Source organism: Mobula birostris, chromosome 23 (assembly GCF_030028105.1).
Source record: "Mobula birostris isolate sMobBir1 chromosome 23, sMobBir1.hap1, whole genome shotgun sequence".
Taxonomy (NCBI): domain Eukaryota; kingdom Metazoa; phylum Chordata; class Chondrichthyes; order Myliobatiformes; family Myliobatidae; genus Mobula; species Mobula birostris.
Genome location: NC_092392.1, coordinates 34281311 through 34425489, shown reverse-complemented (window position 1 = coordinate 34425489; position 144179 = coordinate 34281311). Strand labels below are relative to the sequence as shown.

The 144179-nt window shown below is 40.7% G+C and overlaps 1 protein-coding gene across 3 annotated transcripts; it reads right to left on the bottom strand.

Moving 5' to 3' along the window:
• Window positions 1-81617: 81617 nt before the first annotated feature.
• On the bottom strand, window positions 81618-136369 carry brd1a (bromodomain containing 1a). Of its 3 annotated transcripts, none has more exons than XM_072241837.1 (13): window positions 136348-136369; window positions 126237-127621; window positions 111088-111244; window positions 108971-109102; window positions 108732-108860; window positions 100103-100415; window positions 95883-96128; window positions 94864-95367; window positions 93251-93383; window positions 89933-90063; window positions 89075-89181; window positions 87098-87252; window positions 81618-83578 (listed from the first exon to the last, which is right to left on the bottom strand). In XM_072241837.1, the coding sequence occupies exons 2-13, from the start codon at window positions 127601-127603 to the stop codon at window positions 83395-83397; spliced, it is 3558 nt and encodes a 1185-aa protein (XP_072097938.1). In that variant the 5' UTR covers window positions 127604-127621; window positions 136348-136369; the 3' UTR covers window positions 81618-83394. The 3 variants fall into 3 exon arrangements, 2 of the variants coding, with proteins under 2 accessions (XP_072097938.1, XP_072097937.1); XM_072241836.1 differs by lacking the exon at window positions 136348-136369 and adding an exon at window positions 135652-136106; XR_011882987.1 differs by lacking the exons at window positions 81618-83578; window positions 87098-87252; window positions 89075-89181; window positions 89933-90063; window positions 136348-136369 and adding exons at window positions 93642-93955; window positions 135652-136107 and having other exon boundaries at window positions 93296-93383.
• Between the last annotated feature and the right edge of the window lie 7810 nt (window positions 136370-144179).

Below are 144179 nucleotides of genomic sequence, written 5' to 3'. Positions count from 1 at the left end.
ACCCCAGGCAAGACAACGTGTTGTGTCCTTGAGCAAGGCACTTAATCATGCAGTGCTCTTCGACGACGCTGGTGCCAAGCTGTATGGGTCCTAATGCCCTTCCCTTGGACAACATTGGTGTCATGGAGAGGGGAGACTTGCAGCATGGGCAACTGCCAGTCTTCCATACAACCTTGCCCAGTCCTGCGCCCTGGAGAATGAAGACTTTCCAGGTGAAGATCCATGGTCTCGCAAGACTAATGGATGCCTTTAATGATGTGTTCGAAGTTCAAAATAAATTCCAAAGTACATATGTCCCCATTCACCACAAGGCGGGAGGAGAAGATGGCAGCGCAATGCAGCTCGCAGCAGCCACTCCAGTGGTGATGTCTGTTATTTGTCAAGTATGGTGCCGTGCACAGTCCTGATTTGATGGAGACGGACGTGAGAGCATGGAGGAATATCTGGTGAAACTTCTGAAATGCCTGTTTCGCTGCTGCTGCTACTCTGTGATCCAAAATCTCTGGAGGAGAAGGCCCCGAGTCCTCGGCTTTGCTTGTTGCTCGGCGGCCGGGGCAGGGTCAAAGCGCTCGGCAGAGGATGGTGCTCGGAGAGGCTGTGTCGGAGGGGCTGGTCGGAGGCTCAAAGTTTTCAGACGGACTCAGAGTCCGCTGCGGTCGGGTGCTTCCAGTGCTGCTGCGTCAGCAAGTTGGCGGCGCTTGAAGGTTCATGGCAGGGAGAGTTCCTCTCTTCTGCCGCCTGCATGAGATGATGATCCTATTGGGACTTTGAGACTTTTTTTTATCGTGCCCATGGTCTGCTCTTTCTCAAATTATGGTATTGCTTTGCACTGTTGTAACTATATGTTATAATTATGTGGTTTTGTCAGTTTTAGTCTTGATTTGTCCTGTGTTTTCTTGTGATATCATTCTGGAGGAATGTTGTGTCATTTTTTAATGCATGCATTTCTAAATGACAATAAACGAGGACTGAGTGTCCTCATAATCTAATCTAATTCAGGAGCCTGAGGCACATTCAACCAATCAGAAAAAGCTGCTTCACCTTCGATTTCTAAATGGACGTTGAATCTATGAACATTCCCTCACTGCTTTTTATCCTCTTTCTTTTTTTGCACTATTTAATTTAACTGTATATACTGTATATATATTTACTGTAATTTAGTTTTTATTGGTGTATATTGCAATGTATTCCTGCAGCATAACAACAAATTTCATGGCATATGCCGGTGATATTAAACCTGATTCTGATATACAATCCTAAGATTCATTTTCATGCGCGCATACTCAATAATTCCAATAGCCATAATAGAATCAATGAAGACCGCACCAACTTGGGCATTTAACAAGTGTGCAGAAGACAACCAACTGTGCAAACACAAAATGAAATAAATAATAATAATAATAAATAATTAAGCAATAAATATTGAGAACATGAGACAAAGAGTCCTTGAAAGTGAGCCCATAGGTTGTGGGAACATTTCAACGATGGGGCAAAGTGAAGTTGAGTGAAGTTATCCCCTTCGGCTCAAGAGCCTGATGGTTGTTCCTGAACCTGGTGGTGTGAGTCCTGAGGCTCCCGTACCTTCTGGCTGACGGCAGCAGAGAGAAGAGAGCATGTCCTCGGTGGTGGGGCCCCTGATGATCGATGCTGCCTTCCTGCAGCAGCACTTTGTGAAGATGTGCTCAGTGGTGGGGAGGACTTTACCCCTGCAGGGCACTAACATGATGCAGATGATTCTAATTCTAGCGAGTTGAATTTGGAAGTTACCAAAATTAATCAAGTTGGGCACAAGAGGAGTTTATTGACAGTAATATTGGCTTCAGGAAGAATAATTTAGCTTGATGTTAGTAACTGATTTAACTAATGCTTTTGTCATGAATTGAAGTAAACTATTAGAGAGAGAAATAACAAAGAGAACTGCAAATAACATCTTTCAAATGTCAAAGATGAATTGGAGTTTTTTTTTTATAAATCCAGAAGTTATTTTTTCTTTAAATTAGCTATTGGGAATATGGTGTTTGAAAAAAAAGGTGGCTTTGTCAATAATTTTTTCATGTGTATTGTATTTGTAAATTATAATTCATAAATGAGCCAACAGATATTAGATTTGGACTGGTCTTCACTGAACATTGTTAATCTTGTTAGCTCATTCACTTCACACTGCCGCCGAGGTGCCTCTTCTCCGCAGTTACATCCACTGTGAGCTGCCATGATAATGATGCCATCAATCACCATCCCAAGACAGAAGCTGCCGTGGGAATTATGCCAATTCCTGACTGGTACGTTGAATAAGTTAACCCTGTAGAACTGTAACTGCAACATTCCACATGCACTGAGATAAAGCAATATTTTGAGATGCTCCAACATCACTTTATTTCCTTAAACAATGTAGTTCTCTTCTCTGTATTTAAAGTTCAAAGTACATTTATTATCAAAATATATATACTTTATACATCCTTGAGATTTATTTCCTTACAGGCAGCCGTAAGACTAAGAACCCCAATAGAACCCTTTAAAAACAAAAGAAGATCATCAAACCCCCAATGTGCAGAGAGAAGAAAAACAAAGCAAGCAGACAGCATTCAGAACTGAAGCTCATAACACCAGGTGTCAACGCTGCTAACTCAGGAGTCCACAGAAGCCACTTCAGAAGGCCTCAGTCCAGCACGGAGTTGAACAAACCCCTCGGAGCCGGGAGCCGATCCAGCCCGTCTTTCACCTCCAGCCCTGACCATTTCAGTCTGGCCCAGCTCTCAAATCGTCCAAACCTCGGGTCATTTCTCATACTCTGGCTTGGGCTGCGTCACCTCGATAAGATCAATAGCCGACCTTTCCAGTTCGGCTGGGTTCTTAAATCAGTCAGACCTCAGATCGTTTATCGCCTTGCCTCGCCTCTGCCGCATCAGCTTACCCAATCTTTCCAATTTGGCTTGACCAAATCTCAGATCTTTTTACACCTCGCCCTGACTCCACCGCTTCGAATTACCTCCAAGAATGCTTCAGCAACTACAGTCCAATTCTTCATCCAATATACTGACCGTCACTGGTACTGTAAAGCATTCTGTTAACCACTACATCACAATGCTGCCCCATTCTGTGAACAATGGCAGATAGCTGACCACAACTTTAGAGCTCTTTCTTCAGTTAGTCCTGACGTAGGGTCTTGACCTGAAACGTCGACTGTACCTCTTCCTAGAGATGCTGCCTGGCCTGCTGCGTTCACCAGCAACTTTGACGTGTGTTGCTTGAATTTCCAGCATCTGCAGAATTCCTCGTGTTTGCTTTTTTAAAAACAACTTCAGTACTTCTGCATTTTTAGTCAAAGTTTCCACATAAAATTTAGGACACTAAAAAGACGAGTATTACAATATATAAAATATTCTACTGAAGATTCTTAAGACATTGAATTTCATTATCATGTATTGAAATAAATATATATTCAAACATAAAGTCCAGTTCTAAAATATAGCACCATTTTTCAGGCCAGAGGATGGCTACCTTTATTCTACTGGAAGCATTTATTCTTCAGGAACACCTGTGTTATTCAGCTATGTAGGTGTAGTCCCTCATGTTCAAAGGAATACCCTGCATGTATATTTTTTTTCTGTTTATATCATAGCCACATATTCTGCTGCCCACACAGGTGAGCTACACAACATGTTAGACAACTGTGTTCATGAGTATGTATACTCCAGCTAATTACTGTCTCATTATGCTAGTATTTAACTCACTTCTTTTTGTTCCAGTCTTGTCGAGATGACCAAAAGCACAGCAACATTTAATTTTCCTGCTTACCTTCGTCCTTGTCTGAGAAAGCAGACTACCATTTCAACTGAGGCTGGAACTGAACGGTATTCATTTAGTATGTAGTTATCACTTCTAGCCAAAGTGTTGACATTTAACTCTCAGTTTGAGAGTTTTAGTTAATGGCCTTGTTGGCCTAGTGTTTTATTGTCTTTCTTTTCCTTTAAATTTTGCAACTGTTCTCATTAAAGTCACTGAACTGTCAACCGCATCAGTGGTTCTCTCTGTCTCCGGACTTGAGTCATGTCCGAACATTTTGACAGTTTAATGCTTGGTTATGATTCTACGCTTATCATAAAAATCAGGTATATGTGCATGTGTGCTTGTTTCTATTTACGGGATGGAAATGGGAAATACGAAGAAATTAAAGAGGATTTGAGCTGATTAATACATGGAGGGCCGTCAATCCATAAATACCAGGTACCATAGAATTTATAGAGAGAAGGTGGTGCTGTCTGGTAACCCAGCCCAAACATCAGGAAATAGAAGCAAACCGTTTACTGTGTCTGTTTCATTTTGAAACTGAATATGAGAATCCCAGGTGGGAATAAATTGAGAATGTAAAATTAAGAATTTAAAGAAGCACACGTCCATTTCCCGCTCCATTGTGACTAATTTAACACCACTGCAGCAGACAAGTTGCCAATTTTACCTAGGTATCTGATATACAAATAATAATCATTGATACTGGCCATTTTGGCTGAGAAGCTAATCAAGCTGGAAATAACCACCCTTCCAGCTTGATTCCACTTGATGAGAAGGTGTTGCAATATTGGCAACTGCTATGCATTTTTCTCCTGTCCTCTCAGCTTGCGTCTATGAAGGTCAAGAGACAAAATGTCTCAGTCCAGAGTCTTAATCCAATAAGGGAGCTTTCTACTCAGCCCTCTTATGTCTGAAGTATGCAGCATCATTTAAGATAAAAAAATAATAATTTCTGATCCACTTGTGTGTGAAAGAGTACAAGCTATTAAGTAAGCAGTAAGAGAAGTCTATTTACCAAGGAAAAGCCTGATGTCTATCATTTTATAACATACAGTAGCCTATGGTAAATAAAGTTATAACCAGTTTTAAAATTTTAAAGCAGAGAAACTCACTCATTTTGATTTGGGGAAAATTTTAAATTAGTGTAGTGGCTAGCACAGCACTTTACAGTACCAACAATGCAGGTTCAATTCTTGCTGCTGTCAACAAGGAGTCTGTATGTTCTCCTCATCACAGTGTGGGTTCACGCCCACAGTTAGTAGGTTAGTTGGTCATTGTAAATTGTCCCGTGATTAGGCTAGGGTTGAAATGAAGGTTGCTGGGCGGTGCGACTCAAAGGGCTGGAAGAGCCTAATCCTCACAGTATCTCAATAAAATAAATAAATAAATTGTATTTCTAATTAATTTGACAACTCAATGCTACCTGGATGAGTTTTTAGAACATACACTGTACTTTATCCTCTGTGCAAAGGTTTTGCAATAATGCATTCCATATCCCACACATCTTTCAGTGGCGCAATTTAATCTCTGTGAAGATCTCGGGTAGAATAGTTTAGCAATAGCATACAGGTGCATGCAGACCTCTGCTGCACCAATTATACCGGGTCTCACAGGGATCCATTACTGACACTTAACCTTCCACAGTTTGGTATCATTAAGATGACCTGCATCAAAAGCTTTAAATTCTAGTAGAATTCTGAGCCAGGATTCTCTCACTGAGTTTAAAAAGCAATACTTCATGGTCATGGTTTCAAATATTGATAAGAGGAGGTTCTTTGAAATGCTAATAGTTGCTCCATCACCTCATATTTACTTCTGCAAATTTTCCATTATTCATTTCGTTGCCTTGGAATTAAAATCTGTCAGAAGGTTATCTTTAAAAACTGAAGGAATATGCTTCTTCCAGTTTCTGTAATTAACAAAACAAAACTTCAAAACAATTTGTGATATTGAAAGAAGTTGCAGGAAATATATTTGTATATTTATCTAGCAACAGAAATACATTAAGTCCACAAGATACAGTATAGGAACAGAATTAGACCATCTGACCCATTGTCTCTGCTCCACAATTTCATCATGATTGATCCATTCTCCTGCCTTCGCCCATATGCCTTCATGCACTGACCAATCAAAAGTCTATCAACCTGTGCCTTAAATATACCTAATTACTTGGCCTCCACAGTTGCCTGTGGCAATGGGTTCCACAGATTCATCAGTAAATGGCTAAAGAAATTCCTCCTCCTCTCCATTCTAAATGGACATCCTTCTTTTCTGAGGCTTTGTCCTCGGGTCCTAGATTCTTCCACTGCAGGAACCATCGTCTTAACATCCACTTTTCAGCAATGTGATTCACCCCTCACTCTTCTGAATTCCAGTGAATACAGGCCCAGAGCCTTCAATTGGTCCTTATACGGTAACCCTTAAAAAAAACTTGAAAAAAAACCTGGGAAAAAAAGAGAGAAATGAACTGGAGTAATATAAATTTTCTAATTACTTTTGACAATGGGGTTACATTCTTACAGACAGCTGCAAACTCCATATTTTGCATATCACCTTTAACATAGTAGAATTAGTTCAAAGTTTAAAGCTCAGGGTAGTCACCATATACTACCCTGAGATTTATTTTCTTGTGGGAATTCAGAATAGATATAAAGAATTTATTTATTGAGATACAGCGCAGAACAACCCCTTTCAGCCCTTTGAGCCTTGCTGCCCAGCAATCCCTGATTTAATCTGAGCCTAATAACATGTTAATTTACAATGACCAAATAGCCTAGCAACCAGTACATCCCTGGACTGTGGGAGGAAATCAGGCGAACCTGGAGGCAAACCACATGGTCACAGGAAGAGCGAACAAACTTCTTACAGACAGCGGCAGGAATTGAACCCAGGTCTCTAGTATTGTAAAGCAATGCCACGGGAGGGGTGCGGGATGGGTGGCAGAGAAAGAGTGACAGGGGCAGGGGGTGGCATGGGTGCAGACTCACCCACCCCTGAGACACCAGGTAAGGTCATTTGATTTCAAACAATTAGTTTATTAATCATTATAGAATGTCTCTCTGGTGCTTCTTGCTCCCTCCCCTCTCCCTTCCCCTTTTCCCAATCACGATTCCCCTCTCCCTGCCCCCTTCACACTCTCAGTCCACAACAGAGACCCATATCAGAATCAGGAAGGTTTACCATCCCATATGTCATAAAATTTGTTATTTTGCAGCAGTACAGTGCAATTCATAAAATTACTACAGTACTGTGCAAAAGTCTTAGGCACCCTAGCGTGCCCTCTCTCTCTCTCTCTCTCTCTCTCTCTATATATATATATATATCGAGTGTGTGTGTGTGTGTGCCTAAGACTTTTGCACAGTACTGTACATAAATGCTTCTATTATTACCTTGCAATTTCAAAACTTTAATAATTAAGGCAGCAGCAACCAATCACTCAAGTAGGTACTGGGAAAGAGCAAAATATTTGCTACACCATGCCTGAGTATATGACTTAAGCAATGTGTGATGTACAGATTTAACTTACAGAGGTCGCCTTTTTTACTTTTGGCCAGCAAAACTCCGTATTCATATGGAAATTGTATACACAGGACTCTGCTTCCTGAATAGTGGAGATATTTTAATGTTAATAAACAGCTAAGAAGCTCATATTTTGATAACGGTCTAAAAGCTAAAATTTATGAAATTCCCATATATAAACCACTTCATTAAAATGACTTTCTAGGCATTCTAAACAAAAATGACAGATATTTTTCCTGAGGCATTAACTTGTCCAAACTCTACATGTTTGCCACAGATTCTTTTGAAAACCTTTGCTTCAGTGTGAGGCTGAACCCGATTTTGCTCAATCTTGCCATTCTATTCAACAATGAGCTGAGATTGTTATGACTATTATGAGTGTAGAACGAGCTGCCGCTGCAGATAGGGGTCATAGGTTAAAGGTGAAAGGTGAAAAATTTAAGAGGAACATGAGGAGCAACTTCTTTACTCAGAAGGAGGTGAGGGTGTGGAACAAGCTGTCAGTGCAAGTGGTGCATGTGAGCTCACTTTCAACTTTTAAGAGACGTTTGGAGAGGCTCATGGATGGGACGGGTCTGGGGGGCTATGATTCTTTTGCAGGTCGATGGGAGTAGGCAACTTAAATGGCTTCAGAATGGATAAGATGGGCAAAGGGCCTGTTTCTGCGCCATACTTTTCTATGACTCCATGACTTGAAGTATGTCTGATTTCATGTCTATCAGTGAAACTAAATATTTATATTCAACTTACATTAATGGTCAAAATGATGATCTGAGATGCTAGCAATGCTAGATATTTAAGATTTCATGCTAAGTTCAGTGCTCTCTTATTTGAAATGAGGAGGTTAAAATGGCAGAAAATACAGTTCTGTTACCATGCATTATTCACAGAAAGAGTGAAAATTACAGGATAACATGTGCCATTAGCCTTTGTGCATTTTGATATTAACTTTCAAACAAACTATTTACAAACGTTTGTATTTTAGTTTTGCAAATCGCATATCGTACAACGCAAATCAGGGTCGGGATGGTGGATAACAGGACTTATCTGTGGAATAAGTCAAGTAGTCTTAACTTACCCTTCAATGTGCGTTCATCTTCACGTGGGCAAGGCTTCCCTTTTGGAAGTCAACATTTAAAATGTTTAGAGGATAGGTGCAGAAATGCCTGCTCACTTTAAACATTAAAAAATTGCTGAGGGAGCTGCAGATCTCCCCTGAGTGCATCTTAAATCAGGTTTGGCACCTCACTGATGTCAAATTTAAGTGGTGTGAGACTTCATCCTCAGAGGGGTCTCGCAGCACTTGTTTCCATAATCACATTGGAATGGTGCAGATGCAGAAGGACTGCATCCTTAATGATTTTGCTGTCCCACAGGAGCTGCCTTACAAGGACAAGAATAAACATTATTTTGAAACAATATTACTCTGTTCTTTCGAGAAGCCATATTATGTACGTTTAACTTCGAAGGACAAAATTATATGATCCCTTTATTTACAGCTATCTAAATAGACTCAGCCTTCTGAGTTACGGACATGTTCAATGGTAAATAATATCGAAAACACTGAGCTAAAACATCTCATTAGTGCACAACTGTAAAGTAAGAAGTCACCTAAAATAATAAACAGAACAAATGACAGATATATAATGAATTTATTGGCACATGTAAAATAGATTTTAGGATGAATATTTATTTGGTGTTCATTTCTGTTCCATAATGCTTCTTGACTTGATTCACCTTGATATGACAAATCAGTTTTGTTTGACTTGATTCAAATATTTAATAGCAGAGGGCATGCTGTGAAGGTGAGAGGGAGTAGGTTCAAGGGGGGATGTGAGGGATATGTTTTTACTCAGAGAGTGGTGGATGTCTGGAATGTGCTGCCTAGTATGATGGCAAATACATTAGAGACTTCTTCTTCAATATTTTTATTAATTTCTACAGAGTACAAGAAGTATGTATTATAAGTCCAAAAAAAATAAAATAATACCAATACATATTTGAATCACACTTGCAATCTCATTACTGTATATTCATGTCAATTAAATTAAATCATAATATTGAAATGTGATAATTTTATTATTATACAGAAAAAAATCTTTTAAGAGATGTTTGGATAGACACATGGATGTAAGGAAGATGGAAGGATATGGACGTGGAGTTGGTAGGAGGTATTAATGTTTGAGTGCCTCTGATTTATTTTCTAGCTGATTGGGGACAACATTGTGGGCTGAATGGCCTGTTCCTATGCTATAATATTCTACTTTCTATGTTCTATGTTCTTGATTCACCTTGATATGACTCATCAGTTTTGTTTTTCAATAATGGGCCTATCATTCAACTGGGAGTGAGAAGATTAATTTGTAAGTTGGAATGATTTCTTTTTACTTTCTTGACAATGTAATATGGAAGTGAGTGAGTGAGGCCTCTGTCAGTTGCATCCTAACTGTCTACATACACAAGCCTGGGCAGTACGAAATGGAGAGTGAGCTGTTACCACACGTAGCAAACTCCCACTTTCCAAGAAGCTGATGGATCCAAAGGAATGGCAGAGACCGATACAGTTCGTTACCAGCAATGTCACTGGGATTGCCGGTCAGTGTTGAGCTCAAGGACTTAGGGACTACAGCTCCGAGCTTTTCCCTCGGCGTGGTTGACTACCAAAGCCTTCCCCGTGAGAGGGTACAACCACAAGGCAGCGGGAGTTTGAGATCAGAGTTTTCCTTCTCCTAGATGTGCTGCCAGCTACAGCTGACAAACTCCATCTGCCCAAAGCGACTGGTTTTAAAGCACCAGTAACCCTACTTTGCCCCTTCCCCTGTTGGTAGAAATGGTTCCGCTGGGCTTAGTAACTAAACCACACATGAAGGCCGGGAGCTAGACTTGGTTGTCAGAGTCTATTTGAGATGCACACCATTGGGGAGCATTTAATAGTTAGTGGGAGCTTATCCTCATTATCATCCCCAGCTATAACAACCTTAAGGAACCCACTATATACAATCATCTCTAGGCATCTTGAAAAATGATTTAGGTACATTGGCATCAGCTTCATCATGCTTATAACTTGAAGATTTCCATTCTTAGATTCAAGATTCAAGTTTATTTACCACGTATACATAGAAACATACAGTGAAATGCATTGTTTATGTTAGCAACAAACACAGCCAAGGATGTGCTGGGGGCAGCCCGCAAGCTTCTCCACACATTCCCAGAATGCAATGAAACAGAACAACAGCAAAACAAGCCCCATTTCTCCCAAATACACCTTCGTCCAACCCGAAAACACTTCCTGCTCTTCAGCCTTCAGCTTCCAGAGGAGATTCTTTGGAATAAATATTCTTCTCTTTAAGTGCCTCCTGAGCAGTTGCCATACCAACCTTTGATGCATGCAGATAGGAAAGTTTTGGATGAAGACAGTCCTATCAACAGTGAAAGGCTGTAGCATTGTTCCCCGCATACTGTACTTTGAAAAGCATCACTGTCATTAACAACCAACATACACAATGACGTGCTGGGGGCAGCCCACAAGTGTTGCCACACAGAACACTCAAAACAGAACAAGCAACAAAGCAATGACAAAACAAGCCCTGTCCCTCTCTCTCACCAACCAACCAGGCACGTACACCATGCATCAACTGCCGGACAGGCTGTCTTTGGCCTCCAGCCTCCAATGCACTTGGTCTCGCAGATATTGAGCCTTTATCATCCCCACCGGACTCATAGAGGTACACTGACACGGGGCTTCGGCCATCAGGCCTCAACTTCCAGACTTCCAATCACCTTTCAGGCTTCAGGCTTCTGTACAGACCCATGGACTTGCTGATGGTGATGAAAACCCTGAACACTTAGGCCATGAACCGATGACAAGACCCCAAACACTAGGCCTCAAACTGTGGTCTCACCAGAAGCAAGGTGTTCAATAGCCCTATTGCCTCCTGATTGCACGGAAATCTGATCTGGAACTAGCTGACCAAGGGGAGAGTAGCCGCCCTTATCCTCACTGGTGTGCCAACCACAGATGTCCCGTGTCCATATCGATGGCCTTTGAATGCAGAGCAGAGGCTTAGACCTTGGCCTGACTTCTAATTGCCCCATAATCCTTGTCACTAAACATTAATGGCAGGAGGAGAAGATGGCGGCGCGACACAGCTCGCAGCGGCCACTCCGGTGGTGATGTCTGTTATTTGTCAAGTAGGGTGCCATGCACAATCCTGATTTGATGGAGAAGGACGTGAGAGCACAGAGGAACATCTGGTGAAACTTCTGAAATGCCTGCTTTGCTGCTGCTGCTACTGTGTGGTCCAGAATCTCCAGACGAGAAGGCCCCAAGTCCTCAGCTTTGCTTGTTGCTCAGTGGCCAGGGTGGGGTCAAAGTGCTCGGCAGAGGATGGTGCTCGGAGAGGCTGTGTCAGAGAGGCTGGTTGGAGGCTCGAAGTTTTCGGACGGACTCAGAGTCCACTGTGGTCGGATGCTTCCAATGGTGCTGCATCGGCGAGTTGGCAGCGCTTGGAAGTTCATGGCAGGGAGAGTTCCTCCCTTCTGCCGCCTGTGTGGTATGATGAGTCTAACGGGACTTTAAGACTTTTTTTTACCGTGCCCATTGTCTGCTCTTTATCAAATTATGGTATTGCTTTGCATTGTTGTAACTATATGTTATAATTATGTGGTTTTATCAGTTTTAGTCTTGGTTTGTCCTGTGTTTTCTTGTGATATAATTCTGGAGGAATGTTGTATCATTTTTTAATGCATACATTTCTAAATGACAATAAATGAGGACTGAGTGTCCTCATAATCTAATCTAATCTAATCTAATCTGATGTTTTGGACAAAATGTAAGTAAATAAGACTAGCTCAGATAGGCAACTTGCTGAGCATGGAGATGGGCCAAAGGGTCTACTTTTGTGCAGTATACCTCACTGACTCTACCTAAGTTGTAGAGTTTACCAAATATCTGTGATCAAAGCATCACCTGAATTTCTTTTCAAAAAATTAAATTGTTTTGACTCTGCGACAAGGGAAAGTAGCACATAGGATATGATCATTGTACTTGTTTCCCTCTCACACAAAATTAGCATCGTCATCATTATGTGCCGTGTCATAGGACGTGGGTGATCATGGTATTTCCATGACCATGATTGTTCTTGGCAAATTTTTCCACAGAAGTGGTTTACCATTACATTCTTCTGGGCAGTGTCTTTACAAGACGGCTGACCCCAGCCATTATCAATAATCTTTGGAGATTGACTGCCCGGCATCAATGGTCACAGAACCAGGACGTGATATGGACCAGCTGCTCTGATCTCCACCCTACCACCCCTGAAATATAGTAGATCTGACAATCCTGCACCCACCAGGTACCACACGACACAAATTTGTCAGGTTTGATTTTTTTGCTGGAGTTGCTTTTGACCATAACCTTTGAACTCAGATACTACAGTACTGTCACCTCACCACCAGTGACACCTCTATACACACAAACAAGTTTGCTGTTGACCCTAAACACACAGATGCTGGAAATCCAGAGTGACACACAAAATGCTGGAGGAACTCAGCAGGTCGGACAGTATCTATAGAGGGGAATAAACAATTGATGCTTAAAGCTGAGGCCCTTCATCAGGACTGGAAAAGACAGACAGCGTAAGAAGATGGGAGGGAGGGAAAGAAGTACAAGCTGGAAGGTGATAGGGTAAAACCAGGTGAGGTGGGGGAAGGGAGGTGGGTGGTTGGGTGATATACTCACCAGCTGCTCATACGACCATCCACCACCAGTTCCCATGGTTTCACGTGACCCTGATCGGGGGGAGAGGGTGGAGGGCTGCTAAGCAGGAGCTACATCTTGCCCAAGGGTGACCTGCAGGTTAGCGTAGGGAAGGAGTACCTTACACCTCCTTTGGTAGAGACGTATCTCCACCCCACCACCCAAAAAATCATTAACAGGTAAGATATTACCCAGATCAGTTGATTGATCTTTTGAAAAATATTGATTTTCGAAAAATATTTTCAGCATCCTTGTAGTAACTTCTGATTTATATTTAAATGATGGTACCATGATCTGAATAATATACAGGAAGCAGACATTACATCGAGAACGATAAAAATTGGCACCTTGTAGAGGCCAGAGTTTCTGAAAGTGATGGAAATATTAAATGTGATTTGTGGCCTGGAACCAGCCACTGAAACTCTGGCTGTGATTTGAATAAAGGTCAGGTATCCATTTAGCTAAGAGTTGTAATCTTTCTTATAAAGGCTTGAGAGACTAATGCTATTCTTAACCCCAGCTTCAATATATTGCGAGGAAAATGACTTAGTCTCTGGGGTGTCTGATAATTTTGCATAGCAAAAAGAAAGGCATTTCTTTTCTTTTATAATTTCTTTCATTTCTTCCCTAATTTTCCTACTGACAGTACTGTGTAATTTTATGTTTTGTACTGTACTGCTGACACAAGGAAACACAAAACAAATTTCCTGACATATGTGAGTGATTCTGACCTGGGCCTCTATTGTGGACTGAGAGTGGGAAGGTTGGGTAAAGGGAAAGGGAGAGGGATGTGAGCAGGAAGCACCAGAGAGACATTCTGTAATGATCAATAAACCAATTGTTTGGAATCAAATGGGCTTGCCTGGTGTCTCAGGGCTGTGTGTGTCTGCACCTACATCAACTCCCCTCCCCGACTCTGCCATACTTTTTCTGTCATCTGTGCAACAGACCTCCCGCGGTACTCCACCCTCGCCATTCCTAATGACCTTTGCTCCCTCCAGATTCACAAACTCGCTCTCCACTCCACGCTGACAAATACAATACTGTGCAAAAGTCTTACGCTCCCCAGCTATATATATGAGCCTTGGACTTCTGCACAATACTGTATTCGGCAGGAAATCCCATTCAGAAAATTATGTTACAAACCATTTCACACAACCCTTAAGGCCTGATCTGAAATTGGGATGACAATCCGTGGAAACACTAATGTAAAACAGATAGAATCCTCCTGCCACTGTTTTACTAGGTTTTTAGCGGCACTAATCAGTGCTGTGGTTGTACTAATAGAAACTGTCAGACCCATGAATACTGGTTCATGTCAGCTGCCATCGTTTGGAGGGAGATGATGCACATGGGGGTGTGGCAAGGCATGTGACAAAGGAGAGATTCTCAATTGGCCCACAATATCTCCTAAGGTGAACTTCCACCCCAAATTCATGTCTCTTCCTGGCCTGCATGACTTCAAGATAGCATTTCTTTCAGATTCGTCTTAATGAAATTTAAATTTGTGCCTGTACTCCATTAAATTGCATACTTAAAATATTTACAGTGTTCACTCAAGGACCATGGTTGCCATCAAAAACAGGTACTATTGTAAAAGTTGGAATATTATCATTTTTAAAACTATATCTATATATGATTCTGAAGGGGGTAGCACGGTAGCATAGTGATTAAAACAACACTTCTAGGAGAGCCATTTTACTGAAGCGGAAGGATTCTAATCCACCTACTGTCTTTTACTGGCTTTCCTCCATTATGTCCTGCTTAAGTTTAGAGAAAATAAGAAGTTGGACATTTGATACAGCCTTTAAATTAGAGCAAATCTGGCTACTGTTTATTCAATATTTTCGTTTGATTTGATTTATTACTCTTCCAATTTTTTTTGAAGTTTTAGATTTGATCAGAAGGTATTTCTTTTTTTTTTTGGTTGCATCCTCAGAATGGACTATCCAGTCCTTTTTTTTTCCTTTTTTTTTGTATAGTGTGGTGGGTTTCTTTTTCTTCATTTAAAAATGTCAAGCTTTTTTTTCTCTCCATGAATTGATAAGAGGAGAATTAGCTGTCTTCTTTTTTATTATATACTGCATACTAGCTTAACACTATGTATGATTTTGATAATGTCTATTTCACTTTCTGTTTGTATTGTTATTGATATATATATTTGAGATAATTCTCCTCTTGTTTGTATTTATGCTCCTTTTACATCAATAAAAAGATTGATAAAGAAAGATTAACACAATACTTTACAGTACCAGCAAGCAGGGCTCAATTCCCGACTCTGCCTGTAAGGAATTTATACGTTCTCCACACAACTGTATGGGTTCCCTCCAGGTGCTGTGGTTTCCTCCCACAATCCAAAGACATACCAGTTGGTAGGTTACTTAGTCATTGTAAATTGTCCTATGATTATGCTAGGGTTAAATTTGGGGTTGCTGGGCAGCATGGTTTGTTTCCTGCATGGAGGTCGGTGACCAGTGGTGTTCCGCGGGGATCTGTTCTGGGATTCCTCCTCTTTGTGGTTTTTATAAATGACCTGGAGGAAGAAGTAGAAGGGTGGGTTAGTAAGTTTGCTGATGACGCAAAGGTTGGGGGTGTTGTGGATAGTCTGGAGGGCTGTCAGAGGTTACAGTGGGACATCGATAGGATGCAGAACTGGGCTGAGAAGTGGCAGATGGACTTCAACCCAGATAAGTGTGAAGTGTTTCATTTTGGGAATTCCAATTTGAAGACAGAATATAATATAAATGGTAAGACTCTTGGCAGTGTGGAGGATCTGAGAGATCTTGGGGTCCATGCCCATATGACACTCAAAGCTGCTGCACAGGTTGACAGTGTTGTTAAGGAGACGTATGGCGTGTTGGCATTCATCAACCGAGGGATTGAGTTCAACAGCCGTGAGGTAATGTTACAGCTATGTAAGATCTTGGTCAGACCGCACTTGGAGTATTGTGCTCACTTCTGGTTATCTCACTACAGGAAGGATGTGGATACTATAGAGAGAGTGCAGAGGAGATTTACAAAGGTGTTGCCTGGATTGGAGGGCGTACCTTATGAGAATAGGCTGAGTGAACTCGGCCTTTTCTCCTTGGAACGACAGATGATGAGAGGTGACCTGATAGAGGTGTATAAGATGATGAGGGGCATTGATCGTGTGAATAGCCAGAGGGTTTTTCCCGGGGCTGAAATTGCTAACACGAGGGGGCATAGTTTTAAGGTGCTTGGAAATAGGTACTGAGGGGATGTCAGAGGTAAGTTTTTCACACAGACAGTAGTGGGTGTGTGGAATGCACTGCTGGCGGTGGTGGTGGAAGCAGATACAATAGGGTCTTTTAAGAACCTCTTAGATAGGTACATGGAGCTCAGAAACATAGAGGGCTATGCACAAGGGAAATTCTAGGCAGTCTCTAGTGTAGGTTACATGTAATGTGCTGTAAATTTCTATGTTCTATGTTCTTTACCTTTAATCTTTCTTCACTCCCAGGTCACTTTACAATCTCTCACTTTCTCCTTGCTTTAATTTCCAATCAATACTGTTTACTGCTCCAGAAAAAACAGACAGATTAACACCACAGAAGACAGAGCTTGCCATTCCTTATTGATAGGCATATATGGTTCTGCTGGGCACAGAACTGCATGGCTTCTTCAAAGGTAGACGGGGAAATGTTGGCTCACAGAGCGTTTAGCCTAACATTCTAATGTACGAAGACAGAGCAAAACACATTAGCTAAATCACAGTGCAAGAACGAAAAGAGAACCACAGACAGGTTTAAGGAATGATCGGTGCTTTTGTGATTTTACAATAAGAACTCAACATTTGTCTAACATACCCAAATCACAGAACGATCATTTCTCTGCTCCCTTGTCAATTTCATTTAATTGAACTATTTTTTTGGTTTATTAATATTATTGTTCAAACTAATCAAATAAAAGCATTATTGCTACTTTTAGTCAGGAGTGGATTACAGTTGTAAATGATTTGCAAATCTCACTTCAGAAATCTGTTGGCTTATAATTTGCTTCACAACATCCAAACACACACAAGGAATCAGCAATTAAAATAATCGGGTATAAAGAGTTAACTTCCATGCAAGTGTAAGGCTTTCAGAATTTTAGTTATCTATTATATGATATTCCTAAACCGACATTTTGATATTTCAACCTGTCTTTTAGTGAATTGTGGTATTTGTTCAGGTATATAGAATCAACAACCTCCTTGGTGGTTGGTGGTCAAAGGTCAAAAAATGGTATTAAGCCTCATTAGGTTTACGAATGACTAATTAATGATCCAATTACAATGTTTCAGCAATTATAAACACATTTGTGACCTATATTCACCTTAGGAATGAGTCCATCTACATAATTTGGGACACTTGCACTTAGAGCACACAAATTGCTCCTTCTAGAACATTAGTTTATTCCCTTCACAGTGAGGAATGTTATGATTACTTCTGAAATTGTGAAAGCACTCACGGTTTAGGAAACATCAGTGTATCAACTCTTCATTCATCATACAAGAAAGAACAATAGGAATGAAAGAATATGACTGACAGGTAATTACTTAAATAATGGATCCTTTAATTACAAATAATAATGCAGTCAGCTTTCAGCCTATTTAATTGGAACAGTTTTATTCAGAATCAGAATCAGGTTTAATATCACCGGCATATGTCATGAAATTTGTTTACTTTGCAGCAGCAGTACAGTGCAAAATATAATACTAGAGAAAAAACATGAATTACTGTTGTGTGTATATATATATAATATTTAAATCAAATGAGCAGTGCAAAAAAAGTGAAAAATAAAGAAGTAGTGAGATAGTGTTTATTTGTTCAATGTCCATTCAGAAATTGGATGGCAGAGGGGAAGGAGCTGCTCCCGAATCATTGAGTGTGTGCCTTTAGGCTTCTGTACCTCCTTCCTGATGGTAACAATGAGAAGAAGGCATGACCTGGGTGATAGGAGTCCTTAATGATAGATGCTGCCTTTTTGAGGTATCACTTCCTGCCCATCATGGAGCTGACTAAGTTTACAACTCTCTGCAGCTTATTTCAATCCTGTGCAGTATCCACCGGCCCACCCCTCCCCACATACCAGAATGTGCTGCAGCCAGTCAGAATGCTCTCCACGGTACATCTGTAGAAATTTGCGAGTGTTTAGGTGTTTGGGTAACATATCAAATCTCCTCAAGCTCCTATATAACCACTGTCGTGCCTTCTCTATAACTGCATCGATATGTTGGGTCCAGGTTAGATCCTCAGAGATATTGACACCCAGGAACTTGAAACTGCTCACTCTTTCCACTTCTGATCCCTCAATGAGGACTGGTGTGTGTGTGTGTGTGTGTGTGTGTGTGTGTGTGTGTGTGTGTGTGTGTGTGTGTGTGTGTGTGTGTGTGTGTGTGTGTGTGTGTGTGTGTGTGTGTGTGTGTGTGTCCTCATCTTACCCTTTGTGGAGTCCACAGTCAGAAAGAAAACAATTTTTGCAATATTTTTGATGCATATAGATGGATTGAATTTGATAATGCTTGAAAATGTTATTTACAGTAGGTATCACGTTTAATATCATTGGCACGTGTTGTGAAATTTGTTAACATTACAATACATAATAAATTAGAAAAAAACTGAATTACAGTAAGTATATATGTGTGTATGTGTGTGTAGATTAAATAATTAAGTTAAAATAAGTATAAAAAACAGAAATAAAAAAGTATTGAAATGAATTGTAAATACATTTACACTTATTTTGTTTCCACGTGGTTGAATTAAGCTCTATTCCTGGCATATTTAAAGTGTACACCGAAATCCCACTGTGAAAGCCCTGCTCCAAACGAGTCAGGTTATGCAAACAAGCCTTGCCGCTGGTGTCAGCAGGCAACCGGTTCTCTGAACCAGCAGAAGGCTGTGTTAATCTTCCTCCAAGACCTTAATCCCATTCTCACTGCAAATGATCATGTAGACAATTTAAGGAGATTTGATATGTGACTAAAATTGAGAATGAGAAATAGTGCTGAATACCACAGCTGATGCCCAGTGCTGACAGCAATTTCATATGTGCAGAGAGTTAATCTTACAAATCTAACAAAAGGAGCCCTCTGGCCCAGCCCTGAGGATCAAATCCAATTCTAGCAAGATACACATTAAATCATGTCTATCATGACTTTGCCCTTGAAAGGAAGAATGATTAGATTCACCTCGTTCTACTTGTTACCTTGGAGAACGTATAATAGGATCTTAAAGTTTGGATTCCTTTCTTCAGAGTGAAAATGCCAGCTTTCTTACTCAGCGGGGTTTGGACGGATTCACTGCTAACCTCATTCTGTGGCATTGTTAAATATCTTTGCAACTATAATGGTTTCAAGGGTGCATAAAGTGGATTGCACCAGAAAAGACATAAGGCGATAGTGATGGGTGATGAGCACAAACAGTATGCTAGCTTTATGTTGTCTGCTCACCACATGATTTAGCCTCTAGCCAGCTCTAACTGTACCGTTAAGCAGTGTCTCATCAAATAGGTCTATTTCTAAAGCTGCTAAAACCAGTTTAAGCTGCCTCGCATTATTTAAAGGTAGCTCTGAAAGGCTAGGTATATTGTGGATTAAGAACTGCACTGAATGAGTGTAGAGGTAAATGCACCTGTTCATGTACAAAGCACACTCTTACACGTGCCATGACTCTCATCGCACCCTGCTGCTTCTCTCGTGTTGTCAAGGTGTTGAATAATTGAAAACCAACATTCAAATGGGAGAAGGAGCAGATTCACCTGTTAGACAGTACTACCACGGAAGAAGAATGGGCATTTGTAACACATGCCGCTGTGACTGAGTCCAGGGTTAAAGTTCAAAAACTCAAAGTTCAGACAAAATGTATTATCAAAGTATGTAAGCGTCACCATATACCACCCAGAGATTCATCATCTTGCAGGCATTCACAGGAGAACAAAGAACGACAATGGAATCATTGACAAAGTACACACAAAGACTGACAAACAACGAATGTGCAAAAGAAGATAAACTGCAAATACTGAATAACTAGATAGATAGATGAATGGATAATACTGAGAACATGAATTGTGGAGCCATTGAAATTGAGTCCATAGGCTGTGGAATCAGTTCAGCGTTGAGGTGAATGAAGTTATCCCCTCTAGTTCAGGAATCTGATTGTTGAAGGATTCTAACTGTTCATGAACTTGGTGCTGTGGGACCTAAGGCCCCTGTACCTCCTTCCCGATGGCAGCAGCAAGAAGCCAGCCTGGCCTGGATACTGGGAGTTGTTGATGATGAATGTTTCAGCCATCGCTAAAGTAACAGTAATGTATAACCCTTCCTTCAGTCCCCCTCACAACAGCACCCCTCCCTTCTCATTCCATAGTCTCTCCTGATATACCAAATACAAACTAAGTAAGTATGCACTCTCTATTCCCCACTTCTCCTCTTCATAACCACACCTTTGTGCTTTCCACATCTCAAATACTAAAAATGGCAGTGGTAGAAGACCATGAAGCAAGATAAGGAGATGGAGTGTGTTCAGTGTTTTTAATCCCTGTATCTAACAGCTTGGATCAGGATACTGTAGTGGAGAACTAGTTGTTAGGAGCTGCATGTGGTGAGTGTCCAGCCAAATGCAGCCAACCTCTGGAGGAAGCACGATCCTGAGGCCTAGTTCAAGGAGAACTAGGTTCAAAGGATTCAAAAGGATTCAAAGTACGTTTATTATCCAAATAAGTATACAGTATACAACCCTGAGATACAGCTACCCACAAACAGCCACAAACCAAAAAAGCCATGGAACCAGCTCAAAGAAAAACATCAAACCATACCCCCCCAACTTGACGCGCAAAAGAACAGAACTGTCTGAGTGAGCAAACAGAAACAGTGTGGTTGTCAATTAGTCAGAAAACAAGAAAACTATGGAGCCAGGGGATTGTGAATTACAAATGTGGGTGATAGCAAAAACTACCTCAGAGTCATTCTGAAAGAAGGAGAACATGGCAACAAGTTATGCAAGGTGCCAGATCTTAATTGCCTTCATCTTGGGCTAATAGAATGTGAAACTAGGCCAAGAAATTCTCCACAGAGCGTGCTCTCAGTTATGCCATCGAGGTGAGTTTAGTTTACAGATGGGCCTCTGCTTCAGGTGTAGCAGTTATTCATGCCATTGAAATGCTCAAGAACAAGCAATCACTGTGAATCGGGACAAACAGTCACCATGAATCAGTACAAGCAGACAATAGACAATAGGTGCAGGAGTAGGCCATTCGGCCCTTCGAGCCAACACCACCATTCACCGTGATCATGGCTGATCATCCACAATCAGTATCCTGTTCCTGCCTTATCCCCATAACCTTTGATTCTGCTATCTTTAAGAGCTCTATCCATCTCTTTCTTGAAAGTATGCAGAGACTTGGTCTCCACAGCCTTCTGGGGCAGAGCATTCCACATATCCACCACTCTCTGGGTGAAAAAGTTTTTCCTCAACTCCGTTCTAAATGTCCTACCCTTTATTCTTAAACTGTGGCCTCTGGTTCTGGACTCACCCATCAGCGGGAACATGCTTCCTGCCTCCAGTGTGTCCAATCCCTTAATAATCTTATATGTTTCAATCAGATCCCCTCTCATCCTTCTAAATTCCAGAGTATACAAGCCCAGTCGCTCCAATCTTTCAACATATGACAGTCCCGCCATCCCGGGAACTAACCTTGTGAATCTACGCTGCACTCCCTCAATAGCAAGAATGCCCTTCCTCAAATTTGGAGACCAAAACTGCAAACAGTACTCCAGGTGTGGTCTCACCAGGGCCCTGTACAGCTGCAGAAGGACCTCGTTGCTCTTGTACTCAATTCCCCTTGTTATGAAGGCCAGCATGCCATTAGCTTTCTTCACTGCCTGCTGTACCTGCATGCTTGCTTTCAGTGACTGATGTACAAGAACACCTAGATCTCATTGCACTTCCCCTTTTCCTAACTTGACTCCATTTAGATAATAATCTGCCTTCCTGTTCTTACCACCAAAGTGGATAACCTCACATTTATCCGCATTAAACTGCATCTGCCATGCATCTGCCCACTCATCCAGCCTGTCCAAGTCACCCTGCATTCTCATAACATCCTCCTCACATTTCACACTGCTACCCAGCTTTGTGTCATCTGAATCAGTACAAGCAGACACTGTGAATCGAGACAAACAGTTACCATGAGTCAGCACAAGCAGACACTGTGAATCAGTACAGGCAGACACTGTGAATCGGTACAAGCAGAATCGTAAGTCGGTACAAGCAGTCACCATGAACTGGTACAAGCAGTTTCCTGGGAAAATACCAGTAGAGGCACAAACAAAAATATAGAAGAAAATAGTAAATTATAAGAAGAATTGGCAACAATTGACAGCAGAAGTAGCAAATGAAGGTTTGGAGAAACCAAAGAAGCAAAGGCAAAAGATTAAAGTAGAAAAATATAAACTGACAAAAACAAGCATATAGGTTTGCTTTTCGAAGATGAGAACATTTCTGATTGCAAGAGGTAAATTACTCATTTATTTGGTAATTGGTTATGCGGTTCACAGATTCCTAGAGCATTGTTTCCTTGCATAAGAAAGAAGGGAAAAACCTTAGAATTATTTGTTGATTTATTTAGTGATACAGCGCAGAGTAGGCCTTCCGGCTCTTTGAGCTGCACCACCCCCGACAGGTCTGATTAATCCTAAACTAATCATGGGACAATTTTCAGTCACCAATTAACCTACTAACTGGTACACCTTTGAACTGTGGGAGGAAACCAGAGCACCCAGAGGAAATCCTCACGTTCCACAGGTGGGGGGTGGGGGGGGGCGGGGTGGTAACATACAGACTCTTTATAGATGGTGCCAGAATTGAAATCCTAAATCCGGAACGCATTGAGCTGGAATACCATTGCTCTAACCACTCTGTTGCTGTGGCAGCATGCTTATGTAGAAGCAGTTATTGTACGTTCTTTTACTTCCTCCAATGTGATTATGTGGTAATACACATAACATGCGTCATAGCTAGGGTGCCGAAGATCTTTGCACAGTCCTGTATTTGTCAATGCGGAGCAGAGAGCGAGTTTGTAAATCTGGCGGGAGCAAAGGGTGTTGGGAATGGTGAGTATGGAGCACTGTGGGAGGTGTGTGTGGTACAGGTGGCAGAGAAGGAATGCCAGGGGCAGGGGGACACACCCAGCCCTGAGACACCAGGCAAGGTCTGGTCTTTAGGATGCTGTCTAAGTTGCATGCCATCTTCATCAATGTCTCCCATCCACTACATAATGTACTGGGTGGGCACAGGAGTACATTCAGCCAGAGACTCATTCCTCCGGGATGCAGCACAGAGCGTCATAGGAAGTCATTCCTGCCTGTGGCCATCAAACTTTACAACTCCTCCCTTGGAGGGTCAGACACCCTGAGCCAATAGGCTGGTCCTGGACTTATTTCATAATTTACTGGCATAATTTACATGTTACTATTTAACTATTTATGGTTCTATTACTAGTTATTATTTACGGTGCAACTGTAACGAAAACCAATTTTCCCCAGGATCAATAAAGTAAGACTATGACTATGACTATGACTCCAAACAATTAGTTGACTGGTCATTACAGAATGTCTCTCTGGTGCTTCCTGCTCCTTCCTCTCTCCCTTCCCCTTTTCCCAACCATGATTCCCCTCTCCCTGCCCCCTTCCCACTCTCAGTTCACGATAGAGACCCATATCAGAATCAGGTTTATCATCACTCACATATGTCATGATATTTTTTGCAGCAGCAGTACAGAGCAATACATAAAATTACTACGGTACTGTGCAAAAGCTTTAGGCACTCCAGCTATATATACAGTACGTGCCTAAGACTTGGGCACAGTACTGTGTGTGTATGTGTGTATGTATGTATGTATGTGTGTGTGTGTACATATATATATATTGTGCAAAAGTCTTATATGTATATATATATACCATGTGTGTGTGTGCCTGTGTGTGTGTGCCTGTGTGGGTGCGTGTGTGCGTGCATGTGTGTGTGCGTGTGTGTGTGTGTGTGTGTGTGTGTGTGTGTGTGTGTGTGTGTTAAATATATATATGGATGGATAATGAGCAGCCAATTTGAAATCACTAGCTTAGAGGGAGGGATATGGAGGGATATGGTCCGTGTGCAGGTCAGTGGGACTAGGCAGAAAATGGTTCGGCACAGCCAAGAAGGGCCAAAAGGCCTGTTTCTGTGCTGTAGTTTCTATGGTTTCTATGGTTTCTAGAGTTTATGCCAACAGCAAAAATTGCCTCTATTATTTCTTCAGAGCAAAACATTGAAAATATATTTATTTCCCAATTATTTGTACTTGTGGTGCTGGCAGAGTTTAACTTTTGATTTTATATGCTCTTTTTTCTATTCGTACATTTAGATTATTCAGAATACTTCTGAGAATATCAATCAGAACTTTGCCAAGTCAAGTGGAAACTCTATCAATACACTCCTGAAAATTTTAATCGGGGTCTTATCTGTGTCAAAGGACATTCTAAGTGTTCTTGGTGTCCTTTGAAAGGATTCATTTCAAAAGGCTTTAAATTGTTTGAGTTATCTCTTTAATAGTATGCAATTCTATTTTCAGTAACTATTTTGTCACTGTATTTTCACCAGCCTTCAAATCCCATGAATATCTATCTTTTCAAAGCCTCTCTATTAGCATTCATCGCTGAGGGACTAGTTTGAGAACAGTTAACACTTTTTTTTTAGATTACTGAAGAAAAAGTGTAACATCCAATTCAATTAGAAAATATTTAATTCCCTCTTTTGAAGAAGTGACAAATTGAAAAGGGATTTTGATCTAAGGTTAATAAATTTGTGATTTGCAGGTCCAGTTTACTCATGGAAGTATTTAATTTGTAAGAAAAGTTGCAATTCCAGTATATAGTTTTTGTGATAGTGGGTCCTTTAATAATCGTGCAGAAACCCAGTGATACAACACTGCTTTAATATATCCTCAGTTCATCATCAAAGTTTACACCTGAGTCATTTATAAGATCGCTGGCTCTTTGCTTTGAAGACACTGAAGAGATTCAGATCATTTCAGTCATTAGCCAATTGTAAATGATAGCATTATCAATGGCAATAAAGACAGAGCTAGCAATACCAATAAATTATGCAATCTTGTACAGTATATTTTCTTAGCGCATTAGAGATTCCTTTGCATATCCTAACCTTTTTTTGTGTCCTACACCAAGGAAATTCACTAAAAGCACAGTTGTTAAACGTGACCATGGAGACATCTACAGTTTTCATCGCCTCTAAATTGGTTCCGTATCTTTATCCAAATCCATATCCGGAAGAAGATGGCGCCAGTGTATAACACGACCAAGGGCGACATCTTCCAGATGGTTCACAAAACCGCTTTTTTCACTTCTTTTACATCTTCTTTTTCTTTCAAATTTGGTTTTGCTACTATTGGAGCCTGTGATGTACATTTTGGTGCTGTGTTTTTGGGCCGACTGAGCAATCTGGCGTTTTGCTGTCTTCCATGAAGCTTTGAGCGAAGCGTGCAGCCTCAAGGCCAAGAGGACCGGAGACAGGGTAGCGTCCATGACCAATTAAAGCGCTGGGGACGATTGAAATCATTGAGGCAAGTGTAGAAGGTGTGCATGTGTTCAGTGCTGTCGACATTTTCCGCTGGCTTGTGGCTGCCAGAGGAAAATGTCTGCATGTGGTGGTCTCTCCCTCTCACTCACTGCCGCAAAGGAAGGTCCCTGTGCTTGATTGGTCTTTCTCCCTCTCCTTTGATACTGTCAGATGATGGTGCCAGAGTTCTGGGTTTCGGGCAAGGTTTATTCAACGTGGGTTGTGGATTGGACACTGTAGTTCACATTATAATATATTTCTGGTGTATGATCAATACCCTTTTTTTACTATTTTTGGGTGATTTTGAATTGGAGCTGCATGCAGGTAACAAACACTGAACTGAACTGAATATGCCTGGATTCTTTTAATGTTGAGTTTTAAATTCTTTGTTTTTTGCTTGTTTTTCCGGTTGCCATTTGCATGATTTGTCTTTTTTTTGTGCGTGGTGGGGGGTGGTTTGATGTTTATCTTTGAACGGGTTCCATGGTGTTTCTTTGTTTCGTGGCTGTCTGTGGGGAAGACGGATCTCAGGGCTGGATACTGCGTACATACTTTGATATAAACGTTCCTTGAATCCATGTGAAGTGCTGGTCTGTGGATGTGCCTGACACACACTTTGGTATAAGTGTCTTTAAGTTCATTTGCACTATCACGTTCGGCAAGTGGCAAAGGGACACCCATGCAGAAGCAGTCCTTTGGAAGACAACTTAAAATATTTATTTGACCTAACTTGTGGCCTAGCTCTGGTATAACAGCTTCTTACTGATATGTATTGTATGTCCTCTGTTAGATTTCTACCTATCACCTGCTCTCACCAATATCCCCCTCATACCTTTCCTCCTGTAGTATCCAAACCCCAGCAAATATCTTCTGATTTTCTCCCATCCCACCCCCAGCAGCTGACCATGACCCCAAAGCCACTCGCCACTAAACTCAACCCAGGCCAATACTAGCCCAGAGTTTCCAAGCCAGTAACAATCAAAACACCAACCCTTCCCACCCCATTTCTCCTGACATCTCGTAAGTGAGGTCCTACAAATGGCCTGAATTCTTCAGCTATCCCAGTGCTGATGGAACCATGGATTGAAGGGCATTCTATGCATTTAGTGATGCAAGTCAAATACCACCGCACATACAGCTTTGAGCCTCACACACTGCAAAACATTGTTGTAGGAGGACCCGTACACAAAATAATCAATAACCTGCTATGTTTAACAAAGACTTTGAGGCATATTATTTCTAGGTCAGCAGCTTTAAGGCACTCAGTGTGTTTTAAAGGGATATACTAAATAGTAATTAGATAGTTTCTGACCAAAAGGTTTTATCAATAGGTTTAGCTGTCATGAGACCTGCGGGCCTCTGTGACTTGCTGTAGAGCGTTGGGCTTCTGGGTTTCTTGAGCTCCTGTGTTTCCTAATCGTTGTCTTAACAAGAGTCATTAAGCCCTTGTGCTTTCTGTTTAATCTTGTTGGGTTAATTGTGACCGACACGGGTTTCCCACATTCTATGATTATTTAAAGGGGACTCTCGTTTAGCCCTTTAGCAGACGCCCTTGTGCTTGTGGAGAATGATTTGTCTCGCTGTGTTGCTCGGTCGTGCCTCCAGTGTTCTGCCGGTATTCTTATGTGTAACCTCTTATTTCCTTCTCTTCACGGGGAGTCTGCCGTTCCCCTGCTCCTGAGCTGAGTCATTGCCAGCACTCACTGTGACAGAGTTTGCCATTCTTCCACACCTAGGTCCAGTCCTGCAAACGACCACCATAACCTTAAGAGAAACAAGTAAAATTAACAAGGATGTATGAAACCAATATTACATAATAATACTTCCATAAAGTGAATTTTAATCATCAAAAGCTGAATAATAAATGAACATTTAGTGTCAAAATTCTAGTCACTCAGATTGACGAAAACCATTTTTAACTATTTTTATTTTTAATTTTGATGGCAATTAGTACCCAAAGATCAGTTGAACAGATCTATCTGACTTCCTACAATTCATACAAATAGCAATTTCTTTATATCGTCCACCTGACCCAAATTCTTTAAGTGAAGAGATGTTGCTGCTGCCTGGTTTGACCCTGAACAAATGCATCACCTCAGGTGCAGGAGCTGAGACCATTTTGTACCTTTATTGCTCTTTCACTTGCAGTCAATAAGCCAATTGTCATTGTCCAGATTGATCAACAGTGAACCAATCAATCAATCAATCTACTCGTGTTAATGAGCCATTGGGAAAACCTTACCAAAATTTACAGGTATATTTATGACAAAAATCTACCTCCATCCTTTACCTTCTGTAATAATATTGGGGATAAATTGTCAAGTTGAAAGGAAAAAGAATGTAAATAGTGATCTGTCACTCTAGAATCCACCTCGAATACATACAGGATGCATGCACGGTATCAAGGGAAGTCAAGATATTGCCTCTTCTTAGACTGCTCTGGGTATGGTGAACAATCAAAGGATCTTAGTTCTCCAAAGGCTGCACTCTGAGAAAGGAAACAATTAATCAAAGCTAAAACAAAAAAGAGCACAGCGATATTTATATTTATACACTTCCGAACATCATTGTAAATTAGAAAATAATTAACTCCCACGATGGTAGATTGGCAGGTGTCCAGTAATAAGCATGACCCAAATGACTAACCGTACCAACATGTGATAAATTATTCAGCATCGCATCAATAATGTAGGAGGAGGCGGCTTTAGTATGCCAATTAATTTTTGAGGGTCTGTTTTGCATTATTCTTTGCATCTGTTTTGGTTCTTTTACTTTATTCTTACTTTAAGTTAAATAAGACAGCCAGCACATTATTGAGTTTCATAATGCTACTATGCGGGTTGTCGTTCCTCTCTGCCCCTTCTGGTGCATCTGGCAGTAACCTTGTCATTCCTTTATCATTTTGCCCAGCTGGATTCGAACTTGAGACCACTCGCTTCGCAGTCCAGTGCAGATACCACTGCACCACTGAACGGGTGTAGGTCTTGTGCAATAAAGTTCTTGAGAAAGAACAATTTAATTCCATAATTTTCTCAAAGTTTGTACAGTGATGTGAGTAAAATTGGATATGGGCAGATTTAGTTTTAAATGTGATATATTTTCTTGCATTGTGTCATTCACACAGAGAAAAATACTTGAGGAAGTACTAATCTTTTAGTCTTCATGAGATACCTTCCTCAACTCTTTGGTTGAAGACCGATGTTAACTGATCCTGCCGTCTATTAATGTTACAGTAAAAAGATTTGCACTTCAATTTGACTTTTTCCCCATTTCTACATTTCTATTGCATCATTTAAATGTATCAATAAAGAATTCCTTATATAAAAAAGAGAACAGTTTTTTTCACATTATTTGTCCCTTACAGGTAAGTTAAGATTGCTTTGGAAGAGACTATAGACTGTTAACGAAGGAAAACCAAAAGAAACTGGTCTTCTTAATCCATAGTAAAAGAGCCACTAGGTAAAATATGCAGAATGTGTGGCTTTAAATATCCAATTTGTGAAAAAAAAGCAATTTTCCTACAATTTTGCTAATTTGGGAAAAACACAGTCATCATCGTTTTTGTGGTCAATTTCATTGTCTTTTGTACCTCAGGGCTTCAGATTTGATGTCACATACAGAGTCAATTGGCCATGACAGAAAACTTAATTAATCTATGACATTCATTGGTAGGAAGGGAAATTGGAATGAGGCAATGCTTAAAGACTCTGCCAACCCAAGTTCTAACCCTCTATTAATCACAACATTCTAACACTGGCAGCAAACCATTAGCAGCAGAGATAAGTCACATTACTTGGTTTGTGTTTCCAGCTCTTACCGGGCCTGTTCTCGGAGAATCAGCTCTTGAAATTAGATGGGTTTTTTTTGTCCTTTCCTGAAATTCTCAGAAAGATGAGAGATGGATATTGATCACAGTTCCTTTGAGCAATGGCACTTATGATTTTTACTCCATTGACCTGTTCCACAAATTACAGGGGAAATGAATCAGAACTGGGGCAATGGATTCAAAACACTGATGCAGGAATATTACCGTGGAGAGGTTTAAATTTGGGGTTTCTCTAACTTCTCATAATTTCTCTCCCCTTCTCTGCCTCTCTTTTTTCATCCCCCATTGTGGCTTCCCACTTACCCCTACTCTTCTCCTCGCCTACCCCTTCACCTCCTTCTGATGTCCCTCCTCTTTCCCTTTCTCCCATGGTCCATTCTCCTCTCCTATCAGATTCCTTCTTCTTCAGCCCTTTACCTTTTCCACCTATCATCTTCCAGCCTCTCAATTCATACCCCCTGCCCGACCCACCTATCACCCCCCCTCAACTGGTTTCACCTATCAATTTCCAGCTTGTACTCCGTCCCCTTTCCCCACCTTCTTATTCTTGCTTCTTCCCCTTTCTTCTCAGTTCAGTCCTGATGAGGGGTCTCAGCTCGAAATGTCAGCTTTTAATTCCTCTCCATAGATGTTGCCTGACCTGCTGAGTTCTTCCAGAACTTTGTGTGTGTGTGTGTGTGTGTGTGTGTGTGTGTGTGTGTGTTATTTTGGATTTCCAGCATCTGCAGAATCTCTTGTGTTTAGGGCCAATAGTAAACTTGTTTGTATCACTGGTGTTTAGGTGGCATTCTTGTATCAGACCCCAAAGGTTATGGTTAAAAGCAACTCCAGCAAAAGATCGAACCTGACAAATTTGTGTGGTACCCGGTTTGTGGAGCATTGTCAGGTGTACTTATTTCAGGAGCGGTGAGGCGAGATACGTCTCTACCAAAGGAGGTGTAAGGTGCTCCTTCCCTCCGCTAGCCTACAGATCACCCTTGAGCAAGGTGTAGCACCTACTTAGCCATGGGAGCAGGTGGTGGATGATCATATAAGCAGCTGGCGCATATCACATGTCCTGGTTATGTGACCACTGTCACCAGGTAGACAATCACTGAAGAGTATTGATAATGGGTGGGGTCACCCGTCTTGTAAAGACACTGCCCAGAAGATGGTAATGGCAAACCACTTCTGTGGCAATATTTGCGAAGAACAATCATGGTCATAATCGTCTGCATCATGCAACATGGCACGTGTGATGATGATGATGACTATATTTCAAAGAAGTAAACTGAAGCCACAAGTTGCCCCTGAGAAGAATGACGAGTCTCATTTTCCAAGAGTAATGTTGTTGGTGCGACGTTTTACAGCTCGGCGCATTCTGAACTTCAGAGTCCAATTCCAGCAGTGTTCTGTAAGGAATCTCTGTACATCCTCCCTATGGAATGCATGGATTTTCCACAGGTGCTATAGTTTCCTCCCACAGTCCAAAGATGTACCAGGTAGGTGTGTTGTATTAAATTTTACAAAATACTGGATGAAAGTCTGAACAGTTCCAAGTGACACTTAACTCTTTGTGAGCTGGCAGCATTTAAGGTGTCTGTACAAGTTAAATACTGTACAGACAAGTTAATGCCTATTTTTTGCTGATAGTGGCTGAATTCTTTCCTGGCCTCAGGCACCAAAAGCATGGGAATAAAAGACCAAAGAGTCAGTCTGTCCCTGGGTGTCTGTCAATGCTTGCGGAACTCCTATAGAAACCATGCTGTGTTAGAGGCATGAAAACAAAAGAGTCTGTTTGTCCCTGTGTGTCTCCCTCTACACTAGTGGAACCTCCATTCATTGCAGGGCTTTTCCCTCAGATCTTGGGGACTTCGCTTAGACGAAAGAACTCGCAATCAATGCCAAGGATCCAGCATCGTTTCATGAGTCGGAGTTCAGAGTGCCCCCAACAACAGCGACAACTGTCCCCAGAAAACAGCTACAATCAAATGGTGACTTAAGTATCAAGGGCCCTAAAATCTTTGTGAAAATCTTTGTAACTTACTACATCGTATATAGTGTGGTTTATTTGTGGTTTCTGTTTTATTATCATAAATTAGGCTTAAGTTACTTTGCTGTGCTTCTACAATTATCGCCACATCTCGTGGACACTTGAATTGATTTGGGTATTTTGGGTCTGATCAATGCAGTGCATTACACTTGGTTTATTGATCATTGTAAATTTAAAGGTTAGAGTTAATTGGGGTTGTGGGGTGGCTGGGGCCGCGCAGCTCAAAAGACGGGAAGGGCGTACTCCGCGCTGTATCTCTGAATAAATAAATGAAATACTAACCAAAGTTGCCTCCTTAAAAAAAATAAAACATGTTACGTTTTTAATTTATCAGCTACCTTTTGTGGAACTTCACTATACACAAACAAAATGCTGTTTTTCTGAATGTTATAACATTGAGAATAGAAAGCACTAAATAAATTCATAATTGTTTGCAACTGAGAAAATTCATACTTTGGTTTCTGAGAATGCTGTATTTCTTTGTTTCAGTCAGCTCGTTCCATTCTATCTGATATGTGTGAAGTTATATTTTCTCCTATTGGTTAGTGCAGATAACATCTAACTTTCTGAATTGATATGTCTACTCTTAAGTTTAACTACCATGCTGTGGTCCTGTGATTTTTGCTTGTCGTGTTGTGCATCAAACCGGGACCTTGCTGTTCCTGCTCTTTGCAGGGGCTGGAGCACCATGTTGTCGTGCTGCTGCTCCCACCTACCGGCCTTGCTATTCCTGGTGCGGGGTTGGAACAATGACCTCATTATTCTTGCTGCTAGCTTCCTCCCTGTGACCTTGCTGTTAACGGGGGCAAGGGGGAGAACCATGGAGATGTGAAAGCAAATATAAGGAGTATTACTGTACCAGCTGTGTTTGTTTAATTCCTTTCAACAGATCACTGCAAAGAAAAAGACATCAGAATCAGGTTTAATATTACCAGCCTATATCGTGAAATTTGTTGTTATGCGGCAGCAGCACATTGCAATACATAACAATGAAAGCTGTGAAGTACTGTAAGAGATTTATTTATTTATTTATTTATTTATTATATTTTAAAAAGTTAAATTAAATGAGTAGTGCAAAAGTAGTGAGGTAGTGTTCATGGGTTCAATGTCCACTCAGAAATTTGATGGCAGAGGGGAAGAAGCTGTTCCTGAATCACTGAGTGTGTGCCTTTAGGCTTCTGTACCTCTTCCCTGATGGTAGCAATGAGAACAGGGCATGTCCTGGGTGGTGGTGGGGTCTTAATGATTGATACTGTCTTTTTGAGGCATCGCTCCTTGAAGATGTCCCAGATGCTGAGGAGGCTTGTGCCCATGATGGAGCTGAGTGAGGCAATTTGAATTTCATCTTTAGTGTCTAATGCTACGTTAATTTTAGCTCACTCCACATTCAGCTACCAACTGACACTATCTTGTGGAGAGATCGTTCCAGATTTGTCCAAATTCCTTGTTAAAAACCTATCACAAGGTGTGTTGCAAGCAATTTGGAAGTACAGCAGAGATAATGGCTGTTTCATATCATCTATGATAGTTACTCCATCAATACCATTTATTTCAATTTTTAATTTGTAAATAAAATGATTCATTTTCAGTAAATAAGTCACCTTCTTCTGAATTAGCAATACAGACTATGAACTAATGAGTTATTCGCAATCCTACCTCATTCAGCCCAATAGTGTAGATCGTTCTGTGGGTGAGGATCAAATAAGGATGGAACACGTCTGAACAAACAGCACCACTAAATAACTTGCAATTATTCTTTGCTTGTACAAGGACAAATACTTTGACCATTGCATTAGGAGAGAAAGTAAATTAGCGCATGTATTTAAAATATTATTAAACTTCCATGTTTTTAATGTCAGAATTTCCTTTCTATTGTCAAAATTGAAGTTTGACATAAATTTATTATCAAAGTGTGTGTGTGTATATATATATATATGTATGTATATGTCTGTGTAAATATATATATATATGTCACCATAGTATACTCAATAAATCCATAATAGAATAATAACCATAATAGAATTAATGAAAGACCACACCAACATGAATGTTCACCCAATGTGCAAAAGACAACAAACTGTGCAAATAGAAAAAGAAAGACATAATAATAAATAAATAAGCAATAAATGTCAAGAACATGAGATGACGAGTCCTTGAAAGTGAGTCCATGGGTTGTGCGAACATCAATGATGGGGCTTGAAATTGAGTGAGATTATTCCCTTTGGTCCAAGAGCCTGATGGCTGTGGGGAAATAACTATTCCTGAACCTGGAGATGTGAGTCCTGAGCCTCCGGCACTTTCTTCTTGATGGCAGCAGCAAGAACAGAGCATGAACTCGTTGGAATTTAGAAGATTGAGGGGGGATCTGATTGAAACATATAAAATCTTAAAGGGATTGGACAGGCTAGATGCAGGAAGATTGTTCCCGATGTTGGGGAAGTCCAGAACGAGGGGTCACAGTTTGAGGATAAAGGGGAAGCCTTTTAGGACCGAGATTAGGAAAAACTTCTTCACACAGAGAGTGGTGAATGTGTGGAATTTTCTGCCACAGGAAACAGTTGAGGCCAGTTCATTGGCTATATTTAAGAGGGAGTTAGATATGGCCCTTGTGGCTAAAGGGATCAGGGGGTATGGAGGGAAGGCTGGGGCCGGGTTCTGAGTTGGATGATCAGCCATGATCATACTGAATGACGGTGCAGGCTCGAAGGGCCGAATGGCCTACTCCTGCACCTATTTTCTATGTTTCTATGTTTCTATGTCCTGAGTGAGGAGGTCCTTGATGTTGAATGCTACTTTCCTGCGACAATGCTTCATGTAGATGTGCTCCATGGTGGGAACGGCATTACTTTGATGGGCTGGGCCATATCCACTAAATGTCCAGATTTGAATTTTTTTTGGAAACCAGTAAATTACACTTCAAGGAACTACATTGTTTGAATTATTTTCATATTTGTTCACAAGTTGCAGACATCTTAAGCTTGACTTGCACTTATTTTCCATCTTTAATTGCCCTTGAACCAAACAGCTTTTTAACCCCTTTCTGGGAACTATCAAGAGTCAATCTTGTTGGGTCTTGGGTCATGTTTATTAAAGATAGCACAACTCTTTCCCTGCAGGACAACACTATGAAATCTTCAATCCACACAGATGAGAATTTGGATTTGTTTCAATTTGTATTCTTTGGTGTCATACAACATGATACATAATGAATGAACAATATACAGTACCGATCAGGTGAACAATACTGTACATTGTTCATTCATTATGTATCATGTTGTATGACATGGGTGATCATGGTCTTTCCATGACCATGATTGTTCTTGGCAAGTTTTTCTACAGAAGTGGTTTACCATTGCCTTCTTCTGAGCAGCGTCTTTAGAAGACAGGTGACCCCAGCCAGCATCAATACGCTTCAGAGACTGTCTGCCTGGTGTCAGTGGTCACATAACCAGGACTTGTGATATGCACCAGCTGCTCATATGACCATCCACCACCTGCTCCCATGGCTTCACATCGCTCTGATCGGGGGTGGGGGGGTGCTAAGCAGATGCTTCACCTTGCACAACAGTGACCTGCAGCCTAGCAGAGGGAGGAAATGAGTGATTTAAATCTCTTTTGGTAGAGACATATCTCTCTCACCCCACCCCTAAAGTATGGTTGGCGTCCATCTGTCTCGAAGGACAACGGGGTGATGATGATCATCATCACAAGCCTGGGCAGAAGGTATGGAGATCCTGAGATGCCCACTCACCAAGATCTCCCTCTCAACCTCATCACTGTAGTCCAAAGGAATGCTTATGAAGCAACACATTTGTCACCAGCTTTGTTGCAGGAAATGTGGGGCTCCACTCCGGATTTGCTGTCTGGGTTTACTTCCACAGCCCTCGTCTCTCCCAAGGCTGCCCACAAGGCAGTGGGGCTATTTGCCCATCGCTGGGGATCTGGTTCACGAGCACCAGGGTGTATCCACACACCAGTGGGCCTGCATACTACATGTACAGGCGCCAGACCTCCTCCCCGTCCTCAGTAGTTCAGCCTGAGTCCGACAGGAGCTCAGTTTCCGTGTGTCACCAGCAAAGAGGCACTAGATGAGGCCTGCTGTTGGAGAGGCTGTGTACTGGCTCACACAGTCAGCTCTCCTTTTCACAAGACTGATAGCCAGTGGTGGAAGCTGAAAGTGAGAGCCATAAACACGACCCACTACACCACCACACCAAACACATCACAACAACCATTTTGATACCTGAAATATAGTACATCTGACAATACTGCACTCACCAGGCACAACACAGCTTTGTCAGCTTTGATCTGTTTCTGGAGTTGCTTTTGACAATTACCTTTGGACTGAGCTACAAGTGTGCTGTCGGCCAACCACCAGCAACACCCCTATATAAACACAAACAAGTTTGCTCGTGACCCTAAACACAAGAGATCCTGCAGATGCTGGAAATCCAGGGTAACACACACAAAATGCTGGAGGAACTCAGCCATCCCATCACTCTGTATGTAACATCATTGGATGGTCTTTAATGGGAAAGCAAATATGTTAGTACATTGGAAGACAATAAGCTCACTGATCTTGACTATTTTTCTGTAGTTACTCATTTTCACAGATCACTCAGTGGGTGAGCATCTGGGGGACAGTGACCACCGCTCCCTGGCCTTTAGCATTATCATGGAAAAGGATAGAATCAGAGAGGACAGGAAAATTTTTAATTGGGTAAGGGCAAATTATGAGGCTATAAGGCTAGAACTTGCGGGTGTGAATTGGGATGATGTTTTTGCAGGGAAATGTACTATGGACATGTGGTCGATGTTTAGAGATCTCTTGCAGGATGTTAGGGATAAATTTGTCCCAGTGAGGAAGATAAAGAATCGTAGGGTGAAGGAACCATGGGTGACAAGTGAGGTGGAAAATCTAGTCAGGTGGAAGAAGGCAGCATACATGAGGTTTGGGAAGCAAGGATCAGATGGGTCTATTGAGGAATATAGGGAGCAAGAAAGGAGCTTAAGAAGGGGCTGAGAAGAGCAAGAAGGGGGCATGAGAAGGCCTTGGCGAGTAGGGTAAAGGAAAACCCCAAGGCATTTTTCAATTATGTGAAGAAAAAAAGGATGACAGGAGTGAAGGTAGGACCAATTAGAGATAAAGGTGGGAAGGTGTGCCTGGAGGCTGTGGAAGTGAGCGAGGTCCTCAATGAATACTTCTCTTCGGTATTCACCAATGAGAGGGAACTTGATGATGGTGAGGACAATATGAGTGAGGTTAATGTTCTGGAGGATGTCGATATTAAGGGAGAGGAGGTGTTGGAGTTGTTAAAGTACATTAGGACGGATGAGTCCCCGGGGCCTGACGGAATATTCCCTAGGCTGCTCCACGAGGCGAGGGAAAAGATTGCTGAGCCTCTGACTAGGATCTTTATGTCCTCGTTCTCCATGGGAATGGTACTGGAGGGTTGGAGGGAGGTGAATGTTGTCCCCTTGTTCAAAAAAGGTAGTAGGGTTAGTCCAGGTAATTATAGACCAGTGAGCCTTACGTCTGTAGTGGGAAAGCTGTTGGAGAAGATTCTTAGAGATAGGATCTCTGGGCATTTAGAAAATCATGGTCTGATCAGGGACAGTCAGCATGGCTTTGTGAAGGGCAGATCATGTCTAACAAGCCTGATAGAGTTCTTTGAGGAGGTGACCAGGCATATAGATGAGGGTAGTGCAGTGGATGTGATCTATATGGATTTTAGTAAGGCATTTGACAAGGTTCCACAAGGTAGGCTTATTCAGAAAGTCAGAAGGCATGGGATCCAGGGAAGTTTGGCAAGGTGGATTCAGAATTGGCTTGCCTGCAGAAGGCAGAGGGTGGTGGTGGAGTGAGTACATTCATATTGGAGCATTGTGACTAGCGGTGTCCCACAAGGATCTGTTCTGGGACCTCTACTTTTCGTGATTTTTATTAACGACCTGGATGTGGGGGTAGAAGGGTGGGTTGGCAAGTTTGCAGACAACACAAAGATTGGTGGTGTTGTAGATAGTGTAGAGGATTGTGAAAGATTGCAGAGAGACATTGATAGGATGCAGAAGTGGGCTGAGAAGTGGCAGATGGAGTTCAACCCGGAGAAGTGTGAGGTGGTACACTTTGGAAGGACAATCTCCAAGGCAGAGTACAAGGTAAATGGCAGGATACTTGGTAGTGTGGAGGAGCAGAGGGATCTCGGGGTACATGTCCACAGATCCCTGAAAGTTGCCTCACAGGTGGATAGGGCAGTTAAGAAAGCTTATGGGGTGTTAGCTTTCATAAGTCGAGGGATAGAGTTTAAGAGTCGCGATGTGATGATGCAGCTCTATAAAACTCTGGTGAGGCCACACTTGGAGTACTGTGTCCAGTTCTGATCGCCTCACTATAGGAAGGATGTGGAAGCATTTGAAAGGGTACAGAGGAGATTTACCAGGATGCTGCCTGGTTTAGAGAGTATGCATTATGATCAGAGATTAAGGGAGCTAGGGCTTTACTATTTGGAGAGAAGGAGGATGAAAGGAGACATGATAGAGGTATACAAGATAATAAGAGGAATAGATAGAGTGGATAGCCAGTGCCTCTTCCCCAGGGCACCACTGCTCAATACAAGAGGACATGGTTTTAAGGTAAGGGGTGGGAAGTTCAAGGGGGATATTAGAGGAAGGTTTTTTACTCAGAGAGTGGTTGGTGCATGGAATGCACTGCCTGAGTCAGTGGTGGAGGCAGATACACTAGTGAAGTTTAAGAGACTACTAGACAGGTATATGAAGGAATTTAAGGTAGGGGCTTATATAGGAGGCAGGGTTTGAGGGTTGGCACAACATTGTGGGCCGAAGGGCCTGTACTGTGATGTACTATTCTACGTTCTATTCAGTGTCAATGATTGATTGTCAGCAACAACAGAAAATAATCAAGACTTTCCACAAGCTTATTTTTGTTGTAAAAACTTTAGAATTAGAAATACATTCTTCTCTTCTCCTCACCCAGAGCTCACTGTGATATGACTGCTCCTCTCTTTTCTGAATGCTCAGTCACCAGGGTCTCTTGGTCTCTGCAGCTCAGTCTGAGTTGTAATCAATCACCAGGACTGTTCATGTGCTACTGGTTCTCCCTTCCCGCAGGGAATTGCCTGAGCTTTACCTACTACATGGATTCATTATCAATATGGAGAATTAATGATGTGAGCAGGACGCTGTTACCCCATGATCCACCACAGTAGTGCTCTAATCCCATGCAATATCAATCCAACGAGATCCAAAATTCTCAACAAATATATTTATTTAGCGTCTACAAACTAACTTAATAAATTAATTTTAATAAAGCCATTAGTCAGAACAACTTTAAATACGAATAACTTCAGAGAGGGATGAATAGATTAAAAATGATTTTGGATTTATGAGATGAAACTTGGCTCTCTCCAAGAGAAATTAATCTGACTAACCAGTTCAGTTCATAGTTAACTTGAGTCAATGCCCGAACATCATCTAGAACTTGACTGTAAGTGGAACAACTTCTGTCTTTCAAGCTGATGGCTCCAAGTGTCTTATATTAGAATACAAAAGCCAGGATGTAATGTTGAGCAACACTTTCAAAATGCTGAAGGAAATCAGCAGGCCAGGCAGCATCTATGGAAAAGAGTACAGTCGACATCTCGCACCATGACCCTTCAGCAGGACTGGAGGGTCCGACTGAAGGATCTCGGCCCAAAGCATCGACCAGTCCTGCTGAAGGGTCTCAGCCCGAAACATCAACTGTGTTCTTTTCCATAGACACTGCCTGGCCTGCTGAGTTCCTCCAGCATTTTGTGTGTGTTGCTTGGATTTCCAGCATCTGCAGGTTTCTCTTGTTTGCAATGGAGTGTTGGGGCCTGACTTGGAGTATTGTGAGCAGTTTTGTGCCCCTTACCTAAGAAAGGAAGTGCTGACATTGAAGGATGAAAACGATTACGGGATTGAAAGACATGTCATATGAGCAGCATTTGATGGCTCTGGGCCTGTACTCACTGGAATTCAGAAGAATGAGGAGAGACCTCACTGAAGCCTATCGAATGTTGAAAGGCTCAATGGAGGGATGTGGAGGGGATGTTTCCTATCATGGAGGAGTCTAAGAACAGATGACACAGCCTCAGAATGTTGACTAACTCTCAGAAATGGCATAAAAACCAGAAGATAAGTTATTCACACAAAGCTGAAAGTGCCGCAGATAAAATTATTCTTACTGTTTCTATAGTGTTCGTCCGGCATTCTCTCCAGGATTGAATGGAGCGATTGGGCAATGGCTATTGTCCTTGTGATCAGGAACGGGAAGGCCAGAGCTGGTCACATATGCAGGGATTTCAAAGTGAGCATCAACCCTGTGCTGCGTACCGTGCAGTATTCCTGCCACCAACAGAAGTCATTTGCATCTTTGGCAGGTGTGGAGAGGTTTTCAAAGGTTGACTTGTCACAAGCCTATCTGCAAATGGAGATGGAGGAATCAAGCAGGAAGTTCCTCACAATCAGCACTCACAAGGGACTGTTCCAGTATAATCATCTCGTCTTTGGCGTCGCATCAGCTCCAGCAATTTGGCAAAGAGCAATGGACCAAGTTCTCCAAGATATCCCAGGAACACCATGTTACAATGTTACCTTGATGACTTCATTGTGACTGGAAAGAATGATGAAGAGCACCTCCAGAACTTTGGTAAAGTGCTTACCAGGCTAAGTGAGTATGGTCTGCATGCAAAGAGAGAGAAAGTTTTTCAAGAATGAAATCTCATAGTCCATGTCAAAGTCTATGACAGCAGCACACAAGGATGGCCAGCTCATGGTAATCTCATGTTTCCAGAGTTCTCATTGAGACGAGACCATCTGTCAGTATGTCAAAGAACGCTGATGTGTGGATCCCGTGATGTGGTTCCCTCTAACTGTGCACTAGAGTGTTAGAGAATCTGCATGAAGGATACCTGGAGTCAAGATGAAGAATCTCACCCGGAGCTATGTCTGGTGGCTGGGAATAGATAGACAGATTGAAGACTTGATCAAAAGCAGTTCGGGATGCCACAAAGTTCAAAATGCACACCCCACAGGCACTTTTACACCCATGGGAATGGCCGTCTGCACCATGGCAAAGAGTGCATATTGACTTCGCTGAGCCGTTCATGGACTCCATGTTTCTGATTGCTGTGGATTCTCATTTGAACTGACCAGAGGTCATACCAATGAAGTTCACCACCTCAGCAAAGACTGTCTCTGCTCTGAGGACTATCTTCTCCAGAAATGGCTTACTTGAAGAGATTGTGAGTGGCAACTGAACACAATACACATCAGGAGAGTTCAGACTACTCATGAAGAAAAATGGTATCAAACATTTCAAGTCAACTCCTCACTACCCAGCAATGAATGGGTTAGCTGAAGGGTTTATCCAAGCCTTGAAGAAGTCCATTAAAGTGTTGGACAAGCAGGGCATTCCCCTACAGCACAAGGTGGACAACTTCCTTTTTGTGTATTAGAACACAAGGAGCAAAGAGTTTTGAGATTGGACAGGAAATCCTAGCGCGTGATTACTAAGAAGACAAGTGGATACCCACCAGGATAGCCACAAGAACTGGGTCACTGATTTACACAGTGAATTTTGGAGATCAACATGGAGATGTCATGTGGACCAGATACTGGATGCTCAATGAAGAACCACACCTGAGTCAACTGCATCCAACAAGATAGACACATCACAGCCACCAGACTTGGTTCTCAGTGATGATCACGTCACTATCAGCAATGTGACACCTGCAACAGAGAAAGTTGTCTTTGACCAGACACCTGCCAAACCAAATGCCAAGCCAAGGGTCCAAAGGCACGATCATGAAAGAAACAGAGCGCCACCCAAAAGACTGAACATTTAGTATGGTGAAATTAGTTATGAACTGTTATCATGAAAGCATGTTTATTTGAACATGGCTTGTTATAGGGAAGTTGAATGTTTTGTACATATACAGTTTTAAGTTACATTAATCTAAAGGAAGATGAAGTGTAATGTATGGATTTATTTCTTTTAGAGCAATGACTCCCCTTAGCACTACTTATGGGCTGATAACATACCTATGCACGTAGATTAATTGTCTACATCTCTCTCTCTCTCTCTCTCTCTCTCTCTCTCTCTCTCTCTCTCTATCTCTCAACCATAACTGTCGGTGCAGTTGGTGATATTTGCTGACATTCATTCAGGTTCATACTCATCGCCAATTTGTTGTGTCTGTACAACTACATCTCAAATAAATAAAGGCACACACATGGGAGGTGAGGTTAACTCGTGTATTCATGTTGCAGAGAGAATACTCTCTTGCAACGTTGCAGGTTTATTTAATATTGACATTGGCTCTGGGCAAATTGTCGTGAATCTACCAGGCCCCAACTTCAAATCGCAAATTTCGCAAGTAAAACTCAGGCAAAAACAGAGTATACTGGAATTATTCAACAAGTTGAGCAGCATCTGTGGGTAGAGAAACAGTTGACATACCAGACCAAACATAAAGTTGCTGGCCTGAAAGGCTTGAGTCAGATTGTTGCTGCACTAAGGCCGAGGCTGACGCTCCGGGCCTGCTCCGACTGCACTGAGTTATGTGTCTGAGGAATCGTTTTTGTTCTGAATACTGTTTGCTTACTTTAATTGTTTGAATGAATTGTTCTTTTTTTCTTCTCTCACAGTGGGTGTTTGTCAGTTTTTTTGTGGGTTCTTTTGGGTTTCTTTGTTTTGTGGCTGCCTGTAAGGGGACGAATCTCAAGGTTGTATAATGTATACATACTTTGGCAATAAATGTACCTGAACTTTTGAACTTAATCTTTAATTATCCTTAAAATTATCCACCCTTCACCCACTACAGCATTGCAATAAGCATTTAACACAACATATGGCTTCTCCTTCACGAACTCTATAACCTGTGTTCTCAGTTTTATTTCTTTACTTGTTTATTTATTATTATTATTATTATCAGTACTTGTTTCTTTTCTGTACTTTCGCAATCTGTCAGTCTTTGTGTGGAGTGTTTCATTGATTCTATTTTATTTCGTTGTTGTACTGTGAATGCCCATAAGAAAATGAATTTCAGGGTAGCATTTAGCGCACTATGATAATAAATTTACTTACTTTGAAATTTGAAATTGGTAGCAACACACACAAAGTGCTGGAAGAACTCGGCAAGTCAGTATCTATGGAGAACAGTGTGCAGTCAACATGTCCCAATGCAGATTGGGGGACCACAGTGTTGAGCATGTTCTCTCTGTCTGCCTCAAAGAGCAGGAATCTCCTGGTGGCCACCCACTTCAATTCAACTTCCCACTCCTGTTCTGACATGTCTGTCCATGGCCTACTCTACTGGTCAGGTTGGAGAAGCAATTCCTCATATTCCCTCTGGGTAGCCTCCAATCTAATGGCATGAACTTCAATTTCTCCTTCTGGTAATTTCTCCCCCTACCCCCTTCCCTCTCTTTTCCCCCTCACTCCTTCTCCTCAGCTGCCCATCACCTTCCTCTGGTTCCCCTCCTTTTTCCATTTCTTCCATATTCCACTATCCTCTCCTATTAGATTTTTACCAACTTCTCACTTTATCCCTTCTTCCCCGCCCACCCACCTTCCCCGTGACCTCATCTCTTCCCATCACTAGTACGCTTGTTCTCCTCCCCTCTCCCACTTTCTTATTCTGGCTTTGCACCTTTCAGTTCTTAATGAGAGTTCTTGGCCCCAAGACTGTTTACTCAGCGCGATTCAATGTTGCCTGACGTGCTCTGTCCCTCCAACCCTGTATGTGTATTCTTTTCAAGAATTCATTTTTAATTAAATAAAATTCTATGGCTTCCTTTTGTGCCAAGATGAAGCCACCCTCAGGATGCAGGAGCAGCACCTTATGTTCCATTTGGGTAGCCTCCAACCTGATGGCATGAATATCAATTTCTCCTCCCCTCTTCTTCTATTCCCCACTCTGGCCTCTTAACCTCTTCTGAACCTGCCTATCACCTCCCCCTGGGTCCCCTCCTTCTCCCCTGTCTCCTGTGGTCCGCTCTCCTCTCCTATCAGATTCCTTCCACTCCAGCCCTTTACCTTTCCCACCCATCTGGCTTCACCCCCAACACCTTCTATCCTTCTTCCCCCCACCAGCTTTTTATTCTAGAATCTTCCCCCCTTCCTTTCCAGTCCTGAAGAAGGGTCTGGGCCCAAAATGTTGACTATTTATTCATTTCCACAGATGTTGCCTGACCTGCTGAGTTTCTCCAGTATTTTGTGTGTGTTACTTTGGATTTCCAGCATCTGCAGAATTTCTCCTGTTTATGAAACATTTAAATACAGTATGTTTCAATACAGTCAAATCATTTTCATAAGTCCAAATGTTCATGTGCTTGGGCAATTATTAAAACGTTGTGCCCTCTCAGTAGTATGAGGAGACTGGCATTGAAGTAGATGGGTAAATTCCTGAGTATGACTCCGATGCATTGTGTTTTCAAAGAAGTCTTAACATTGCCCATGCTTACGCTGGTAAATGCCAGCATCTCCATCTAAAATTCCAAATCAATTCTTTCTCTTACAGCATTCAAAATAAGAAGAATCAAAAGGGGAAATACATAACATTCAAGCCTTCAAAACTTTAAGCAAAAGTCAGATTCCTTCTTCTCCAACCCCATCAGGTTCCTTCTTCTCCAGTCTGTCAGGTTCCCTCCTCGCCAGTCCTATCAGATTCTTTCTTCTCCAGCCTATCAGGTTCCTTCTTCTCCAGCCTATCAGGTTTCTTCTTCTCCAACCCTATCAGGTTCCTTCCACTCCAGCCCTTTACCTTTCCCACTCACCTTGCTTCACCTATCACCTTCCAGCTAGCCTCCTTCCCTTCTCCCCACCTTTTTATTCTGGTGTCTTCCCCCTTCGTTTCCAGTCCTGAAGAAATTTCTCGGTCTGAAACATCAACTGCTTATCCACTTCCATAGATCCTCTCTGACCTGCTGAGTTTCTCCAGCATCTTGTGAGTGTTGCCTTGGATTTCCAGCATCTACAGACTGTTCTGTGTATAACTTTGCATTCCCTCTGATATAATAATCACAATTTTTACCTTCTAACTCAATTCCTCCTTCCCATTCATATTCTGAAATATCAAAGGAAGCACTTGGGCAGTAGCTTTACCAATGGATTTAGCTAAAAATGCAAGAATGTTTCATCCTATTAGTTCCAGCCACATCCTAACTTGAGTGTTAAACAAATGGCTTTTACATGCCTCAGAAAAGACTAGTTGAGGTCTTTGCTGGATATGGTCATGTGGCTCAAGCCTCTAGAATGCTAAATGCATTCTCACTTAGTGCACAACAGAGTTAACTATCTTGCAGATCAAAGTCTCTCTAAAACTTATTCAGCGAATGCACTATCCCACTTACATTGTAGCACAATTTAGGATTTATTGGCACTGATTTGCTCTGTAATTGAAATGTGAATGTTATTTTCTTACAGTTCATGCACTCTTAGCTTCATTGGATGAGCAAATGTTCAGCATTAAACAGGGAACAGATTTTGTGACTTTTTTCAGAGATCCGTGCTGGGCTGTGCATCGAGCAAGCAACTCGGCCTCGTAAAAACAGTCAAATGCTACGGAAACGGCAAAAGTGTCCCCCAGGGTGCCACGAGGTGTGAAAAGGAACAACAACAGCAGTACTGTGTAAAAGTCATACACGCATATACTGTATATATAACTAGGGAAAGAATATTCTGATTCGGATATGGGTGTCTATCATGGACTGAGAGTGGGAAGGGGGCAGGGAGAGGGGAATCATGGTTGTGGAAGGGGGAAGGGAGATGTGAGGGAGCGGGAAGCACCACTGGTTTATTGATCATTACACCATTCTGTAATGATCTGGGGGCTGGGTGTGTCTGCACCTACACCACCCCCGCACTCAGCACTCCTTCCCTGCCACCTGAACCACACCCCTCCCAGAGCACTGCACACTCACCATTCCCAACATCCTTACTCCCATCAGCTTTACAAACCTTCTCTCCTCTCCACGTTGACAAATACAGTACTGTGCAAAAGTCTTAGGCACCCTAGCTATGTATATGTGCCAAAGACCTTTTGCACAGTACTGTAGCTCTCTGACACCTTGCCTCTAGGGACAAGGCAAAGACATGTTTTGTTTTATATTTGGATAATTAAACATTAAAGGAATGCTAAGCACAATAATAATGGTATTGCTTCCTACGCTATATCGTCAGAATTACAAATTTAACTTTTTTATTTTTCCTTCACTGTTTTATCTAATCTTACATTCAACAGTGATATGCAATCCCAGAAAAGACCATAAAACCGGAGCTCTTTTTAAACTTCGCACTCTGTCACCAACGAACAACCTCTCGCGCCAATTGCAGCCCGTCGAATGTGAGACTAGTCATGCAAAAGAGTACAATCACTTCAGCCCACCACCTTTGCCAGGCATCCATTTGCAATTATTCTCCTCTAATCCTATTTATCTCTCTGCCTTCCCATCAATTCCCCCATGGTCTAATATTGGGTGGCTGGGTGGAGATACATCTCTACCAACGGAGGTATCAGACCCTGCTTCCCTCCGCTAGCCTACAGGTCGCCCTTGGGCAAGGTGTAGTACCTGCTTAGTAGCCCCCCCCCAACCCCAAATCAGGGCCACATGACGCCATGGGAGGAGGTGGTGGATGGTCATATGAGCAGCTGGAGCACATCACAAGTCCTGTCTATGCAACCACTGACACCAGGCAGACAATCCCTGAAAGGTTTTGATAATGGCTCGGGTCACCTATCTTGTTAAGACACTTCACAGAAGAAGGGAATGGCAAACCGCTTCTGTAGATAAATTTGCAAAGAACAGTCTTGCTCATGGATAGACCATGATCGCCTGCATCATACGACATGACACATAAAGATGGTGATCATGTAGTTAAACCACATTAGGTTTTCATCAGAAATCTCCACTATCTAGTCCACTTTTGCAATACTTGCCTGATTTCTGATGTGCATTCGGAGTATTGTTTCTGAATGACAATTACAAAATGTAGTTACCTTTCAGATGGAGTTGATGGAGCGACACCTTCAGTAAGTCACAAATGCTGGAATTAATAGACTCCTCAAAATTAATTGCAGTCAGTAAAGTGATTTGGGTCAAACTGAAGACCACAGTGGTTGGAGCATGGCAGACTATAATTAATTGCCTAATTCCTCTTTACAAAAAGCTCCCCAGAAATATAGTATTTGGGAATCACAGTTACTCTGACTGCAATGCTCCTGAAACTAATTATAAATTTATTTTTGCAAAATGGTGAAGTACATTGAGAGACAGGAATTGCACTTCATTGTTTGAAATGGAACTAAAATGATTTGGATACATATTCAACCCCAAATCAAAGTTCAAAGTACATCTACTATCATAGTATGTATACAATGTACAGCCTTGAGTTTTGTCTCCCTGCTGCTTCGATACCCTGTCAGGCCCGTGCCCCAACAATTGCAATGTTTTATGCTGCACATCTGAGAAGGGACTTACTTAAAGTTAATTTATAGACTTTATACATTTAATATGAGTAACATATTTATTGCAGATGAAAAGCATAAGAAGACAAAGTACACACTGTGGCCACTTTGTTAGATAAACCTGTACACCTGCTCATTAATGCAAATATCTAATCAACCAATCATGTGGCAGCAACTCTGCGCGTAACAGCATGCAGACATGGTCGAGAGGTTCAGTTGTTCAGACCAAACATCAGAATGAGGAAGAAATATAATCAAAGTGACTTTGACCACGGAATAATTGTTGGTGCCAGACAGGGTGGTTTGAGTATCTCAGAAACTGCTGGTCTCCTGGGATATTCACGCACAACAGTCTCTAGAGCTTACAGAGACAAACAAAAAACAGTGGTGTGCGGAAGAGCATCTCTGAGTGCAGGACACATGAAAACCTCAAAGTTGATGGGCTACAGCAGCAGAAGACCACGGACATACACTCAGTGGCCATTTTTACCAGGTGCCTAATAAAGTGGCTACCAAGTGTATGTGCAGTACATTGATCTATTGTCACTCTGTGATGCTTCCTTCACCACTGACATTCATGAACTGGTTAGAGAGAACATTCCCTTTAATTCTTTGTTAGACCTTTGTTTATTTTTAAACCAACCACTGTGTCATTTTAGTTTACACCAACTGCCCAGCATAAAGAAGGGATACATTTTCATTTTGTTAATTCCTCTTATGAATTCTTTTATAGTGAGTTTTCTAACCCTCCTCATTTTGAGAGCCAACAATCTCTTTTCAACCTTGCTGCAAATAGCTTGAACACAAGACAAGTCAATCTCTTTGTCATCAAGACACAATCCCCCACTATCTATTATTCCATGATGTAAATAATTATGTATGTTTTATTTGCCTGCAAAAAATAGATTGCAAAATGTAAGCATTTGGCCAACAATGTGTGAACCAATATTCCTCGCCACTTAACTGTGTTTAATACTGATGCAATAGTGCCATCATGTGGCTGCTTATGGGCATTTCTCTTGGTTGAAGTGCCCTGTTTTGTATCAGCTGCAGGAGGAAATTGGCATTCATTACGGGTCACACTTTCTTCTGAATAGCTGGCATAAAAGGGTCTATTTAATTTCCAAAAGAAACACACATTGTTTCAAGCTTACAAAACCCTGCAGCTCCAAACTTGTCTTCAACTCTATTGAGAAAGGCCAGTGTGAACAACCTTGAAACTGCAGAATTATTTGGTGGCATTCTGCAACCTTATGCCAGACAAGGGTTAATACAATGATTGGGAGGAATTCCAAACATGACAATTGAAAAAAAGCGCAATAGAATTCAGCAACGAAGTCAGAATTGAAATTATCAGAAGCAGAACGTATACTTCAATTCAGCTTCACTAGAAAAATCTACGTATATCTATGATACCCAGTTTCATTGTCTCCACAAGTTGCAACCAGATCTTGGTGGTGACGTTTTGTGTAACCAAGCTGGGAATTATGTTTTATTAGACGACAATGTAAAGGTATCGTAAATTAAGATGCCATTGTTTGTTACATCACCACTCAGAGGATTACAATCCATGTGTACACTGCTGAAGCAGAGTCAGAAATAGATATATTATTATTGTACCGTGGAGCACATTCTAACTGTGTGCATAGCTGTCTGGTGGAGGGGGGCTCCTGCACAGGATCGGAAGAAGCTGCAGAAAGAAAGTTGTAAGTTCATCCAGCTCCATCATGGATACTAGCCTCTGTAGCATCCAAGACACCTTGAAGGATCAATGTCTCAAAAAGGTAGCATCATCATTAACAACCACCCCCACCCAGGTCATGCCCTCTTCTCAATGCCAGAATCAGGGAGGAGGTGCAGAAGCCTGAAGGCACACACTCAATGATTCAGGGACAGATACTTCCCCTCTGCCAGCAGATTTCTGAATGGACATTGAACCCATGAACACTACCTCACTTCTCTCTTTTTGCACTACTCATTTATTTAATTTAGCTATTATATGGCCCTTGTGGCTAAAGGGATCGGGGGTATGGAGAAAAGGGAGGTACAGGGTTCTGAGTTGGATGATCAGCCATCATCATACTGAATGGCGGTGCAGGCTCGAAGGGCCGAATGGCCTACTCCTGCACCTATTTTCTATGTTTCTATGTTTCTATACATATAGATATAGACACACACATACACTAGCTGTAATATTCACAGTTCTTATTATAATGTATTACAGTATACTGCTGCCGCAAAACAACAAATTTCATGACATATGCTGGTAATATTAAACCTGATTTGTAACTCTGATTCTGACTGACATCTGTCAAAAGACAAATAAGGAAGTAATGTTCAAGAATTCATGAAGTGGCAATTCACCAAACAAAAAACACTAGAATAAAGAGTGAACACCAAGTGAACCATTTCTTGTCAAGATCCAGACGCATGACTATTGATATTTGCAGAAGGCTGGAGATTGCGGCTGGAGTTGGATGGCTGGAGAACAGAGTGCAGGTCAGGGGTTAGAGGTCAGTATGGGGGTGGGTTATACGCTGGTTTGGGGACTGGATTTAGGAAGCTGGAGATTGTGGCTTGGCATTGAGAGGCTGGAAGTGAGAGTGTGGGTCAGAAATTGGAGATCAGGGCAGAGATTGAAGGCTGACATAATGATGCTTTCAAGGTATAAGATTTGCATTTTAACTAGTCACCTTATTGATTTTATTCATGGGATGAATTCAGTACTTTAACATTTAAATCACAGTATAAACCTGATTGCTTGCAACAGGAACAGAGACCATTTTACCTATAGGCTCCATGTAAGAGTAACCCAACGATCTCCATTATCACACACTTTCTTCATAGCCCTCCAATTTTTGCTTACCTTTCAGAAGCACATCCACAACCATTTCAAGGCTGAATTTAAATCCACCTTCCCTTAATGTGACAGTGAATTCCAGATGCTAAGTACTCATTGTGTAACTTCAGCTCCTCGTGTCCCTTAAACGCTTTCTCAAAGACCTTCACACAAGGCTCCTGATTCTTCGTTCTTCCATCAATGGGAACAGCCTCTCCCTCCATCTTCTCTCTACTGTTTTCATTCTAAGTACAGTACTGTGCAAAAGTCTTAGGCACATATATATAGCTAGGGTGCCTGAGACTTTTGCACAGTACTGAATTAATTCTATGTCTTACACTGTATTCCTACCACAACAAAAAAACAAATTTCATGACATATGTGAGTGATGATAATCCGGATTCTGATATGAAACTCTATTTTGGACTGAGAGTGCGAAGGGGGCAGGGAGAGGGGAATCATGGTTGGGAATAGGGGAAGGGAGAAGGGAGGGAGTGAGAAGCACCAGAGAGAGCCCCCCCCCACCCCAGCACTCCTTCTCAGTCATCTGTCCCACACCCCTCCCATAGTACTCCTCCTCACCATTCCCAACAGATTTAGCTTCTGCCAGATTTACAAACTTGCTCTCCACTCCACACTAACAAATACAGGACTGTGAAAAATTCTTAGACACTCTAGCTATATATATGTGCCTAAGATTTTTGCACAGTACTGTATCTTCACCATATCCTTCCCCAACCTTCTCATTACCAGGAGAAACACTCCAGCCTCCCCATTATATCCATATAGCTGAGGTCCTTCGTCCCCAAATTCATCTGAATAAACCTCTACTTGCCTGAGGTGTGGTGCCCAGAATAGGACAAAAAGGGTAAAACAGCGGTACAGCTGGAAAAGCCACTGCCCCACAGTGCCAGGGACCCTGGTCCAATCGTGACTAGGTGAAGTTTGCACATTCTCCCTGTGACCAACGTGAGCTTCCTTTGCATGCTCTGGTTTCCTCTTTCATTCCAACGTTGTATCGTTGATCGGTTCATTGGTCACGTGGGTGTAATTGGGCAGTGTGGGTTCATTGGGCGAGAAGGGCCTGTTACTGTACTGTATCTCTAAATAAAGCAGAATGAATAAAGTAATGGTCATGGTCAATTGCCCCAAGTGCGGTGAGTGGATTATAGTGCTTATGGATGGTGAGGGTCAGCACTGACTCACTGCACTGAACGATCTGTTTCTACGCTATATAGATTCTCTGGGAGGGAGGAGAAGATGGCAGCGCGACACAGCGCGTGCAGCCGTTCCCAATGATATTGGTTATGTGTTAACTAGGGGGCCGTGCACAATCCTGATTTGATGGAGACAGCCATGAGAAGCACGGAGGAACACCTGGAGAAACTTCTGAAATGCCCGCTTCGCTGCCACTGCTACTGTGTGACCGAGAATCTCCGGAGGGGAAGGCCCCAAATCCTCGGCTTTGCCTATTGCCTGTTGCCGGGACCGGGGTCAAAGCGCTTGGCAGAGATGGTGCTTGGTGCTCGGTGTCAGAGAGCTGGTTGGAGGCTCGGAGTTTTCGGACGGACTCGGAGTCGGACTGTGGTCAGATGCTTCCAGCATGCTGCATCGGCAAGTTTGCGGCGCTGGAGGTTCACCATCTGTGTGAGATGATGAGAGACTTTGAGACTTTTACCGTGCCCATGGTCTGTTTTTATCAAATTACAGTATTGCTTTACACTGTTGTAACTATATGTTATAATTATGTGGTTTTTGTCAGTTTTTCAGTCGGTTTGTCATGTGTTTCTGTGATATCATTCTGGAAAAATACTGTATCATTTCTTAATGCATGCATTACTAAATGACAATAAAAGAGGACTGCGTGTCCTCATAATCTAATAATCTAATCTAATCTATATCTGTATGGCTCTGGTCAATGACTCTATGACAATTCACCAGCAATGGTCAAACGAATGTTTTGTAAAGGTTTACAATTATATTTTTGCTCTTTAATTTTATGCCACCAAGTCAAAGGAAATCAGACTAGGCTGCCCAGTCATGGTATTTTATCCTGTTCCCCAGGATTGCCTTTGTTGGTTTGGGAAAGATTGGGCCAAAATCTAAGTCTATAATTCAGCATTAGCAGGAAGCATGAGATCTTCATTTATCATTTATTGTGCTTGGTGCTATACATTGAAAGATTTATCTGTTTCATCTTCTATGATACATCTTTTTTAATGAAAACAGACATAGCCATCTGACGACAGTGCCTATCAATACATGAACACCCAGAAAAGTGCAAAGAAAGCAGCACTTTAGAAAGAGGGTCATTGGAATGCCCCAGTGCATAGCCTACATTTACAGAACCCAAGCTTAGAATTTGGGCTGCACCAATGATCATTGTTAACTTTGAATTGACTCAGTTAAATCATGATGAAATACGTAAACTGCCTTAAGGCTATCAGGGCAGTGTTGGGAATGGGACCTCAAGTTCCACCAACCTAAAGACAGCGTGTCCTCTCATATTTTTTACAGCTGCACAGACCATTGCCAGCCTGAAAACATCATGGTACTTTAAATGCTTTATCACTACAAATGTTTTGACTAGATGGCATCTGTGTTTAGCGGGCCAGCAGTTTATTAACAAAGAGCTATTCTGTGTTTATTGTTACAATTTTTAACAATGTTGCAACTTGAAACACTGATAATGTAAATATATTGAAGCTCAAAAGTGTTTCAAAGTAATGGTTGTGGTACATTTATTTTTTAGAAAATTTATGAATTATATTCCTTTATGGATATATATTTATGAAAATTTATGGATTATATTTCCATCTTTAATATCTTTATCTTTTCCTTTCAGGGTTCTTTTGAAGACCCTGATCTGGAGTTACACGCAGAGTTCAGTTCTTTGCAGGAATGGGACCCGTTCTCAGGGTTTCAGGACTGGCCATTGTTGTTTGACGCACTGTGTTCAGCCTGAGAGTCCAGCTCGAATTCGAAAGCCTAAGATCTCGGGGCTCTGGAGATGGGCGGATTGAGGATCTGTGTCACGGCAGGAGACTTGTGTGTCATCGGGGAGGCCAGAAAATCTGCTGTGGGCCCAAAGACCTGAGATCTTTGCGATCTTCAGGCACAGAGCTCGTAAAAAGCGACGAAACGGACTTTTTAACATTGTAAACCAGCGGGCCGTTGTTATGTCTCCCGCTAGCTGTGAAAATGGGGGACACCTCCCTCTCCCTTATGAGAGAGAGAAAAAACCTGTGGGTTTTTTTGTCAAATGGCAGATGAAATGCTATAGTCTTTGGGGTAGATGCAAGGTCTGTGTCTTTGCTATCGCCTAACTCACGCTTGTGCTCGGTAGCAGATGCCCTTTTTTTGCCAGTGGGGGGAGGGAGGATTGTTGCTCGCTGCTGCTTCTGCACAGGAGGGGGGAGCTGGGGGGGACTTTGGGGTTCTCACATTTAACTGTTGTTCATTCTTTGGGACACCTCTCTGTTTTCACGGATGCTTGAGAAGAAAAAGCATTTCAGGATGTATACAGTATTGTATATATTTCTCTGGCATTAAATTGTACCTTTGAACCTTTACATAATTAATTACAGGGCCAATCACGATTAAATCAACATAGATTTCAAAATTACATTAGCATAATTTCAAAATTATATTGACGCGATTTAAAAGAAAATTTCAGCTGAGCAGCAACAAAGACTATGTGTGCAGGAGTATTTCAGTTACTATGCCGCCGTGTAACCATACAGCTTAGTGCAAACAGTGCCTGAGGACTGCTTAGAAGGGCTACAGAATTAACATCCTCAGCTCATTGGTTAGTGTGGAGGGAAGACATGGGTGAACTGATGGTCAAATTGAACATGGGTTGATCTAATACCTCAGGACTGCAGCAAAGAAGGCCTCACTGCAAACATTAATTAAGATGGATACCGAGTTATCAATAGATGTTGAAAGTGGTCCACTTGATGGATAAAAGACTGGTCTCTCCCAACAAGTGTAGCGACCGGGGATTGGCTAGGGTAAGTACTGAGGATCCGCATGATACTGAGTAGGTGCTGCGTGTAGCTTAGCGGTATGGTGTATCGTGTTGAATCAAAATCACAGCAGCAGAACCGTGACCATTGTTTTTTGTTCACAGAACATATTATCACCACGTCAAAAGTAACTAGTTAGAAGGGACCAATTCTGCATTATGCCTAATTTGTTTTCTGTTGATGTATCCAAAATATTCATCCTCTCCCATTCCTTTCCAAATCTATCAGGGTGAAAAATAACATCCAGCTCAGTTTTCTACTAGAAATTCATGTCTTTTAGGAGAACTTTGCACAATATCTGATTATTTATTTATTTATCAATACAGCATGCAATAAACATTTCTGGCCCTTTGATTATCACTGATCCATTTTCCCTCTCTGACTCAATCTCCTGCCTTCTACCTGTATCGTTTCATGCACTGACTAATCAAAAACCTACCGAACTCTGCCTTAAATTTAAATGTCTTGTGAGTAATATTTTCAGAGGCTTGGTTTTATTATGAACATTATGAGATGTTCTTCAGCCAGACTTCCTGTCCGTCCCCATTTCTGAAACTGTACTATCAGAGGTTACTAACAACTGGAGATTTGCCTCATGTTGCCTTTGAGAAGCCAATCATCCATCCAGGTCATGAAATTTTATCTACTTCCTCGTAGGAATGAATGACAAGATCCTGTGGTGTTAAACAGTGATAGGCCTTCCAGTAGTCTTCAGGATCATAAGCCAAATCCAGAGTCATTAGTGCTACCTGCATAAATGCCACCTCCAGAGAAGTATCCCATTCCTTCAATATGCTGCTACTAGCTAGTATCAAGGGAAATTGTTAGAAAGCATTCTCTATCAGGGTTAAAAAAATGTTATGAGTCATTTTTGGCACAAAATATGAGTAATTTTCAATCCATTATGTCGATACCAGTGTACAGTATATAGTCTCATTCCTCTCTCTCCATTTTTATCTAACCCAAGTCAACAGCATTGCCCTTGTGAGATTTCTCCTTGGTCCTCCCCTCCACTACCCTCTACAGTACTGCTCTGTATCATATTCCAGCAATATGTAAGGCGAAGAATATTTTTCTGAATTCTTTCTTGTAATTATTAGTGGCTCTTAAGATTATGTGTCCTCAGAAAGTAGAAATACAGTACTGTGCAAAAGTCTCAGGCACATATACATATTTAGCTAGGACACCTAAGACTTTTGCACAGTACTGTAGTCATTTTATGTATTGCACTGTACTCTGCTGCAAAGAAAAACAAATTTCATGACATATGTGAGTGATGATAAACCTGATTCTGATATAGGTCTCTATTGTAGGCTGAAAGTAGGAAGGAAGCCGGGAGAAGGGAATCATGCTTGGGAAAAGGGGAAGGGAGAGAGGAGGGATCGGGAAGCTCCAGCGAGACATTCTGCAATGATCAATAAACCAATTGTTTGGAATCAAATGACCTTCCCCGATGTCTCAGGGCTGGGTGTGTCCTTTGTTCCCACTAGATTTACAAACTCATAATCTGCTCCATGTTGACAAATACGGTATTGTGCAAAATTCTTAGGCACCTTAGGTGTATATGTGCCTAAGAGTCTTGCAAAGTACTGCATGTCTTCACCATATCAATCTTATCAGGCCCATTCCTGATCTATCAGCAGCTGTATCAAATCTTCTTTTCAGTCATCTATTTTCTAAAGAAATAATTGCATCAGCCTCTTCAATCTTTCCTGTTAGGTACTACATCTTCAGTTCCTACTATTCTTGAAAATCCTTTCCAGTGCTTAACAGAAATCAGACCACACAATAATATTGGGATGAGCCCAAAACTAAAGGTGTTGTCCTGGTTTTAGTCATGGAACTGTCGAGAAACAAAGAACCTGTTGATGCTGTTAATCTGAAAGAAAAGAAATTAAAATGCAGGAAATACTCAACAAGTTGGGCAGTGTTTGTAGAGAGAAATCACATCAACATTTCTGACTGACAATCTGTCTTCAGAACTGACCAACTGATATGCAGGTACTGCCTGGCCTGATCAGTACTTCCAACATCCTTTTGGGACACTATTTTCACTGATAAAATATTTCACAAGATATTTTACTAAGGCACATAAAAGCAACGAGGACTATGCAGCACAATCAACTCCCAAATGGTTCCTGCTTTGGGGAATACCATTAATTAGAAACTCTCTGAGACCAGTTTATTCTCAGAGCAATTGCTTTAGAGCAAGGGTTCCAACCTTTTTTATGCCATGGATCCCTATTATTAAATGAGGGGTTCCGTGGACCCCAGGTTGGCAACCCCTGCTTTAGAGTGAATGAAAATAACAGGCTTTTTTGACAGAGGAACATCTTTTTACTGATAAATACTTTGGCCCATAGACATCATTTATAATAAAGTGAGGGAGTTTCCTCCCAGAGGACCACAGCCTTGTCGTGGTTTGGAGGCTTGTGTGCCTCAATGACCTGGAGAGGTATATTGGCTGGAGTCAGCACCTTGTGCTTTGGCTCTTGGTAGGGTCACCCATACTAAACAGAACAAAGGGAAGAGGCCAGACTAAAAGTGACCTATCTTTCCTCCAGGTTCTGGGGTTCAGCTCAGGGCTAACAACCTTGACTGTTAAAACTAAGGTGTTACAGAAACAGCAAAGAAGAATCCTTCTTTGGTCAAGTGGCCAAGGACAGAATAGGGGACTTTCATTGATGTCTTAAATGCCAGTGGCAAAACAGACAGTCAGTAAGTAAGAGTTTCTTGGGGGTGCATGGTAGCATAGTGTTTAGCACAACACTTTACAGTACCAACAACCCACATGCAGTTTCTCTTGCTGTCTGTAAGGAGTTTATATGTTCTCCCTGTGACCACGAGGGTTTCCTCTAGGCTTTCTGGTTTCCTCACAGAGTCCAAAGATGTACCGGTTGGTAGGTTAATTGGTCATTGTAAATTGATTAGGCTAGTACTAAATTGGGGGATCACTGGGTGATGTGGCTTGAAGGGCCAGAAGGGCCTTCTCTGTGCTGTATCATCGAAAAAATAACAAATAAGAAGTTTCTATTGTTATAGAGTAGTTAGTTTGACTCAATTGTCTCACCAATTGCACCAAAAAGCAGCTAGATCTGTAGCTAACATCAATGGATTGATAAAGCATCCTTACAATATGCATTTGACTAGATGTATCTCCCCCAACATAGGTGGCATTAACAAAGTTAAAATGTGAAGGAAATTATAGAGCATAGCCTAACATCATACTGCTAGAATACATTAACATCCTCTCACACTCACTCAGTCATACTAACATTTATAGTGAAGACTAATATAATGATAGAGACTTACAGCTCAGAGATGGCCCCTCAGCCTATTGAGTCTGCACTAACCTTCAAACACTGATTTAAAATAATCCTACACCAAACTTAATTTATTCTCTCCACATTTCCATCAGATCCCCTCCACCACCTCCCAAATTCCAGCGCACACCTACACAAGGAGAACTTACAGCACAAATTAACCACCCAGATCTGTGTCACAGCCTGGTATAGAATACCAATGCCTCTGAATGGGGGAAGATCCTACAAATATAGTGGACTTGGTCCAGTACACATCACGGGTAAAACCATCCCAACCATTGAGCACACCTTCATGAAATGCTGTCATAGGAAAGTGGCACCCGATATCAGAGATCCCCACCACCCAAACCAAGCTCTCTTCTTGCTGCTGCCTTCGGGTAGAAGGTACAAGAGCTTCATGACTCACATCACCAGGTTCAGGAATGGCTGAGCAATCAGCCAGGGCTTCTGGTCGGACTGTTAGATGACTGTTCTTGAGGTTGCAAAGCCATCTATGCACTTACTCTTGAACAAACTGGGATAACTACACTCGCCCCATCACTGAAATGTTCCTACAACCAATGATCTCACTCTAAGGATGAAGCAGATGCAGTAGATGCGGTGTACTTGGATCTTCAGAAGGCCTTTGACAAGGTGCCGCACATGAGGCTGCTTAACAAGATAAGAGCCCATGGAATTACAGGGAAGTTACTAGCATGGGTGGAGCATTGGCTGATCGGCAGAAAACAGAGAGTAGGAGTAAAGGGATCCTATTCCGGTTGGCCGTCAATTACCAGTGGAGTTCCACAGGGGTCGGTGTTGGGACTGCTGCTTTTTACGATATATGTCAATGATTTGGACTATGGGATTAATGGATTTGTGGCTAAATTTGCTGATGATACAAAGATAGGTGGAGGAGCGGGTAGTGTTGAGGAAACAGAGAGCCTACAGAGAGACGTAGATAGTTTAGAGGAAAGGGCAAAGTAGTGGCAAATGAAATACAATGTTGGAATGTGTATGGAATGTGTTGGTAGAGGAAATAAATGGGCAGACTATTATATAGATGGGGAGAGAATTCAAAATGCAAAGAAACAAAGGGACTTGAGAGTCTTTGTGCAGGATACCCTAAAGTTTAACCTCCAGGCTGATTCGGTGGTGAAGAAGGCGAATGCAATGTTGGCATTCATTTCTAAAGGTATAGAATATAAGAGCAGGGATGTGCAGTTGAGGCTCTACAAGGCACTCGTGAGACCACACTTGGAGTATTGTGTGCAGTTCTGGGCTCCTTATTTTAGAAATGATATACTGACATTGGAGAGGGTTCAGAGAAGGTTCACGAGAGTGATTCCAGGAATGAAAGGGTTACCATATGAGGAACGTCTGGCAGCTCTTGGGCTGTATTCCCTGGCGTTCAGGAGAATGAGGGGAAATCTCATAGAAACATTCCGAATGTTAACAGGCCTGATCAGATTAGATATAGCAAAGTTATTTCCCATGGTAGGGGAATCTAGGATAAGAGGGCATGACTTCAGGATTGAAGGACGGCCATTTAGAACAGAGATACAGAGAAATTACATAAAAGTTGCTGGTGAACGCAGCAGGCCAGGCAGCATCTCTAGAAAGAGGTGCAGTTGACATTTCAGGCCGAGACCCTTCGTCGGCCTGAAACGTCGACTGCACCTCTTCCTAGAGATGCTGCCTGGCCTGCTGCATTCACCAGCAACTTTTATGTGTGTTGCTTGAATTTCCAGCATCTGCAGAATTCCTGTTGTATACAGAGAAATTACTTTAGTCAGAGGGTGGTAAATCTGTGGAATTTGTTGCCACGAGCAGCTGTGGAGGCCAAGTCATTGGGTGTATTTTAGGCAAAAATAGATAGGTTCTTCATTTGCCAGGGTATCAAAGGATATGGGGAGAAGGTAGGAGAGTGGGGATGAATGGAAGAATTGGATCAGCCCATGATTGAATGGCAGAGCAGACTCAATGGGCCAAATGGCCTACTTCTGCTTCTATATCTTATGGTCTTAAGGTCTTAATGGCATTGTACCTGGATCTCTGGAATGGCGAGGCAGTTGCTCCACCAGCTACACCACTATATGATGTTCCATTATTTTAATGTTTTATGGGAAACTTCCCATTTACCTTATCTGTCACTGCTACTAAGCTTATGCCAGCTCTCATTGAAAAACAGTGACTTGATTCTTTTGCACAACCTCAAAGTACTTTCTCCTCTAAGAGGTTCACAACCTTGTCATAGGGTTTGGAGGCCTGCGTGCCTTAATGACCCAGAGAGCTATGTTGGCTGGAGCTACGTGCTTTGGCTCTTGACAGAGTCCACCCATGCCAAACTGATCAAAGAGTAGAGGCCAGACCAAGAGTGTTCCAGCAGTTCTCCAGATTCAGGGGTTCAGCTCAGGGCTAACAACCCTGATTGTTTTTTTTAAAAATTGATACGGAAACAGCAATAAAGAATCCTTCTCTATTGTGTGTGACTGATGACCTTGAACCACACCTGGGGCACAGTAGAGAAGATAGCTAAGGACATACAGAGATGGAGGATCTTCATTTCTACCCTAAACGCCACTGGCGTAACGAGCAGTAAATATGTTCTCAGTGCCCCTGTAGTCAGAACAGTTTTAAATATACCTGTGATAATTCACCATTGTTCAGTAATAAGCCTCCATAAAGTTTAAACAGATTCTTTCTAAATGCCTTACTTAGAAAGAATCTGTTTAATGACATTAATAATTCTATCCAATGTAATATGTTAGCCTGTCTTTTTTTTTCTATAGTTCTGTTTTTTTAGTTTTATTTAGTTTAGGTTAACTGTTTAGTTTAATTAATATGTCTTTTTTTTTCTTTTCTAATTTGGGTTTTTCTTTAGATTTTTTTCTCATTTATCCCTCTACCATGTTTAATTATATTTAGAGTTTGGGAAACTTTATACATCTGTATTATTACCAATGCTATATTTGCAATGTCAATTATTAAAAATGTAATCCCAATCTCTGTTCATTAATATTGTTGTTATGCTTATAATTTTGAAAATTAATAAAAAGAATGGAAAAGGAAGAAAGAATCTGTTTATTCCTGAGATATTAAGATGGTTGTGGCAAATGAAAGTTGTTGCCTTGTTAATGCAAATCTACTGAAAATATTCGTACTGCAATTAAAGTATGACAACATGAATAGGCAAACTTTTCTGCTTGAAAAGTTGCTAACTCGATTGTAACTCTCTGGCGAATATTCCTGTTTGTATTAAATGAGCACATCATCCATCAGCATGAATTATTCATGTCCCTAGCAGACTATAGAGCTAATTTAGTAGTAACACTTGATTAATGCACTTTCCTCTTCTTTGCAAACCATGGGCTTATAAAGGAAGGGATCAATATTACCCCGGTTGTTGTATTAACCCTTTGAGAATTGTCATTTCAATATTCACAAATGCAATTGCAGACATTTTTGAAATGAAAACAGAACATGCTGGAGGTATTCAACACCTCAAGATGATGATTCACTTTAAATTATTGACTTGCTATTTCTGCTTTGGGTCTCCCAGCATTGTACAAACCCCAAACTTACTGAAGGACACAACCCATAACCAACTGAACCCGTGCCCAAATCACCTGACCCTGGGCCATTACATCTTGATTAATTTGAACCCTACGACCCCAATCATGTGATCTCATCACCTGTATCAACTAATTGTTTCCCTCTCTCCTCCTGTCAGCTGATCATATGCTCCAGATTACACACACCATCTCATTGGTCACCAACCACATGTTCCCTCCTCTTTGCCGACCACCATCCCACCATTTCCTCTACCATCATCCTTTCATATACACAATCGTTTCACCTACTCTCCCTGGCCTCGGAATGGTGGCATGCAAAGATGCAGTGGCTTCCCTGGCTAAAAGACAATGTGTCCGGCTTGGTGTTTCAACTCGATGGGATGACTCTGTTCCACATAGACAGAAACTCCCTATCAGGGAAATCCAAAGTTCACAATACTGTGCAAATATCTTAGGCATATATATACCTGAACCTTTTGCACAGTGCTATATTTGTCAATGTGGCATGGAGACATGGAGAGCAAGTTTGTAAATTTGATGGAAGCCAAGAAAGTTGGGAACGGCGAAGGTTGAACACCATGGGATGGATGTGGGCAGATAGTAGAGAAGCAGTGCTGGGGTGGGGGGAGGGATGTGGCAGGGTTGCAGACACACCCAGCCCTGAGAAGTCATCTGATTCCAAACAATTGGTTCATTCATCATTACAGAATGTCTCTCTGGTCCTTCCTGCTCCCTCCCCTCTCCCTTCCCCTTTTCCCAAACATGACTCTCCTCTCCCACCCCCTCCCACTCTCAGCTCACAATAGAGATCCATATCAGAATCAGGTTTATCATCACTCACATATATCATGAAATTTGCTCTTTTTTTGTGATAGCAGTACAGAGCAATACTTAGAATTTCTACAATACTGTGCAAAAGTCTTAGGCACCTTGGCTACATGTATATGCCTAAGGCTTTTGCACAGTACTGTATATTAACAAAGATCGGTGCACAAACTCATCTGTCGTTAGCAGCTACTGTTCTAAGGAAATAGATCATCTTAAATACCGCCCATGTTACCTGCTCAGAGAGTTTACTGTTACGTTCATCAATGCTGTCTATATACCGCCGCCCTCCCACCACCCAGGTGTAAATGCCAAAGACACACTGGGAGAGCTTTACAGTAACATGAACTCTTTTCTAAATAAGTATCCTGATGGTCTCTTCATAATTGCCGGAGACTTCAATCCTGTTAAACTGCAGAACATTTTACCCAAATTCCACCAACACATCACCATGGCCACAAGGGGATCAAACAGACTGGGCCATATTTATACAAACAGATACAATACTTACAAAGCCATCCATGCCCTCATCTCCGCAATGTTAATCCTCCCAGCATACCGACAACTGCTGAAAATGAGGAAAGCTGTCAAGAGGACCATTACTGTATGGCCTTAATGAGACAACCTTTATGCTTCAGGACTGCTTTGGATGGATGAACAGGCAGATGCTTAAGGAGGCCACCACAGATGGAAAAGGTACAGACCTCGAGGAAAATGCTTCACCTGGCACCAACTACATCAGTCAATGTGTAGATGACATTGGTACCTTAAGAACGGTCATCTAACAGTCCAACTAGAAACCCTGGCTGAACACGGAGATGCACTCCCTACTTAAAGACAGAACGGTGCCTTCAAGCCTGGTGACAGCCAGGTGAAACCTCATTTTAGGCATCAAGAGGGTAATGACTGACTATAAGCAAAAAATTCAGGAATGCCAGTCCGATAGCAATCTCCTATGTATATGGCTGGGCATCAAGTGCAAAACTGACTAGGCGAGAAAAAACAGCATCGACTGTACCAGTGACAGCCCCCTCTCTGATACTCTTAATGACTTTTATGCATGTTTCAAGGCATGTAACACAATGCTGGCCACAAAAGCTCGTCCCATTCCAGGTGAGCAGCCTCCGTCTGTGACAGCAGAAAATGTGTAAAAGGACTCGGTGGAGAGTTAACCCCTGTAAGGCAGCAGGGCCAGATAACCTTCCTGCCAATTACTCAGCTCACTATGGACATCTTTAACACTTCACTGATCCAGGCTGCCATCCCCACGTGCTTCACATCAACCACCATCATCCCTGTATCAAAGAACTCTGAACCTTCAGAACTAAAGGACTACCGCCTGCTGGCACCTACGCCATTCATCACCCTGAATTGCTTTGAAATGCTGGTAATGGGACGTATCAAAACTTCAATCCTGCCACACTGGGCACCCACCAATATGCTTACCTATGGAACGGCTAAGACAGATGCCATAACATCTGTCATGCACCTGGCCCCGACACTCTGAGAAAGTAAGGCCACTTATGTCAGAATGCTGTTTCTGGATTTCAGTTTGTCATTCAACATTATTGTCCCACAGACCCTGGTGAACAAAGTCCTACTCCTTGATCTAAATGCACCACTGTGCAAATGGGTGTTGGGCTTCCTAACCAGCTGATGTCAGATAGTCAGGATGTACAATTGCTCCTCCCTCCCCATCATCCTCAGCATGGGAGCTTCCCAGGACTGTGTGCTGAGCGTTCAGCCAGGGCTTCTGCTTGGGCTGTGAGATGACTGTTTTAAAGGTAGCAATGCTGTCTAGACACCTACTGATGTAGTTGTTGCCAGATGAGGCATATTCCTCAAGATTTGTGTCTCCTCCATTTGTGGCGACCTCCTTGAATGTCTGCCAATTGTCCATTCAAAACAGTCCTGAAGCATAGAGATCGCCTCATTTGGCCATTGAGTGATGGTCTTCCTGACTGGTTTCTCCATTTTCAGCAGCGATGGGTGTACTGTGAGGATTACTGTGAGAGACCAAGATGAGGGTGTGGGAATGCCACAACTTCCTCCACATGTTGTCCTGGACTCCAACCTTCCCTAGATTTCCCTATTTTCCTTTGTGCTATAGCATAAGAATGAGAGCACAGCCCTTCTATAAGACCAGTTAGTAGTGCCCAGCAACTGTGAATTTGCAAGTAGCAGTCCCATGGCCAAAGCAACATTCACATACTCACAATGACTCTGCAAGCACCCTGGAAATTCTAGGCTCCCACTTTTTTGCACTGAATTCTTCCATGACAGTTCATATTTAGCAGTGATGTCCTGATTGTTATTCCTCTTCTCTCATGTACTTATTAAATTGCCATGTAGTTTTGTTCACATGCTCCAGGAATATCCTGATATCATGAAATGGGTCCACTTTTTCTACATCCAGACACTGACGATTGATAGGCTCCAGAACTAACCAATTAGTGACATCACACACACACCACTATCCACCTTGGTATGGAAGCTGCTCTACCAAAGACTGCAAGAAAAATTGCTATGTTATCAATGCAGTGTATCAATGTTATCAATGCAACACAAAAACCAGCCTCCTTTCATTGAGCATGTGATCACTATACCTTATCTTGCAAATGGAGCCAAGGTGATCAAAGGCCCCTTCTATCACAGAGATTCTCTCTTCTCCGCCCACACATTCGACAGAAGGTACAACAGCTTGAGAGCACATCGCACCAGACTCAAGGAAAGTTTCTACCATGCCCCCCCCCCATTGTAAGACTCTTGAATGGACCACCTGTATGAAAAAGATTGACTCTTGACCTCACAATCCACCATGTCATGACCTTACACATTATTGTCTGCTCGTAGTGCACTGTCCTGGTAACTGTAACTGTAGCACTATATTCTGTTTTCTCTTATTGCTTCTCTTCTACTATCTCGCTGTACCTATGCCTAGGAATGATCTATTTGAGTGGGATGCAAAACAAAAGCTTTTCACTGTATCTTGGTACATGTAACAACAATAAATCAATTAGCCATTACCTATTAATTAGCACCAATATCAAATGGATAGTTACCAGGAACTGGAACCTTATCTTCAAAGGCCAAAGTTCAAAGAAAATTTTATTATCAAAGTACATATATATCACCATATACAACCCTAAGATTCATTTTCCTGTGGGCATACTCAGCAAATCTATAGAATAGTAATTACAACAGTGGTAATGAAAGACCAACTAGAGTGCAGACAACAAACTGCAAATACAAATACAAATAAATAGCAATAAATAACAAGAACATGAGATGGTGAGCTAGAGAGTCCTTAAAGTGAGATCATTGCTTGTGGGAAACATCTCAATGATGGGCAAGTAAGTGAAGTTAACCCCTTTTGTTCAAGAGCCTGATGGGTGAGGGGTAGTAACTGTTCCAGAACCTGGCAATACAAGCTCAAAGGCTCTTATATCTTCTACCTGATGACAGCAGCGTGAAGAGAGCATGACCTGGGTGGTGGGGATCTCTGATGATGGACGCTGCTTTCCTACGACAGCGTTTCATGTAGGTGTGCTCAGTGGTTGGGAGGGCTTTACCCATGATGTACTGGGCCGAAACCACTACCTTACTGGTAACGTAAAACTGCTCCAGCTTGATACAGTACTTACTGAACTTGCACGATAGTATCCTGCATAGATGGATGGCTACTACTGATCACTCTGCCACCTATCCTTTCATCACATGCTAAACAGGTCATCAAAACTATAGCATATGCTCAATGGCCAATTTATTAGTTACCTCTTGTATCTGTTCATGGTCTTTTGCTGCTGTAGCCCATCCATTTCAAGGTTTGTCATGTTGTGCACTCAAAGATGCTCTCAGCACACCACTGTGGTAACGTATGGTTACTTGAGTTACCGTCACCTTGCTGTCAGCTTGGACCAGTTTGGCCATTCTCTTTTGACCTCTCTCATTAACAAAGCGTTCTTGCCCACAGAACTGCCGCTCACTGGATGTTTATTTCTTGCACCATGCACTGTAAACACTAGAGACTGTTGTCCATGAAAATTCGAGGAGATCCGCAGATTCTGAGATACTCAAACATAATCTGTATGGCACCAACAATCATTCCATGGTCAAAGTCACTTAGATCAATTTCTTCCACATTCTGATGTTCGGTATGAACAATCACTGAGTCTTGAACCAGTTTGGCCATTCACCTCTGACCTATTTCATTAACAAGGAATTTTCACCATCTGCTTACTAAATCGCTATAATAAAGGTGAGCTAACTATTCAGTGAATCTTATTGTTTTGCAACTTGCTTGCTTCAATTGTTTTGCAATTGAACTATCTAATTGTTAACAATAGGAAAACACTAAACTATTAGAAAGAACATGAAAATGAAGCATACAATGAAATATAACATAAATTAATTGTTTTCCCCCATGCTAATTTTAGGATGACAGGTAATAAAGTAGTGGACTCATGTAGTTAATTAACTACACATGGGTCTTGTGCAGACTCAATGTGTCATTGTCAGTCTCTATAACCTTGCATGTAAAAGATAGAGTTGCAAAAAAAAAGTGATTAATAAAATGAATATGCTACGCTAGCAGTAAAATATCACCAATGCTCCTTTGCAGCAGGAGGCTCGATTTCTAACCACTCAAAATAATCAGTGATTATTTTACCTCAAGGAAACATGCAATAATAGTTAAAAATACTTTTTTCCTGTTCAATCTGGCTTCATCATCTGGTAAAGTATCTTCTAGCTGTTGAAAAAGCATTAAAACCTGCTGTGCCCAGTTGGATTAGTACTTGCAGTAGATGACACTCAATTCACAATAGCATGCATGTGTTGGGAATATCCCAGGTGACTCACTTGAATAGTGTTGACCTCATTAATGAGTCCTCTACTCTTTAGAAAACAGGATTGTGTTTTGCAACATTTACTAAACACTATTCTTCTGGGAAACATTAGAATTACTAAATTTATCTAAATCTGTTTTACGTTTCCTCCTTCTCCCTATGCCATGCTGCACGTCAATGCCTAAGCATAAAATGGCTTCCTTTCAGCTTGTCTTTCCTGCATCAGGAGCAAGCATTTGTTGTGTTAAGACTGACACTTGAGAAGTAAAAAATATCCTTACTTTGCTAGAAGCTCGGATTTATAATGAGCACAATTTAAATTTGAGAAGAAAATACTCACCTATCAGCCAGTATGAATGGTGAGTATTAGTGGACAATATTAAAATGTTAACGTATGTTTTCTCCAGAGAAACCCATCAATCTACTGAAAATTTACATTTTATTTTCTTTTGGATCTTACAAGAATATCTTGAAATATACTTGTGAAGTTTCTCATAGCACGTACTGTATACATTTACAAGGCCATTTTGCATAAGTTCATTAACTTAAGATTGGAAATCATTGTAAATAATATTATGATGATATGACCATTTGATATTCTCTCTAATATTTTAATAACAAAGATAATTGATTTAATTAAATTATTTAAATTCCTCCAATACAATAGCAGACAGAGGAATTTAATTTGATTGATGATATCACTCATTTTAAATTTCAGTGTAGCTTGTGTTAACAGTCCTTACAGTAACTTGAAGGTAATCTTATTCCATGGTGTAGAAATGATTTTTAATTATGAGCTATGCTGGATGTGCAGCAAGCTTGGTGGCGTGGCGGTTAGCACAATGCTTTACATACAGGCAATCCAGGTTCAATTCCCGTCACTGCCTGTGAGGAATTTGTATGTTCTTCCCTTGACCACATAGGTTTCCTCCGGGTGGTCCTATTTCCTCCTACCAGTTAGTAGGTTAATAGATCATTGTAAATTGTCCTGTGATTAAGCTAGGATTCAATTGAGGGATTGCTGGGCAGTGTGGCTCAAAGGGCCGGAAGGACCTATTCCTCGCTGTATGCCAATAAATATAATAATCCCAATTAATTACATAAACTTCTGGGGAATTCATCACATAATATCCTGCATGGCCCCAATTCAACAGATTGTCCAACATCAATCTTCTGATCCATTCAAGAAATGAAGAGATATCTCATTATCATACTCGATGATTCCTCATTGTTAGCCAAAAAGTTTTACTCATATGAATGCTTATATTTCACCTGTTTTTAATATATGATAAATCAATTTATTGAACACTCTGATTAATAATTAACTGAAACAATATCACAGCTTTAAGCTATTACTTAAATATTTTTCATGTGTTGCAAATATTAAATAATACTTTCAACTATAAAATAATTGTAACAAAGCTTGGTTTGTACATTTTTCACATCAGTGGTTGTATTTATTACTTCAATATTTATCAAATAAAGAAATCCTATTATTTTGTGGTATTCATAGGAGCAAGGAAGCAAGAGTAGACAATTTGGCCCTTCCCACTCAGTATGATTTCAGCAATGGATTGTCCATTTCAGTATCATATTCCCACTTTCTTCCCATTCACCTAGACACTTTTACGTCACTAGTATTTAATCAGCAATGAGGTCCTTCATCTCTGTCTGACCTTGGCCAGCTTCTCTATTGTGCTCCAGGTGTGGTTCTGCATCCTCATTTTTGCCTCTACAGTATGGCGCCAAGGTGTCTTTGGTCTCCTTCGTTTCCTCCGCCCTTCAGGGATCCAAAGAAGTGCTGTCTTGATGATGAGGTTGGCCTCTCTTCTCATCATGTGCCCAACCCATCTCCAATGTTTCCTCATGATGATTGTGGACATGTCCTCTTGATGACACTGAAGGAGAAGGGCCTGGTTGGAGATCATTCTTGACCAGAAAATATGAAGAATCTTCCAGATGCCCATGGTATGGAATGACAACAGCTTGGCAAGGTCGTTCCCTATCATGCTTGTCCAAGAACAAAAGTATTCTGGCTTGTACAAGAGTGTGGCCAGAACACAGCTCTGGTACGGCTTCACCTTGGTGTGGACGCTGTACTTGGTTGATCCCGATGTATTGCTCATTGATCTGAAGACGTTTCTAGCCTGGCTGAGTCTGCACTGGATGTGGTCCTTGGTCCCATCATCCTGCTGAATGATGCTGCCCAGGTAGGTGGATCTGTTGGTATTGGAGGAGGAGCCTCTACATTGAGGGTCCTGGTCTCAGTCTTCCTGTGGTTGATTCTGAATCCAACCTGGCAACCAAAGGCACACAGATTCCTTTTGCATGTGCTGGTGTGTATGTGATAGTTATGCGAGGTTATCTGCAAAGTCAAGGTCTTTTAAAGTACAGAATAGAGTCCACCTAATGCCTCTCTACTTACCTTTCATTATTTGCTTCATAACCCAGTCAATCACCAGGTTAAGTAATACCACCAACATCACACAGCCTTGCCTGACTCCTGTCTTGATGTCAAAGCCTAGAAAATTATCTTACTCGTTCCTGTGAATAGCTAAGATTTTTTTTGCACAGTACTGTAGTAATTTAATGTATTGCACTGTACTGCTGCCATATAAAAAAACAAATTTCATGACATATGTGAGTGATGATAAACCTGATTCTGATATCGGTCTCTGTTGTGCACTGAGAGTGGGAAGGGGGCAGGGAGAGAGGAATCAAGGTTGGGAAAGGGGGAATGGAGAAGGGAGAGAGCGGGAAGCACCAGAGAGACATTCAGTAAACCAACTGTTTGGAATCAAATGACGTTGCTCTGCTGTCTCAGGGCTGGGTGTGTTTTCACCTGCACCATATCTGCCCTCAACACTCCTTCTCTGCCACCTGTCCCACACCCCTCCCGCAGCACCCCACCCTCGCTGTTCCCAACATCCTTTGTTCCCGCCAGATTTACAAACTCGCTGTCCACTCCATGTTGACAAATATAGTGCTGTGCAAAAGCCTTGGGCGCTCTAGTGTTTAAGAGTTTGCACAGTACTGTAACTGTCTACTTTGTAAATATCTACTGTAACTCCATTGCTTTCTGTGGTAGTAAAATCCATAGTTCACCATCCTCTGAGTGAAGAATATTTTCCTTATCTCAGGGTAAATCGCTTACTCTATATTCTGAAACTCATCCTAGAACCTTCTGCCAGAAGAAGCATTCTTCCTGTATCCAGTATATTCACCCCGTTAAAAAACATATGCTTACTTTAACATCTCTCTATTTTTCTTAACTCCAGCAAATGGAGAAATGAATCTGTGACTATTTGTTACAATCCCTTCAGAGCAAGTGTATCCTGTCTTAGGCAAAAAGATCAGAACTGCATTCAATACTGCAGCTGCAGTCACACCAAAATCCTGCAGATGTGCAGAAACAGAGGGAACTTGGGGTCCAGGTCCATAGATCCCTCAAATCTGTCACACAAATTGATACAGTGGTTAAGAAGGAATAGGGCATGCTGACCTTCATTAGTTTGGGGATAGGATTCAAGAGCCGAGAGGTAATGTTGCAACTCTATCAAACTCTAGTTAGACCACATTTCATTTCTCGTCACCGGATTATAGGAAGGATGTGGAACCTCTAGAGAGAATGCAATGCAGATGAGATTTACTAGGATGCTGCCTGGATTAGAAATTACATTTTATGAAGAAAGGTTGAGCGAGTTTTTCTTTTTGAAACAATGGAGGACGAGAGGCAACTTGATAGAGGTGTATAAGATTATGACAGGCAAAGACAGAATGGACAGCCGGTGCCTTTTACCCAGGGTGAAAATGGCTAATATGAGGGGACATAATTTTAAGGTGCTGTAATTGGAGGAAAATATAGTGAGAGATGTCAGAGGTAGGTTTGATGTACAGAGCGGTGGGTGTGTGGAAAGCACTGTCAGGTGGTAGAGACTAATATAGTAGGGGAAGTTAGTAGACCCTTAGGTAGGCACTTGGATGTTAGAAGAGTGGAGGATTATGGGCTGTGTATATTGATCACAGAGTAGGTTTATTAGGGTCGGCACAACACCGTGGGTCAAAGAGCCTATACTGTGCTGCACTGTTCTATGTTCTATTTGTTCTCTAACCTATAAAACATCTGAAGATTCACTCCTTTTTATCAATGTCAAAATCAATATATTTTAAGGATATTGGAATATGAAATTTGAAACATTTTGGATGTACAGTACAAAATGCATAAAAAGCCACAAGTTAGAAGCCCCTAGGTAAGTGAAGTGTCACCTAACCAGTGTCAAGCAATATCATTACAATGGCCTGTCATAAGTAATTGAAAACTGAAATGCTTATCAATTTGATAGATCTTAGCAAATTGCTAATTAGTAGTCCCAGAAGGAGCCTTATTATATACTAAACACAAAAAGGTCTGCAGATGCTGGAAATCCAAAACAACACACACAAAATGCTTAAGGAACTCAGCATCTATGGAAATGAGGCCCAAAACATCAGCTATCTATTCAGTTCCATCAGTGCTGCCTGACCTGCTGAGTTCCTTCAGCATTTCCCTTGAATTGCCTGTTACGTTCTCTCTTTGTTTTGCTGATTTGGAAGTAACAGCAATGTTGCATCACTGTGATTGTATTAATTGGGCAACTATTAGTACAGCATCAGTTTTATGAATTTCTTTTCCAGTTATGCCTTTGTTTAAAATGCAACGTTTACCAGTCCACATTAGAATTCTTTGATCACCTCAATCTCTAAAACCTATCAACATTCAGTCCTCCTGTGACGTACATGGTGTTCAAATGGAATTGAAAACATCACCTCTCTACAGATGAAGATATGCAAGATGACCACTTTGACGGAGATACATGAACATTTAGCAATGTCAAACTAAAAACTGATTAATGAGGCAGAAACTGAAGGCAGTTCAACAACTTGATGGATGAGATGAGAGGCAAGGACGTCTGTCAATTACTAGTGCTCTCTGATGATGAGTTGCAAGCTTTTTCGCAGTGGAGACAATTGGATGGAAGTTGGAACATATTCTGCCTCCTGCTGACAAACAGGCCCGAACCTGGACTCATTGTAATGAAGGCATTGGTTATAGGCATCTTTCATGGATATGAATAATTGTGGACAGGATTCTCCAGTGGTTAATCGGAATATTGAGTTTTTAAGATACCTCATTGTAGTGGCTTTCACCTGAATCACAACCAGTTCTGCCTCTGGCATATTTGGATTACTTTTTAGCAAGTACAGAAAACAGTATGAATGCCAATGACAAACATTTGCCTTACTGCATTTGGGAGCTCTGAAATATCTCATTATTACTTGCTGCTTTACCAGGCGCAAGCTCTTTAATACCTTTTACTACATCTTTGGGGCTTAGCTGTAGGATGGAGAGGAACAGCTACAAGAAATTCCTAGATAACAATAAACTTTGGGCAGAAATATGAACAATGTTGACAATATACCAAAAATCATATCTTACGGAGATTTCAGTGATTTGTCTCTGCTTTGATTCTTGGATACAATATTGTGATTTCAAAATTAATGGAATCTGAGTAGGTTATTTGCTTGGTAATTTTACCAAGATTAGATTCTAAGTATAATTTGTGGTAAAGCATGTTAAGGTAACTGGCACATACAAAATACTGGAGGAACTCAGAAGACCAGGCAGCATCTATGGAAAAGAGTACATTCTCTCAGGTGATGTTATGTCTTAGTTTGGAAAAAATTAGAAGTCGAACTTTTGATCCTAAATTTGACTTTGAGAAAAGGTGGGGCTCTTTTGTCCATTATTATCATTTGACTTGAGTTAATTAAGATGGTCCTTTTCTGATGCTTGGTTATATGTATTTGGTTGGCGGTTTGATGTCTTTTTTCTATGGAAGCTTGTATGGCGCATCGTTCCGGGTTTGTGCTCCTAATGGTTTTTTTCCCCTTTTTTTTAGTTATTAGGGGTTTTTCTCTGTTTTAGTTAGTAGGGGTTCTTTTTTACCTTCTTTCCTTTTTTCCATAAAAAAAAGTTTTAATACTTTGTTTTTTGTTTATTATTGATATACTGTTTAGCCTGGTTGATAGTTTAACTTTTACTCTGCATATGGATATGTTATCTTGATTATTTCGATGTATTTTCCTCTGTTGTTGATTTTCAATAATAATTAATAAGATTTAAAAAAAGAGTACATTCCACATTTCGACTGAGACCCTTCAACGGGAGGGTCTCTGCCTGAAACGTCGACTGTACTCTTTTCCATAGATGCTGCCTGGCCTGCTGAGTTTCTCCAGTATTTTGTGTGTGTTGCTTGGGTTTCCACCATCTGCAGATTTTCTCTTGTTTGCTCAAGTAACCGGGTAAATCCATAAGCAAGGAGGTCAGCTCTAAGTGTTTCTTTAAAATATCTTAGCAGCTTGCAAATTATACTCACTTGTTATTGAAACACCCCTTATAGTTTCACTATGTTAGTTCCTTCAGTGCATCTTAACATCACAGTTGCACTGAAACACACCTGCTGACTTGTCTGTAATTTCATGACTGAAGAATAGCAAAGTTTGAAGGTAATTAAAACACTTCACTCAAAATTTTCTTTTGAATGAATTTATCTATAAGATTGATCTTCATGCTTCATTGATGCCCGTTGCATTTCTTCCAAAAACAGCATATGAATGAGACTGGGGAAAATACTGAGCTCCCTGGCAGTATATCATGAATTTCAGAACAAATTGCATGTCAGTAAGTTGCCTTGTGTGCTCCCACATTAATGTTGATGTAATACACGAAGATTAACAAAAGCACGTTTCTTCTAAAACCTAACCTGTGCTTAGGCACCCCTAGAAAAAAGGATTTTTTAAAATTCCTATTGCCCCTATCAGAACATACTGTTTGAAGGCAATCTAAAGATCCTTGCTAGCTGTAGTTTTTCAAGTCGTGGGCTGGAATTTGTGATTTTTTTTAGAAGTTGATTGTTAAAGTTCAGGTAGTGGGTAGTGGCTCCATATGTCATTACTACAGGGCATGACAACCCTGCCTTACACAAATCTCGGGTTCAGCTGACAGTACCCGGTATGGGCCCCTATCCAGGGTTACGGATCCCACTGCCTTGTAGGTATCTTCAGAAGAAGAGAAGGCTAAGGAGTAAACCCTACACAAATCCGGAATGGAGCCCCTAAGGTGGTTGGATGACGTATCACGTCACCTCCCGGCAGCTCCTGCAGCCAAGCGTACTGCTTTGCGTTCCTTTGGACCACATCTGCAAGGCCAAGAGGGGGATCATGATGTCTGGACAGCCCAGGATCTCCATATTCATCGTCCAGGTCTGCGCCCTGGAGAGGTCACTCCGGTGCTGCTGCAAAGCAGCAAAACCAACACGGGAAGCAGCAGTTACGAATTATAAGTCCAACCTGATTGGTGTAGGGTACGGGCACTACGGGTTGCCTCCGACGGTAGGAGAGGTTATTGCATCTTACTGATCAGGTACTGCCCACCTCAATCCGGGCAGCCCCTGGACAATTGGGTGCTGATTCGCCACTTTCTGCCTGCTTCAATGGGTGCCTTAGATTTGCAATGAAAAGCAGACAGCTATCACTGCACCAGGCAAACCACAGAGAAGAAAGAAGAAACCACCAGTCATGCGACTGGCCACCTGGAACGTTAGGACCATGTGCCCGGGCCTCTCAGACGACCTGCAGCAGATCAACGGCAGCAGGAAAACAGCGATCACTGTCTCTGAGCTGAGGGTGCTGGACATTGACATAGCAGCACTGCAAGAGACCAGGCTCGCTGCAGACGGCGTGCTGCGGGAGAGGGACTATACCTTCTTTCAGCAGGGCAGACCACCTGAGGAACCCCGACTGCATAGTATTGGCCTTGCTGTCAAGAACAGCCTGCTATCCATGACAGTTCCTCCCACCGGCGGGTCAGAACGCATCCCTTCCCTCAGCCTTTCAACGTCGTCTGGTAAAGTGAACATCCTGAGTGTCTATGCTCCAATGCTGGGCTCACCTCAAGAAACAAAGGAACAGTTTTACGAGGATCTCGACGCTACCATCAACAAAAATACCAGAATCTGAACACATCATTCTGCTTGGTGATTTCAATGCTAGAGTCGGATCTGACCACAGCTCATGGCCAGACTGCCTCGGACACTTCGGCGTTGGCAAGGTGAACAACAACGGCCAGAGACTGCTGGAGCTTTGCTCCTATCGCAAACTGTGCATCACCAACACGTTCTTCAAGACAAAGCCTCACCATAAAGTCTCCTGGAGACACCCAAGGTCCGGACACTGGCATCAGCTGGACATGATCACCACCAGGAGAGCTGCCATCAACAGTGTGCTTCTAACACACAGCTTACACAATGCAGACTGCGACATGGACCATTCCATGGTGTGCAGCAAAGTCCGACTGAAACCAAAGAAGATCCACCACACCAACCAGAAAGGATACCAATGCATCAGCACTGCTAAGGCAGTGAACCCAGAACCCAGAACCCAGAACTTCACACAAAACTAAATGCAATAGGCTTTCAAAGCAAACACAGCCACAACCATGGAGGAGAGGTGGCAATTCATTCGTGACACCATCTACAACACCACCATGTCATCCCTCGGGAAGAAGGAGAGGAAAATCCAAGATTGGTTTGAATCTTACCTGTCTGAGATGGTACCTGTCATCGATGCCAAGAGAGAAGCTCTGATCAACTACAAAAGAGACTCATCAGGAAAGAATCTCATTGCACTGAGAATGGCAAGAAACAATGCTCAAAGGATGGCTAGACACTATGCAATTGACTACTGGCAGAACGTGTGCCAGAACATCCAGACCTGCGCTGAGTGGCAATGTGCAAGGCACGTATGAGGGGATGAAGAAAGCCTTCCGGCCCACCACTAGCAAGATCGTCCGTTGAAGTCCAAGGATGGTGAAGTCATCAAAGACTGTGCCAAGCAGATGGAGAGGTGGGCCAAGCACTACCAGAACCTGTACTCCACTGAGAACATGGTCACTGAGTCAGCCCTTGCCAGTATCCCTGCCCTACCTGTCATGAAAGAGCTGGATCTACCCCCAACAGAGGAAGAATTCAGCAAGGCCATCGACTCGCTTGCTCACAGCAGGGCACCAGGCAAAGACGGCATCCCTGCAGAAGTGATCCAGTGCGGGAAACCAGCGCTCCTAAGCCATCTTCACGAGCTGCTTTGCCAGCGCTGGGAGGAGGAATCAGTTCTCCAAGACATGCAAGACGCAAACATCATCACATTGTTCAAGAATAAGGGAGACCACAACGACTGTAACAATTACAGAGGCATATTCCTGCTCAACACCCATTGACAAGGCGCTTGCCCAAGTGGTTCTGAAGTGACTGCAGATACTGGCAGAATGCGCCTACCCTGAGTCCCAGTGTGGCTTCAGAGCACAGAGATCCACCATCGACATGATCTTTTCACTCAGGCAGCTACAAGAGAACAGCCGGGAACAGAGACAGCCTTTGTACATTGCCTTTATCGATCTGACCAAGGCTTTCGACCTGGTTAGTAGAAGAGGCCTCTTCGCACTCCTGAAGAAGATTGGATGCCCTTCAAAGCTGCTGAATCTCATCGCCTTTTTCCATGATGGCATGCAGGGGACAGTACTATTCGATGGATCATCTCAGAGCCCTTCCCCATCCAAAGTGGAGTGAAGCAGGGTTGTGTCCTTGCCCCGATGCTCTTTGGGATCTTCTTCTCCCTCGTACTGTTGTCGCTATCAGGACATCTGATGACGGAGTGTACCTACACACTAGGTCCGACGGCAAACTCTTCAACCTTGCACGCCTCAGAGCAAAGACCAAAGTGCATCAGGTCCTGATCCAGGAGAAACTCCTTGCTGATGATGCCACCCTGATCTCCAGAGGCTAGTCAGTTCCCTGGCACATGCTTGCCAGTGTTTGGCCTCACCATCAGTCTGAAGAAGACAGAGATCATGCGCCAGGACGTCGGCGAAGCCCCCAGCATCAGCGACCACACCCCGCAAGCGGTAGATGGATTCACCTACCAAGGATCGACAGCCTCCAGCCATCTGTCCCTCGATCCAGAGCTCAACAGGCGAATAGGGAAAGCCGCCGCTGCTATGACCAAGCTGTCAAAGAGAGTATGGAAAAACAACAAGCTCACCACAGCCACCAAGATTGCAGTGTACAGAGCCTGCGTACTGAGTACTCTTCTCTACGGCAGCGAGAGTTAGGCGACCTACGCGCGCCAAGAGCACCACCTCACCAGCGTCCAGCTACGGTGCTTGCGTCGGATCCTGGGCATTTCCTGGAAAGACCACGTGCCAAACAAGGACAACCTGGACCAGGCCAGCATGCCAAGCATGTATGTCCTTCTCACACAGCGACGACTGTGCTGGTTTAGCCACGTCCGCCCCATGCAGTATGGCCGCATCCCCAAGGACATCCTATACGGAGAACTTGCCGCAGGATCCCAGCCCATAGGGAGCCCACTGCTGCGTTACAGGGACATTTGTAAACGTGACCTGAAGTCTGCTGGTATCAGGGTGGACACTTGGGAAGAGACAGCTGCAAATCGCTGCACCTGGCGACAGGCTGTACGTACAGGCATTACCAATGCAGAGGAAAAACGAACTCGACTGTGGTCGGACAAGAGAGAGAGAAGGAAAGCTGCGGCAGTGACCACCCAGCCGCAGCCAACAGCCTTCGTGTGCAGCAGCTGTGCCAAGGACTGTCGCTCAAGAATCGGCTTATTCAGCCACAGCCGATGCTGTTCCACACCTAATTGAGTCCTAAACCGGGCGCATCCATTGTCTACTTAGACAGACGGAGCCATTAATTAATTTCAATACTACAAAAGAGTAGGGGATACTGATACTTTATTGTCGCCAAACAATTGATACTAGAACGTACAATCATCATAGCGATATTTGATTCTGCGCTTCCCGCTCCCTGGATTACAAATCGATAGTAAATATTAAAAAATTAGATTATAAATAATAAATAGAAAATAGAAAAATGGAAAGTAAGGTAGTGCAAAACAACTGAGAGGCAGGTCCGGATATTTGGAGGGTACGGCCCAGATCCGGGTCAGGATCCGTTCAGCAGTCTTATCACAGTTGGAAAGAAGCTGTTCCCAAATCTGACCGTACGAGTCTTCAAGCTCCTGAGCCTTCTCCCGGCGGGAAGAGGGACGAAAAATGTGTTGGCTGGGTGGGTCGTGTCCTTGATTATCCTGGTAGCACTGCTCCGACAGCGTGCGGTGTAAAGTGAGTCCAAGGACGGAAGATTGGTTTGTGTGATGTGCTGCGCCGTGTTCACGATCCTCTGCAGCTTCTTCCGGTCTTGGACAGGACAACTTCCATACCAGGTTGTGATGCACCATTGATCATTTTGGGTTAGCAGCTTCCTATGCAATTTCTTCTCATTTGGTTTCTTAATTTTTTAAAAAAATGAAAATTTTAAATAGGAATTAGATTACACATAATATTTTGTTGTGCTTACATAATCCCTTTTATACAAAAAATAAAATGTGTACAAATACTAGCATGTTACAAGCATAGACGTCCAGATATTTATATGGGTTTCTTGGTGCATTTGCAGTGTAGCATTCAGGAGACCCATTGACAAGTGCCTTGGAATTCAAGAGATGCAACATAACTTAAAGGGTTCCTCTCTGAACAAATTCCATGCTGATGCTGGAAAACTCAATTGCTATGTGCTATAAAGTCATCTACTTCTACCTTGGGTGGCAGATAGAGCTATGTCTCTACAAAAGGAGGTGTAAAGCACTCCTTCCCTCACTAGCCTACAAGTCACTCTTGGGCAAGGTGCAGCACCTGCTTAGCCCCACCAACCAGGGTTACTTGAGCCATGGGAGTAGGTGGTGGATGGTTGTATGAGCAGCTGGTGCATATAACAAGTCCTGGTTATGTGACTACTGACACCAGGCAGATCTCTGAAGAGTATTGATTAACGGCTGGGGTCACCCATCTTGTAAAGATATTGCCCAAAATCACTTCTGTAGAAAAATGTGCCAAGAAAAGCATGGTCATGGAAAGACTGTGATTGCCCACATCATACAACACGCACATAACAAATTAATTTTCCACCTGTACTTTGAAGTTTCGCCACCTCACAGAAACCCCCTACACATGACCATTTTGCACTATACCAGGAAAATTTGGGTTAGGGAAAAGAAATGAGGGTCAATACAGGGAGTGGTGAATTAAGAGCCAACACGTACATGACTTAAAAGTGACCTACTTCAAATCCATCTCAATGATAAGCAAAATATTGTATTTTCTTACGCAATGATTTATTAAGTGTGGAGGGCACTGTATTAGTTTCAAGAAGACTTTGGGCTGCACAGGGGAGACAGAAGAGTACTGGGTAACTGAGGTAGACAGGATATTACTTCACGTGCTTAAAATGAATTTTCTAAAGAAAAAACTCGAAAGGAAGGATTGGGTGTATCGGAGGGTGTTGCTACTGGAAGCAAATTTTAGCATGAAGAGATAGAAAGGATAGGTTTGAAGATTGAAAGTTGCCCTGAGGGACGGTAATTTTTGTTTGCAAGTTAACAGAGAATAGATTAGCATGGTGGATAATATTTAATTATTAGTAGTCATTAAGAAAGCACACCTATTTTGGGACTATAAATGTATCTCTCCTATGTAGTAGCTCTCACCTCCCTTTTGCTGCCAGATTCCCTAGGCTTAGAAACAAATCTAAGCATGGTTCAGCTACAAGTGGAAATTAATTCTGAGGTGTGAATTCTCATTAAAATATCTAAATAAGCATCATGGCTTGTTATGCATTAACCTGTCAGTATGGATTGAGTGGTATTTCCCGCCCCCCCCCCAACCAACTAAACACTGCAAAGAGAAAGTGATGACTTTTGAGGCCTGGCCAGTTTTTCCCCCTCCAAATTCATTTCCTTTCCTGGCCAGATCACCTACCGAATAAAATCACCTGAAATTTCTTGGGGATTTAGGAATGCACATCCATTTACAATGGCTTCCAAAGAAGCTGGCCCTTCACATGGAAAGCCAAGACCAACAAATAACTTAGCTTCTCATACCACAGATAGCTTTTAAATGCCATGCCAAGAAAATATAGCTTGTTAACTACATGTGATGCTATTATTTTTGAGAAATGTTTGCGGTTGGAGGTAGGTGACTGAGAAACATAATTAAAATATGATTTTGGTGGTAGTTGTAATGAACAAGGTTAAAGGATACACTAATTAGTATGAAAATCAAGTGTTATTTTTAAAAGGTTCAAGAGCTCTCAGGTCACAAACACTTGTTTGACAGTAAAACAGCAGCAGTAAACAACTATGACAATATACAGGTAAGTATCATTCAGGAAGTAATCCCACAGGAAACCGTTTGTGACATGGAACTTCATGTAGCCAAAATATGGTGTACAGAAAAACACAATTTTCTGCATTTCATCAGCATGCTCAATGGCAGAATTGAAACTTAAATGCCAATGTTTATGCTCCAAATCTAAAAAGCCTATTCTGTAATCACCACCCACAAATCTCTTCATTTTCACTGTGAAACTTAATGGAAAGGAGGAGACAAACAATTGAATGTTTTAATTTGTAATCTGTTAATGTCATAGTGGCTAGAAATGGCATGTCAGGGTCTAAATTACCTTGAAAAGATTTATTTTATTTATCAAAATTCTACCTAATCTACAGAAAATCATCTCTCTGGTGGATGGGGGGGGGGGGTGAACAGTGGTGCTGGTGTCAGAGTAAAGTTTTATTACTCCAATAATGCACAAACCAGAAACTGTATCAATAGGCTACTGGATCTCATTGTGTAAGTAATTCCACTTGTCAGAATCAGTTTCCTTAATCTTGAGTGCACAGGTTAATTGGCCAGGAAAGCCCAGAAAAATTAAAACTGGTATGTATAAAGTTCACAAAGACTGTGTGACAGCTTGTACTTGTGCTTTACAGTAGTCTATCTGAACTTCCTTCCAATTTACAGTGATTATTCAGGAGTTCCCAACCTAGACCCTATGCACTCCTTGCTTAATAGTATAGGACCATGGCATAAAAAAGCTGAGAACCACTACATTAGATAAATGCTCGTCAATAAAACAAATATTATACAATAAATATGGCAGCTGTCAATGTTACTTACTTTCTGGAGTTTTTAATAAATCTTCAAATGACCAGTACTTTTATAATTCATTTTGATGTTAAATTTACCTTATGGAATGACAAGAGCATGAACAGCACAAGTGAACAGTGCAAACATTCCGATGCAAATCAGTTTTCTAGTGTGTGTCTGGTAGTGTTTTGTGATTAATCACTGTGCCTGATACTAACTACACCATAAAATATCATTCATTGATTATATTCTATTAATGCAAAAATATAGCAAGAAAACAGCATTTACTTCTCTACTTTAATCATAGAGAGACGTGACATGCCATGAATTCAGTTCCAAAGCAACGACGGATCACAGCACCTCGGAGTTGTGAAGTTTTGAGCTGGTAGCTGTCTAAATTATTCCATTTGGCACATTAGGAGCACTACACAACACGATGAAGGCATCCTGTGTGTGAACACAGGACAATCTTTACAAGGATGATATAAAGATTACATAACAATAGAGGAAGGAGAAATAAATGGATTGACTAGAGGTCGAAGAGATTTTTGCCTTTGGTTCAGTAATTTATCTATTATGTGACTACTAATAGTCCTTGAGCAGTTGGCCGAGCCATTCTTCATGTTTCAGCTCAACAGCACACTTTTAGTTTTCTGTCTAGAAATTGACTGAGAGCATTGTAACTGGATTCAATCCCATCTGCTTACTGAAAAGGCTTTGTGGAAATGCTTCATAAGATAGAAGATTGGAGTGTAAACCATGATTTTCCTCTCCCTGATCTATGAAGTAGAAATTTAGTAAGGTTTGTACAGTAAATATGGGATTTACTGGATCAGTGTAGCTCAATATATTTCTGATTTGTTTCCTTATCTGGTAAATATTCAAGAAACCCTCACTCTAAATTAGACCTAAAAAAATCTAATGTTTTAGAGCCACTATACAGTAAATACATTTTGGGTCAGATAATCCTTAATTTGGCTAATGAAAATAATTTCAGCAATTTAATATAAATCTTAATTATACATATTTTACTTCAGTTACTGGGAATTATGCAATGGTTCACAGAATCAAAATGAGTATGACTAAAACAATACCTGCGACTTATTCTACCCTACCAGTGTAATATAAAGCAGATCAAAAAACTGACTGCTATCCAACTTATTGACTGACATAATTTCTGTCATGAACACTTCAAAAGTCATTGAACACACAAATATAAGCATTTTTGAGGGAATATGCAACAAACAGATTGCATCACATTTATTCCTTCCCAAAGTACAGTTTTATACTGATGTGCCTGTAGTCAACCAAACATTTGTTCTATTGTTTTAACACTTTACAAATTTCAGTTTCAAACCAGTTCAATTGCTTATAAAAGTTACTACAAAGCAAATCTGTACACTTTCTACAATAAATTAAGAAACAAATGCAGGCACAATTTGTTTTTAAAAAATTGTGTACAGGTCCCATAGTAAATCACAGCAGAAAAGAAATGTGATATTAAAACAACCCTCCCAACAAAGTAAAAAAAAGTTACAAGTATGAAGTGAATTCATATACAATTATACACAGGCTACAAAACCACTTCGTACAACAAGCACTCCTGCATTTCAGGTATTCTAGGCAGTAAATGATGGTCTTACTGGTTTTTTTTAATATTGCATTTCATAGATATGCAAAATCAAATCAGCATCCCAGTTTCCCACACAACATCTTCCCACCAAGTATTATTTCAAATAGTATTTAGGATTATGCTACATTTTGGTTAATCTTATTCAGCACCATAAGTTGAATCAACCTAAAGCAACAAGACAGAGACAATGTGTTCATTTAATATTGTTCAAGGGCAAGGCAAGCCAAAATGGACAGGTAGAAAAATGAAAACATTAAAAATAAACAACAGAGTAATAGGATGCAATCTTTTGAAAAATCCATGTACAGTATGATTTTATTCATTGTTTTTCTGAATTGATCAAATAGGATAAAGGGGGCTTGATATCCTAATGGAAATGTTGATTTTTTTAAAAATCCAAATGTTAAGGGATTTAGCTTGTGGTTAAAATCAGGATACCTACTTTTTTGTCTACATACTTTGATGTACTACAAACTGTAACGAGAATCTGTTAATATTGTTTTAAGAAAATTTATCAATTCAGACCTTGGGGGAAAGAGTTAAATTAAGGGGACAGAGTTAAATTAGGGGAAACTGTATTCCTATAAACAAATGTGCTTGATTTTTTATATTATGAAACACAAACCAACCCAAGATAAACTTGAGAATCAAAGCTTCTTTTGGTAAGAGAAATATAAAAGCTCATATTACTGTTCTATTGCACACCATTTAAAGTTATCTTGATTTTGTTCATTAACTTTTTCCCTATACTCTGCACCAAAATTACCTGCTGCATGGTACTCGGTTACATGAACAGCTTTCTTTCTGCTTATTAAATAAGTTACAGAACATTTAGATTATATATAAAAACAACGAAGTACCAGAACAGATGGCAACCAATTTTGACCAACAGAATAATTTACGGTGTGAAGCAATATACACGTATTTACAGTTTTTCCCATGACTTATAAACACTATGAACAAGTTCATCCTGCTGAAAAATTATAGTGGAAAGTTTGAATGTTTACACAAAAGAAAATTATGTATGAAAAACATAATTACAGCTGGCAGTGAATCAGTAGGTGCCATTATTTTTCCCAGCACAACTACTGGAACAATGATTGAGACAACAGTGATAATACATTCTTTCTAAGAAATGGTTTTGCAAAGCTTTCTTGGTTTTAACCTCAACTGATGGGTTCTTCTCCCAATCCTGTTACATTTTCAATCAATGTCACTAAAGTCACTTGTTTGTTCACCTTGGACCCTGCTTTGATGGAGCATTGCTCGATCAAAAGCAATGCGAACAGATTTCCGAATGGAAGAAGTCCGACCTTCCATCATTTTTATTTTATCTATGGTTTCATCAATACCAAGAGGGACCACTTTTGCTTTTGGAAGCCACTGCCTGTTGACAATTTAAAAAGAAAGTTATGGTTAACCAATACAAACTATAGATATTTTGAAAGCATTATTTTTGGTTGCAATTTGTTGTCAGGAATAAATCTACAAGTAAATTATGATCAAACTATACAATGTTAGTGTGATAACAACAAAACTGGATTCCTTTTAAACAAAATCAAAGCAGCAAATATACATAGATCAAATTTCACCAAAAAGATACAGTAGTTGTGATAAACTACTGAAATATTTAATCTAGGTATTGGACAATATGTCAAAATTACTATTTTATAGATAAATTGCAATTAATAGACATTTTAAATGAAAGTTATTTAAATTTAGTTTTCTTAAACTGCTCTTCCAAAAGACAGTGAACAATCTTACAGCTTCAAAAAACTTTACACAAGCAAAACATTGCAAATACTATAAATGCTTGGTAAATTAGACACCATTGAGAATCACTTAAATGCATAACAAAGTATTTTCCTCAGACAAGATTATAAAAGGTTATCGACCAAAATTTAACTTTATTTTGCTCTCCACACATCCGCTTGATATGCTGAGACTTTCTAATATTTTTTCTTATTTTATTCAGTTCGAATGTGTTCTCTGTATTACCCAGCAACAAGTTCAACCCTAACCCTATTATTTTGAATTGAGTTTCAAAAATCCAGAAATAGAAGGCCGGTATTATTTTTAAAAATGTAACCACACAGCCATCAAGATCCTTGTAAAAAGCCAACAGGAGAAATATAAAAAAATAAAACAGCCCATCTTCCTGTTTCAACTAGGTTTTAACAAAGGTAAGAGTAAAGGTAACCAAACTAAATTTGTTGATTTTCCCCAATTAAATTCACATGCTCTCTCATTCCCCCCCTTCTCTCTCTTTCCCTCACACACACAATTATCAGAGGATATTAACAGAAATATTAAAAAATTATGACATTCCAAGCATTAAAAAACTTTTGCTGAAACGGTGGTGAATCATCTTTTGCTCTGATCCTTAATGTAAATACAAGTGCCATTAGTCGAAAATCAACCTTTAAAATGAAGCTATGTGCAGTGAATTAATGAACATCTCCTGTAACATGTTTCTTTAAACAAGAATAAGCAAATGTGATACAACATGGAAGCAAACCCTTCATTTCACCAAGTTCATGTCAACCATCAAATATTAATTTATAATAATGCCTTATTTTAATTTTCCATCATTCCAATCAATTTGTCTGGGATTCTATCAGTAACCTACAAACAAAGTAGCCGATTAGCTCACCAATCTGCACATCCTTGGGATTTGGAAGCAGAGACCAGGGCACACAGGAAAATCCACATCACAGGGAGCACATGCAAACTGAATAAAGTCAGCAAAGGTCACGATTCTGTAATACGGTAATAGTGATTGTTGGTCTTCCTTTTTGCTGTAAAATGGGTGACATCTCTTTGTCCCTTGTTAGTGAGAGTGAGAGAGCGGGCAGGCAGGCGAGTGAGAGAGAGGGCGCGAGAGAGTGAGTCTGAGTGAGTGTAAGAGAGTCTCAGAGTGAGTGTGCGAGAGAGAGTCTGAGTGAGTGTGAGAGTGGGAGAGAGTGTGTGAGAGTAAGTGAGTGAGAGAGCGTGAGTGTGGGACAGTGAGCACGAGAGAGCAAGAGCGAGACTGTAACATGTAAAACTTGGGTAAACAACAGTTTTTGTTGACTGCATGTCATGGTCTCCTTAGGTGTTTTGCTATTGTGTGGTGGGCGCTGACACTTTTTTGCTGAAACTGTTGGGGGGGTGGAGGCTGACGCGCTGATGTCTTGCTGCTGCTTGCGTGGGGGGGTGCTTGCATCTATTTTTTGCTGTTGCTTATGAAGACTAGGTATTTCAGGTTGTATACCGCATACATTCTCTGATAATAAATGGAACCATTTTACTGAACCTGATTCACTACAGCTGAGGCAGTAGCTTTATTAACTGCACCACTATAAAGCTGCATTTCAGACTGCGGGAGTTCAACAATCGCCAGAGAGTAATGTGAATTAATAATTGGTGAAGCCCAATGCTAATTGACAGCCTTCCAAGAACAGCATGCCTCCAGAGCATGCTGAACAGCAATAGTCCAAAGTGAGGCAGCCAACAAGCTCAGATGGCTTGCTGGTTAGTAAAAGATCTGCCCCAATACTCTGAAGTTCTTTTTCACAGTTCTTCATTCTGTTATCATGATCACATCACAACCTATGAAATGATCAGTGTGCACAGAATTCCTTTACAAGATGTAATGACATACAGAATGGCTAAACCATACAAATTGCATTTTCTTCCCATATCAATTATCTTTTCATACAATATAACTGCTGTTTTACACGATTAAATACAGTACATACACATCCTGGAAGTTGACCACAGTTTAAATATAATTACTTAAATAACATTTATAACTGTTACTCAAGAAAAACTAAAAAAACTTCAAAGGAAAAGTTACAGAAATGTTTTGGGATTAGCAGCCTTTCAGGAAATGACGGTGTATTTTGCAGTTTAAATTTGTTACATAATTTTTCCATTGTGAAAATTACAATGTATTTTTCACAATTCAGGATGGGTTATTTACAAAATAAGAACGTTAACATCCAAAAGGACTTTAGCTTTAGACACTGGCTATTAATCTCATCCTAGGCAGAACTTTACCCCTTACTGACATTTGAAGGGCCATTAACCACAGAGAAGAATTTTCAGCAGTTCAAGTAGAGGATTGGAAGTCAAACGTTCAATTACTGATATGTAAATTATTGATTAGTGAATTACAAAAGTATAGCTAACTGATACATTAAAATTCATTGTTTATTTATCAAGTAAACATTACTTTAAGAGAACAATGGCCAACTACCCAAAGAAGTACTTCAGCCTCTGACTATTTTTACTCTTGGTACTAAACATGAGCAACAAAGGCTCAATGCAGATTGCAAAATCTATGGTGGTTGAAAAAGTCAAACATCTTCAAATCTTGGTACATGTGATAATAAAAAAAATTCAAGTTTTAGAAGTTTTATTTGCAATACTGCACATGCATTCAATTTAGCTTTATATAATAATATGCCAAATTTCAATGATACAACAAAAAGAAGATATGGTGTTTCCATACATTTGTGTTTTTTTTAAATCTGGGTTTTTGTACTTTTCTGTAAAACTTCAACAGTAACTCATATTTCAATATTTTTCTAATTATCAGCATTCTCATTAGAGCTAACAGTCTGTGGGTGCAAGTTTCACTCAGGAATTGGATCATAATTTTGAAGAACAATTAACAGGCAGACTTGTGGAAGTTGTACATGTACACCTAGCTTTCAGATAGGAAAATTTTACGTCAATTCTGTCTCAAATGCAACCAGCCATAAATACCCTGGTCAATCTAACTTGGCTCTCAATCAATATCATTGATTTGCAAAAAGTCATGTACATATTTTCTTGAATTAAAGTACTTGATTGGAATTTCTCAAGATCATGAAAGCATGTTATACCTTGTTACAAAAGTCTCATTTGGCAATACACTTACCAACTTCGTTTGTTATCAAAGAACAGAACAAGATAAAGCTTCTCGCCAGCTCTCCTTTGCATTTGCTCGCCTATTTTCAGTACATCTAGAGGGGGCACAGGTATAGGCACTCCATTGTGGCGAAAACCACTTCGAGGCATCTTTGGATCAATTACCTAATTTTAAAAGGCAAACATTTTTTCCTAGAAGTTATTGTTTAATATAAAAAAAACAACTTTCAACAACATCATGAATAAATATTATAAATCAAAATTCTAAAGAAGCATATGGAACTGTAATTCTGGAACAAAGCCAAGGGATGCTGAGCAATAAGCATTTAATCTGCAACTGGAATTGATTATGGCTACAGTCTTGAAATTGTTGAGAAACACTAACTCATTTTCTTAGACAATCAGAAATATGCTTTAATGCCAAACCGCTTTTCTCACCATTACCATGTGCTTTATGGAGTAACATTTCCTAATGACTAAACTTTTTCATTAATACTAAAAAACATGCATATACAGATCAAAACACATAATATACTCCGCAAATTATGTATGTTTTTTCCAATTTCAAATATTTTAAGTCACTGCTCTGAACAGGTTTTACAAATTTAATATATGCAATAACAGTTCTATCAATAAAGCCGCATCCTAACAAATTCAGCAGTGAAGTTGTTATTTTATTGAAATACTTATAATAGGTCTTTGAACTTTCACACCATTCATAAAGCTTAATCATTTGAAGTAGCCAGTACAAAATTCTAATTCATGCTTTTATTTTTAGATATACAGTTGGCCCTCCTTATCCGCGAGGGATTGGTTCCGGGATCCCTCGCGGATACCAAAAAACGCGGATGCTCAAGTCCCTTATTCAACCTGTCTCAGTGCGGTGGACATTAGGACCCGGCGGCAGAGCTCTAAATCCACAGTGTTTCTGTTCGTGAAAATAATCACGATTGTGATTTAAAATAAAGTGGAAATAATAAAGCGATCGGAAAGAGGTGAAGCATCATCGGTCATTGGAAAAGCGTTAAACTACAGTCGGTCAACGATCGGAACAATTTTAAAGGATAAAGTGAGAAAGGCCCTGCCCGATTAAAGCTACAATTATTACTAAGCAATGCAGTGGTTTAATTATTGGGTTTTGGATTTTTGATCCTCCCCGTCAACCTGGCAGGGATGGAGAGTGTGCTCGGGAGCGCCCTGTCACTGGATCAGACTCAGGAACTTCTGTTCCCGAGTCCGGTGCTGAAACATACGTTTCTTAAGTGTTTTATATGCATAGAAAGGTAAAATATATACTATATATTAAGACAAACGTTTGACTGACGCTAAATAATACCGGATGTACCTGTTCCAACCTACTTAGTAAGAGAACTTCTGTTTTTTTCCCGATTCCTGATCCACGATAACCTATGCACATCCTCCCGTATACTTTAAATCATCTCTAGATTACTTATAATACCTAATACAATGTAAATGCTATGTAAAATAGTTGTTATACTGTATTGTTTAGGGAATAATGACAAGAAAAAAAGTCTGTACATGTTCGAACAACATGTGCTGGAAGAACACTTCCGGGTTTTCTCCATTCACGGTTGGTTGAACTCGCGCATGCAGAACCCACGGATAAGGAGGGCCAACTGTACCAATAACACCTGTTAAACTTATTACATCATTGCATATTTTTAAATTAAAATTGCTTTCATTTGTCCTATGGTCTTATTCTCTGCACAATTTGAAAAGATAAGACATTAAGGAGCTTAAAGACTAGGCAAACGCTGCGCCTCTTATATTGCAACATTATCAAATACTTATCTAATATTTACACATGAAGAATATCAAGCATCCACTTAATTGTCTTTTTGATTGCGAGATCATGCCCATTAGTTGGCTATGCTGATTTGTAAGCTATGATGAAATAAACTACAGCAACTTGTGCTTTAATTCTATTTTAACACTATAATAAGGTATTCAGTGCAGTTTAACTCACCAAGGCTGGATATGATGGATAACCACTGCACTTTGCCCAAATTAACTTTAAGGGCTCCAAAGCAGAACTGGAATCTGTGGAAGTCCACATACTATTTTGTCCAACCTCTAGAAGAGGAAGATATTTGTAATAAATAAAATAACAACACTTTTTAATCAGCACAATCACACAAAATTTAACCATCCAAGAAATTAAAATCAAATAATAGCTACTTTCCATATTTATATGAAAATCTTTTATTTCAACATTACCTTCTTGATATGGAAGTGTGAAAACTTCAACATTACTAAACTTTTCTTTTAAACCTCTAAAATTAAAAATCTTTTTTCTGTTCTTTCACAATTACAAGTTTAGATTTAATTTGGATCTTTCCAAGAATAAAAGCAGGAAACCAGGATGGAACAAAATAATTCTATGATTTTCACTATCACTTTGGAACATCCAAAAAGTACAGCACCCATTGGTTGAGACCTACTTTCAACTAAACAATTTATTATATGCAAGAATAACATTTCTATCCATAAAGCCACATCCCAACAAACTTCGCAGTGAAGTTAACATTTTATTGAAATATTTAAGTTGTTAAAATTCAAGGTCATGGTTGAAATGGTCAAATTGATGTCAGCCATTTTAATTATTGTAATAATACAAACAAAATATTTAGAATATGGCTACTACTGTATGATTCTATGAAAATACAATTGCTCTATGAGAATCAGAAGTCTAAAATAGAAAAGCAGCTAAAAATGTATTAAATACTCTTATGCCTAGTAAAATTGCTAATATTTAATCTCCAGATGACATCAACACAGAAATTAAAAGATAAACTGAAAATAGATCAGCTATGTTTACACTTACCCGCTGCAATTCTAGCTGCTTTGGCATAGTTGCCATTTTCAATACAAGCAATTAATTCACTTCTGTCCTCCAAGGGGTTTCTCCGAGCTAGTGCTGGCTTCCCTTTACCACATTTAGGAAGACTTATTGTGCTGACAGAAAAAATAAATATATTTTTAAAATGCAATTCTGGAAAGTGAAATCATATATTTAAAACACCATTTATTGTATAATACAATGAATTACACTGAAACTCAAACTTAAGGTCACCATAATGAAGTAAATGTTAATTTGCTTAATATTCATGAGATATAAATTGAAAATTATTTGCAGTCTTTATAGGTTACAACAACATGAATCCTTGACCACCAAACAAGATCTACTTCTGTTCAAGTTGTATATTCCTCAATAGCCTTACTGTCAAAATGTTGATTAAATTCAAAGTTACACACACAATGCTATATACAAGTTTCTGATGACATCACTGTTGTAGGCCAAACTAAAGGTGGCGAAGAATCAACATATTGGAGAGAGATTGAGAATCTGGCGGAAGGGTGACACAACCACCTCTCACTTAATGTCAGCAAAACCAAAGAGCTGATTATTGACTAAAGGTGGAGGAAACTAATGGTTCATAAGCCAGTCCTCATCTGAGGATCTGAGGTGGGGAGAGTCAGCAACCTTAAATTCCTCCGTGTTATCATTTCAAAAGATCTGTCCTGGGTCCAGCATGTACAGTGCCTATAGGAAGTATTCACCCCCTTGGAAGTTTTCATGTTTTGTTTTACAACACTGAATCACAGTGGATTTAATTTGGCTGTTTTGAAACTGAACAACAGAAAAATACACTTTCGTGTCAAAGTGAAAACAGATCTCTACAAAGTGATCTAAATTAATTACAAAAACAGAACACAAAAAAATCGATTGCATTAAGTATTCACACTCCCCCCCCCCCTTTATAATGACACACCAAATCATCCAGGTGCAGCCAATTGATTTTAGAGGTCACATAATTAGTTAAATGGAGAGCTGTTTTTTGGAGACCTCTGTACATTCAAGATGTTTCAATTGATTGCAGCAAAAATACATCTGAATCTGGGAAGTCCAACTACTGGTGAGTCAGTATCCTAGCAAAAGCTACACCATGAAGACAACAGAATACTCCAAGCAACTCTGCGAAAAATTTATTGAAAAGCACAAATTAGGAGATGGATACAAGAAAATTTCCACATCACTGAATATCACTTGGAGTACAGTTAAGTCAATTATCAAGAAACAGAAAGAATATGGCACAGCTTTAAATCTGCCTAGAGCAAACCATTTTCAAAAACTGAGTGGCCATGCAAGGGGACTAGTGAGGTAGGCCAGCAAGAGACCTATGACAGCTCTGGAGAAGTTACAAGCTTCAGTGGCTAAGATTTAAGAGATTGTGTATACCACAACTGTTGCCTGGGTGCTTCACCAGTCACAGCTTTATGGGAGAGTGGCAAAATGAAAGCCACTGTTGAAAAAAAACTCACATGAAATCTTAGCTAGACTTTGCCATCAGGCATCTGGGAAAACTCTGAAGTCAGCTGGAAGAAGGTTCTATGCTCTGGTGAAACCAAAATGGAGTTTTTTGGCTATCAGACTAAGTGCTATGTTTGGCATAAGCTAAACACCACATATCATCTAAAACACACCATCCCTGTATGGTGGTGGCTGCATCATGCTGTGGGGATGCTTCACTGCAGCAGGCCCTGGAAGGCTTGTGAAGGTAGAGGGCAAAATGCAGCAAAATACAGGGAAATCCTAGAGGAAAATCTGATGCAGTTAGCAAGACAGCTGTGACTTGGGAGAAGGTATGTTTTCCAGCAAGACAATGATTTCAAGTCTAAAGCCAAAATTATACAGGAATCGCTTAAAAACAACAAAGTTTCCTGAAGTCAGGGTCCAAACCTCAATCCAATTGAAAATTTGTGGCTGGACTTGAAAAGGGCTGTTCATTCACGATCCCCATGCAATCTGTTGTAGGAAAAATGGGGGGAAATTGCAGTGTCCAGATGTGCAAAGCTGACAGAGACCTATCTACACAGACACAAGACTGTAATTGTTGCCAAAGGTGCATCTACTAAATACTGACTTGAAGGGGTTGAATACTTATGCAATCAATTATTTTGTGTTTTACATTTGTGATTAATTTAGATCACTTCGTCACGATCTTGTTTTCACTTTGACATGATCGTCTTTTCTGTTGATCAGTGTAAAAAAAAAGCCAAATTATATCCATTGTGATTCAATGTTGTAAAACAATAAAGCATGGAAACTTCCAGGGGGGAGGGGGTGAATACTTTTTATATGCACTATATCTGCCATTACAAGGAAGACACAGCAGCACACTCTTAGATGTTTGCACAGATTCCGCATAACATCTAAAACTTTGATAGACTTCTACAGATATGTGGTGGGGAGTATATTAATAGGTTGCATCCTGGCCTGTATGTTTGACACCAATGCCCTTGAACGAAAAATCCTACAAAAAATAGTGGAATCAGACTAGTCCATCATGGGCAATCCCCTCCCCACCATTGAGCAGATCTACACGGAGCACTGTCAGTAACAGGAAAGCAGGAGCCATCATCAAGGACCCTTATCACCCAGGCCATGCTCTTTTCTCATTGCTGCCATCAGGAAAAAGTTACAGGAGTCTCAAGTCCCTCACCATCAGGTACAGTTATATTTACTACACCCCAAACCATTAAATTCCTGAACCAGAGGAGATAGTTTCAAAAAACTCAAAACTGAACTGATTCCACAATTTATGGACTCATTTTTAAGGACTCTATAACTCATGTCTCGATATTTATTATTTATTTACTAATAGTGTTATTTTTTGTTTTATTTTTGTACTTGCAGTTTGTCATCTTTAGCACATTGGTTGTTTGTCCAACTCCGTCATGTGCGGGTCTTCTTTGATTCTATTGCTTTTTTTTCTATTTACTGTGAATGCCCAGACAAAACTGAATCTCAGGGTAGTGTATGGTGACATATATGTACTTTGATAATAAATTTACTTTGAACGTCAAAAATTCTTCTTTAAGGTAAAATATCATCATGAACCAATAACTACATTTTTACCCCATTTCCCATACAAATATGAGTAACAGATTAACTGTTTAAATCTTCAAGAATATTCAGAGTGTCAGGCATTAAGAGATGAGTTTCTATTACCTCCTACAAATAAAAAGGTGTAGTTTGGCCTCAGACTTCGCTTTGCTACTGTAATTGTATATTTTTCCTCCAAATTTCCTCTGTTTCTCAAAAAAAATGTCTTTGGGGTTCAAAAAATAACCAACTTACCTTGCCTGGTTGGAAACTGCACTAACACTGGTGCATATACTTGATTCTGAAGCACAACGACGTCGCTGATGATCAGTTGGATTGATCTGTGGGGTTTCTGGCTTTTCCTCATTACCAAATCCATTGGATAATGCTGGAAAATTAAATTGTTAACCATAACTGTATAGTTCAAAATTTTAAACTTTCAAGATTTACTGTTAGATTTTTATTGCCATTCTTCAGTACACAAGAGTAAAGAAGAACAAAATGATTGTTACTCTGGATCTGATGCAGCATAAAAAAAACACAATAAGCATAAATATAAGTACAAATATAAGATTAATTAGATTAATAAGATTAAGTATAAATATAAGATTAACTCATCTCCATAGACTGACTGCACTGTACGTACTATTATTACACAGTAAGTTCTATTTTAACTTCATCAGTCCACAGGACTTGTTTCCTTAATGCATCAGGCTTGTTTTGATGTTCCTTTGATCCTTTTGAATAGAACTTTTTGGTCGCAATGAGTAAAGGTATGTTTGGAGGAAAAAGGGTGCAGAATTTCATGAAAAGAACCCCTCTCCAACTGTTAAGCACGGGTGTGGATCGATCATGCTTTGGGCTTGTGTTGTAGCCAGTGGCACAGGGAACATTTACTGGTAGAGGGAAGAATGAATTCAAGTAAATACCAGCAAATTCTGGAAGGAAACATCACACCATCTGTAAAAAAGCCGAAAATGAAAACAGGATGGCTTCTACAACAGGATAATGATCCTAAACATACCTCAAAATCCACATTGGACTACCTCAAGAGGCGCAAGCTGAAGGTTTTGCCATGGTCCTCACAGTCCCCTGACCTAAACATCATCGAGAATCTGTGGATGGACCTCAAAAGAGTAGTGCATGCAAGACGGCCCAAGAATCTCACAGAACTAGAAGCCTTTGGCAAGGAAGAATGGGCGAAAATTCTCCAAACAAGAATTGAAAGACTCTTGGCTGGCTACAGAAAGTGTTGACAAGCTATGATACTTGCCAAAGGGGGTGTTGCTAATTATTGACCATGCAGGGTGCCCAAACTTTTGCTTCGGGCCCTTTTCCTTTTTTGTTATTTTTGAAACTGTAAAAGATGGAAATAAAAAAGTTTTCTTGCTTAAAATTTTAAAGAAATATGTCATCTTTAACTTTATGCCTTTTGGAAATCAGTTCATCTTTTACTCGCTTAGCTATTCACAGTAACAGAAATTTTGTCCAGGGGTGCCCAAACTTTTGCATACCACTGTATTCTAGTTTATAAGCAACACTTGGATCAACAATACACTATTTGATATTGTACTTCTAGATCATTAACCCAATTGTAGAAAAAGGGTTTCAGGCAGATGTTAAAATTACAAATGAGTTTTCAAAATAACCAAGTTAGTTTTATAAAAAGTTAGATATATGTTTAAAAAAAAACAAGTAGAAATACCCAGGATGTTGTGGAAATATATATATTTTTAATTGCTCAGAAATCTATTTTTCAATTAAGGATCAAGTTTAGACATTTATACCACAATGCCACAGAGAGCATGAATTATTTTAATCTCCCAGTATATTAATCCAATAATTCTTATAAAACATCTGATACTCACCCAGGCCTGGTTTTTTGAGGGGTAACTTTTCGCCATCTCCTTCGGAGTCACCACATAAACTACGTGATCTCTTCCTTGGTTGTAATAATGTCTCCAGTCTGGGAATTACCACAGATAAAAATGTTTTTGTCCCAAGCTGCCCTTGATGTGGTTGAGTCTCTGAATTTTTTGCTTGGTTTTGAGAGCTCACACTTTTGGGTTTACGGAAGATAACAGAAGAACGTCTTCCAGTATCATCTGGCAGCTCAACTGCTGTAGATTTTTTTGAGCTATTGACATCACCATTATGCAAGTCATCTGGAGAATGTCCATTCATTATCACATTCTGCAAGGAAGTATTACTTGCTTCACCATCAAATTTAACTCTTTTGTTTAACCTACTCTGGTCGGCGCTAGGCTCTATTGGTTTAAGGATAGGTGGTTCTGATGGAGTATCTGAATTTGGCAGAAGAGGCAAAGAATCAGATGGCTCAAGAGTCGGTGGCACTGAAGACTTAGAATCTCCTGAAACAGTATAAACAATAACAGGACAATTTGTTTTAACAATAGTTCTTGAAAATATTTGTGTCTTCAACCATTTTACTAAGTAACATCAGCATCTGTTATTTCATTAACTAGTACTTATAAAAAATCTTCACAAATTAGTTACACAAAAAAGTAATTCAAGAAAACCCTCAGCAAAACTGAAACTTTATTTTGTGCAAATCTGTATTTTACTCTCCAGATCTATTACAATTGAACATAACTAAAGTTTGCACTAGAGAACAAAATGGACTGAGCATAAATATTTTTGAATACTCTTGAATTCTGTCACTTAACATTTGCACTACTGCTTTAGGTGAAGTTTTGGTAAAAGGTAAACTAAAAACAAACTTTTCTAATGTGTTGTGTAGTCAGCTGATTCCAACTATTTATCACATATTAAGGAGCTTTTCTTTACAGAATTATTTCATTTTAGTATATAGATTAAAACATTTGCATCAAATATATTTTATAATCAGCTTCATTATGTTTCTTACCATCTTGTTCCGACTTTGCTCCATCATCAGGTAAACTGCTTTCACTGTGTGTATGTTCACTCTGAGCCTTCTGTTGGCTTAATTTGAAGCGGATGTTATTAATTTCCTTTCGCAGTAACTTGACGCGTCTAGATTTAGCACTGCAGGCCTTCATTGCACACGTCATATCCAGTTTATCTAGCAATTCTTTGAGCTGCACTTCCAAGGACATGTGCTCTCTATTTGCAGGCATCAGTAATCTATCCACTACAAGGGAGGAAAAGATACATATCATTGAAATTAAGCACTCCCAATATTTCTAAAAACACCATTAAAATACCAAGTGAAAATCAAAAACTGCAGATGCTGTAAGTCTGAAATTATCAATACAGTAAGGAAAATTGGTAATGTTAATTCTCTTTCCACAGAAGCTGCTTCACTTGCTAAATGTTTCCAACATTTTCAATACAAATATGGGGACAGGTTTTCTGCTAGTTTAGAATCTAAACCCCAACAAACTAATTAGTTGAACCTGTCCAAAGGGTTGAAATCATAACCTTAAAGCAATTCTCCTTTTCCAAGTGCCTTACGATGTTGTCCTTCATTCATGACCACAGAAAAGCTGGACCAAGCAAAGCTCCTACAGGTTCTGAATAATTTTTCAATTCTGCTAATTCTTCCTTGGGTCAACAGCAAGGCTTTAAAATATTTAATGAAGGCTCAAATTGACAGCCCACAAACTAAACTTTGGTGTAATACAAGTTATTCAAAGTGCTTTAAAATAATTTCTAGGTGAAGTAGTAGACAACCTTAAGAGAAGCTGGAAATAGAATTTAAGACGTTAAAAATTAACAAAAACTTTGGCAAATTATAAAGTGAAATGGGAAAGATTTCAAATTGTATTTACCAGAAAGTAGGAAAAAGATACTCTGTAAAAAGGAACAAACTATATATAGATTACATGCTATTCACAGACAAAAGGTAAAACACCAAGTCTCTAGGAAATAGACAGGAGAGGCATAACTACTCATCTAAAAAAAATGAGTAATGTTAAAGTACTGCCAGATACTTATATTTTAAGAGGAATAGGAAATATCCAGGAATTATGGACTGGACAGTTTCACGTCTATAGTAGAAAAACTACTGGATCTAAAGCATAGAATAGAAGAACATCTGAAAACAAGGTGTAATAATGAATAAACAGTATATATTTTAAAAGGGAAAAGTCTTGTTTGACCAATCGCACTGAATTTTTTTATTAACAAAGTTATAGAGTGAGTGTAGGAACGAAGAAGATGCAACTCATCTAAATTTTCCAAAAGACTTAAGTTAAGGCATCCCACAATGGATTAATAGACACTATCGGGTAACAGCAAGATAAATAGCAGACTTGACTGCTACCAAGCTTTGAGACAGAAAGTGCAGGATAAAAAAACATCTATTCACAGCAGAATGCAAGAAATGCAGGAATTACAAGTGATTAGAATTTACAATTAATGTTTACTTTGGATTCAAGAGCACAATTTAAACACATGCGAATGAAACACAAACTGGGTGGGAGTCAATACTAATTAACCTGTAGTAAACTACTTGGAGATTAAACTTATGGAACGGATATTTAAGTGGAATGGTTTTGATGGGATGAATTAGAACAGCACCTGTTATTTGGATGGTTTGAATCTAAATGGTATATTGGAACAAGAATTTATAGTACAAATATACCCACCATCAAGAGGTTGGCCACAAGTTAGTAAGAGTATAAAATATCTGAAAAGTAGAGGATGATATGCTAAAGCTGTATCAAACTTTAGATCAACCATGCTTAAAGGTTGTTTTCAGTTCTGGTTGTCATTGTGTAAAAGGGGCAGCAGTAGAGAGGATGTAAATAGTTACAAGGATGATACCAGAAATGTGAGGACATACAAATGTGAAGGTGTGGGCATGTGGCCAAGTGGTTAAGGCATTGGACTAGTGACCTGAAGGTAGTGAGTTCGAGCCCCAGCCGAGGCAACGTGTTGTGTCCTTGAGCAAGGCACTTAATCACACATTGCTCTGCGACGACACTGGTGCCAAGCTGTATGGGTCCTAATGCCCTTCCCTTGGACAACATTGGTGCCGTGGAGAGGGGAGACTTGCAGCATGGGCAACTGCTGGTCTTCCATACAACCTTGCCCAGGCCTGCGCCCTGGAGAGTGAAGACTTTCCAGGCGCAGATCCATGGTCTCGCAAGACTAACGGATACCTTTATTTACAAATGTGAAGATATACAATTCAGAAACAGATGAACAAATTAGGTTATTCTTCACTTTAATACAAGATAGATTACAACCATTTTGACCACCAGTCTGTGTGGGTTCTCAGATCATTCCCATCATTTTAATCCCTCACACCCTCTCCACTGTCTCAAAAGACAACTTACAAAGGTCAATTAGGTTACTAATCTACATGTCTTTAAGAAATTGGAGGAAACTAAGGCATCCAGGATTCCTCCCACTTCTCACAACCAGAGGAAGAATGTGCAAACTCTAGCCCAACAGGACGGGAGTTCAAGATCGAACCAGGTCAGAGAAATTGTGATGCAGCTGCTTACTGCACTAGCATTTGGCAAAAGGCAGCTAAGGATTGACCAAATAAAACTCTTGAAAATGAGAAAAAAGGATGTTTTATATGTAGAATGCATACAGAGAATATTTCTGCTTATAGGGAAAGAGGTTAACTAGAGACCATCAATATAATTCAATCACCAAGAGATCTAATAAGGAATTCAGAAGACACTTCCTTACCAAAGGGTGGTAAGAATATTACTACAGGAGAGTGGTTGAAGTAAGTAGTACAGATGCATTTAAAATGACCCTGAATAAGCATGAGGGAAAAGATAGTAGCAGGTTATGTCGATTGATGACGGTGACCAAAGACAGGAAGAGGATTGGGTGGGTGGTGCAAATTACCTACAGTATTTACGTGTCTTAACAGTTTTTGTAAACCTTATGAACTGATTATGCCTGGCAGATTACTATTTTTAGTTTTAATAAGCTAACAGTATTGATTTAGCATTAAATACAAATGATTATTTTGTTGGAAAGAAAAAGATTGTTCCACTAACACATGAGAAAGTATTAATGATTATGTTAATTACTTACAGGAACTTGCACTATAACCTGGCCAGGCAACTGATAATTTCAAGTGCATTTTCAGAATAAAATTTTCAACTGCAGTGACAGGGGGGAGCACCATACCATGGAGTCTAAGGCTTGAAGCAATACTCAACACAATTGTTCTATGCTTTACTCTCACTTAAACAAAACATAATTTTCTAGCAACGCAAAGAGAATATGTTCTACTTTCTGTTTTAAGGCCAGATTATATGCTTCATATGTTTTAATTTGGATCAATAAATTAGAAGCAATTTATTTTCTTCATAAACATTTATAATTGCATCTCAATTTCTAAAGTGAAACTATTTGCAAAACATAACTTCTCCACACTGGTGAAATTTGAAAAAACATTTAAACAAAATCAGTAAAAATATATGAATAGAATATAGGATACATAAACTATTAAATCTTAACTTGAAGTTTCTTAAATAGAACTTCATTCTGTGATTATTCGAAAATCCTTAAATCATAATGAGGACAACAAATTCAGCATCCTCAAAGTTTTTTCCCATTTGGGTAGTTATTCAATGAATCCCACAGCCCTCCTCTTTCCCCATGATACTAAGTACATTTGTTTTTGATTTTAATTCAAAAGGCGGCCAATGAACACACTGGGTATAGCCCAGCAACCTTGCAGCTATTTTTATGGGAATATGCTGGGTAACTGCAGAAACCCATGTACTATAGGGACAATATGTAAACTCCACAAAAGCAGAAACTGAAATATGAAAATTCCACAAATTCAGAACAGAACTGGGTACCTGGGGCTACATGGTAGTAATGCTAACCTCTCTGCTGCCATGCCATCCTACATTTGAAAATTCAAGCAGTTTCTTCCTCACCACCACCCCCCACCCTGCCCCCAGCAGTGATGGTGCTGAGCTTGATGAATTCTTGCTGCATTTTCTGTTTGTTTCAGATTTCCAGGATCTGAATTTTGCTCCAATTACATTTCAAATGATATGTGATTTTCCCAAATAAATAACTGTAATTCCACATGATGTATCTAAAACACAGGTAAACTTGGTTGTTCTTTAGAGATAATTGCTACAGTAGGCCTTCCTAAGAAGAAAAATAAATAAATACCGTCTTCCCACGTCAAAGGTTTAGCTGCTTCACTCTTTGGTGGTTCAGGCAGATGCATTGAAGTTTCATAGTCGTAACCAATTCGATCAGCCTCACGACGAGCTTGCCTTAATATAACACCTCCCTGATCTCTTAATCGCACAGCTGCTCGGTAAAATATTGTGTCCTTTGCATTGTATTTCATACAGTTATCTATAATAAGATTAATATCAGTTTCAAACTCATCCAGGTTATTATAACCATGATCTTCTATCCTTTTCCTCATTGTGGAGAAGTCCATTGGATGCGTTATATGATCTAAATAATCCGGAACCTGAAAGATAAAGTTTTAGTAAATTATGAGCTTTTTTATGTGCCTAAATCACTAACATCAAATGCAAGAGGTCCATGCATTTTAAAGGCACATACATTAACATTAGAATTTCAGTAAATGCAAGTATGAGGTTCAAAATTAGAAAGTCTTCTTCTAAGTAAAAGCTGAGAAAACTGCCATATGGTTCATTACCTCTGAACATCTGCTCAACAGATGGTCAAACAATACTCTTACAAGTGCAGGTATTACTTCCAAAATGAGCAAAGGATGTGAGAAATAGGACACTGCCAACACATCTAAAACCAAACACTTATCACATCTCCATACACTTTTCAAGTGCTTAAGCCAATATAGGCTCATTATTAACCACCTATATGTCAGTTCGGCTTGTTTACTATTGGCTTTCTCAGCCACTGCATATCTGTAGAAGGTGCGACACCTCTGCATCAAAAGTCAGTGTTATTATGGACTTTTCACTGCCTTGCACTACTAAAGCACTGCAAGTTTTCTAACTGCAAACTCTATCACCATTTCAGTCTGCAAGCTGCTGAACTCATGCTCCCCTTGCATATTGCCCTTAAAGACAGTGCCCCTACTTGCATGTTTGAGTGGTCAGCAGACATGACTAGAACATTTGACGACACCAAACAAGCTCTTTTGAACTCGACTCCATTGCCACACCCATTCGCCAACACACCTTTTGCCATCACTACTAACATCTCAGACTATTCTGTGGGTGATGTGCAGTTGAGCAGTTGGTTGGAGCCGTGTGGGAACCACTCACCTTCTTTGGCCAGCAGCTCTCTGCTCTCTGCCCCCACCCTCCCCCACCCCGACCCCCACAAGAGGAAATACAGCATGCTTGACCGCTAGCTTCTCTGCCTCTATCTAGCCAGCCATCATTTTCATTTTCTACTGCAGGATCAGTATTTCACAGTGTTCGTTGACCACAAACCCCTCATGCACATGATACTCAAAGCATCAGACCCTTGGTCTCCATTAAGTAATGCCACCTGGTGTACATTTTGGAATTCATGACTGACATACAGCACATCAATGGGAAAAATAATGCTGTGACCAATTGCCTCTCACGGCCTACCATCAATGCCATGCACATCGGAGTTGACTATGCCGGCAAAGCAGCCGAGCAAGCTACTGACCCAGAGAACCAGGCTTACAGAACAGCAGTCTGTGGTTAGTTGCGTCAAGTTCGGGGACACAGGAGCTTCTCTCCTGTGCAATGTCTCAACCGGTCGCCCTCACTCCATAGTGCTTGCAAACTTGAAGCACCTACAGACCAATGGCCTGTGCAAATAGTTTCACTACTCCTGGAAGGCTGCTCTGAGGGCCTCGTTGATATATGACTGTAGGTATAATCATCTCTGGAGGGCCCTGCTGGGGCTCAGAACAGCTCCAAAAGAGTACTTTACATGCAATCCTCTGCAGCTGAGTTGGTATACAGGCAGCTGTTACATAATTTTATACCTGTGTCATGACCACTTAGTTGGTGACTCAGTAAACATGCCCTTTTCAGTAAACTCAATTATTTTACACCTATTCTTGCCTGCCATCATGGCATAGCACACTCTTGGGTTCCAGTTGACCTACATTCTACCTTGTTTGATTTTGTCTGCCATGATGCACACTAACACCCACTTAAGACCCTTAAGATGGCTCATACCATGTATTGGAATAGGGCAAAAAGACTTTTGTTGTAAATAGGAAGGGTAAACCTAAATGTTTTTCTGTAGATCACCTTCAACTGGCCCACCAAGACCTGGATGGTTCCACACGATACCCCTTAATTCACAACATGACCATGAGTGCATCAGCACACCCCTGGACAAGCCAGAGGAACCTGCTGCTTGCTGTTACTCCAACCAAGGCAGACAAGACCCTAGCCAGGTTCACAATACCAGTTTTGGTGAATTCTAGAAGGGGGAGGGCCTGTGTGCAGGGTAATGTAATGGATAACAGATGACACATATTGTTCATAAATTGATATAATTCACAAACACCGTCACTGAGTTGTATTCCCTTTAAGAGACATGTCTGATGTAATGATGTCAGTGTAAGACGACTTTTGCTTTGTTTGTAATCTAAGTAAAGGGCTGTGGCTTCTGTTAAGCACATATAACGACTTTTGCATGTTTTATTCACAAAATCCTACACCATCAATTGGCACTTAGTTCAATGGTATAACTGCAGTTTCTGTATTTTAGAAAATTCTATGACCTTCAGTTTCTTTTCCTCTCCTATTAACTGCAGAAATAAAAAAACTAATGCTTCCTTGAACCAAATTTCCCAGTCAACAATCTTTTAGTTGTCCTTAATTAGTTCAAATTAATTCTTAATCTCTTAAATCAAAGGGAAGATTTAATACCGATTATCCCTTTATAATTTAATTCTTGGTATTAAATAGCATTCCTCTAAATCTAAGCTATACATAGGCAGACAAAACGCAGTTCCCAGAATGCTTCACACTACTACAAGTGTAGACAATATAGTACACTGGTACCACATTTAGTGCCCATCTTGCAATGCAGTGGTCTGTGATAGTGCTTTTGAAACTACAGTTCAAACAGGTAGATATCCTGATGTATTTCATAAAAGACACTTGCTTGGGCTGAATGTAGTATGTCAAGAATCTGCCTCAAATGTCTGTTCTCCATGAGCACTCGTACAGCAATGAAATGATCTCATTGCTACACTCCTCAATCTGACAATGTAGAGAAGTGGCCTGTGAGGATTGGAGAACACTGAGACCAATCAGCATGAATGCACAGGACTCAAGTAAACCCTGGAGGCAGGATGAGTACGGTCCATTGTTGGGGACAGGAATAGCCCATATTACATACTGACAAACCGTTCTCGGTACTACAGTCTCCCTCATCAACTTTCGTAGAAACAATGGAAGCTGTTGCATCTTCCTTCTTATTTACAGTTGCAGGAAAAAGCTTGTGAATCCTTTGCAATTACCTGGTTTTCTGCATTAATTATTCAAAAAATGTAGCCTTATCTTCATCCAAGTCATAATAACAGACAAACACAATCTGCCTAAACTAATAGCACACAAACAATTGTACTTCTTCTCCTCAACACTGAGTACACCATTTAAACAATCATAGTCTTGGTTCAAAAAAGTACGTGAATCTCTGGGGTAATGCCTTCTACAAAAGCTATTTGGAGTCAGGCATTCCAATCAATGAGATGAGATTTGAGGTGTGGGCTGTAGAGGTGCTCTGCCCTATAAAAAAAGATAAGTCACAAAGTCAGGTTACTGACAGGCCTGCTCTTTTCAAGAAAGATCTGTTTACGTGCACCATGCCTCAATCAAAACAACCTTCAGAGGACCACAGAAGAGGAAATGTAGAGATGAATGAAGCTGGAAAAGGCCACAAAAGCATTCATAAAGACATGAGTGTTCATCAATGCACAGTAAGAGAAATTGTCTACAAATGGAGGAAATTCACTACTGTTGCTACTGTCCCTAGGAGTGGGCATCCTGCAAAGATCACACCAAGAGCACAATACGCAAAGCTGAAGGAGGTGTAAAAAAACCCAAGGGTACAGTAAAAGACCTGCAGAAATCTCTAGAACTTGCTGAAGTCCCTTGTTCATGTGTCCACTATAAGAAAAACACTGAATAAGAATGGTGTTCATGGAAGGACACCATGGAGGAAATCTCTGCTCTCCAAAGTAAAACTGCAGCATGTCTCAAGTTTGTAAAAGACCACCTGGACGTTCCACAACACTTCTGGGACAATGTTCTGTGGGCAGATGACACAGAAGTTGAACTTTTTTAAAGCAGAAAAGCACACTGCTATGTTTGGAGGAGAAAGGGCATTGCACACCAACACCAAAATCTCATCCCAACTGTGAAGCATGGTGGAAGGAGCATCATGGTTTGGGCATGCTTTGCTGTCTCAGGGTCTGGACAGCCTGCAATCATTTAGGGAACAATAAATTCAAATGTGTATCAGGACATTTTACAGGATAATGTCAGGGTAGTGGTCTGTCACCTCAAGCTTAATAGAAGTTGGATGATGCAACAAGACAATGATCTGAAACACAAGAGTAAATCACCTACAGAATGCCTTAAAAAGAAAATAAAAATGTGTTTCGGAATGGCTGAGTCAAAGCCCTGATCTTAATTATATTGAGACGTTGTGGCATGATGTGAAGAGGCCTGTTCATGCAAGGTATCCCTGAAATATTGATGAACTGAAACAGTTTTGTATGGAAGAACGGTCTAAGCTTCCTCCCCGCTGTTGTGCAAGGCTGATCAGCAACTACAGTAAATGTCTGGTGGAGGTTTTTGCTGACAAAGGAAGTTCTACCAGTTATTAAATAGAGGTTCACACATACTTTTACCATCCTGGACTGTGAAAGATTAAACAATGTGTTCAACAAAGACATGAAAAGTACAATTGTTTCTGTGTTAATTAGCTTAGGCAGATTGTGTTTGTCCATTATTGTGACTTAGACAAAGATCAGACCACATTTTATGAGAAATTAATGCAAAAAACAGGTAATTGCAAAGGTTCACAAACTTTTTCTTGCAACTGTAGCTACATACCTTTCTCTATCTCACCACAGATAAATAGAGGCTTCCATCACACCTAATAGGGGGTGACAGAGGAACTGAATGATGTGGAGCCACTGCTTGCCCTCACCAATGAACCATCCAATATTAGCACTCACTCAGCCATCTGCTGATGAGATTATCAACCATTAGCAGAGTAATAAACCTTAGCACAGCACCATTGCTTATACACAACAACTTATAATGCTTTCATGAATGCATCCCATGTGCTGATTGATGTACCAATCAGACTGGTTCTATCACATCTGAAATCCTGTCTGCCCACTACCCTGGACCCCCATCAATTTGCCTATTGCACCAACAGGTCAACAGAGGACACCATCTCCATGGCACTTCACTCTACCCTGACCCACCTGGACAGCCCCAACTCTTACGTCAGAATGCTGCTTACTGACTTTAGTTCGGCATTCAATACTGTGATCCCCTCCAAGCTGATCGCCAAACTTCGCCAGCTTGGTATCAGCTCATCCCTCGGCAATTGGACCTTGGACTTTCTGACTAACAGACCCCAATCAGTTAAGTTAGACAACCTCTCCTCTTCCACTCTCATCCTGAACACTGGCGTGCCTCAAGGCTGTGTGCTGAGCCCTCTTCTGTACTCCCTTTTCACCTATGACTGCATTCCTGTACATTAGTGGTCACCAACCTTTTTAAGCCCAAGATCCCCTAACTCGGTCTTAGTGAAAGGCAAGATCTACCTACTAAATCGTTTAGAGAAAAAACAACTCAGGTTGTACTTCCAACTTGAGGCCTTTTATTTGGGCTAATTGTATTTGAATTACATAAAATGCTTTTGTCAAACTTTCAAATTAATTCAACCAAGAAAACACTGTAACTAGCATATCAAACGGGCCATACCTGTCTTTCTTTAAGAATATTACAATACTTCATACATTTTGTAGTAACTTCTACTTTGAAAAAGGACCACTCGACAACTTCATATCCAAAGAAACAACTTTATCTGAGACAGCAAAACCAATGTGACAGAGGGGCTTATACACACGTGCACAGAAAAGACCGGAAGTAAAACCTCGCAACCCCGGAAACAACCTCTGTTTACAAACAGCTTTCCATAGTGGGAATATTGCTATATTACCATTATTCTAATTGGTATTAATTTATCTTTATAATGCTTACATTACAACACTTCTCCCCCTTTAAATTCCAACATTCCCCAAATGTAAAAGAACTGGGAAACAAAAAACAGTGGTGTCATTGGCTTGCGTACCCCTGAAACTTATACTAGTGTCTCAGTAACAGTTTACCAATACAAAACACCTGAAAAACGTGGCAGATTCAACATTCAGTCTAACAAAGGGAACTGTCCATTCGAATATTCAGTCTGTCAAGAAGGTTTGCGAGGGCGCTGTGCTGCAATGGTTTGTTGACTTGCTGCCTGAGATAAAGAAACGAGGAACTGTCAGGTGATGGGTGGCTACTGGATTTAGGGTTTCTGAGAGACTTAACAGCTAAATTAAACACATTTAACTGCGAGCTCATGGGAAAAGACCGACACCTGCCCCACGTGATAAGCGCAGTAAATGCGTTTAAGGCCAAGCTCGATGTTTAGATTCAAATTTAAGGAACGGGAGGCTGACACACTTTCCCAACTTGGAGAAACTGTTATAGGCCATCAAGGAAAAAAATGCTTTTCGCCCTGAGCAGTACTGTGCTTACCTAGACAAACTGGCAATAGAGTTCGATCGGCATTTTAGGGAGTTAAACGTCATGAAAGATATCGCTGCATTTATTTCAAACACATTTCTATCGATCAATATAGAACAGATAGCAGCCAAATTCCAGCGAGTATTTGCCGTGCCAAGTGATATTGAAATAGAAATAATTGATTTGCAAAATGATATTGAGCTTAAAGCAAGATCAAAGGACGGTGACTTTTGGGGGCTTGTCAGGGAGTCTTTCCTCATCTCACCACATGTGCACTAAAAGTCAGTGCCTACTTTGGGTCAACTGATCTATGTGAAATTGCATTTTCACAGATGAAAATTATTAAATCTAAGTACAGGAGCTGTCTTACTGACAGACACTATGAGCTAAATTTCAGGGAGCTAGCAGAAAGTATTTAGCCCCCCAGTCATCACACTGAGTGCAACAGTCAATTTTTATTCATTTATTTTTCATGTTGAAATAAAATTAAATAATGAAACTTAGAATTAAAGGTGTTGTAATGTGAGCATTATAAAAATAAATTAATACCAATTAGGATAATGGTAATATAGCCATACTCCTGCTACGGAAAGCTGTTTGTAAACAGAGATTGTTTCTAGGGTTGCGGGGTTTTACTTCCAGTCTTTTCTGGCATGTGCGTATAGGCCCCCCCCTCCCCCACCCCACCGCCGCACTGGTTTTGCCATCCAAGATAAAGTTGTTCCTTTGGACATGAAGTTGTCGAGTGGTCATTTTTCAAAGGAGAGTTTACTACATATGACTCACATATGCGCTCTAGGGCTAAAATTTGCTTTTGCATCAGAAGGTGCATCAGGCATAATGTATTTGTGTATTTATTTTTCATTTTTTTTTTTTTTTTCCCCGGGATCTACTGGGAAAGTCTCAAAGATCGACTGGTTGGCAACCACTACTGTACATGCTTCTAACTCCATAATCAAGTTCGTGGACAACACCACGGTGGTTGGCCTGATCAGAGGGGACGAGATGGCCTACAGGTGGACTTCAGGCATGCTAGGAGCCACATCTACATCAACGGAGCTGTAGTGGAGCGTGTATCAAGCTTCAAATACCTTGGTGTCCACATTTCTGAGGATCTCACCTGGTCTCTGAACTCCTCCATCTTTATTTCCTGTGGAGTATCAAGAAAGCTCACCTCTGTCCCAGGATACTGAAGGACTTTTACCGCTGTACCATTGAGAGCATACTCACCAACTGCATCTCAATGAGGTATGGCAATTGTCCCGTATCAGACGCAAAGCACTCCAGCATGTGGTGAAAACTGCCCAGCGGATTACCGGCACCCAATTGCCCACCATCGAGAACATCTACCATAAACGCTGCCTGGGCAGGGTGAAAAGCATTATCAAGGATGCATCTCACCCTAACTATGGACTCCCACACCAGCAGGCACAGGAAGAGCTTCTTCCCTGAGGCTGCAACCCTGCTGAACCGCACATCACAGTGCTATGCAGTATTGCACCCATATTGTACTGTCTCAATACTTTTATATTTGTGTGCTGTAGCACTTACTTTTTATTCACAGTTATTTTGTAAATAACACTATTCTTTGCATTTCTGGTCAGATGCTAACTGCATTTCATTGGCTTTGTATCTGTACTTGGCACAATGACAATAAAGTTGAGTCTAATCTATTCTCCTATACTTTAGTCCTTCAAATACACAAAATCAACACTCAAAATCATCATTTTTGATTATACTCCACACCTTTTAATGTTGAACAAAGCCATCCAATTCCCTTTGAATTTCCATTATGTTGTGCTTTTTAACCACTTGGAATACACTCTGCTCCGCCCATTTCCGTTCTCAAGAATATAATGTAGGTTCCTAAACAGATATCAATTTCACAGTTTTTAATCACTTGCGCAGTACATTGATTTTTTTTTGTCATCTAAAGCTGCCTATTTTGAATAAAGCTGACATCTTGAAAGCATCTTGGATGGCAAGGTGGAACTACTGAAATTCTGGGCAGAGGAAAGAACAGACTTTGGTAAAAAGATTTGTACCTCTTTCAAGCTCACTGGCTGAGCAAATATATGTGCTGTATCCTTTTCCTGAATCTGGTCCAAAATTGAACGTAACATGACAGTTAATGGTGTTAGCTGGAGCTCCATTGCAACTTGCTGAACCTTGACCTGCCAATATTTAATTGCATAGATTAAAAAAATCTACAACACAGAACAAAGTAAAATTGAAAAGCACCTTTTAAATTGAATAATTCTTTGAACTAGTTAAGAATGGATACCTGTTCACGTTTTAGTTTTTCACGTTTGCGAATAAGTTCGACTAGTAAACGTGCTCTCTCAAGGTCATGACGGAGCCTTTGCCAATATTTCAACTGCTCTTTCAAACCATTTTTCTGTTCATCATTTGTTCTCTTTTTTTGGTACAAGAGGAAAGAGAAAGAAGAGGAAAAATATTAAGAACTATGAAGCATTTTCACCTTGAAAATATAAACAAGCAGCAACAGCAGTATCTTGAATACAAAAGTCAATTTTTTCTTTCTAATTTCACTTACAGTTCTAGCTAAAATATTCTTGTTTATCAAAGTTAAGTATAGTTGAAGAAAGCCTATCAACAAAACCCACAATACTCCATCGCAGAATTTCTTTGCTTTGGGAATTCAAATTCTTTAGTTTTATTTTGCTCTAGGGCTTACTGCAGAGTGTTCTACAGTTTTAAAACATCAAATGAATCACAAATAATCAGAGAAAAAAACTGATTTTGAATTTCAACCATATTTTTAAATTTTATTTCAAGTAAAACGAATATAGTTTTAACATTGGTAGACATTTTTTTTATAATGCTCCAGGCCGCAGCCCATTGTTTCTATCATCCACTTGCTTTCTTTTATACCTTCTTGGATTCTTCATTCCTATTTCAACGCCTTTCTCCATTTATTTCTGGTCTCCTGGATTACTTGTAACCTTGTCAAATTTTTATTCTAACCTTTTACCAATCCTCCAACTTCCTACTCTCTGGTCACAAAGTAGGTTTCCTCATGGAAGTGCATGCTTTTGTGTGTGTACATTTCTGTACAGAGGCTTTTTGGCCAACATGTGAGGTGGTCTATTGAAGCACATATTGCTACTTCTCACTTACCACTGAAGTACTTGCTTTAATCACTCTTTCTTCCTAATTAACATTGCCAGTTTCCTTGCCAATTCATTCTTCCCTCCCAGTGGCAGATCACTAATCACAACTGCACATAATACCCCCTTCCAGAATATCTAAAGAGATTTGTAAACTGTTTTTTTTTAATGCACAGACATGAACTCGGATGCAAGCTTGATGGTATTTTGATTCTTTCAACTGAATGGTAGCGTTAACCATATCCGACAGTGAAAATAGTTAAGCGAACGTTTCTTGCAACTATACTGCATGGCATGGCAGGTGGGAAAATGACTGAGAAGCTGTTGTTGCAGCATAGATTTGCTAACAGCACCTCCAAGACTTGGCATTGGAGATTGAGGAAGCTTAGTTTCTTGCAAGTGCAGAATTCAAAGGTAAAATCATTGAAAAGTGGGTGATGGGTAGGCAGCTGAGGGAATTATTCACAGTATCAGCTAGCTTTTGATGAACTAGTGAAGGATTTTAGGTGGTCAGTGCTCTGTGTGAAAAGACTTTAAACATCACGAGTGAGCGCAATGGCCAAGACAAATTCAGAAAGCAGACGAAAAATAGATGAGATGCTGGTAGAGGAGTGCAAGAGTGGGGGCTTATGATTGTGCTTGTTAATGGAGAAGTTCATCTGAAAGTTTGTGGAGGGAGATGCTGAAAGTGAAGGAGTTGTTATCTCTTCATCATTCCTGGGTTTTGACAGTGGGGGTAAAAGGGCATATTAACTAAACCAGCTGCGTACTTTGCCCAACTTGTCTGCTGGCCTAGGACTTAACAGGGGGATAACTGAGGATCACACCCACCATAATTGCTAGAGATATTAAGTATTTCATTCAGAAGATCATGAGGATTAAGAAATTATATTTCCACAGTACTTGGAGCTGGCAGTTTGAAAGCTCGATTGTAAATACCCATTGAAGTACAGTTGTCATTTACTAATCACCTATGTAGCTTCTAACATGCTGCCCTGAAGCAACAGCATCTACTAGGATACAGGACAACTTTTCACTGCATAGATTTTATATTAGATACACGTTAGTTTTTTTTAAGAAACAATTTATTACCCAGCATTTTGTGTGGGCAAAGCAGTTTATAGATATTCATAGATTCATTAAAATTCAGACTGCTATGTTCAGTCTGGTAAATGCCAACCTTATAAAGCAGATACATTCAAGTGTTTTATCACAAATCAGATATTAAAAACAGTCTGCACTAATTTCAATAAGAGGAAATCAACAATACCTGCTGTGAATTTCTCTGAGACTGCAAATGTGACTGTAAACGACGAAGGAGAGGTACACCATTTCTTGATTGTCGTTTAAGTGTCCAGTAAACATACACCCTCTGTATAAATTGTTTTTTTCGTGGTATTGATACCTGACTCATTATTTTGTTTAGCCTGCAAAGATAATAACTCACTTTTAAAAGTCATTTCAGACATAACAAGAATAATGGGGAAACAAAATTCAGGGCGTGATTATGCATAATTAATCTTGTGCCAAATTTTCTATGCTTGTATTAAATTTTTTGAAAGGGCACAAACCTCACAATTTTGTTTCTGCAAAGCACAGTAAATGTTTATAGATTCATTAAAAATAAGAGTGATATCACAATGATCATTTTTATGATTTTAAATCACAGAAAACTACGAGTGGCTAAGATATGCTGCATGTGACTTCCTTTATATTACGAATGTACTTACTCACAAAGTGTTGTGGGGATTTAGGGTCAGGTGATCTTTTTAAAAAAAAATACATCTACATTTAAGTTAAATATAACCAGCAATTTGAATGTTAGGAGAACTATTTTTTAAAAACTGGACTCCGCAATCTTGTGCGCTTCCTTAATTTACAGCCTAGGTCTGCATGGAGAACAACACTGAAAATTCTGTCACAACTGCTCTTTATAACCATAAGATATACATTTTCTCCAATTTAAAAAAACCTTAATCTCATTACATGACCAGATATGCGCAGAAAAAGGACAATGCAACACCAACATGACTCCTATACACTAGCAAATTAGCAAGTTTTACTGATGTCCCAACATGATCCTATTAAACTTTACTCAGAATAAATCTGTCACTCTACCTAGAACATGGGCCAAATGCTATCTGACATCTATTTCCGGATGAATATTAATTTCTGGTAGCTAAAAAATCATCCCAGCAAGTCTACAGAACAACCCAGTTATAAACACAAAATGCAGGCCAGGCAGCATCTATGGAAAAGAGTAAACAGTCAACGTTTCCGGCCGAGATCCTTCAGTCCTGATGAAGGGTCTCGGCCTAATACATCACCTGTTTACTCTGTTTCATAGACGCTGTCTGGGCTGCTGAGTTCCTCAAGCATTTTGCCTGCACTACTTTGATTTCCAGCATCTGCAGATTTTCTCTTGTTTGTGGAACAGCCCAGTTCCCATGATAGCAACATTATACTACTCTCCAAGGATGAACCACATTGCCTACAAACACAATGTCATATATTACCACAGGTTTAGTTCCCGATTCCATTCCATCTTATTATCCACTTCTATTTTGAAATGAATAACCTCCACCTTATTTTCTTAACTGCTGCAGAAACCCTCATCTACACCTTTGTTACATAGGGTGGAGCTTAGGAGCCTAAAGGCGATTCCTTTGTTTGCATCTTCAGAAACAGCTCTATTCTATCTAGTTTTCCCTTTCAGGGTTCTTTTGAAGACCCTGACCTGGAGTTACATGCTGACTTTGTTTTTTTTTTGCAGAAATGGGCCCCGCTCTCAGGGTCTCATGACTGGCTGCTATTCAATGTACTTAGGACGCTGCCTAGAAGACTAGCACGCCTTCAGGGTTCTGGGATTTCGTGGCTCTGGAATCGGGCGGACTCGAGGTTAGTGTCTTCACAGGAAATTGGTGTGTTGTGGGAGACAGAAGATCAAAAGCAGAAAACTGGCTGTGTGCCCAGAGACCCGAATTCTTTGGGCACAAAGCTCGGAAAAAGTGACGCAACAGACTTTTAACATCGTAAATCAGCGAGTTGCTTGTTATGTTTCCCCTCTCGCTGTGAAACAGGGACACCTCTTTTTCCTTTATAAGGGACAGAAATAGCCTGTGGTATGTCAAATTACTGGGTGAACGAGTAGTCTTTGGGGTACTGCAAGTCTGTGTCTTTATTGATGCTTGCTGCATGCTTGAGTGCCGACTGGGGGGGTAGGGGTGCCAATGCTTTTTTTGCTGGTAAGGGAGGAGGGATGGTTGCTTTGCTGCTGCTCACACGTGAGAGGGGACTTTGGGGTCCTAACATTTAACTGTCATTCATTCTTTGGGATATTCCTCCGTTTTCATGGATGGCTGCGAAGAAAAAGAATTTCAGATGTATATTGTATGCATTTCTCTGACATTAAATGTACATTTGAAACCTTTGATACATTCAGGCTTGATTCCTCTAATGCTCTCATCCCTCACCCTCTTAAAAGCTGCAGTTTATCCAGAGGCCTGCTAGCCTATTCTTTGTCACATCAATCAGATTCTATTCAATTTACCTTCAAGAATCCATTTAACATATTTCCTTTAGTAAGCTATGAACCATGTGCTTAAGTTTCCTTTCCCCATCAAATCTGAGGGAAGCAGACTGCAATATTTTTCACATTAAAAACAATCTAACTGCATACAGCTGCGATAGTGTCAAACTAGGAAATCAGCTACAGATGATAGGATTCACTCAATGGACATTCATGACTAATGAGTCTCGCTTTATAAAAACAACATTAAGTGGAAAGGAATCACAAGCTGAAAGAACTCCATAAAACAAAACTCTGGGAAGTACTGAAGTTTATTTTAAGAAGAGAAGTAGACCCCTCTGCTCTTAGTGTTTCAAAAAACAATATCATGGCTGATTGAACTATATTGTCAATCCTGCATTCATGCCTACCATTAGTAATTTTTACCTTCCTACCTATCAGGAATTGATCTACCAAACTTTTAAAGATTTCCACAGCCAAAGAAACTAGACTCACTTCTCCCAAATTCAAGATTGTTTAGCGTTGTTCTTCAGTACACAAGTGTAAAGGAGAACAAAATAATTGTTACTCCAGATCTGGTGCAGCATAAACACAATTTACAAGATAAACGAGTGTGGCCACTAACTGTATGTTCGTGGCATTCTGCTGCTGTAGACAATCCAATTCAAGGTTCGACGTGATGTGCATTCAAAGATTCTCTTCTGCACACCACCATTGTAATGTGTGGTTATTTGAGCTACTGTCACTTTTCCTGTCAACTTGAACCAATCTAGCCATTCTCTTTCTCACCTCTCTCATTAATAAGGTGCTTTTGCCTGCAGAACTGCTGCTCAATGGACACTAATTTGCTTTTGCATCATTCTTTATGCCCTCTAGAGACTATTCATGAAAATTCCAGATCAGCAGTTTCTGCGATACTCAAACCAACTGGTCTGCCATCAGCAATCATTGCATGGTTGAAGACACTTAGATCACATTTCTTTCCCATCTTGATTTTGGTCTGAACAACAACCAAATCACGTCTGCATGCTTCTATGCATTAATTTGCTGCTATATAATTGCTTGATAAAATATTTGCATTAACAAGGTGTACCTAATAAAGTGGCCATGAAATGTATAAGATTAGCTTACATACATAGATTGTATGTACATCACGTGATGCGAGGTGTAAGAGTATCAGTATATTAGGTGACTGACAGGAAATGATAAAGTGACAAAGTGACTCTTGGCAGAGGAACTCTTCTAGTTAGCAGCAGGGCATATGAAACCATTAGGACAGTGTGGAGTATAAGCATAAAGAAACTGTGCATAGAGAGATGAAGGATGTTTAGGGGCCCTGGAGAGGAGTGGATGTAGTGGTGGGTAGGGTGAATTACAGATTGAAGGTATTGACCAACTTGCCAGCTTGGGGGAAGAAACTGTTTTTGAGTCTAGTGTTCCTGGTGTGGATGCTGCACAGCCTCTTCCCTGATAGGAGTGAGACAAACAGTCCATAAACAGGATGGGTAGAATCCTTCATGATCTTGCTGATCTTTTTCTAGCACCTTTCTGAGCAACCTTTTACTTTTAAACATTCTATATTCTAACACAAGAAACAAACGCTTCACATCCACTCTCAAAAGCTTGGAATCTTACTTCAATTGGTTCACTTATTATATTAAAACTTTGCAAATAAAAACCCATCTGCTCCAACCTTTCCTCAAGAAAACCTTCTCCAACAATTCAAAACAACCCACCCATTCCAAATACAAGTTTAATAAAATCTCATCCAAAACATTTCTTATAAAATGAGACCAATAATGTCCAACACTCCAAACAAAATCCCCACATGCCCCATATAACTAAAACATAACTTTCAACATTCACATTCAATTCTTCTAACAATAAATTATGACATTGCTGGCTTTCCTAAATTGTTACCTATATCTGGACACTAAATCATGCACTGATACACAGATTAATCTTCATTTCAGAGCTTTGTAGAGTTAATTGTTTAGCTAATAGCTTTTTTTTTCCTAAGTTTCCTGCTAAAATGGACAAGTTCAAATTTTTCATAACATGCTTCATTTGCCAGGTCCTTGCCTGCTCATTTAACCTAGCTAAACTCTTTGTAGCCTCCTTATGCCTTTTATTCAAACTACTTTCTTATGGTCTTTATGCATTTAGCAATGTTACAACAAATTGTCTAAGTTAAGGGCCAAGCACATCACATTAAAAAAACACACACAAAATGCTGGAGGAACTCAGCAGGCCAGGCAACATCTACGGAAAAAGTAGATGCTGCCTAGTCTGCTGTGTTCCTCCAGCATTTCCTTGGATTTCTAGCATTTACAGATTTTCTCTTGTTTGTGATTGGATAACATTAAAAAGAATCTAGTTATGTCTATTTGTTTCCTTGTAGCTAGCCAATGTTCTATCCATACCAATGTTACCTCTTCAACAATAATTATTTTTTTAAATTTTCTGCAGTAACCTTGAGGGAGAACCTTATTAAACCACTTGAAAGTGGTTCACTGAGTATCCCTTCTGTACATGGATGGCATACATTTTGAAATTGAACGTAGCTACTTTTCACCTGAAGGCTTTTTACTGGAAAAAACATACGATAAATATGCTCTGAAGTGTAATCAGCATTTTCCGAAGTTAAGATCCCAGATGCCAGGTTTGGAATACAAAACTCTTACCTCTTCTCTCCAGCCTATCACCTCCCTTCTCCTTCCCTGTCTCCTGTGGTCCACTCTCCTCTCCTATCAGATTCCTTCCACTCCAGCCCTTTACCTTTCCTACCTACCTGGCTTTATCTTCTAGCTAGCCTCCTTCCCCTTCCCCCACCTTTTTACATTGTTGTCTTCCCCCTTCCTTTCCAGTCCTGAGGAATGGTCTTGGCCCGAAATGTCGACTGTTTATTCATTTCCATAGGTGCTGCCATAGCTGCCGAGTTCCCCCAACATATTGTGTGTTGTTTTGGAATAAAACTGGCCTGAGTAAAATATCCCCATTTGAAATCATTCTCGTGTCTTCTGAATTCCCTTAATTAAATATTCTAACAGGCTTTCCAATAACTCTGAGGATATCTGGTGAATGCCCAAAGTAAATGGGAATATCAGTTATCAGTGCCAAGCTAAATGATTTCAGTCAGAGGTTTAATTAGGTCAATTCAGTTAAGCTAAGGAAGAAGTAGTAGTCAAAATTCCTAATCATGATTATTATACTAAAATTTATGCATTCAAATCAGCTTAAATAATGTGGTGGTATCTCATAGACCAATAGCCAGTCAATCAGCTTTGTCCATCTCTGAGCACTGGACAGAGGTCTCCCATTGTAAAATCCACCAGATATCTTCACTCAGTTACGAGAAATCCAATGATTATCTTTAAGGTAACAAATAATTTGTTCAGTAGTAAGAAAACAGGCATAAAATTTGTTCCTGAAATATTGTAAGAAAATCAGGGGAACTTCTCAGCCATATTTCCGTGCAATCAGTTTTGTTCTTTATTACAATTATCAAATTTCCCTGTGGAATTCTATTTACTAAGGTTTAGAGTGCACTGTTCAAAAAACCACCAAAAAACTGATGTGCTAGAAGAACTCAGCAGTTCTAGCAGGATCTGAAGGGAATGCTCATCAACCAATTTTGTTATAATTACTCATTCAGCAAATAAATCTTAATGCATTTATGCAACTATTTCTTTCATGGTAGTTATAAGCAACTAATACAAATTGAAAATGAAACCAAAACCAGCACACGAAATGAAGCCATGTACACAGAGAACAAGAAACAGTTCATATATAATTTTTCAGCAGAGATTTTAAGCAGATTTAACTAATGCTAAGATACAAACTGAAGAGGAAAGTCTTTTTAGTGTACTGGCAATATTTTACTTATTGTTTCACATTTAAAAGTAGTTGCTCATCTGCTGATTGTTATTATAGGATCTTGGCATTCTGTAATCCTATGTTGGAGCAGCGACCCCAGAACTATTTAAGCGGCTATTAAGCATTTTGGGAGGTCTCAAGTTCATCAGAAGTGCAATAGAAATGATTTTTTTTTCTGTTAAGACAGTAAATATCAGCAAGAGGAAGAAAATGGTAGTCTGAGCTTCAGAGCTTTCTGTATCCAATATATAGTAATTAAGTTTCCAATATCTGCAGTTTTTTTTATTTTCATTTAATTTTGAAGGCATGAACCATACATTTTTATAATTTTTAAATGTATCAAACTATGTATTATGCAAAATAGGTAAAATATAAACATAATCAACATATGAAGATGTAAGAAAGTGTCAGGCAATAAAAGAAATGTTTAATAAAGACAGGCACCCTGAACAAAATACTATAGCACTGCAGTGACTCAGCAACTGAACAAATAGTTGCGGATATCTGCATTTAAAATTGTTACAGCACAAATCAGCAATAAATTTTGTTTGGAAAAAAATGTACAACTCTTTTCTTATAACGTAGTTAAACTGACAAAGTCCAGGTCACACTTTAAATGGGATATACCACTTGAGTATATTACGGACACATGAATGGAGGAAGGATATCTATGTCAGAAGGGAGAACCATTTTTAAAAATAGTCAGAAAAAACAAAAACTACATATGTTGTAAATCTGTAATGCTGGAAATACTCAGATCAGGCCATATCTGTGGGAAGTGAAATAGTCAAACTCTATTTCTCTTCCCATGGATGCTGCTTAACTTATTTTTAGCATTTTCATTTTTACTCTTTCTATATTTACATATCATTTTCATGTTTACTGTTGATTACCCATACATCCTTGCAGCTAATTTTAACTTCTAAAATATACCTGTTAACTTTACTGTCCTTCTCATTGTAAACTCTCCATCACATCAAACTAAACATCCTTAATATTCAGCTGTCTGGCAATCCAGTTACACTTAACATACCAGTCTAGGGAGTGTCTTATTCCACATTTTCTGACCTACACTGAGTCTTGAACCACCAACTGCACAATTATCCAAGTATTAAAATCCCTCCAAGACTCAGTCTCTTCCCACCTCCATAACTTACTTCAGCTGCTCAATTCTTCAGTCTCAATGTTCCTTCTAACTCTGGTCTCCAGTACAATACACATATGCTTAACTACAATAATGCCTTCCGATAGTTTTGTAATTAGGGAAATGTATACCACATGGGCAGCAAAAACTGGAAATTCCCTCGACTTCACCTTATCCCCATCCTTTAAGGTCACCCCGAAAACCCAAATTTTGACTGTCACATATACTAATCTTTACTTTCTTTGATTAATTTTAAAACTTTAATCATCCTTGTTTTAATATGTTGAAGATGTGAATAAATGTTTTACTGACATTTTAAATAGCAACTGCAACATTAGCACATGCATACTAACATGCAATGTAAATGAAAAAGGATCTAGTGCTTCTCCAGTATATACGAAGAATAAACTCTTCTCAGACTTCCAACCGAGAACAAGTATCAATTTTAACCGACATTTCAATAACAAATTCAGCCATCTTCATCAGGGATGTTTTCTGGGCAGGTCTAGAACAGTGATATTTACACCCCCATCATCTGTCCCTCCTGATTGGTTAGACCTCATCCAATCAGATTTCTGCTGTCCCATCTTGTTTACAATCAAATTCCAGTTCTTACTTAGAGCTAGACTTTTGTCTTTGTTAAAATTCTTTTCCTGTAGTTTTATTTCAATGGCTTCCTTCACCAGGTGGTTCCAAAAGCCATTGGCACAGCACAGCAGTTTTGAGCCATGGAAGTCAATCTTATGATCATTGCACATGCAATGTTCTGCTAACACCGATTTCTCCAAGTAACCCAAACAGAAACACCTCCGGCGCTCCTCGATGCAGGTTTCCACCATGCGCCCTGTCTGGACAATACACTCTGCTCCGCATTCACAGGGAATCCAGTAAATGCCAGCCGTCCTGAATCCAAGGTCATCTTTGACCCACATAAGCCATGATTTGAGCTTCCTTACAGGTTTGTGGATGGTATTAATTCGATATTTCTTCAGCGGTGGATCTGTTTGGGTTACCTGGAAAAATTGACAGTAGCAGAACATTGCATTTGCAACAGTCATAGGATTGACTTTAACAGTACAAAACTACTGCACCACGTCAATGGCTTTTAGAAGGGAAGCCATTGAAAAAAAACTAGAGGAAAAGAATTTTAACAAAGACAAAGGTCTTGTTCTAAGTAAGAACTGGAACTCAATTGTAAATGAGGTGGGACAGTGGAAACCTGATTGGATGAGGACTAACCAATTAGGAGGGACAAAGGATGGGAATATAAATACCCATCAGGGACTAGCTATCCCTGATGAAGATGACAGAGTCTGTCATAGAAGCATCGGTTAAAATCAATATCTATACTTGGCTGGAAGCCTGATAAGAGTTTATTCATGCAATATAAAGTTATTTTTGCAATGTGGAGGTCACTGCAGCAAAACATTTAAGAGGATGGAGTTTTACCTTCTTCCTCCAAAATCTCTTGGTGCCAAAGGCCCACACTGACTCACAATCAGCAGCACTCCCAAAGGCCTGATTCACTGTCAACAATAGATTTACTATAAAAGCATTAGATGATGATGGAAGAGTTCTTGTCTTCAAGTAATGTGCATTTCACAAATACTCATTTTCTACATTTATAATGTAAAATTCCATATACATGTGACGTTAAGCTATAGAAAACAATCTACAGGTGTCCCCCGCTTTTCGAATGTTTGCTTTACGAAACCTCACTGTTACGAAAAAAGGCAGCGCGCGGAAAAAGCAACAGCTCTCCCCCGGAACAGCATTCTTGCCAGCATTGCTTAAACACGTGCGTGTGAGCAGCCCTTAGCAAGATGAGTTCTAAGGTATCGGAAAAGCCTAAAAGAGCTCATAAGGGTGTTACACTTAGCGTAAAACTAGACATAATTAAGCATTTCAATCATGGTGAACGAAGTAAGGACAAAGTGAGTTTGTCTTGTGGAAGTTGACGAGGATGATGTTGAAGAGGTTTTGGCATCCCATGACCAAGAACTGATAGATGAAGAGCTGATGCAATGGGAAGAGGAAAGGGTAACAATCGAAACTGAATGCAGTAGCGAACGGACCAAAAGTGAAGTCGTCCAGGAACTGAACGTGAAGCAACTGCGTGAGATTTTTGCTGCAATGATAAAGCACGACTTTAATTTTAAATGGGTATGTCGGTTTAGGGCATATTTGCAGTATGGTTTGAGTCCTTACAAAGAACTGTATGATCTAAAAATGCGCGAGGCTAAGCAGTCAAGCAAGCCTTCCACATCAGCCACAGCAGACGACGAACCTTGACCTTCGACATCGAGGTAGGCAGTCATAGGAGAAGATGACCTGCCTGCCCTGATGGAAACAGACGACACCCCAGTGTCCCACCACCCCAATCCCCGGGCTGTGGACAGATACTAATCCGCGAAGAATGCAGCAGTAACCAGGAGGCACCCAGCACAACTTGAAGAAAAAAAGCCAAAATAAACAAGCTAATTAATTAGGTGCCGCCTGGCACGTAAATGTCAGCCCAGATCAGAGGCGATTGCCAATTGCGTCGCCTCTGGTCTGGGCCAACATTTACATGCCGGGTGGCACCTAATTAATTAGCTTGTTTATTTCGGCTTTTTTCTTAAAGATGTGCTGGGTGCTTCCCGGCTGCCGCTGTACCCCTGCATGCTCCGTGGATCAGTATCGGTTCACTGCCTGGAGGTTGGAGACTACTGCACCACCCCAAACTCCGACGACTCAGACTAACACACCATCCGCGCTGTCTTCCCAATTCCGGTAAGTGATACTACACTGTACATACATTATTTCTACTTTATACTGTATAGGCTGTGTATTTTTATGCATTATTTGGTATGATTTGGCAGCTTCATAGCTTAAAGGTTACTGGAGAAAGTGTTTCTGCTGAGAGTGCTTGCGTGAGATTTTCACACGGAGAACAGTGCGACAATGATTTGGAAAAGTATTTCTACTTTATATAGGCTGTGTATTCATCATATCATTCCTGCTTTTACTATATGTTACTGTTATTTTAGATTTTATGTGTTATTTGGCATGATTTGGTAGGTTATTTTTGGGTCAGCCAACACTCAAAAATTTTTCCCATATAAATTAATGGTAACTGCTTCTTCGCTTTACGACATTCCGGCTTATGAACCGTTTCATAGGAACACTCTACCTTCGGATGGTGGGGGAAACCTGTATTGTAACTGAAGACAAAGCTATTTTGTTAAAGAGGAATCTAAGGGTTGAAGAAACAAAAAAGACCAAGGTAACATGCCTGAACAACTGGCGTCCTGTCGCATTCACCTCAATAATAAGCAAATGCTTTGAGAGGCTGGTCAAGGATTACATCTGCAGCTTGCTACCACCCAAACTAGACCCCCTACAATTCACCTACCAACACAATTGATCAACAGATGACGCAATAGCCACTGCTCTACATACCGTCCTTACACATCTGGAGAAGAAGAATGCTTATGTGAGAATGCTGTTCTTGGACTACAGTTCAGCATTCAACACCATAGTTCCATCCAGGCTCGACAAGAAGCTCAGAGACCTTGGCCTTGACCCTGCCTTTGTGCAGTTGGATCCTGGACTTCCTGTCAGATCACCAGCAGGTTTTAAGAGTGGGCTCCCTCACCTTCAACCCTCTGACTCTCAATACAGGAACCCCTCAGGGCTGTGTACTGAGTCCTCTCCTTTACTCCCCGTATATCCATGACTGTATCCCCACCCACAACTCCAATCTGCTAATTAAGTTTGCTGACAACATCACACTGATTGGCCTTATCTCAAACAATAACGAGGTGGCCCACAGGGAAGAAGTCATCTCTCTGACATAGTGGTGTCAAGAAAACAACCTCTCCCTCAATGTCACAAAAACAAAGAAGCTGGTTGTGGATTATGGGAGGAATGGAGACTGGTTAACCCCTATTGACATCAATGGTTCTGGGGTTGAGAGGGTAAACAGCGTCAAGTTTCTCGGCATCCACATCACTGAGGTCCTCACGTGATCTGTACACACCGGCTGTGCCTCTTTCACCTCAAACAGTTGTGGAAGTTTGGCATGGGCCCCCAGATCCCAAGAACTTTCTACAGGGGCACAATTGAGAGCATCTTGAATGGCTGCATCACTGCCTGGTACGGGAATTGTACCTCCCCTAATCGCAGGACTTTGCAGAGAGTGGTGTGGACAGGCCAACGCATCTGTAATTGTGAACTTCTCATGATTCAGGATATTTACAAGGACAGGTGTGTAAAAAGGGCCCGTAGGATCACTGGGGACCCAGGTCATCCCAACCACAATCTATTCCAGCTGCTACCATCCGAGAAGTGGTACCACAGCATAAAAGCCAGGACCAACAGGCTCCGGGACAGCTTCTTCTACCAGGCCATCAGACTGAATAACTCACTCTGATTTGAGTGTACTCTATACTACATTGACTGTTCTATTTATTATAAATTACTATGATTGCACACGGCACATTTAGATGGAGACGTAACATAAAGATTTTTACTCCTCATGTTTGTGAAGAATGTAAGAAATAAAGTCAATTTAATTCAATGGGACAGGTACAGGAAATAATGGAATAAAATTCAATGCTAAACATACTTATAGTACCTACAAAGAGTATTCACCCACCCACTTAGAAGCTTTCCTGTTTTATTGATTTACAACATTGAATCACAGTGGATTTAATTTGGCTTTTTTGACACTGATCAACAGAAAAAGATTCTTGTGTCAGTGAAAACAGATCTCTATGAAATGATGTAAATTAATTACAAATATAAAACACAAAATAATTGATTACATAAGTATTCACCCCCCCCCCCTTAACATGACACACCAAATCATCACTGGTGCAGCCAACTAATTTTAGAAGTCACATAACTAGTTAAGCGGAGATCTGTTTTTGGAGACTTGCAGTCAAGGTGTTGCAATTAATTGTGGTAAAAATACACCTGAATCTGGAAGATCCAACTGTTGTGCGTCAGTATCCTGGCAAAAACTACACCACTGACACAAAAGAACACTCCGAGCAACTCCGTGAAAAGGTTATTGAAAAGCACAAGTCAGGAGATAGATACAAGAAAATTTCCAAGTCACTGAATATCCCTCAGAGTACAGTTAAGTCAATCATCACAAAATGGAAAGAATATGGTACAGCTGTAAATCTGCCTAGAGCAGGCCATCCTCAGAACCTGAGTGACCATGCAAGAGGGGACTTGTGAGGAAGTCCACGAAGAGACCTATGACAACTCCGAAGGAGTTACAAGCTTAGTGGCTGAGATGGGAGAGACTACACATAGAACAAGCCCAGGTACTTCACCAGTCGCAGCTTTATGGGGGAGTGGCAAAGAGAAAGCCGCTGTTGAAAAACACTCACATGAAATCTTGGCTAGAATTTGCCAGAAGGCATGTGGGAGGCTTTGAAGTCAGCTGGTAGAAAGTTCTATGGTCTGATGAAACCAAAATTAAGCTTTTTGGCCATCTGACTAAATGCTATGTTTGGCATAAGCCAAACACCGCTCATCATCAAAAACACACCATCTCTTCTGTGAAGCATGGTGATGGCTGCATCATGCTGGAAGGCTTGTGAAGGTAGAGGGTAAAATGAATGCAGAGAAATTCTGGAGTAAAAGCTGATGCAGTCTGCAGGAGAACTATGACTTGGGAGACTTGTTTATCGGTAAAGCAATGACCCCAAGCATAAAGCCAAAGCTATACAGACATGGCTTTAAAACAACAAAGTTAATGTCCTGGAGTGGCCACATCAGTGTCCAGACCTCAATTCAATTGAGAATTTGTGACTGGACTTGAAAAGGGCTGTTCACTCACAATCCCCATGCAATCTGACAGAGCTTGAGTAGTTTTGTAAAGAATGGGGAAAATTGCAGTGTCCAGATGTACAAAGCTGATAGAGACCTATCTACACAGACTCAAGGCTGTAATTACTGCTAAAGGTGCATCTACTAAATACTGACTTGAGGGGGAAGAATACTTACCCAATCAACTATCTTCTGTTCTATATTTGTAATTAATTTAGATCATTTTGTAGAGATGTGTTTTCATTTTGACACAAAGACTCTTTTTCTGTTGATCAGTGACAAAAAGTCAAATTAAATCCATTGTGATTCAATTTTGTAAATCAATAAAACATGAAAACTTCCGGGGGGGGGGGGGGGGTGAATATTTTTTATAGGCACTGTAATTCAACATCTATGGAGGGAAATAATTAATATTTGGGTTTCATACATAAAAATGAAAGTGAACAACCTTATTAATGGTACATCTAACTCTGACAATACCAATACTTTGTTACTATTGAGATCAATAGGGTTTCATCACCAAAGATACCATCCAATTATAATTAGATTTGTTTTACTGGGAATCCCATTATTGAACAAAGATGATATGGATTTCAAAGCTATCTAAAAATAAATGTGAAATATTTGATATGGGAGAAATATTCCTGTTTGCAGTGTTTAATAACAACTAGAATGAGAAACAGGATTATCGTTAAATTTAATAATTGTCATTCAACTACAATTTGCTTTCCCTCCTTTAAACACTAACAATTTAAGTTATCGTCAATTAAGCTGTTTGTTTCCTTTTACATCATACTATGGGAACTTGCTTTATATTTAATCTGTTACTTATTTTCCTTATGTGAAACAAACATAGAAAGACCCAAGTACCCACTGAAAAATTCATCACCAAGCTACATTGCCACTACCCAGAGGCCTTCTAATAATTTGTCCTCAGTAAAGGAATGAAAAACGGTTTTAAACATACAACTGCCAGGAAAAGCAACATCTATACTGAAGTTTGTGCATGTTGTCATGCTCAGTATATTATGATTAATCAACATCGTGTGTGTTCTGTGGTGTTATTTTCTCTCAGTGATAATTTGGACATTTTTCTAAGATTACTGGATTTTTCTCTTACTCTCTCCTAATGTCATTACTGTATCTCCTAATCTGTTCCTTTTCTGTCACATTTTCATTTTTTTTCCTGCTTATTTCAGCTATTTCTTCAGTATTTCTCTTCAAGCAATGAGAGCTGCAGAAGTGAAAAAGGAGAATAGACCAAAACACCAGCCTTAGTCAATCCAAACAAAATATAATGGTACACAACTCTTTTGTCTGCATAGGTCTTTTCAACTGGCAAGAGGGATAAAAGACAAGACCAAGAGTAAGCATAATGGACAGCACAGCGAGCAAAGCTACCACCTCCAGTATGAGATACCAGGTTCAATTCCGACCTCAAGTGCTATCTGTGTGGAATTTGCATGTTCAATGTACGTCTGCATGGGGTTCCTCTGAGCACTCTGGTTTCTTACCACATCCCAAAGATATACAGGCTGGTAGCTTAAATAGCCACTGTTAAATTGTTCCTAATGAATGGTAGAATCTGAGGAGGAGTTGAAGAGAATGCTGAGATCAATCTTCGATTTGTGTAAATGCTTAATGCACTCAGTGGACCAATGGATCTGCTTTCCAACTGTATCTTTGACTAACAGCTACCAGAGGACATACAGATTCAAAAGGTTGGTGATGACACAAAGTGACTTAATTCTAGGCTGCTATGGAATTACGCTAAAAATATTTAAGATCTGGTTAGGCTGCTGTTTTTTTTGTGCAATATAACTGATTCAGCAGCGACATTAGAAAACTGGCTGTAGAATCCGATTAACCCATAGTGGTACAACTTCAATAAAAACTAGAAAGAGATTCCATGACAAAAAGACGAAAACCATAAAAGCAATTTTTGACAGATACAACATTTTCATTTAGGTTTATTCCATTCGTTATAGATTTCAGCGTAAGACTTTCAGTTGAAAATCAGGTGATCATTTAACAAGTCACTCACCCATCTGGTTGAATGCACGGAACAGATACAACAGGCACTGTAGTACTTTTTTCAGTTAAGAACTTCTGTGCCTTCTTTGTCTTCTGCCTTGTCTTACATTTAGCTTTTGTTGCCTTGTTAGGTGAATCTTTTCTACATAAGCCGTTTTTTAGTTCAGCTGGCTCATAAATGTTTAGTGGCCTCCTCACACACCCTGGAGGTGTATGCACAGCACAGAAGGCAGTCTTTTTCACATTGAATGTCGTTGTTCCATTGGATTCAGTTTCTTTAACAGGCTCCATTTTCATGTACAGACCTGCTTGCTGAGCACATGTTACATGGAATGCTGTGTAACAATTTGCTTTATGGCACTGGATACAAGCACCAAGCCCTTTCTGTTTGCAGAGGTAGCATGTCAGTTTCCACCTAGCTGCTGGAATGTTCTTGACACCATCAATAGGTTCTATGAATACAGTGTTAGCAAATCCAACTTCAGGAACCCACAGAGCACATACAACATGTCCCCACTGATCATCCTCAGTTTTCTTGAAAGCACCACCCTTATTTGGGCACAAGATACATTCAACAGATCGAGATGATGATTGCAAGCAACGACGGCACAACCACTGCCCTTCAGGTATATATGGAACTCCATAGCATTCCTGATGCACTGCTAAATTACACATGTCGCAAAACAATATTACATTACTGTTTTGACATTCTCCATCCATGCATATACAACAAACAGCATCTTCATCAATTAAAGATTGAGGATCACCTTGATTAGAATTTTCAAAGTAAGATTCCTTTTCCAGTTTATCCATTAGAAACTCAAACACATTTTGTGAAACTACACTCAAACCATCACCTTTACGCCTTTCATTTATCATTTCCAACCATGCGTAATCTTCCTCATCCATATCATACTCAACTTCGTTATTGAGCTCCTCTGCGGACTTCTCAATGAGCCGATAATAAGACGAAGGTCGACGAGGAGCAGAAGGTGGTTCATAATCTACTATCCTAAATCGTGGCTCCGGCAATGTGTTTACTTGAGTCTGAGCACCATGTGTACTTTGACTAACAGCGTCCTTCTTTTTAACTCTATTGGATTTGCACCTTTTAGTCTTTACAAAAACGGGTGGACGTTCACTGTTTTCTTTGTTGCTGTTACATTCAACAATTTCTTGGGCAGTTAAGTCATCTTCTGAAATTATTTCCAAAGGATCATAAATACTAATCCGGTGTAACCGTCCATCAATTTCCATTTCAACCATTCGTTGTGCTTGAGCGTATGTCAGCATTTCACGGCTTGGCGAATGCTTCAACTTGCAAGGTGAAGCTGAGCGCCTTGCTGTCCCTCGTTGACACCTTCCTTTCCTCCTCATTGTTAATAATGAAGACAGCTGAAAAAAAATTTAACAAAGTCAAAACCTCCAACTCCTGTGTTAACAAGTTACAAAACATTGCAAGAACCTTAAAGTTAAATTGGACCAAAACCATTAAAACCTTCTTTTGCCTGTAGAAAATTTTGCAGCCTAGCTATATCCAGACTGAATTGCAAACTATTTTTTTTAATGCATTTGGCAATCAATCTTACTGGATCATAGTCAGGTGTTGCAGTGGACATTTCAAATTGATGAACATTAAAGCAAATATTAAATAAAGTGTGAGAAATTGGAATTAGACTGGTCAGATATTTTTGGCTGGCAGAAATACAAAGGTCTAAATGACACTCAGTCATAAAATTTCCAATGATCCTGATTTCTATGACCTTAAATTACTCCTTGAGGAGGAAGAGGAAGCCATAAAACTTTACAGCATAGAAGGAAGCCATTCAAACTAATCTTCGCTTATTCTTCACTAAAGCCTTTCAAATCAGACCTTACGGCCCTACATTCTCCTCATAGGATTGCAAAGCCCTTATTTCAAACATTGATTCTATTTTCTCCCTCAAAATTGCCCAATTTCAAGGCAAAACATTTTATGCTCTAACAATCATTGGTTTATTTCTCCCCTCACCATCTTGGTGATAATTCTGATTCTTCATTGATTAGAGGGTCAAGATTTACATAACTTTACAAATTAAGTGTCTTCCCTTCTCTGCTCCCATAACTATATACCTGCACTTTCTTATTACCTGATTTCCCACCTCTGATGGCAAAACTGCCTGCTATACTCTATACTTTGACTAATCTAATTAATAGTTTGTTTCACTGTATTAATATCCCCAGAGAAGGCAGAAAATCATGTTTTATTAATGCTTTAGCAACAAGCAGATCCAGTAAACAAATTTTAAAGTATAATTATAAATCAATTGCATACACTAAATTCAGTAAATTAAATATATCTGACACAAATATACAAGCGCAAAACAATTTAAATAATAAGTAACATTCAACATTTTTTTCTCAAAATTGAGATTATCTATTTTGATAAAAGAAAAAGTGAGCATTTGTTAAATGGTGAGGGAATGAGTATTGTTCAAATGGAGATGGGTGAGCTTATACTGAATACCAACATGCAGGTCAAACTGGGTAAATGCTACATTGGTCTTTATTATGAGAATTGCACTTGGGAGTACTGTGAAGAGTTTTAAAATTTGTATCCCCAAAAAGGATGCTCTTCCCATAGAAAGAGGAATGAAGATTCAGTAAACTGATTGGCTGGACAAGGGCGATATTAAGGAGTCTAGATTGTGTTCATTGGAATTTAGAATGAGGTAGTTTTATCAACTGACAAGATTGTTGAAAGACCTAGTCGACAGATTAAATGCATGAAGGATGCTTCTCCTGATTGAAGAGCCTAAGACCTGGGACACAGTTTAAGAATAATGCTATTTAGCACTGAAACAAAGAAAGAAACTCTTTACTTTAGCGTTACGACCATTTGGACTGCTCTATCCTAAAATGCTGAGAGTGTAAATCACTGAGTTCAATAAAAACAGACTGAGAAGATATCTGGATGTTAAGGAAATACGGCGGATGACTGAGGCTGAAGATCAGCCATAACCTTAATAACAGACAAGATGCAAAGAGCCAAATGGCCTACTGCTTATGCTACATTTTTTTTTATATATGTTTGCAACTAGCAAAGATATCCTGATTTTTACATATTCTGCACTAATCACTGGAATGGGTAGCTAATACTTTTTCCAAATTATACTGTTCCTTACCAGACTGCCTACTATTCTTTAAAGTTCACTAGTGCTTGAATTTAGCAGCAATAATTCTCAAGTACCCAGTTTTCATGTGCGAAGTGACATGAAGATAGTCAACTGAGAAAGCCATCACATTTAAGCATTACGCCACCAAACATCGATGCTGATTTCTCTGATAGGGACACTCCAGTGATGTCCACTAACAGCAATTTCCTCCTGAATTCCAGGAAGACCAAAAGTCAATAAAGATTTGACGTGACATCTAAAACTTTAACAAACTTCCATAGGTGTATAGTGGAGAGAATATTGACTGGCCGTGTCACAGCCTGGTATGAAAACACCAATGCCCTTGGACTGAAAATCCTACAAAACGGTCCAGTCCATCATAGGTATAGCCCTCCCCATCATTGAGCACATCTACCTGGGAGCACTAACCATAATCAGGGACACATACCACCCAGGTCATGCTCTCTTCTTGCTACTGCCATCAGGAAGAAGGTGTAGGAACCTCCGAACTCACACCACCAGTTTCAGGAACAGTTACTACTCCTCAACCATCAAGCTCTTGAAACAAAGCAGATAACTTCACTTGCCCCTTCACTGAAGTGTTCCCACAATCTATAGACTCACTTTCAAGTACTCTTCACTTCAAGTTCTTGATGTTTATTGTTTCAATGCCTACTTTGAAAGGGAGAATATAACTACAGTTGTGAAGAACCCTGCTGCATTCAGTGACCTCTGTCTCGGAGACCGATATTAGGCTATGTTTAAGGAGAGTGAACCCTCGCAAGGCGGAAGGCCCTGATGGCTCTGAAAACTTGGGCTCTGAAAACAGCTGGTAGGAGTATTCAAGGACATTTTCAACCTCACACTGCTATGGTTGAAAGTTCCCATCTGCATCAAAAAGGAAACATCATACCAATGCCTAAGAGTAATGTGAGTTGCTTTAGTGACTATCGCCCAGTAGCACTCACATCTACAGTGCTGAAATGCTTTGAGAGGTTGATCATGGGTAGAATTAACTCCTGCCTCAGCAAGGATTTGGACCCACTGCAATTTGCCTATCACCACAATAGGTCTATGGTAGATGTAATCTCAAAGGCCCTTTACACAGCGTTAGATCACCTGGACAATACAAACACCTATGTCAGGTTGCTGTTCGTCGACTATAGCACAGCGTTTAACAGCATCATTCCCACAGTGCCAATCAATAAGCTACAGAACATGGGCCTCTGTACCTCCCTCTGTAATTGGATCTTCAACTTCCTAACCTGAAGACGGCAATACTTTATATTTTATTGTTGCCAAACAATTGGTACTAGAACGTACAATCATCACAGCGATATTTGATTCTGCGCTTCCCACTCCCTGGATTACAAATATTAAATATTAAAAATAAAATAGTTTAAATTAGTAACTATTAAAAATTTAAATTATAAATCATAAATAGAAAATAGAAAAATGGCAAGTAAGGTAGTGCAAAAAAAACCGAGAGGCAGGTCCGGATATTTGGAGGGTATGGCCCAGAACCAGGTCAGGATCCCTTCAGCAGTCTTATCACAGTTGGAAAGAAGCTGTTCCCAAATCTGGCCGTATGAGTCTTCAAGCTCCTGAGCCTTCTCCCGGAGGGACGAGAGATGAAAAGTGTGTTGGCTGGGTGGGTCATGTCCTTGATTATCCTGGTAGCACTGCTCCGACAGCGTGTGGTGTTAAGTAAGACCAGGGACGGAAGATTGGTTTGTGTGATGTGCTGCGCCGTGTTCACGATCTTCTGCAGCTTCTTTCGGTCTTGGACAGGACAACTTCCATACCAGGTTGTGATGCAATCTGGACAGATTGACTATAATATCTCCTCCTAGCGTACCTCAGGCATATGTGCTTAGCTCACTGCTCTACTCCCTTTATACCCATGACTGTATGGCTAGGTATACCTCAAATACCATCTATAAATTTGCTAACGATACCACGGTTGTTGGCATAATCTCAGATTAAGATGAGAGGGCGTACAAAAGCGAGGTATAGCAACTAGTTGAGTGGTGGTGCTGCAGCAACAACAACCTTGCACTCAAGTAAGAAGAAAGAGCTGATTGTGGACTTCAGGAAGGGTAAGACAAAGGAACATGAACCAATCGTCATGGAGGGATCACAAGTGGAGACAGTGAGCAATTTCAAGTTCCTGGATGCCAAGATCTCTGAGGATCTAACCTGGTCCCAAAATATCAATGCAGCTATAAACAAGGCAAGACAGCGACTATACTTCATTAGGAGTTTGAAGAGATTTGGTATGTCAACAAATACACTGAAAAACTTCTACAGATGTACCGTGGAGAGCATTCTGACAGGCTGCATCACTGTCTGGTATGGGGGTTGACTGCACAGGACTGAAAAAAGCATCAGAAAGTTACAAAATCAGTCAGCTCCATCTTGGGCACTCGTCTCCATAGTACCAAAGACAACCTCAAGGAGCAATGCCTCAGAAAGGCAAGTTCCATTATTAAGGACCCCCATCACCTCTTTTCATTGTTACCCTCAGGAAGGAGGTACAAAAGCCTGAAGGCACACACTCAGCAATTCAAGAATAGCTTTTTCCCCTCTGCCATATGATTCCTAAATGGACAGGGAACCCATGAACACTACCTACATATTTATCCTTTTTTTTTAAATATACACACACACAGTCATTCATATACAATCATCTACATTATCATGTATTATTGTATTGCTGCTAAGTTAACCAATTTCACAACATACGCTGATGATAATAAACCTGAATCTGATTTATTATCACTATTTCTTTTTGTGTTTGCGCAGTTTGTTGTCTTTTGCACACTCGTTGGACACCCAAGTTAGTGAGGTCTTTCACTGATTCTGTTATGGAATTACTGAGTATACCTGCAAGAAAATGAATCTCAGGATTGTATATGATGACATATATGTACTTTGATAATAAATTTATTTTGAGCTTTTGAACTTTGCAATCTGCCACAAATTGTTGCACCAGACACAAACCCAGACTCCCTAATTAAAAAAATGTTTCTTCACAGAAGATAAACTAAATTAAACACCAACTACAAAATTCAAATTTGTAAATCTATCAAGAAAGATTCTGTTTATTTTTGGCCTGATTTCCTCAAACAAGATTACTTTTTCAATAAGGACAGATTAAACAATTTTAACACATCAATCAACTTAATTTGAAAGCAATTTGCAATACCAAGAGAAACCTGGACATATTTAGTCATTTAGCGAAACAAAAGATAAAGAATGTGTAGGCACTTCATGACTGATCCTACATCATGTTTACTTCTGTCTAAAAACAGAACCTATGTTCTCACTTAATGACTAAGTTCAAACCCACAAACAAAAATATTGCTGTCCTATTACATGCAAAAAAAATTTAAATCCCTCAAGATCTCAAGCCAACATCTGCAATTTTGAACAACCAGTAAATCTATGCCAGAATTCCCGAAGTATTCAATGAGAATACGCACAAAGTACAGCTATGCTGAGTGTATTAACATTAATTCCATAGGTATACTGATACAATATCAACACCTCTGCTATGTAGACGATACAGTCCTAATAGCAAACAGTGAAGTAGATTTACAGAAACTGGTATCTACCATCAACACAGAGAGTGAAAGACTTGGCCCAACCTTAAACAAAAAGAAACTTAAGTAATGGTAATATCAAATAAACCTGATATCCCAAACTGTAGCAACACACATAAAAATTGCTGGTGAACGCAGCAGGCCAGGCAGCATCTATAGGAAGGGGTACAGTCGACGTTTCGGGCTGAGACCCTTCGTCAGGACTAACTGAAAGAAGAAGAACTCTTTCAAGTTTGCGATCCCAAACTGTAGGATCGTATTGGGAAATGAAATCCTGGAACAAGTTCACAACTTCATGTACATTGGATCATGGGTAACATCTGATGGCAAATGCAAAACAGACATAAAAGCAAGAATAGCAATGGCAAGAACAGCATTTACAGAAATGAGAAACGTCCTAACGAACAAGAAAATAGCAACCAACATCCGCCTTAGAACTCTCAGCTGCTACATTCTTCCTATATTGATGTATGGCTGCGAGGCATGGACCATCACAAATGCAATGGAAAAAAGAATCAATGCAGCAGATGTGGTTCCTCAGAAGAATGCTATGCATATCATATACGGACAGGATAACCAATGAAGAAGTTCTACAGAGAACGAAAATAAAACATACATTACTTAAAAAAAAAAATCAGAAAAAAGCAATCAAAATTCTTTGGACACATCATGTGAAGAGAGACATTAGAACATTTAGTTACAACTGGAAAGCTGGAAGGAAAAAGAAGCAGAGGCAGACAGACAGAATGAAAATGATAGATGGAATAACATCATGGTTAGAAACAGGGGAGGCAACAACTACAATTCAGAGGGTCAGGGGCCGTGATGCATGGAGAGACACGATCGCCCACGCCGAACAGCAAGGCACCTGAATGAATGATACTGATAACATACAGCTTCCATTCTACATCATCTCTCAATATTTGTACCACAAATCACTTAGATGTGGGTAAAACTTGACACTACAATAGAAGAGAAATAAAGCTAAAACCTTAGGTTGCGTGTACTTGTCACCAACTCAATGTTTTGCAAGCTACATTAGAGGCTTCCATGTCCAGCTTCCAATGACTTGCTTGTTCCAACTCAAGAATGTTAATTTCAGCATCACATTTTCCTTGCTAGCATGTAGTTTAGCTCATCTGTAGTTTAACCACCTCTGTGATAAACAAGCAGAATAAGGTAAAAATGCCAATAAGGTACAAAACAATGATGAAGTTTTGAGGAGTGGGAGGTCATCTAGTAAAAGAAATGTAAAAATAGAAGTCTAGAAAGAACCAAGGAATTGATGTGCACTCTACTTGCCAAAGCTTAGTGAGATATTGTTTTATTGGTGCAGTCTGCTAAATTAATGTAATCAACCAAACAGTTCCGAAAACTTATTCAGGAGAATTAAGCCTTAAAACATTAGCAATGCTTGAAGGCACAAGTCTGGTAATAGCTGGGTTTTGAACTTTCTACAGTTGACCTCTAAGAATACATTTTACAGATAATTATAACTTTTTTGAAGTTAGGCTACAATGGTGGATAATTTGAAAACATTCCAGAAAGAGGTCTTTCATTCTAACAGGATGAAGTCTCAGAAAAAAATACATCAGATTTCAATCTACATTCAAATTATGCTTATTAAGCATTGTTAAAACACACAGCTGAGCTCACTGTACATTCAGCCCCTGTGATGGAGAACACCAGGAACATGGTTGGGGGAGGGGGTGGAGAAGAACGGAACTATAGATCTAACCCATAAATCAGACACAAGTTAGGCTCATCTGATCTGATCAGTTTCACCTCCAGGGCCAAATAGGCTTCATCACAGTCCCACAACATGCCATCAGGTAGACAGGTACAAGAGCCTCATGACTTGCACCACCAGGTTCAAGAAATTATGACCCCTCAACCATCAGGTTCTTCAATAAAAATTAATCACTTGCCCATCCATTGAGATGTTCCCATAACCAATGGACTCACTTTAAGGACTCTTTATCTAATGTTCTCCTTATTATTGCTATTATAGAAATGATGGTTCAAGGATCAGAATTGTGCTTTTTCAATGACTTGCATGAAGGGACAAAATGTATTTCAATATCTCATCTCTTAATCTCACGTACTCGTTACTCATCACTATTTACTTATATTTGCATTTGCACAGTTTGTTGGCTGATCCTGTTAATGGCTACTATTCCACAGACTTGCTGAGTATGCCCACAGGAAAATGAATCTCGGGGCAGTATATGGTGACATGTATGTACTTTGACAATAAATTTACTTTAAACTTTCAACCTTTCAGGCGGGCCTCAAAATCTGGGCTCTCTCGCCGACGGGAAGAGCCGGCCAACCCGGAAGTAGGTCCCGGCCGGGGCCCGGGGCGGCGCCGTGACGTCACTGCGGCAGGAGCGTCCCCGGGCCTATTTGAATGAGCGGCGGCAGCGCGCCCAGGCGACACGCCCGATATCACCCACCCACCAATAAACCCCTTACTGTACCTTCCGCCCCTCCCCCACATGCCCGCTGAGCTCCGGTACTTCCCCGCACTCCGGGAGGTAAACTCGAACTTGCCGCAAAAAAAACTGCGACTGAAAACATGGCGCCCGACAATAACCAGGAGCCAACCGTCGGCGCAAGGCAGCAAGCTGAACGGCAGCGACCCTCCCCTCAGGGCCTAACTTACCGCCTGTCAAGAAGAGCTTAAGGGACGGTGTTCGAAGCCGAAGAGCCCCCGACTCCACTCGGAAGGCGCTCATGAAACGGGCGCCGCGCAAACACACACACACACACACACCAGTCGCCTTCCTCCTCCTCCGCCGCCGCCGCCGCCGCCTCCCTCAGCCTGGACTCACGCGCCGCCGCCGTCTCCTCCTCCTCCCGCTCCCGCTCGCGCCGCGCGGCCAACTGTCACCAAACGCGCCAATGTTCGGCTCGCGGGTGCCGCCACAGCGGGAGCCTGTGCGCGCGTTGGGTGCGCGTGCAAGCGCGGTGCGGTTTCTTTCTTTCTTTCCACTCCTTCCCTTCCCCCTCCTTTTTTTCGCTTCCACTTCTTTCTCGAAAGCTCTGTTGCTGTGTAAGTGTGTGTGTGTGTGTTTTTTTCCCTTCCCCTTCTTCAACAACAATGCACCGTTTCGGTTACACAAGACGTCGCGGGCGCTGACGTCAGGCGCAGACCCCTGCTGGCAGCCAACCACCGTTGGCTAAGTGGCCGCGAGACGGGGGAGGGGGAGCATGCGCGACCAATCAGCGGGCGGAGATGGCGTCGCGGGCGATCGCTCGCCCTTTTACCGCCCGTCCTGGGCAAGTCAAGGCCGGGTTGAAAGATGTCTAAGTGTTATTTGGCACAGTAGTATCTTTCATTATACTCTTTTTATCAGACCTGTGTTTCCTACGGCGTGGAAAAGTGCTCAGAACGCTGAAGGGCCGGAGCCCAATGGCGATTACCGGAAGTGAGCCGCGGGGGTCCTGCCGCCCGCCTCCAAACGTTGCAGTGCTTCATTCAGGGCGGTGCATGTCGCGGTCGTGACCAATGGGAGTTCTGGTTGACTGGGGCTCTTCCTGACCTTAGACATAGACTTGCTTTGCAGCATTGTGTTGCGTTTGTTAATTTGCGGGCATGTTAACAAGATTGCAGAGCAGCTTGAAAGGTGATTATTCCTGTACTCATATTTTGGCATAGGTGATTAGAACATTCAAGGTACATTTATTATCAAAGTATGTATGCAGTATACAACTCTGAGGTTCGTCTTCTCAAACAGCCACAAAACAAAGAAATCCATGGAAGCCGTTCAAAGAAAAACATCCTCATCACTTTGATGATAATCAGAAGACCCGGTGCCTAGATGGAATATTTTCATGAGACCTTGTGAAAAGATGTTGATTGTAAAAGTGCTTACGAATTTGTTATGATTAGTCTCTTTAACCAAAGAGGATAACTTCACTTGCCCCAACACCAAATTGTCCCCACAACCTATGGACTCACTTTCAGGGACTCTTCATCTCATGTTCTCGATACTTATTGCTCATCTATTTATTATTTTTTCTCTTGTATTTGCAGAGTTTGTAGTTTTTGGCACATTGGTTGTTTGTCTGCCCTATGGGTGCAGTCTTTCATTGATTCTATCATGGTGGCTGGAATTATTGAGTATCCAACAAGAAAATGAATCTCAGGGTCATATACAAGACCATAAGACATAGGAGTAGAATGAGGCCATTTGGCCCATCATGACGGATCCTTTCCCCAGCTTTCTCCCAGTAAGTTTGATGCAGTGTCCAATCAGGATCCTTTCAATCACTGCCTTAAAGACACCTAACAACCTGCCTGGGGTAACACATTTACAAATAAATAAAATATATGTACTTTGTACATGTACTTTGACAATAAATTTACTTTGAACTTTGAATTTTTGTTATATTTTCTCGTGGCAGTGTAGGAAGTAATTTGGCCTGTCAAGTCAATGCTGCCTTGATGAGGATTTCCCTGCTTATTTTCCTGTTATTCCATTTTACTTGACCATCAACCTCACCCATTTCTCCTGTCGACTGGCTGTGCTATAGGGAAGATACAGCAGCCAATCAACCTGCCATGTTTTAAGAATATGGAAAGAAACATCACCTGCAGAAACCCACATAATTACAAGTAGAGCATACAGACTCCACACTGACAGTTCTGCAAATCCTGTAAATCTGAAGTGAAACCAGAAAAATACTGGAAATGCTCAACGGGTTAGGCAGTATATGTGAAGGAATATTTCCAGATTGATTGCCCAGAACTCAGAATGAAAGAAACAGTTGATTAGTTGATTTTAACTGTAGAGTGGATAAGCGATGGGTTGGACTAAGGAAATGCATGTCAGTTGAGTCCAATGGATGAGTTAATAGGCAATGTGCTGCAATAGCAGGGCAAGATATGCAAATTGAATGGGAAAAGAGGGCAGAAAAAATTCAAGCTAATATCAGAAATGAATAATTTAAAACAGAAATGGCTAGTCAAATACAGACAGATTAGAGAACCTAGAAAGTTGCAATGCACCCAGCTGTTCAAGTTTGTCCCCAGTTTGTGGTTGCTTCACAAGTCAGCACTACCTGTTGCATTATCAGGAAGTGGACTCTACAGGATGTTTCCTCTACTTGCTCATTGCTTGTCTTGCCTTTCTAGAGGTTTCTGGTCTTTCTAGTATGGAAGTTGGTCCTTGTTGATCAGTTTGTCTGTCTCTTGGATCAGTCCTGAATTTTTTCCAAAGTCAGAGTTGAAGTCCTTAGCCTTAACCATGACTTCCAGAGTTGGCATGTATACGGTGATGACAGTAGTCTACCACTTCCATGTTGGAGAGAATAAAGGATCATTATGCATTCACTCATCCCAAAACAAATGTGTACCGAGTTTGAATAATGCTATACAATAAGACATTATCTTGTTGGTGGAGCTCATTATGGAAGAATGAGCACTTTATGGACTGCAAAAGCCCAGAAATAAGCTCAAGGTAGTAAAAGAAGTTGGAAATCAAGTACATACATGGAAAAAGTACAGACATCGAGCACTGTTATTGAAAGATGATACAAGATAACTATAGGGACCAATCTTTGCAAGGAAGATGTCCAATTCACAAGTGTGAGAGGAAAATCTTAGTAATAAAAAGTAAAACCATACAATAGTGACTTGCTTGATCTTCTTTTTGACGAGAGTGGGAAAGGTAGGACAGTGGATGGTGCCTACATGGATTTTAGTAAGGTGATTAACAATGTCCTTCCTGGGAGGCTAATTCAGAAGATTAAGATGCATCGGGTTCATGGCAAATTGGCTATTTGGATTCAGAACTAGCTTGCGTATTGACAGAGGGTAGTGGTTGAGGGGACTTATTCGAGCTGGATATCTATAATTGGTGGTGTTCCACAAGGATTGGTGCTAGGACCTCTGCTGTTTATGATGTATAGAAATAACATGGAATGAATTGTAGATGGATGGGTTAGTAAATTTGTGAATAATTACTAAAATTGGTGAAATTGTGGATAGCATAGAAGACCGGCAAAGAATACGGTGCAATATAGATCAGTTGCAGATGTGGGTAAAGAAATGGCAGATGGAGTTTAACTCAGATAAATGTGAGGTGTAGCATTTTGGCAGGACAAAGGCAAGGAGACAGTCCATTGTTAAGGGCAAGATTCTTAATGTTGCTGAGTAGAGAGATCTTGGGATCCAAGTTCATACACAGGTTAAGGCTTATGGAATGCTTGCTTGTATTAGTTGAAGCACTGAGTTCAAAAGTCAAGAGGTTATGTTGCAACTTTACAAAAGTCTGGTTAGGTCACTTCTGGAGTATTGCATATAGTTCTGGTCAACCCTAGTATAAGAAGGATGTTGAGGCTTTGGAGAGTGTGCAGAAGAGGTTTTCCAGGATGCTGCCTGGTTTAGAGGGTGTGCGCTATCATGAGAGGCTGGATAAACTTGGGTTATTTTCTCTGGAGCGCCGGAGACCGAGGGGAGATCTGATAGTTTACAAGATTATGAGAGGCATTGCTAGAGTGAACAGAGAATATTTGTTCCCCACGGTTCAAATGTCTAATACCAGAGGGCATGCATTGAAAGTGAGAGAGGATAGGCTCAAAGGAGATGTGAGGACTAAGTTTTTTTTAAACTCAGAGTCATCGTTGCTTGGTATGGTAGAGGGAAATACATTTGGGGCTTTCAAGAGATGTTTAGATAGGCACAAGGATGTAGGGAAGATGGAGGATCATGGGCATAGTGCAAGTAGGAGTGATTAGTGATTAGGTTGGTTTGCTTTTTAGCAGGTTCAGCACAACATTATGGGCTGAATGGCCTATTCCTGTGCTGTACTGTTCTACGTATATTAAACAATCATTCATTATGTACTGTATGCATTAATACTGGTGGCAGGGTGGAGATACGGTAAGTCTACTAAAGGAGGTGCAAGGTGCTCCTTCCCTCAGCTAGCCTGCAGGTCACCCTTGGGCAAGCTGTAGCATTTGCTTTGCCCTCCACCCCACCCCACCCCACCCCATCCCAGATCAGGGTCAGGTGAAGCCGTGAGAGCAGCCATTGTTGGATGGGCAGCTGGTGCATAATCACAAGTCCTGCTTCTGTGCAACACACACAAAATGCTGGAGGAACTCAGCAGGGTGGCAACATCTATGGGAAAAGAGTACAATGTTTCAAGCCAAAACTCTTTGGCGGGACTGGAGAGAAAAAGGCTGAGGAGTAGAATTAAAATGTGGCTGGAGGTGACAGAGAACCACCAGGTGATAGATGAAACCTGGAGGGGAAGGGATGAAGTAAGGAGCTGGGAAGTTGATCGGTGAAAGAGACTGAAGGCCATGGAAGAAAGGAAAAGTGGGAAGGAGCACCAGAGGGAGGCGATAGGCGGGCAAGGAGATGAGGTGAGGGAAGGAAAAGGGGGATGGTTGGGCATCATTACCAGAAGTTAGAAAAATAACTGTCCACGCAATCAGGTTAGAGGCTACCCAAACGGAATACAAGGTGTTGTTCCTCCAACTCAACTATGGCCTCATCATGATAGTGGAGGAGGCTATGGATGGACGTATTAGAATGGGAAGTGGAATTAAAATGGGTGGCCACTGGGAGATGCCGCTTGTTTTGGTGGATGGAGCGTAAATGCTCAGCGAAACGGTCTCCCAATCTACGTCAGGGCTCAGCGACGTACGGGAGGCTACACTGGGACACCGAACACAGTAAACAACCCAACAGACTCACAGGTGAAGTATCACTTCACCTACCTAGGACGACTGTTTATGGCTCCTCCAGTCTCTTTCACGGGATGAATTTCCCAGCTCTTTACTTCATCCCTCCCCCTCCAGGTTTCACCCATCACTTGGTGGTTCTCTCTCCCCTCCCCCAACCTTTTAAATCTACTCCTCAGCTTTTTATCCCCCTCCAGTCCTGCTGGAGGGTTTCAGCCTGAAACTTCAACTGTATTTTTTTCCTGGGTGTCAAGATTTCTGAGGATCTAAACTGGTCCCAACATATAAATGTAGTCATAAAAAAGGCAAGGCAGTGGCTATACTTTATTTGGAGTTTGAAGAGGTTTGGCATGTCAACAAATAGACTCAAAAACTTCTATAGTCGTACCATGGAGAGCATTCTGACAGGCTGCATCACTGTCTGGTATGGAGGGGCTACTTCACAGTAAAGAAGCTGCAGAAGGTTGTAAATCTTGTCAGCTCCATCTTGGGTACTAGCCTTCAAAGTACCCAGGATATCTTCAGGGAGCGGAGTCTGAGAAAGGCAGCGTCCATTATTAAGGACCTCCAACACCCAGGTCATATCCTTTTCTCACTGTTACCATCAGGTAGGAGGGACAGAAGCCTGAAGGCACACACTCAGTGATTCAGGAACAGCTTCTTCCCCTCTGCCATCTGATTCCTAAATGGACATTGAACCCTTGGACACTACCTCACTTTTTTAAAAAAAATATATGATTCTGAAATGCTGCCTGGCCTGCTGAGTTCCTTCAGCATTTTGTGTGTGTTGCTCGAATTTCTAGCATCTGTGGATTTTCTCGTTTGTGTCCTGGTTCTGTGACCACTGATGCCAGACAGCCAATCTCTGGAGAGTATTGATAATGGCTGGGGTTATGTTATTTTGTAAAGACACTGCCCAGGAGAAGACAATGGCAAACCATTTCTGCAGAATTTGCCAAGAACAATCATAGTCATAGACCATGATCAACCATGTCATATGACACAACATAGGATAATGATGAATTAACAAAGTTGTTTGTAAGTGACAGACAACAATGGACGATAATGTACACATATGAGAGAACATACCGAATCTGTTAAACAGAGGAAGTTGTCTATCTGGGCTCAGACGCAGATGGTTTGCCTACAGCTTCCTTGTACCCATCTCTTTCCTCGACTCCTCTCACCCTGGGTCCTCTTTATCCTTGATTCTATTCGTCACACATGCATAAATCTCATCACACTCTAATAATTTCAAGGTGTTTGGACAAACATATGGGGAGGATGTTAGAGGTACAGTACTGTGCAAAAGTCTTGGGCTCATGTTTATAGCTAGGCAATGCAAGACTTCCACAGTACTGTAGTAATTTTGTGTTGCATTGCACTGCAATTCTGTCACACAAAAAAAACCAACAAATTTCGTGACAAATGAAAATAATGATAAACTTTCATTCTAATAAGGGTTTCCTGTGAACTGAGAGTGGGAAGGGGGCAGAGAGAGGGGAATCAGGTTGGTGAGGGGGGAAGGGAGGGGGGAGGGATTGGAAAGCACCAGAGAGACATTCTACAATTAACAAAAAGCCAATTGCTTGGACTTAAAATAACCTTGTGTCTCAGGGCTGGGTGGGTCTGCACTTGCACCAACTCCACCCCTGGTGATCCTTCTCTGCCATCTGTTCAACACCCCTCCCGCAATGCACCACCTTCCCCATTCTCAACATCTTTTGTTCCACCAGAGTTACGAACTTTCTCTCTGCTTCACGTTGACAAATACAGTAGTGCAAACATTTTAGGCACCCAAGAGATAGATAGACTATGACAATTATTCACCCCCCCCCTTAAAAGTTTTTAATATTTTATTAGAAACATAGAAAATCTACAGCACAATACATGTACTTTGGCTCACAATGCTGTGCTGAACATGTGCCTACTTTAGAAATTACTTAGCGTTACCCATAACCCTCCATTTTTCTAAGCTCCATGTACCTATCCAGGAGTCTCTTAAAAGACCCCATCATATCCACCTCCACCACCATCCCGGCAGCCCATCCCATGCACTCACCACCCTCTGTGTTAAAAAAAAACTTACCCCTGACATCTTCTCTGTACCTACTTCCAAGCACCTTAAAACTGTGCTCTCTCGTATTAGCCATTTCAGCCCTGGGAAAAAGCCTCTGATTATCCACATCTTATGCCTCTCATCATCTTATACACCCCTATCAGGTCACCTCTTATCCTCCACCGCTCCAAGGAAAAAAGGCCGAGTTCATTTAACCTATTCTCATAAGGCATGCTCCCCAATTGAGGCAACATCTTGTAAATTTCCTCTACATCCTTTCTATAATTTGCACATCCTTCCTGTAGTGAGCACAGTACTCCAAGTGGGGTCTGACCAGGGTCCTATACAGCTGTAACATTACCTCTTGGCTCTTTCACTCAATCCCACGGCTGATGAAGGCCAATGCACCGTGCCTTCTTAACCTGCACAGCAGCTTTGAGTGTCCTATGGACTCAGACCCCCAGATCCCTCTGATCCTCCACACTGCCAAGAGTCTTACCATTAACACTATATTCTGCCATCACATTTGACCTACCAAAATGAACCACCTCACATTTATCTGGGTTGAACTCCATCTGACGCTTCTCAGCCCAGTCTTGCATCCAATCAATGTCCTGCTGTAACCTCTGAAAGCCCTTCACACTATCCACAACACTCTCAACCTTTGTGTCTTCAGCAAATTTATTAACCCGTCCCTCCACTTCCTCATCCAGGTCAATTATAAAAATCATGAAGAGAAGGGGTCCCAGAACAGATCCCTGAGGCACCCCACTGGTCACCGGCCTCCATGCAGAATATGACCCATCTACAACCACTCTGCCTTCTGTGGGCAAGCCATTTCTGGATCCACAAGGCAAGGTCCCCTTGGATCCCATGCCTCCTTACTTTCTCAATAAGCCTTGCATGGGGTACCTTATCAAATGCCTTGCTGAAATCCATATACACTAGATCTACTGCTCTACCTTCTATGTGTTTAGTCAAATCCTCAAAAAATTGAATCAGGCTTGTAAGGCATGACCTGCCTTTGACAAAACCATGGTGACTATTCCTAATCATATTATGCCTCTCCAAATGTTCATAAATCCTGCCTCTCAGGATCTTTTCCATCAAATTAGCAACCACTGAAGTAAGACTCACTAGTCTATAATTTCCTGAGCTATCTCTACTCCCTTTCTTGAATAAGGGAACAACATTTGCAACCCTCCAATCCTCCGGAACCTCTCCCATCCCCATTGATGATGCAAAGATCATTGCCAGAGGCTCAGCAATCTCCTCCCTCACCTCCCACAGTTGCCTGGAGTATATCTCGTCCAGTCCCAGAGACTTATCCAACTTGCTGCTTTCCAAAAGCTCCAGCATATCCTCTTTCTTAATGCCTACATGCTCAAGCTTTTCAATCTTCTGTGAATCATCCCTACAATTGCCAAGGTCCTTTG

What these genes read in the sequence shown, in the direction of transcription:
- brd1a (XM_072241837.1), bottom strand. Translation starts at nt 127,603, where the DNA reads ATGAGGAGGAAAGGAAGGTGTCAACGAGGGACAGCAAGGCGCTCAGCT. An exon ending in AGCAAAGTCGGAACAAGATG is followed by an intron (nt 95,368 to 95,882) that starts GTAAGAAACATA and finishes ATACTGTTTCAG; the next exon opens with GAGATTCTAAGTCTTCAGTG. An exon ending in ATCCATCATATCCAGCCTTG is followed by an intron (nt 87,253 to 89,074) that starts GTGAGTTAAACT and finishes TTTTAAAATTAG; the next exon opens with GTAATTGATCCAAAGATGCC.